Here is a 121,896-nt window from a genome sequence, read left to right on the forward strand (position 1 = left end):
GACATAACAATCTTTTTTAATACAAACAAATGTGGGATCATATAATTTTCTCAACTATTTTTATTTACACATAAAATATATATGTTTACTCAACGTTGTGAGTCCACAAATGACATATTACATAATATATATTATAAGAGTATTACATGTATTTATTTATAGATACAAATTTTAATATTTAATATGGAAATGCAATTTATATAAATTACTAAATGTTAAAATTATATAACTAGACATAATTAATTTTTAACGTCACCTCTATAACTGTAACAAGATTTGTATTGATTTAAATAATAATACGACATTTTATTATTTAAATAAGTACATCCATTATTGAACACATCGTTCACCGATAATAAAAAAAATTGTTTTAACATATCATAAAACAGATGAAAGGCTGTTTCATGCATTTGGTACTAGATTAAAATAGATAAAATCACATAATGTGTGAATTATGTAGTGTTGACCTAACAGTACAACATATTTTAACTTTGTGAATGCCACAACTAAAAAAATTCTTAGCGTTTTAAACTTAACATGGTACATAGGACACCAACTAGTTTTCTCGCTCGAACCAGAAATCAGAACTAGAGAATAACGTCAAAATGTTTATAAAACAAATCAATCTATTGAAATAAAAATTAATATTAATTTTAATTAAAAGTTTAACTTATGCATGGTCATATAAAGTTGTAATTAAGACCATTAACAATAAATAAATAAATAATTAATAAAGGAAGAGTTTATTAAAACAATATTATACACATACTTTAAACCATTTTTTTTAAATATTATTTACCAGTTGGTAAAACTTCAACATAAATTAGTCAACTCTTACTTTTTAAAGATAAATTAAGTTATAAAATAATTTCCAATATTCAAAAATATTAAAATAATATTTTTTCAACTTACAAATTACAATTTCTTATCTTTCATTTCCATTTCACTATAAAAATACAAGTACTAATTAAATAAATAAAACATTACGTATACAACTAATATAAGTATATTGTATAAGTATTAGCTGTATAAATTACGAAAAAAGTATTTAGTAACAGTATTTAGTTATATATATATATATAAATATAAAATAAAAAATATAAGTTATCAAATAATCATTACAAATGTCAAATCCCTTTTTGAACACTAATTGAGTCTATTTTAAAAAGTATAACAAAAACTAATTTGTCAAAAATAGAGGTTTTTTGCCAAAGAATGTCTACAGAGTGAAATTTGAAAAGAATTGACGTTAATGTATTTAAAAATAACGTTCCCGACCATAAAAGTGACATATAGAATGGTCGAAGCAACAAATACTGCCCATAAATCTGTTCACACAAATAAGTAAAAAATATACACATTGGTATAACTCATAATTTATTGTAAAACCAATACTCAATAGTTGCTTAGCTAAGAATCTAAAAAAAAGCTAATATATATATATATTATTAACAATTTACAAAAAATTTGAAACTTACCAATTTAGTTTAAAGCTCAATGCCAAATCTACTTTTATTAATTACAACCGTCTAGAAGGTTTTCATTTTATGCCTAATGATTATATTAAATACAAACGTTTCTCAAAACGTTGTGCAATATTATTCCTTGACTTTGACCCACAACGATCAACAATAGCAAAGTACTAGCGATTTATTTTATTTTGATGACTGTCTTCCTGTAAACAAATAATGTGGTGAATTTGGCCTAACTACTAATTAGATGCATTTATAGATGTCGTAAATTCCGTTAGTTATATACTTATATCATTAACAAATTTGATCGTCGATGAGTAATAAGTTTAATACTTCAGCATCGCCATTTGTCATTTAGTATTTTATCATTATAAAAACATTTAATTGCCTTTTCAAAATAGTATTAATAAAATGCATGCGTATATATGCGATTACCCAGCAGACTATTACCAATAACGGACAAATAATGCAGTTCCATGATTGATTATCTGCAGCTACGAAAATATTTCACTGTTATATAATTGTATGTTTGTATGTATATAATACATTATATAATATAATAAACATTAATTAATATATAAGAAACACGAACGTAGTCATCATGTAGGTAGTATAATCGAAAAAGAAGTTTACTATAAAAGTCATTCCGTCTCCGTTTTCAAAGACGTCCGTACAGGAATATTTTAAGAGAGAAAATAATTTTCCATTAAAGATACATCTGATACAAGTTATAAATACAATTTTTTTTAAATATAATTTTTTTTTAGATAAATGAGAATTTTTATTAATAAACTAATAGAAAACAAATATAATAATATTATGAAAATGCACTTAACAATTATTACATATATGTATACTTATAAGTATACGGTCAACACGCATTATACCCGTCAAAGGAACGCTATCGCAATTCTCATCTGTGTAATCTTACTTAATTTTATATAGTACCTAAGATATTGTCTAAAATATTCGTTTCAAAAGTTATTAATTTGGATACTATTTATGTCACAAATTATAATGTCTTACTATTAATTACCGTGACTATTAATCCAAAATATTTAACAGAGAAAAATTGTACAGAAATATTATAATTTATAGCAGTATTTTAAATATTAAATTATAAAAGATTTCAATAGTACATATTTAAAACCTTGTTTTTGATATAAAAAGATACAACATTATATAAACACCAAGCATAGCTAAATATATGATAAAATATAAATCAGATTATAATACATGTAGCTAAAATATTAACGACAAGTGAAGCTCTAAACATTCAAGGGAAGGGTCTATAATTCACTATTATACTAAAAAAACCGTAACAAGTTTCACTTCCATAAAAAATATTGATCACTTAATAGTATATTACCTAATTAGTAATAATTATCTTTTGTCCTGTTATTATGATTAACCTTGTATTGAATTCCCAGGACATAGAAATTAAAATTGGGTAATTTTATAAAACAAAAGACGGAAAAAACAATAATTTTGAAATGTATACCATGCTTACATAATACTAGAATAAGTAATCAATCAAAAATAAGTGTACCTATACCGTATAAAAGTATGAAAATTTGTCTTTCTCATTATTGTAAAAGGTATACCTAGGTATTTATATATCTTGTTTAATAATATTGAGCATTATAATCATACATAATATCACGTTATTTACTTCTGTGATGCTTAAATAAAATCAACTGGTTATTTGCAGTATTATATTGTTCTAATGTACGTTTGATAACAATAACAATAATAAATATTCCCATCCAAAAAATCTAAAATATCTAAAATATAGATTTTTCCTACCCCGTTTTAAATAAACCGTATAACAACTAACATTTATTCGTTTAAATTTTAAAACAACGTTTTTGTTGTTATAAACTTTTTTAATGTTTATTTAAAATGTTTTAAATAGCTTAAAATATGTAAGTACTATCAATGTTTTGATACACTTCTAAGCATTATGAATGTAAAAATTAAATTTCTTGAAATACCTATAAAAAAATAATTGATATTAAATTTAAATTATTACTAGTTATATAATTAACAATAATAAAAATAAAATATTAATTATATATTGTGATTAAAATTTTTATAATTGTTTTAGACATTTGATTGTGTAAAATAATGTGTTCATTGTACAATATTATTTATTTTTGTATTTATTATACTTAATTATTAATGAAATAATTTTATATTTGATTTTTATGATTTTATATATTTTAAAATAAATCTAAATAAATGTTTTATGTAGGTATGGTTTAAATATCAAATTCGAGGAGTTTAAAAGTTGAATGTTAATAACACTTTCCAATCCCTTCACAGGAAGTTAATTTACCTAATGTCAAGTTATTCATTCAGTGAATTAATAAATGTGATAAAACCTATGAATGAGTTACGTAATACAAGGTCTTAAAACTTGAAATTTCCTATATATATTGCACAATACATAAACCTAAATATATTACAAAATGTAAATTACTTATAATACCTAGGTATAGTACCTAAATTGTATAGTAGAAATGTATTAAAATTAAACAATTTTAATTTAATTCAAATTTTAATTTAGAACTATAGCTCATAGCTCAATAGTGCAATAAAATGTCTAACCTTGCATTATTAAATTGTCAGATAATAACAGTGAAAATTTAAAAAATAAAAAAATAAATAGTATTCTCAGTATTTTTTAAATTTAGTGGAGGATAAAATTATTATAAATACAAACGAAATAAAGAACAAATTGTAAAGGTACGCCATTAATAATGTTTCGGATCACATAATAATATAGGTACTGTTGGTTAGATAAGTTGTACATATTGGTAACTATAATTTGAGAACCTATTTTAAAAGTTTTAAAGTTTAAACTGATTTAATACATTGATTATAGAGTAGACGAGGTTGGGAATAATTTAATTGACGGAAAAACCCGATGATGCATCATATAGGCGTTTAATTCGCGGAATCAAAACGAACTGGAATCGAGACGAACTATCTCATCACCGTCTCGTCTGGTAAGTGTCATACACATCGTCATTTTATCGATTCATCGGTCGGTCCTTTCCCAATTGTTACTATTCGTCACACGTCATTGTATTATTTTATAGAAGGCGTCACGCATAAAACGCGTTCACCCCGCGAAGGACTAAAATCTGTTTTTTAAAACCATATAAGCAAACAGTACTCGTATATACATGTAATACGCGCTTTATGATACATCGCGTATAACCCACACTCGACCATAATATCATATGATTATATTATTACACGCGGCGGTTTCACCTTCGCCCAAACCAAAGGATACAATATGTTATCCAATTGTCGATTCAAGAATCGTAATAATATTATACTCACGCGTCGGACATTACCATATGACGACGACGGCGTTCTAATGTACACCTCGGAAGTAAACCGAAAAAAAATAAATAATAATAACGTAATCATATTATACATACACCTATAATACAATATAATATTATCATGATAACACGCCTTACCTGCCGTCTGTACACGATATAACGTCGCGGCATGGCCGTACCACGACGACAACATGCGGGTGTCCGTGATACAGGTATTATATTATACACCTATTACATGTATAATACGTAATATGCATACGGACGGAAGACACAATGGGAGGCGTACGGGGCGGTGTGGTGTCCCAATGCCAGTTTGCGGTCCCTCGACGCGAACATCCCCTAAGATCGGTCGGACGACGACGCCGAAATATCGCGCGTAATGCGTTCCGCGACACGCGGAGATTCGTGTGCAAACGCGTAAATACCGGTTGTCGGAAGGTCGTCCGATCGGATCTCGCCCGGCATAGTAATGAACGCGCCGCGGCTCCGACTCAGGGTTAACGTACACGCCGATGCAGATGTTATTACAATATAATAATACATTTATATTATATTATATATGATATTATTATTATTATGTGCACACAGGTATTGCAGGTGCATAATGTCAATTTATTATAATGCGCTACCTATGGCTGTGTGTGTGTGTGTGTGTGTGTGTGTGTGTGTTATGATGATAATATTATATAGTAATGTTATTATAGTGCACCTTATGCGTTTCCACGCCGGTGCGGTCAGATCGACGGCGTGTTTATTATAATATTATTATCATGTATATAGGTACTCACCTACGCTGAGATTATAATAATATAATATATTATGTACTCGTCGGGGCCTACTCCGCCGCGTCGTTCCTCAACACGATATTGCTATTACATTACATACATTATATATTATGTACGTGCCGTACCTATATATATATATATATATATGTATATACCTAGAACTGATCCGAACGACTCTATAATATAATAATTATATATTATTTTAATATTATGACATGCGCATTATAGACATGCACAACGTGTGCAGTGTGACTTATTATTAAGTATATAAAGCAAACAAAATCGATGTATGGACAGCGGCGTTTACACAAATTAGGTACATAATATTATACATTATATTATTAATATATAATACGCGTGATAACGTTAAGATAATAACGATTCCGTGAAAAAATTACTCCGCGGAAATTCTGACCGCAAAAATATAAGCTCCTGAAAAAATAAGTTCGTATGCGATTTTGCGAAATTGTGTATTATGTATAGTAATAATATCTGTATTGTTATAATTTATTATAATTAGGTATATTTTGATGCAAATTTTCCATTATACTATATGACTAAAATAAAATACTATTTGTTTGTTTTTAAATTATGCACCGACATTGAAATTCTGTGAATACATTATTATTATGTGTTACACTTACACTTAATCTTAAATATGGAATTATTTTTTCCGCAGTTATTTAATAGGGAAATCAATATGATAACAATTACCTAGAATTACTATAGAACAAATACTAATTTGTTTTTAACATAGACATGTTTTCGGGCTAGGTACAATATTATTTTTTTCTAACCTAGGTATTTTTCTTTACTGTACCAAGGTTGTCCCTAGTAACCGATGCAAAATATATTAATTTCGCGTTACAGTGCCTAGGTTGCCCCAAGCAACCAGTGAAAAATATAATTACGTTGCCATAGTAACCTCTAAAACCACTTTCATTAACCAATTCCCACATGACCATATCTATAATTCATTGGTGTTTTTTTTTTTTTGCACATCTGAGAAAAAATGTACACTTACATTCACATCTTTTTCAGTTAATTTAGCCATAGCCAAATATTTTGGATTTCCGATATTATATATTACAGTATTCCAATAGCAATGTTAGGCAGTAATGTAGGTATTTAGTTAATTTTTCGAATAGCGTAAGGGTAATTTTATTATTGAAGTAATGCTAAAGTAACTACGTTCAATATTTTATAAGTAACTTTTTATAATGAAGAGTTACATCTTTATTAATTCTGTAAAAAAAGTTATAGTCAACTTGTCTAAAATCAACGATAGTATACCTGCGTAATTTGTAGGTACCTAAAGGTAGGACAGACCAACTAGTTTTTAACGATTTCACTTCTAAAAAGAAGTAGCTAAAAATCGTCTTTAGTCTTAAATTTACTTTCATTGAGTAATTGTATAATCAATCACTCAGTTGAATCCATGTCAAGAAGACGAACATGCATACTTTTATTTTCAGGATTTTGCAAACCTGCTTTTTAGAACCCTCAATATTGAAATTGAGCGTTATTATAATTGGAACCTATACTCTTTTTTAGAAGATTTAATAATATTTAATGATTTACCAATGATATTATAATTATATTTTTACTTTTTTTATAATTAATAATAAAGCTCGGTTACTTTTTTAAAAATAACTTACCAACGTTGTCCAACAGTAGCAGCCCCTTTAAAACCGCGTATACAATGTCCAACGTCCCATCTGATATCTGAATATAATTGTGTAAATAATTTTTTTTGTGGAGAGCGCTAAAAATTTTTGTAATATGGATACCTTATATTGTCCATATTCATGTTTTAAGAATGTCGGTTATACAGAAAGTTTACTGTAAATGGGCAATTATTTTAACGCAAGTACCGAATAGTCCCTACGATAGAAACGTGTAAATCATACGTCAATTTTATTTCGAAAAGTTAAAAAGTTATAATTGATTACTACATATATAACAGTTTAACTATATGTTTGAAATTTAATTTTATATGCCAAAATACTTTAAAGAATATTGTACATCAAAATATAAAATTAATATATTGTCATTCAAAAAAAAAAAAAAAAAACTTAAAAATTATAAGAATAATAAATACTTAATAACAGATATATAGGTAATATTTTTAATGTTTTTTTTTCAAAAAGTTAGTTATTATATAGTGTCTTATGTTAAAATTACATATATCATCATGTATAACTAGAGTGAGAGACTATACGAGTGAGTATATATCATGATACTTATTGAAACACGTCACGGAGAAACCATAAGTAATTTTAATGATAATATTTTATCATATAATATAATAATAATATGCTTGGTAATCATCACGATTTTTTATAATCGTGGTAATCGTCATTTTGACTCGAAGAGTAGGCGTTTCATAAAAATACTAAAAAAGGAAAAATCTCTCGGAACCTTGTTCTGCGTTTTATTATGTATAGTAAGTACTAAGTACCAACGTGACGTATTGACTGACAGCCAACTAACATTATTTTGATAACTGAATAAAGACATAAAGTACAGGTACTTAATTCCATAGAGTGAGTGTCTATATACTCGTAAAATAATTAATAATATAACTCCAATTTTAAGATAAAATATACCTAATACCTACATCGATTCAAGTTGAATGCAACAATTTTGTTTTTAATATATCACGATATCCGAATAGTAAAGGGTAAACCGTCCATTTTATTTCCATTACAAGCATAGTGACCTTGTTTTTACTAGTTTAGATTTTGAGGACAATGCAATATTGCGATCTATGATTTGTTAATCTATAACGAACAGCATTTGCCCGGAGGACCATTGGTAAATGGGTCTATTATTATATTATTGTTATGGAAATAACAATATTTATTTAGAACATATTGTGTATAATTAATCCTTTATGCATTGCTATTATACTTTTATAAGTTGCAAGACAAATCAATGTGGTGTTGAATGGGAAAACAATGCTTCAACCAATATCACTTCTTAAATATTTTAACAAGACATCGTATGATTTTTAAATAAAATAAGAAAGTACAACCATAAACGTATTTAAATATTTGATGCGTGTATGATATACATGCCATTAACCTGCATCATGTATACAATATTATTTACATATAATACCGACGTGTAATCTGTACGCTGTAAATTAGTGAATTTTGATTTTATAGTTTTTTAGCAACCCATCATATAAAATATAACAATATTCTCATAAAAGAAAATGAATCATATCTTTATTTTTTAAATCGGGGATATTTTTTTTTTTTTTTTGTAATTAATAGATTGGCCTAAAATATATCATAATTGATACATGATATATAATATAATGACTATAATTACATTGTAAATTTCGTAGGTATAATACTTTGAGAAACGTTTTACACGAAGGATAAGAAATGCAATCTAAGGAATTATAGATTATATGTACTTACCTATAAAATAAAACTGTAAATTTAGTACGTGACACAGTAAAAAAATATTCTGATCAGAAGAAATTACATACAGAGTGATATCTGTATTATACGGACCATACAGTAGGACCAATTGTAAACTACTTTTAATGGCCACCTATATTTTTTTATTCTGTAGCAGGTATTATTTTTTTCTATTTTATAATTAATAAATTAAATATTAAACAAATATTATTATGTTTATTATCTATAAGCATTTAAATTTTAGAGTAGGTAGTCCATTTTATTGGTGTCTAGACTAGGGGTACTAGATACTAAATATAGTCAATTATTGTAGGATCAAATCAAAGCCATTCCTAGAGCAGGCCGTCGCACTGAGCCATGCGTTTTTTGAAATTATATGCAATTATACAAACTAATTTTCAACTGTGCATTTTTTTTAGTTAATTTTGGTGTTTTTTTGAGCTAATTATGATTATTCAACAAAATTACAATCATTGAATTGGTTTGTATTTAAATATTATTTTGGTTATCGCATGGGCAATAATTGTTATTAAGAGGACGTCATACCCATTTTATGACGTTGTGTTGTTTATTCACTATCTTACTAATTTTTCCATACATAACATAATATACTTATTTTACGTTTAGAGAAATTCATTAACGTTTTATTTTCAATATAAGAATGAATTTATTAATTATTAAATTTAAAGGTAAAAATATTTGTTAATAACCGAGAAGGGTTTTTTGATATTTTAATTTTGAAGAAAGTTATACGCATTATACAATTTGTAAAAATATACGATTTTAAAAGGCTCATAACTAGTTTCAAAATTAAAACATTAAAAATCCTACATGTGCTTAACCTATTATTTTTACCTTTAAACTTAATAATTAGTCAGTTTAACAAGTAACGCAACAATACAATGTTATTATTATATTAAAAAATATTACTAATTATCATAGTGATAAATGGTTTAAAAAAAATTTTAAATTTAAATTATCTTTAATAATAATTATACTTTTACAAATAATAACCAAATTTGAATTTTTATTCTTTATAGAATTTTATTTAAAAAATAATAATATTTGTTAATAAAATTAAATAAAAAAAATTATCTATACTATTTTGGTTTTAAACAATTATGTGTTGTATGAGAGGGTATGGTTCTGTGATAGACACATAAATCGCTATAAAGTATAAATATTGTAAGTAAATATTATTATTTGAGTAAACATAACTACCGAAAAATAAAAAATAGAAACAATTCCATTCGTCAAGATTTTTAAATGAAAATAATTATAGAAAAAAAACTATTGGGTAATTTAATATAAGATCGTTGGTATAATATAAGTAATGAGTATATGATATTAAAAAAAAAAAAATTTCCTTTGTAATATTTATTTATTCATATTTTATTTGTATAAGAGTAGGTATACCTTGTATCAGTATAAAATCTTAAATCTATACATAAATATACAGTGCATAATACGTATATATGATAAAATGGGCATAGAATTAGGGTTAGGTGAACAAGAAGTCACTCATAAGTGACACTTAGTTTGGGATTATATCTGCAGTGAAGATATTTAGGAAGAATCAGGATGTGTTGGACTTTTATAAGAGTTTCTGGTGATTTTTTAAATTATAAAATAATTGTTGCTTTGTCCTCAATTGTTTCAATGTTAATGGCTTTATATAGAACTCAATTACATACAAAGAAAGGGGCGTTTGTTATTTTACCACAGAGTATGATATTTTTAAATGCTTGATTTTTTTTAAGTTGGAATTTTCTTTTTCTTAACCCTAAAGTTATAACTTGTATGTAGTACATCCATTTAGATTTTAAATGTATCTTATAAATTAAAAGATTGGTTTTTAAACTTGTACACTTTTTTTTTGACAACATACAATTTTTAGTGTTTGAGATCGAGCATTATTAATCTTTTTGATTTTATGTAATTGTTCTATGTAAGTCTTTTATCGAAAAAAAGACGCTATCTAAGGGGATGGATAGCTGGATAGATATATTGTAAATAGATATATTTGGACAGTGACTATGTTTAAGAATGAAAGTCGTATTTATTTATAGTAGTTTAATACGCGGCTTCATAATATTTATTTATTTATTTGATAATTAAATGCCCCTATAAGCATAGGCGCATTTTCCATATACATTATTATTATGTTATTTGCTGTTTTATATAATAGATGTATTAGTAATATAATTTATTAAAGTTAAGTTAAAACATTATCTTTGCATGTTAGAAGAGACGAATGAGCTGTATTATAGAAACTACGTTACAAAGAATAGTTATAAGCTCATAATTTATAAGAATACATATACTGATAATAGTATATCTAATGTTACGCCACTTTAAGAAATAATTTCGTCAAATTTTAGCTTGTACGACAGTGGCACGATTTTTAAAAGGAGCTACTTTTTTTTAATAAGAACTTGTAACTAATATAGTTACAATATAGTGACATGATATATTAGTACCGCTAGTTTGATTCTTATGTCAGTAATTTTTATTTTTGTATTTATTTTTATAATATTATTAACAATTTATCAGATTCCATCAAAACGATCAAAACAGTAACAATTAAAAGCTATAAATCATAAATTGCGGCAAAAACTAATGTCACATTACTACTTTTAGACTTTTTAGATGTAGGTGTTAATATTAATACATTATGATTATATAATAAGTATAATAAACCACAGTTTTTATATAATTGATATTACACTACCACATTGTACAAAATACTATGTATTACCGGATTGTTAAGAATGTCTTCTACATTAGGTACCGACCAATTTTTTCAGCTACACAAGAAAGAACATTTTCAAAATGTAAAGTCTGAAACTATACTTAAGATACCATTGAACTATGACAGAAAAACGTCTAAACAAATTAGCTTATAACCAACATCAAACAAAAAAAGGATTTATAGAAGTTAAATGTATACACAAACAATCAAACAACTCACCCAAACACATACAATTAATAAAACGGACAAAATAAAAATAAAAATTGTATTTTAATTTTTAATGTCTATTATTTTTATTGTAAAATTGTTTTATTATATCTCGTTATATATATTTGTAACATCAGTATACTATTATAATAGTAAGGGGCACCTAATTTAGTCTTTAATTAACGACTAATCTTATTTAAGTACTTATTTATTTATTTTTTAATTTTTTAAATTCATTGAAAAATTCTGCAGCGTATGCCACTAGTGGTGGTTACTGGTTAATTATTACGAGTAAGAGTATAATTATGATTTTTTAGTACAAGCTGATTGAATATACTATTTATATTTGTGTTTAATTTGTTTAATTTTCACATTACGATTATTATATAACGGATATAATTAAAATGTTTATTATATATGTAATTATAAATTACTAAACTTAAAAAAAAAAAAAAAATTTACTACCTACCTACCTATAATGATAATATATCGACTATCGTGTATAATATTATCTGTTTATATTTAACCTACATATTAAAAATACTGTTCGTGAGGTCAAGTACTGAGTCTTATAAATAGACATATGCGAGATTTTTTTCTTTTAAATTATCATTAAAACGCTGTAGATAAAGGAATAATTTCATTGTTATGTCAATTCGTATTGTGTTTACAATTTTTTTTTATCCTAGCCATGCAGTTATAGTGAAAAAAAGCATTTTATTCAATGGGTTAAAGCAGAGAGGAGGTAAAAAGCAAATATAAAACTACATCCCACAATAGAATGAAACGGAGATGAAAAAAAAATTGTAACCAAAACGTCCAGTCATCGGCCTTATGCGCTGTTGACCAACGACCCCGAGAAAATATAATATTATACATATACATTATTATCCGTTCAATTTGCGCAAACGTTTGACAACACTTAGCCCGCGGTGACCCAGGTCAGTGTGCAGTCGGTCTCCCCTGAAGTGGCGGCGTGCAAATTAAAGATCACGCGGCCTATCATACCGCGGGGGTCTCTGCCGGCGTTTATATCACTATTATTATTATTATTATTATTTATTAGTATTATTATTATTAATATGATTGCGTTGCGTACATACGAGAAAATATTGGGCACGCGAGCAGCGGCGTCGACGGCAATAATCATTATTGTGCAAACTCTCGTGTCGCCGCCGCCGGGCAAGACTTAGGATGGTCGCGTTGCAAGGACTCTCTCTGCACGGGCGGAATGGACGGACTTACTCTGGTCGGTTAAGATTTTTATGGACTTGATTTAAAAATATATATTTTTATTATATTACACGCTGCAATCGAGGTCTCATTCACGACTTGCAGTACTCGTAGCACGATTAATAAAAAGGAAGTCCTCCCCGCAACGGTTGTGACAGAAATAAGTTTTTATATTTACATTTATTTTACCGGCCCGCCCAAGGATGTATTGTAGTGTCATTGTATTGAACCCATATATACAAGCGAAAAGGATTTTTTTTATTCATTTCGTTTAACCGCCGCACACGCGTTACATACAATATAATATGTATATATTTATAACATTAGGTATATATTAAAGGGGCACGGTGCAGTCCCTGAAGGAAAAAGAGGTTATGATAATATTATTTTATTACTATATATTATATACAGGCACTCGGCAGCTGTAGCCGGTGGTTGACACGAATATTCCGATCGAAATATTCTAATTAGATCACACGCGGACTTGGCGTATATATACGAGCCAAGGTCAGTGGCGGTAGTGTACTGTATAATATGAGGACGACGAGGAGTTGAGCAGGACTGCTACAGCACGACGACGGTGCGCGGTGTTATGCAAACAGCTAAGTAATAATACTTTCTCGCAGCGCACATAACACGTGTATATTCTATGTGTGTGTGTGTGTGTGTGTGTATGCGTGTCATTCAGAAGAACACAATATATCCGTCGTATGTATATATTATATGCTTACATTACGGTGTTATTATTATGTACTACCACGGTCGTGGTAAGCGGTCCATTGTGCTCGTACCGCCGTCGTTCGCGGCCGTCATCAATGGGCGATCTGCGCGAATCTGATTATAATAGTGCACTTTCTTTCGTATTCGCGCGGACTTTCTAAGACACGCGCGTCGCATGTGGTCGGCGAACACGCACTCGAAACGATATTGATATTTTTATGTGCGCACATAATATATTTATAAAATAATATCATAATAATATAATACGAACGCACGTATTATTATTATTATATTATCGATGCCAATAATAATTATTATGTATTACATTATTGTTATCATCTGCAGCCGATTACGAATTGCGCGCGTAAAGAACTCTGCTGCATCCACAATAAAATGATCGGTCCGCGATAATAAAATATAATATGCTGTACGATGTGTTTTACGGTACAGCGAAGGTCCGGCTTGTACACGAAAACATCGCCTTTTGTTTTCTCGATATAATTATAGGTATTGGTGAGTATATACTTGAATTTGGCTATTTCGTCACTGACGGTGGTCCAGACTACGCTTTAATTCCTCTAAGAGCGCACGCCCGAATCAACAGTCGTGTAATATTGTGTGTTCTCGTGTACAATGTATACCTAATTGAGATATATAGGTACGATTTATTTGGTTTTGTTAATATCTAATTAATTATACAATATAATATATACATCATATGTAATAAATAGTTTTCGCATCGGACTCGTAGACCCATTATTATTACTACGTATTTAGCCTTTGCGAGATTATTTCTAACGTTAAGACGTAAGAAATACAATATTCCTATAGATATATATATGTATATTGTACACGGTGTGTGCTGTGTATGTTTATTAAATTGCATATAACACAATAAACTATGATTTATTTAAATAATATTTTATAATATGTACTGCATACATGTGCATGGTTTTAGGTCACTTGTCTTAGCATCAAAGGTTACAATATTGATGACAACATGTCGTCTCCTGATCCTGTTTTATTAAATTTTATGCATATTATAATGAGTATAATGATATTATATTATTAATTATTATTATTATCAGTTTGTGTTAGAACGTTTACCTACATATCAGTTATACTAATAAGGTTTACGGTGTACTTACTTTCTTAAAATAAATAATGTTAAATAAAACATTATATTCATACATTTTCAATCAACAATGCATTATTTGTAATTATTTTATAAAGTAAATCACGTTTCAAAGTAAAAAAGTGTAATTTATTATGTTTGATATAAACAATGTAACCGAACAAAATTTTAGTTTGAAAATTTACTAATACAATAATATAAGATTTAAATGATTGATCACTATTAATTTTCGAAATACTATTTCTGTGCGGTGCTGTATAAAAGTGAAAACTGCAGTTGTATCTATATTTTAATCTTTCATTTATCTGTATATTTTAAATGTGTTTAAAGTGTTATTTTTTAATAACTGGTAACGCGTAAACCCGCTAAATACCTAATAAGTTATTTTCAAAAAATTCAATACATTCAATACAATTCAAAAACTAATATATTTATAATTATAAACCTATAACTTGTATATTCTATAAAAATTAATTATTTAACTTTTTGGTTTTTAATTTTTGTAACTTAAAGTGAAAACTAAAATAAACTGATAAATATTAAATAATATATCATAGACATTCAATACGACAATACATCAAGTAAAAATTAAAAAGTATTACAATAAAAGTTATTTTTAGGGGTATATATATAAAGGTAATAAATAATAATATAGGGGAAGAAACACACACAAATCTTATACATATTAAATTTAAACACAAACGTTTATTCTGTAAATTAAATAAAATTTTTAGTTAAACACGCATTAAATGTAATTTACTATTTGATTTAAATTTATTATATATAAACTAAGGTTAGATAAACTTACATTGAGCTAAAAATCGTTAAATTGGCCCTGAATATCGTACATTTTATAAAAGTAAAGTATGAATCATCTTTCATGTGTTTATATCGATTTCATATGGCCGGTATTAATAAATAAGTATACCTTCATTCAGTCCACCTAAATTATATCATTAATGGTTAGAAAATTCATTTTCACGCCAACCTTCAGAAACTAAAAATATTTATTAGTTATATCCATTTTTATAATATAGGTACAATTTGCGTACAATGTAATATTGTTATACAATATAATATATAATATAACAAAACAATACCTAGTCAATAAGTATAAATTAAAATTTTAAATTATTCGAATCAATTAATCTTTTGTTTTAGTTCATATGTACCAGGAAACTACTGGTAGGTAAATAAATACATGCCCTTAGCAATTCAATATTTGAGTATATTTTCAAGACAATGATCAGAAAATCTATTGTGTGCAAGTGATAAAATACTAATAAAAACTAGCGAATTACAGATATATTCGTAGTTTATTTCTCTTCCTAGTTCAATGAGACATTGCAGGGAGATCAGAAAATGATGTATATTTTCAGTAATTTTTTAAGTGTTCTTGAATTTTTACTGACTATGCTAGTAAATTTTAAAAGTGACAAATTCAATTACGCTCTAGGCACTGTCCTTGAGTTTTACGGAAATGGTGCAAAATCCCGTCCCGTTAGTGAAAAAAAAATACGAATATATTATAAGGACTATAAAATGTACACAGTACACATTATATATCCTATTCGTTCGTGCAAACTTTAAGATTATCTAGTTATTAAGATTTATTATGCAAGCGCCAAGCGGTAAATAAAAAAGTACATATAAACTAAACATACATTAAAAAAATAGTTTCTTCGCTAAGCTATAAATAATATAATCTAAATTATTTATTTTATCATGGGAAGTTAAAATAAATATTAGTAGTATCTATATAGATGTATCATGTTATTAAAAAAATTGTCTAACACATACTGTAGACACATGAAATAAAACGATAACATATGAGTACAAGATTCGTTGAAATATTTAATATCAAATCAAAAATAAATAATTTATTTAAAAAAATGGCTATCAATGACCTATATGCATAATAAGTCAGCGAGCCTTTAATTATTATTTTAATATTCAGATTTCTATACATTAATTACGAGTTTATAATAAACATAAAACCAACTAATAACGTAATAATATATATAATTTGATAAAATTGTTTATGCTTAAATCGTTAATATGAAAACGGTTTACACACCTAAAAGACTAAACAACGTGATCGATACACCAAAAAAATAATTAATATAAATCAAAGAAAACTTTAACTAAATAGTTACTATTTTTTTACATTGGTTTCAAAAATTAACATTATTATATTGGTATATATAATAAGTAATAACCATGGCAATTAAGCTTGTAACAATCAGGGACTACGGGTATAGAAATATTCCTATATAATAACTTCATACGCAGAAACCTAAAATGTTAGTTCAACAGCCGCAACAATAGAGTAATATTTAAAAAAATAACAATAAAATAAATTGTTCAAAATTATACATTTCAGCAAATAGTAAGCACTTACATAATTTAGTCAGATAAAATTTTAAAATTGAAATTAAGAATTTTAGCACTTAACAATTTAAAAAACTGTATATAGAAACTAGGCAAACCGAGACTTTTTATCATTTTCAAACAAGACATTATTTATCAGAAATACATTCATATTTCACTTGTGAAAATCGAGACGATAAAAATGACAAGACGAGTGTCCAATACACCATACACGTTAGGTTAACTAATCTAACGTGGTCCCAATATCTAGACAGGGAATCCGGCTTTATATTTTGAACACAGTGGTAAATATATTATTGGTTTTATTGTCACAATAATCGAATCACGATAATTTATAATATTATTAAACATTTCGAAATAAAAAAATATGAAATTGATTAAACATTGTGTAATTATATTAGTCTTATATTTTTAAAGTTTATTGAACGGTTCAAGTATTAATTAATTCGTCAAGGTTATAATAAAATAATATCTTTTAAAATGAATGCTACTTAATATATTTTAGAACTATATACCTATATGTAATGAAAAGCATATACATTACCTACCAAATTTCTTAGCCGATGATTAAAATGTAGCCTATACTTGAGCAGTGAAATCTACTTTTATTAAATAATAAATAGTAACAAAAGTAATTTGATTTTATAATTAATATAACCGAAATTAGCTTATGATAAATAATTATCATATAAAAACGCACGTGTAAAATAAATAAGTGCATTATAAATTATAAATTATGTCGAGTTGGTATGCTGTATGAATATATAAACTATAAACACACATCACTCACATTATAATATTAATATATTATCTCATATTGTATATGGGCATGTAGGTGCCTACTTATAATATGAGGCATATTCAAATTTATATCACGAAGTTCGTATAACATAAATAATATGATATATTTTTTTTTAATGTATAACCGGTTGATGTTTGATTAATGTAAATTGTAAGAATATAATATTATGTGTAAATAAACGATAATTTTACTATTACTGGGATTTTGCGTATAATAAACTTTTCATAAAAGATGCTTTTATTTCTATTAGTAAAATAATAATTGGTATAATATTCTTGTTCAAGTAGACTTATGTATCATGATTTGAAATATGTCATTTTCTAAAACCTAGGCTTTTCAGACGAGGACAGCCTGCGCATAATATACATGTCAATTCGAAACCGCATACCGTACGTCCCTGTCACGAAGGTTGGCCGAGAGAACATTCGCGTAAAACCCGAACAATTCAATTACGTATCGTGTTAAATATAATATATACCTATAGCCTATAGGTACTTATATTGTGGTAAAATTATTATGTTAATTATTATTAATACGAAATTTCTATATGATTAACATAGTGAAAAAAATCTGTGTTTAACAACCGTACGAATGGATATTATTATAAATAATGACAAAGAAAGTCTAATATCCAATATGATTTTTACTGCAGTATATTTATAGATTTATCTACTATATTTTACGACTTGATATCAAATTATTTATTTTAAATAATGATAATCAGTCCGTACTGAAAAATATAATATTAATACAGATATTTTGTAATAAAATAGAAATATTTCAGACCAATAGGTACTTTTAATTATAATTTATTAACCTCTATAGCTATACCTACAGTATAGTGTATATATATATATATATATATATATATATGCATACATGTTATAGTGTATATATATTTATTTATTTAAGAATAATTTAATAATATTAATTACTTGCAGCGTTCTTGTTTTTTACTTCCTCGAGCGAAATCAATTACATGTGACATGTGTTTGAAATCAATCGATAATATTTTCTAAAACTTGCTCCTATATGTTACTTGCATAAATATGTATATACTTTAATTTCTCTTTCTAACCCACACATAAAACATAGAAAAATTTGCATTCAGTAGAAGCAACCTTGTATTGTTTAGCTTTTAATATTAAAGTGAATTGATCTATTATCAAACTTGAAGTTAAAAAAATTATCTGTGTTTGTACGTTGATTTTTTAAGTATATTTCAAATGTTATTCAAGTTATGACTTTATGAGCATGAAAAATTTTACAATTCGAAATGCTCATATCTCGCTTTAAAATTTAAATATCTTAAGCTTTTCAACGTAAGAACACTGATAATTACTTTAACTTTAAGTTGTATAACAAATAAATTCCTAACACTAAAGTTAAGAAAACACGATATTTTTACTACAATTGATTATTATATAGTATATACCATTTATCTATAATTAATGAATTTAAAAGCTAATTCCATTAAGATTTTTGTGTAGCCATGTCTAGAACAATGAGTTGATAATAATAATAATATGTACATGTAACAATAAACCGATTACACTTCCAATTTATTATAATATGGTAGGTACTAGGGTATATACATGTGTATTAGGTAATTATATATGCAATTATTATAGGTATTCAACATTGATTATTGACCTTTGTTTTCTATTTTAAAATTGAAGTCTTGTTTGTATAAGTTGTTAATGGATATTATAGCTAGATGATATTATTATACCTACAGAAGGTTTTATAGGTTTTATATACGCAGTAAAAAGGAATACGATTTTCTACATTATTTTGTGATTATTTGATGTATTTAATAAATTTAACACTTTTTTATAACTTGGCTACCTTTTAATACACACTGATTCATTTTTATTTTCGATTAAATTGTAAAAAAATTGTATTTTAAGAATCTATATTGCACAATATTATTTCACAAAATGGCGAAAATAAAATACAATGTAAAATTTAAAAAAAACTGCAATCAACAGGATACGAATATATGATGGGAATTCGTTTCGTATTGCATCACCACGAATTCGCTGCAAATTGTAATGAAATTAAATTAGATTTAGACAATGTAATATTATTAAATTTAGAAAACAACAATAGGTTTATATAGTTATGGGAGTAAAAAAAAAACAATTTAGGTTTCTCTAAAAACCCACAGAAATAATTTTGAACGTTATAAAGCTTATTCAAACCTAAATAAAATAAATAGGTATTTTAAATCATTAATTTCATAATATACTAAAAATCAACACATAAAAATTTCCCGAGAAAATATAAACTACTAAATGGAACTAAATATTGTTATCTAAAACAATGAAAAAAAAAATGAAAATAATAAATTCTTAATAATTAAGAATAATAATTCAGCTGTTAATTAATTTTTTAATTTATTTGAAATATAAAATACATTAATTATATTATACATCATAACACGTGTTTATCAAAAAAAATGTAATCAATTATTTTTAATTTATATTAAGTACAACTTATAAAACCTTTATAAAAAGTTGCAAAGTCTAAAATAGTATGAAAAGTTCTAAAATATTAAAACATATTCATCATATTCTATAATATGTTAATATAAACATTAAATTATAAAATCAACGTTCCTATGATTGTTAGTTCTAAATTTATAAGTTATAACAAAAGAACAAAATCAAATTTTTCAAAAACTCGTTTCGTTTTATTGAAAAGTGCTGTGCCTTAAATTAATCATTTTCGATTTGAAGTTTTTTATTGCTCTAATAAATGACGAAAGACAAAAAAAAATAAATCACACAATACCATAAAGTTAATGCTTTCGTCGCTCTAATCTGAATCTAAAATCGAATTTCTTACGAGGATTTATAATAAAATACGAGTATTTAAAGATAGTTAATAGCCAATAGTCAATCAATATTTTGGGAATTACCCCTGTGTCTTTCTAATCCGCATATCTAAAATTTAAATAACTATTATTACTATTAACTTATCTTTTAAAACTAAAAATTTTATTCACAAATTTATTCTGCAATGTAAGTTTTTTATTTCGTATTTCAATCGAAATTAAAAATGTATATTATCATTTAAAAGTAAAATATTTAAAAAATATAATGATAAATAAAATTTATAATTTGTTCTTCAATAATGAGCTTAGGTATCTTATTACTTCAAATTATCTAAAATTTTTTTTTAAAACTGTTGGATCTTTTTAAGAAAACGAATGTATTACTTTAAAAGAATCACCTTGTATACTTAATGATTTTACTTATAATCATCTAAGTATATATTATATCAATCATTTCATTTTTGTTTTAAAGATAAAGCACGCAAACTATGAAAACATTTTACATCAATATTTTTTTATATGTATATAAAATATAAGTTATTTTTACATTTGTTTCGAGCAATTGTAAGATTAAACAGCATAAAATTCTGATTCAATTAGTTTTATTTTCAAATATGTTACAACGCTGTTTTATTTCATCATACCTATTACGAATTTTTAAAAGTAATAAAATACTATTAATGTTTTGTACAGTTATACTATGCTTATTAATTATTATTATATGAAATATCTATATGGTAAACTATATTAAAAACGAAACAACGTAATATTTTTCAAGCTTGGTCATAAAAGGGTTACAAAAAAATGTAACTATTAAAAGTTAATTTTAATACGTACGATACAAACTTTTAGAATCAAACAAAAAAAAATGTAGTGCTTATCTTAAACGAAATAAAACTAAAATACCCAGTTAAATTTATTAGTGATTAATTTTATAACTTTGTTGAATTCTTTTATGTAAAAAGTCATCAAATATTTTTTAGCACGTGAAATTTATTGTATAATATTTGATGTTATTCAAAATACAAACCTAAAAAACTAAAATTACAAAATATTATAATTGTATTCCCGAAATAATTAATCTTTTCTATACGTATTTATTTGACTAATTATAATTGTATTAGTTTATACTTAATCTGGAATGTTGTTTATCTAATATATTATGTCAATTCATAGATGCGTTAGAATAACATCTTTTCTATTTGGATTTTCACGTTTTTCCGTGAACGCACGGTTGCTCATTTTACTTTGTTCGATTTGGTTTCTTTTGTTCTCTACTCGCTTAAATATTTTGTATCATTTTTAAACTAATAGTTTTTATGATGTATTCGTACTCACGTCGTTTTAAATTTAATTCTCTTTGATCAGTATTTGTCGCGTCTTTTTCCAGTTTATCTACTTTTTCAATTACCTCAATATTGCTACATACCCTCCTATAGCATATAAGCAATAATGATGTTTTATACTTCTAACTTATTTTTTATTCCAGGCCACTTATTTTCGTCGTTGATTACACTTATCGTAGAGCTTAATGAATCTGAAATAAATACGTAATTACTGAGTTGTTCATAGTCTTCTATGTAATTTATAACTGTGTACTCACATTATATGTACTACAATTATTTTGCAGTTTGTGGTAACTTAATGCAATAATTTCTGTTGCACACTTACCTTTGCAGTTTTTTATGCATTACAATAAATATGTTTATAATTCGTTGTCAATGACTATCGGCATTCGATATATATTTCCGATAAATCGATTATTTATTATACAATGTGACCATTTAATATTTAAATAGTAATATTCTCCATATACTAATTATGATTATTGTAAAAAATATACTTTTACAAATTATATACATATAAAAAAAAAAAAAAATTAAATATTAAAAAGTTTTTATATAATCACAAAATTAATACATAAAAAATATATATTACAACAATATTATAACAAATTGTTATTAATTGAGGTACAATTTGTTAGAATTTCTATAATAAAAATAAATAAATTATCAGCAGAAAACATTGAAATTACTATACATAATTAATTATTATAAAGTATGACTATAATTACCAATTACTTATTATTTATGTATAGTGTGCACATTACTTAATATTATTATTATAAAAAATATTTTTACAAAAACCAAGTTATTAATTTTATTCATACTAAATACTTAAGTTACGATCACTTTTTTATTATATGTTATTATGAATATTATGTTGTATGGCTCGGGTTTTTATATATTATTTTCCAATGATCTAAAGAAACCCTAAATTAATTTTTCTTGTAGAAAACTATTTATTTTATTCTAGTTTTCGTAATTTTGGGAATCAAAAGAGATGTGAAACTGATTAATAAGCAAATTATAAATATATATACCTATGTTTAAAGGAGAATTACACGTATAAAATACAATTTTATTATTATTTACCAAGTTATTTATTGGTAGGTATCCATTTGAAATAAACGTATAATAGGTACTTACACTTATGTTGTTTATTAGTTATTAGTTTATTACATATTATTTTGAATACAAAAGATATTAAATAGGTGACACTAATAGTCATTAGGTATACTTCTTCTACTAAAGATTGCGCCTTGCGATTCAAATTTGGATCTCCATTCCCCACTGTTCATACATACGTGATACGTCAGACGTCTTATAATTTTTTAATGAATGCCTTTATCTTAGACTTCTTCTATACTTTCGTGACACTTTACCACCCTTTAAATATAGAAGTCATAAACAGATTTTACCTCAACAAGCAACGAGCATTTTTCCACTCCTTTCTCTTATGATATTAAGCAAAATCCCTTTCCACTTAATTAAGTTTAATACTACTCAGTTAAAATGTGTACTACGAGTATAATATATTATATTTAGTATCATATTTTTACAAACTAATAAATAAAATAAAATTATGCTAATGTATCAAAAATGATGAATATGCTGAAAATTTTACAAGTACCTAGACACAAAAATTTTTAATCACCAATATGAATAATATGATGTTTAAATAAAAACTAAAAGTTAAATTTTTGAATTTAATAATAGTATGGAATTAATTTAATTATACTACGGTATATAATTTATATGAACATACATAACTACATATTATATACCTTTAGATCTACCTTGAGTATATCCATCTTTGAAGTTAAATATCAATTTAAAATAAAGAGCAGAATGGAAAAAAACTGATGTGGGTGTATTCAAGAGGTTTGCGGTTTCCTTGAAGTTTACCATTATTTAATGTTTCTTGTTAAACATTTATGAAACTAAATGATATATTATTAAATTCATCAAGTATTTACAATATTTTGACATAGTAAAATGACATTAAATACATTTAAAGAAAATTATATATTTTATTGTTTTTTTTTTTAATAAGTTTTTAAGTAAAACCACATTTATCTTTAATATCTTTCAAATATCAAAAGAAAAGTTACAAATATTTAAATTCTTATAGTATTGAGAAAAAATAAAAATTTGTAAGTAGATTATTTTCTGTTACACATATATTTTGTTACATATTTACATGTTTATTTTGAGTTTAAATATTATATATATATAGCAATTGCTATAAATTATATTTGATACATTGCGCGCATTTATACAAGTTAAGGACTAAGTTAAGATACAATGTGAATACTTCTGATCTATTATCATATTTTATAGCTGACTACAAGAATCAATAGTCAATAAGACAATAATGAAAATTAATCATCGTCGAAAATTTAATTAAAGTGGTTATCTTTCACTCTTGTTTCAAAATGTATAATATTATTTTTGATAATCAATGCATTTTATTGCACTAACTAATAAAACTAATTCAATTGAAAAGTTATTAAAAATAAAATACTTGATTTGAATATAATAATTTGAAAATATGTTTGTTTAAGCTTCGTTTAAGCCTTTATAGTTGATATAATATGTATATACAATACACATATATTATATATTTAATATAATTATCAATAGTGGCTGTAATAAAACATTTCTTATACTCTTATACTTATACTATACTTCAATGTATGCGTTTCTGAAGAGATAAATAAAGTAATAAATGCTTGCATCATCGTAATAACGGCCAATTTTTCTGAAAATATTTCAGCAAAATTAAATTTTTTTCTAGTAACATTACTGTATTTAAGTATTTTTATTTTATTTTTTTATACAGAAATTATAAAATCATTATGGCTTTAATGATATGAATTAAAAAAGTTTTAACAAAAAAGATCACATATACCTATAATTTTTAAGCGTCCTAAATGTGTTTTATTATGATGTGTTTCACTTCGATGTTATTAAATAAATGACGCACTTATCTGACGTCTACCGGCGAAATTTGTTGACCGTTAACATATGAAAACAGGTGATTTAAGCCAACTAAATAATAAGTTTTAAAATCTGTTGACGATACATATGTTTTTGTTTTTTATGTTTTGTAAACAACTAAAACAACCTATTTAGATTTAAAAATAAACTTGTTTAAAATTTATAAGAAGAGAGTAAACAAGTAAATAATATTAACATTTCTTATACGTATTAGTCTTCTAGAATAAAAAAAAAAAAATTGTAATAACAATTGAATTTATTTAAGGGCCGATTTATTTTGAAAAAAGTAACATTGAACATTTCTATATTGTTATAACAATGTAATACAATACGATTTTTTTAATTTCGTATTTATAGCTAATTGTTTACATTGAAATATTTGTTATTAAACAAATTGTATCCAAATATATATAATATACCATACCTGCATGTATATAAACCTACTATAATATAAAGGATGAATTACCAAGAAGGTATGCTTTAATTTTGAACTTCAATAATGCAAATATTTGAAATATAATTTTTGGTATTTGAAAATATAATTAAAAATCATATTTTCAAATTCGTGAGATTTCTGTAGTATTCAAAAAGTGTCCTCCGAAAATATAAACTTTTGTTTTTCAAATTAAAATCAACCTTTTCTAGTGTAAACTATTTAGCGGTTATTTTCTTAGGAAATTTTATCAAACTAGTCGTTTTTGAATATAGTTAATATTTTTATTATGTGTAAGACAAACAATTTTGAAAAATTTAAAACATGGCTTTAAAATAATAAAATAAATATAAATAATAATCAAAATTGCAAAAAATTAAAATAAATTAATTATTATTAAAGGAAAAATAGGTTTGATCATGCTCGGTGAATCATTCTGTATAATATTATTTCAATATAAAATATAATATAATTATCTTTATCACAATTATACTATTAAAACTAAATGTTTATATAAATATATAAATTATTTTGAACTAGATGATTTAAATGTAAACCGAATTAAAGCAAAAACATATCATTTCGATCTGATTTTAATCAAAAACATAAATATTGATAACAATATATGACATAAATTACTTATTAAATAAAGTTGACTTGAAAATATATGGTTTAGATTTAGATTTGTTTTTGTATTATTGTATAATAAATATCTAGACCAAATTCTAGATGAAATATATGGATCAGTGACTGAAAATTTAAATTTAAATGGCAATACAATTAATTAACATATTCGCATAGTCACGTTTCCACTTGACTATAAAACGGAGAAAACAAAAATTATTGTTAGTTTCGTCTTCTATATTATGCATTTACTACTTAAGTACATTAAACCGTTAATCGTTGCCTCTTGTCCGAGAGAAAATTATATCACTGAAAAGAAAAGATGAGTGTATATTTCCAAACGCTATTTTTTACAATGTCTCGCGCTATCTTTTCGTGTGGTATTAAGTGTTGTGTCGAAATATAATTACAAATACTACGGTCGTAGTAGCGGTCAGTGACGCTGCTTTAAACATGTGAATTGCAACTTTCGCAGCAAACATCTGGAACGCTCAGCAAGCGTAAAGTAAAAATATATAACTTATAACATTATTCTATTTTTTGGAACCAAATAACTATAGTATTGGTGTCATATCACTAGAATAGAGTACACGTTATGCCTAGTGATATAATATTATCCGATGATGATTCGTTTATCATTTAATTGCATTAAAATTTATTGTAATTAAATAATAAACGCTGATGTAAAATTACCAAATATGCATATTAGTAATTAAGTACTGTTAATTATCAATGTTAAATATTCATATTAAACAAACCGTTAGTGGATTTTATTACGTTTTTGAAAATTCAAATACCTATCAAAAACAATTTTGCACATAGGTATTGGTGATTTAAAAATTAAATATTTAGAAATTATTAAATGTATTACGCTTTAAGACAACTAAAGTAATTATAAGCAAATATAGGAAAAAACTTAATTTACATTCATTACCTATCTAGCGAAAAATTATTATTTTATATATTCCCAATTATATAAGTATGAGGTAGAGAGATACCTTTCTCGAAAAATTCGCATTCTCATCCATAAGTGTCTGGTAAATAGGATAATGGTAAATAATAATCTAAATTTAACAATTGTAAAGTTCATATATTATACAATTTTAGCTATTAATGAGTGTAAATAATATATATGCAAAAAAAAAATATAAAATGATTTACTTTACTTGCTTATATTTTCTTCTTCGATTATGTAGTTGTTCAAAATTTAATTTTTGCAAATTTTAAATAATATATTTACGTATCTATCATATTTTCAAATTCTTGAGAATTTTCATATTACTTAAAGAATGCTTAACTAAAAATACAAACTTCTGTTTTTTATACGACAACACGCCTTTTATACCAAGTAAATTATTTAGCAGATAATTTTTCTGTAAAGTTTGACGTCAATCAAAATAAAATTTTAACAATTAGTTTTTGATTTATTTAATTTTATTTACAATAAGGATAATAGGTTTAAAGCATATATGGGGGTTATGATAATTAAAAAATCGTAAAAATTTATTTTAATCTATTAATATTTACAATAATTTAGAAAAATGGAAAATATGTGTTAAATAGTTTACTGTAGCAAAGCCCCGGGTTCTCATTTGAAATACTTAACTTTATATCTTCAAAAAACTGCTGAAGTAGTTGTAACAATCTCATTAATTTAAAAAATGTGGTCTATATAAATATATGAATAATTCGAAAAATCAGAATTTTAATAAATTCATTTTGAAATGAAAAAGTGAAGATAAGTCAAGCTTGATATTTGGTGAATCACTCTGTATATTAAAGAATAATGGGAATGAGCAAGCTTGGTGAATTACTTTATATTGTACTTATATAAATTATATTAACTATTAAGTATATTATATAAATATTGATGAACTGAATGAATAGTTGAACTCGTGGTAGGACTACAGAACGGTCTGGTCCACTAATGGTTTGTTTGGAGAAATTTAATAGTAACCAATTGAAGAAAAAAACCGTTTAACAACTCATCGTGTGCAGAAAATACGCGCTTTCCGGTATATGATGAATAATATGTTATTTTTATTATTATTATTATTATTGTCATGAACGCGATCTTAAATAGAGTATCAATTACATAGAGTAACAATATGTTTTTATTACCTAGTATTATACACTATACATATTATAATGATAACATCATTATAATATTGTGTAGACGTGTAACTATACAGCGTGCCTTTTTTTTTTTTACTTTAACTTAACCGCACAACGGGAGACGGATAACCACTTTCGTTTATATATTATACTTCCTCATACTATTGTACGCGTGCACACTTAGTATGTGTGTGTAGGTATCTATACACATAATAATAAAATATGGTAATGAATTTTTTCTATATATTTTTATGAATCTCGCTAGTATGATATATGTGATCGTAGAAGTATAAATGATACGTGATCAAGTTAAAACCAAACTCTGATGTTTGATGATTCTATTCGTAAAAAAAACCATCTAAACGTATTTTACATTTATTACTTACCACCCGGTACCTCTCCTCGTCTCAGCATTTTGGAAGTTTGTTCTAAATTCTCAAATTCTAACCTACGACCTTGTTTTGTCTTGTGATTTATAATACGTTTAATTTGGTTCTAAATTTTGTAACAATGTCGAAATAAAATATGCCATTTAGTTGTCTTAGGGTATTACGCAACCTCTGTGTAAATCGTAATGTCATTCACAAAAATGATAATTTTTGTTGGTTTGTGTTTTATTTGGTTAAACTCGAGCAAATAGAAATAGTGTAACACTAAGACGAAGCCTTGGGGTAGGTTGCTTTTACAAGTGAAGGCTTCAACTTTCAAGATGTAATATGTAATGTTATAGTTGTCTAAAAATGTGAAATATAAATAATGACAACGCATTTTTGGTTAAACTATATTATTATAATATTTATAGATGTGTGAAAACAATGATTATCACATAAAATTAGAAAGACACTTTATTTCTTTTTCGCAGATGATATAAAAATTAATTTTAATTTTCTTATAATTATTTATCGATCTAAGATTACAAGTGATTATTATCTTCAGCTAAATATATATTAGTTACAGAATAAAACAGTTTCAAAATTAATGTTTTCACTATTAAAACCGTTTAAATAATGATGTTTAATCTTTTATTCTCAAAACTATCATAATATATATGTATATATATATGTATGTATGTATTAAGTTTAATATTGTTTAATATGTATAATATTGAATATTGACTTAGGTATATCAAAATAATTAATATTAAGTAAATAATGTATGACTATGCGAGTACCGTATATATATATATATATATATATATAACTTTAAGGTTTAACTAATATTAATTTAAGCTAAGCCAGGCATCCAATATAGACTAATGAATTGTCTATTGACTTAAGTCTATACGAATTATAAATGATATATTTTATAGATGTAACGCACATGTATCTAAATTTTTATGTAAAAAATAATTGAACTGAATATTGAAAAAATTATCAAAAATATTATCGCTATCTCTTACTTTAAAAAGTAACCAACATTGGTTGTGTATTAAAATTTATGTATTTGAATTAATTAATATAACGAATAAATTGAATCAATTTATCAACATTATGATTTCTAATAGGTACTATACTATTTAATATCGAAAGCTGTACAATACGGAACATGATAAGATTATGATAGGTACACGTGTGGATCGGAATGTAATCAAGCACGTACTAAAATATTATTAATTGTCCAAGTAAAAATATTGTTTTATAAGTATTTTTATAATTATTTCATACTATTTTGTATTTACTGTCACCATAGTAAATTAACTAAATATTATAGACTTCTATATTCATTAATACCATTTTGATAGCATAAAACTATTAAATATATCAAATAGAACACTATTATATTAAATGCACTAATTTATTATAGAATAATAATAATAATAGTACTTTGATAATTTTGTGATAAAGGAAACAAATTTTTTGTTTTAAAAATATCGTACCTTCTTCGTATTATAATGGTTCATTTTAAAATGTTGTTCAATTAAAAAATACATCACAAACTTCTAAACGTGACTGCGATATACACTTACAAAAAAAAAATTAGACACATTTATCATGTTCCTTTGATGCATTATCTATGTAAAATTTAAAATTTAAAATAGCGTATGTTAAGCGATTACTTTCAATCATATTATATGTTATATACATCTTAATAGTTTTATGTAATTTGTAAATGGCATTCGTCGTAAAATATTTGAGCTCAACAATCATTAAATTATTTTATACCATTATTATTAAAATTGAATGGATCAAATAAATAGAGTATTGATTATTTGGAAAATTGTGTGTATTGTCTAATCATTAATCAACATTACAATAAGGATCTAAGCATCCACAATGTTGCCTGTATAGGGACAATTAATTAATTAATTAATTAATTATATCATGTATGGTAACCGATAGGTATAGCCATTTTTTAATTATTTTAGAACTACACTTTAATTAAAACTATAGTATTTCGACTTAATTTTTAGATTCTACAAATTTGCGGGTATTTTATGAACAAAATTGCAATCACTTGATTAACATTAAAATATATACACTGTGTAATTGCATACATGTCAGCACATAAAAAAAAGTGATTAAAATGTTCCTAATTTGTTATGCATATAAAGACTTATTATAGCGCTATATGTTATAAGTATATATATGTATATGTATAAATAGTATATAGGTACTTAGTATAATTAGATAAGTATATATTTTATTATTCTATGAAATTAAATCGAATTATTAGATATTGGTTGTACAAAATAATAAAGTAATTACTTAATTAGATATTAATTAACATAAGTATATTTATAAAATGATTAACTGCAATAACATGTGTTATATATAGGCATTAGGCATAGTGTATTTTATTATATTTTTAAAATTTTGAACTGTAATATAAAAAAAACTTTTTTTGTGATGTCCATACTCTATGGAGTAGAAATCAAAAACATTCTCAGTTTTAGTATGTTTAGTTTACCAATTAGAAACCTTTTAAAAAATGTGTAAATTGGCTTTCTGATAATGTAATATCATACTCGCCATACGTATAACATTTATGATAAAATGCATCATGTTTTGTTTTTTATTCTTTCTGGAAAACACATTTCTAGTATCTCATATATGAGAGCATGACTAAACTGTTCAAAGTTTTTAATGCAGCATCTTAAGTCTCAATACCCTGGTCTCTGACAGTCAGTAACTTAATACTGATCAATAACTCTGATGGAATCTTAAAAACAGTAAATTTTCAATTAAAAAGAAATGTAAGCAATCGTGGTACTAATATTTAATGAAAAAATGTACAAACTACGCGATCATTTCTAAGATTCTTCTCATCTAATAAGCATATGTCATATAATACATCGTCTGTTAAGTGAAAATATGATTTGCATAACTGTACATGAGTTCTAAAACAACATGTTTACAAATTAAATATTAAAATATAAAACAATAGTAAAATCATAATTTTGTTACGCGTCGCTTTGTTCGCAGAATGTATATTTTTGTTTTCTAACCATTGTACTGAGAATAGAGCCGTTGTGTAAAGCTAACGATTCTAATACATTTGCAATTAGTATATAATGTGAATGATAATAAATCAAAATATACATAGTTTTGGTAAACAGCATAAAAATAATTCGCAAGTTATTGAAACTCGAAAAAGTGTATAATCGTGTAGGTACATGATGGAAGAATCTGTTGGTAAATTTCCCCTTGACCGTTTAAGTTTTAAAGGTGGCCTATTTCCTCCTTAACGTTTAAAAAAAATAATATGATATTATTTTGATTTGTTTTAATGTACAATTAAATAAAGTAAAATACATTTCTAATATTTTGATAAATGTGTATTTTTCAATGTTGATTAATGTATTAATGATTAATAAAAATAGTATAATAATAATAATAAGAAGAAAAAGAATATTAAGTGCAATTTATAACAAAATATAAATATAATTAAAAAAAATAATAATTAATCAATTAAGATTAAAAAAAAAAAGTGGCTAGATAATTAGATCTAAAAATGCTAAAATATTATTATATTATTATACAACAATAATCATTAAAAATTGTTGGGATGATATAATTATTAATCTAATCGACTGGGCAAACTCTAACCCTAGTAGACAATACAGGTTTTAGATTTTAAATTAATATAACTTAGAGGTTTTCACAATTTTGTAATCGAAATCGCTCCCATAAAAAATATATTATTTTTTTAATTTAAAGAAAATTATTATCTATACAGATAATGTACAACAAATAGATATAATGAAAAACAAAAAAAATAAATATTACAAAAAAGCAAATAACTTGAATTAGAAAATTACTTAGAGGTAACATCCAGTAAAAAAATTACACATGCCTACTATGTATCATACCTAGTATAAAAATATAAAATAATAAATCATAAGCTTTGGTATATCGTGGAAATTTATATTTTTAGCTATATTGTAATAAATTGTTTTATTACACTTAGTTATTTTCTTATAAACTTTAAATTAATGATAAATAAATAAAACACTATTTAAAAAAAAAAAATGATAATTTTTATCCTTATAATTATTGTTATTAGGATTTTACTTTTTTGAATGACAATTCGCCTACATTTCTAACTTGATATAACGAAAAATAGAATATTTTTCTGACAATTTAAATGAATACAAATCGAATTTAAAATTAACAGTTAGTTAATTATAAGTAAAGACCTGATTTTCATGCCCTAATAATTATTAAATATTAAAAAAAACACAAAATATGCGGTATAATTTTTAATTATTTATAGTTAATATTTAACTATTATAATTGTACTGATAAAATTAATGTAAATCAAATTTTAATCATTTAGCAAAAAATCAGAAAAATGATAAAAGCAAACATAAACATATAAAAAGTTGTTTCTTAAAAAAAACCTTTTTACTATTTTAACTACAATAGTAAGAATGTAAACTTATATACCTACGACTAATTTTAATATTCATTTTAAAGACTATAAGTTGGGTACCATAGTATGTTCAGTAATGTTTACTCTTCTGAAATTATATCAGCAATTCGTTAAGATATATTTGTATAACGAAAAACTACTCTCTGCGTCATTAATACTTGTTATTAGCGCATACTAAGATTGGTCAATATTTCTTATGAATAATTTTGCATGGAAAAATCAGGAAATATATTTGTATAATTATCAACTCTCTGCTATTTCTAATACTTTTATAATTATTAAATATGATTTATCAAGCTTTTTAGTATTTCTAATATTTATTGAAAAGTTAGTTTTAATATAGACGAGATGGGGGTTAACATTAGATCTATTCAAAATTGTTTTACAGCTTTTAATAATCTAAAATAATGCTGAATAATAAAATGTTCATATACAATCGAAAAATTAAATTAAATAATACTGTATATGCTTGTATAGAGGGCCAATTTTTTAAAATCTAACAGAAAACATGGAAAGCAAAAAAATTAAGGTCAATTAAATGTACAATCGACATATTATATAGTTCAATACTAGATTAGAACTCATATCTTCGTTTTACAATTAACATTATATTGGTTTTATAAATACGTATAATAAAATAAAATACAGAAAAATCCTAACATTTTATATTTTTATAAAGTAATTTGAAATGTAGCACGGGCCATCAGTTTCTCATCCCCGCGCTTATAGGTATGCATTTCATAAATGCATTTTAATCAAAAATATGCACTACCTAATGCTCAAAATTATAAAATTTAAAATTTAGCCGATTTTTCGATCAAGTACCTAATGATTTATGAAAACTCAAAAGCACATGTGTGTGTGTGTGTGTACTGTATTATATTATGACGCAGATAACAGATACACGCGTTTATTATGTATACAGTACATTATTTAATTTATAAGTGTTTCAATTCGAGATGAGTAGAATATTGTACACGACTCGTATTGCGGAGGACAAACATTTTGAAAGGTAAATATATCAATATCATTATATACGTGTCGTGTTTTTGACGTCGACTCGCATATCATTATTGAAGTTTCTCGTGCACTGCTATTATACCTATACCATAGTGTAAATCATAACGTCCACTTTGACGATAACAACGCGGTTTAGCCCGTATTATTATGGCGTATACCATAGTATACCTATAGCAACCGGTATATGTACCCGCGGTCACACATACGCGTTATTACGCGGCTGTCGTACGCATGTTATTACAATAATGCGCGCCGACTTGTGTGTACGACGATGATGATGATGTCATCGTGGACCTGTTACCGTATTGTTCGCGGCACCGGACTAGCGCTAGAGCGGACACACGATCCGCGGCGGGCGGCGTTAATTCGCGCGATGCAAAAATTTCACGCCGCCGTCCGCGTTACGTAAAAATAGTAGGAGTCGCGCGTGTATCGACGGCGGCGGTTCGGGCACGCGACATTCGCCGACTCCGCGGCACAGTCGGCATCTCATCGGCCTGTAGAGACATTACGACAACAACAACAACAACATCACCACCAACACTACATAGACAATCCTATAAAATAAAAATCAACAACAATCGTCGCCGCAGTGTGTTTCTTAAAGTGATCAAAAAAATATATTAAAATATATTTTATGCCGTTTTGATACAAGGACAGAATTTATTTTTATTTTTTTTAACGACTTTATCGTGCACGTGTCGATCGCGTCGGGCGCCGGAAAAGTTCGGAAGAAACGAGAGGAGAATCGCAGTCACCCTCTGTACGCACAATAAACGGACAGAATTCTTTTGATTTTTTCGTTTCCATATTTTTGTACATACCGCAAACAATATATATCGCAATAATATTTTCCGAGTGTTTCCGAAGATACGGTTCGTTTTTCCGCCCGCCTCGTCGCGATACCCGTTTTCCATCAGTGCGTCTATACGTGATAACCGCAACAGCCGCCGCCGCCGATGAGACCTGGTGGTGCCAAGGTATCCTCCATAGGTGGGCACCCCGCGATACTTGAAGGGTCATGAAAAATTCCTTCAAGACGTTATGGAACACCTGGCAATGGGGATGTGGCCGAACTGTGAGTACGACAACGTTTTCGGATAGTCTATACGTCAGTGCCGTGCCCGGGGGTGAATTGGGTAGGCCTTAGCACTCATCGTGTTATTGCTCACGGGATTTTTATGCTTCACAAATCGGTTTACATTTTGTATTTATTACAATGACCAAAAATATTACCGATGCATAAAATATGTATTTTAAAAACATTTTAGAACACGGGGGGTATGTATAATTATTCCGGGTCGCCGCTGGCATTTTAACGCACCTGTAGAAGATGAATATATTTATTTTTTCACTCAAAAAAGCTGCGGCTAAGTCGTCGCATACCCCACTTTCTATGTATGAGCGACCGACTGCACTTGTTTTCTTACACTCTTATAGGTAGATACTCGCTGTGATATTATTCCCGACCTACTGTTTTGGCAACATTTGTTACTTTTATAATATTCAACATACATTTGTATATATTTAGAAAATAATGTATATAATTTTATTTATAGTTGTGTATATTATTTATATTTTTAACATTTTATGCTTAAATTTTACCACGGTACTACAAAAATTGTGTCGACCATGTTTGAACCACTCTTGTCAAATAAATAATTTAACTACACGTAGTCGAATAGTTTCATTTCGAAGAACAATGTTTGATTCTTAACGGTCGAAATAGATTTGGTGCGTATGTACCTAAGTACGTTGGTTGTAGACATCACTATATCGACTTCAAATTTATAAAAATTAAATTACTAAAAATGTCTTCTACAGTTCTACCTGTTCTACTAATGTATATTGTTTTCAATAAGTATATATATTATATATTAATAAAACTTATTATATAGTTATTAATTATTACCTGCTGAAGTGAATTGTATATATATATATACATTATACAATTATAAATGGATTGTATAATATGAAATATTTAAGTATACACAGGATATTCTTAAACAATAAAAACACGTGTAAAATGTTCAAAATAATATTTGACATATTCTATCCATTTCAATGTTTTACGGCGTCTTAATAAAAAAATATATAATTTATAATCCACGTTTTGTTTTTATTATACAACAGTAAAATATCTTTATAACGAATTCTTAAATTAATTTATTAATCTATAGAACGCATTAATACAATAAATATTAAATCTGAGGACCCGATGTAGTCTGAAAATCCCAATCCATCATTATTACACCATTAATTATTATAATCATTGCGTGTTTATACTTTGGGAAGTTAAGTTTTCACGATTGATGAGAAATAAATTTATATTATAAGACCCATTACATTAAGCTATTTTGAGTAATTTTATACCTCGTCGAGGCAGACAATGGAAAACAAACTGTCGATATTGTATTGTATATCATATAGGTAAGTCTTAAATAGGATGAATGTTCTCAGAATTTAAATATATAAAACAAAATTAAGAGAAGAAACATCTTAGTTATTATAATTATTATTATTATATATTTTTTTAAGAAAAGCCCATTATAATTTTAACACTTAACACTTATTGTGTAATTACTAGTATATAATAGATAGTATTTAAAATAATAAAAAACTTAAGGTATTATTATAGACTGTAATATCGTACCATGATTAATTTAACAACTTATTTGTTAGCCATTAGTATATTTTATGTAATAGATATTATTACAATTTTTTCCAACTACTCTTTTAAATTAATATTTTATTATGTTATTAGTTACAGTGTATAATGCAGGCTTATAAAAACATATACACTGAAAACGAATAATAATTTGTCGAAAAATAAATATTCGTTTCTAAATTATTAATTAGCTCTTTAAAAATTTTAACAACAAGCAACCGGTGATTATTATTGTATAGTTATTTATCGAATGCAACTAGTTTTGTTTAAACAATATATAATCTATAATATAAACACTTATTTATGTTGCGTGTTATATCTTGGTAAAGCTAAGAAAAATAATATGAAAATTAATTAAAATTAATAAAACAAACAATAATACTTTTATACTTAATAATTCTTCTTATGTAAAATCTATTGTATGGAGAAATTATTTATAATGATCTATATGTAACTATGACAACTACGTAAGAACAAATTGTGTATGAAAGTAATTTGAAATATATAAAACTAATTTTATTAACGTTTATGCATAATACCTATATCTAAAAATAATAAGTATTTGGTTATTATTTAAAAAATTAACTCTTGTATTTTTTATTAGGTACCCAACCAAAAATCACTTAAAAGTTACGAGACTAAATGATGAAATAACCACATTACCACAATGAACAAACATAGTTTCAAATCATATTGTTAATTTCATAAATGGTTTTAAATTCCTATAAAATAATATCGATTAAATTAAAAAAAAAAATTATTATTATCTACTTTATTAATATAAACAACGATAAGCTGTTTATGATGGAAAAACGAACCGCTATAGAATCCGATTGTATTATGAAGTTTTAATTCCCATCTAGTTTAAGAAAATGAAAAATCTGACATACAGTTTCAATGTACGTATGTATATAAGTATATAACTACCTTAAATTAAAAAATCAAACATTGTTAAATGTAAGCAAATCATCAAAATTAATTTATATATAAAATGATTAATTATGCAATATTTTACGTATATTTTAAATAGGTGCACACTCTTTCTTTACAAATAAACAGATTCTATAACCAGTTGACATCAGTTTTCAATCAAATATGACCTTTTTAATATTATTATTTTCAATTTCCTAAAGCTGTTAATACAACAAAATAATTTAACGATTAATGGTTACTGATCATTTTTAATATTCTACATGAGCACCTTGCTTAAAAATATTTTTTTTCATTTGAATAATATTTTCATATTGTGTAAATAATGTGAAACAATAATCAAATATTTGATTTTTTTATGTATACCATATTATTTAACGGTTTGCTCACCTAACTTTACGCAATAGACAACAAACCGTTCGTTGTATCGCATAGATCACAATAGTGACTGATATGTTTAAGCAAATGAAATAGGTATATGTAGTTATTCTAGTATTTATTATGTTATAAAAAAATAGGTAGGTACTAAATTTACACGATAAATTTCGGTAGGAAGGTATTTAATTTTTTTAGGCAATGACATACAATGATAGGTCAAACAGTTAACAAATACAATAAAAACTATTTAATTGTTCTATTCAAAAAAAAATTCGATAAAGCAATATAATATATCATAGTTAATACTTATAGTATTAACCTATTTGATTACATTACTATAATATGATCTAATGATGACATATTTTCAATGGATCAATCTAAATATCGACGGAGTGATACTAAGTATAATATTATAATATTTGACACTATTTCAGAAATACTTGTTATATAACATAGTTTGAACTGAAGTAGTGCTAATAAGATAAAAAAAAAAAATACAAAAACACTATACAATAACTTCCCAAGCAATATTGTTAAATAAAAAAAATAAAAATACTGTTGCAATAATTTATGATAATATCTTTCGTGTTCTTGTATGTCAATATATATGCAATTTTCTTCTCATTACGGTCGGCAATTACTTGACCATCAGCTAAAATTGTCTAATATATATTTATACAATTTCTAATTTGACATAGTAATTTAATAGTATAGATGTATAGATATGATGGTTTTAAGTTTAAAATTATGACACATCATAATTATTTGACCACTAATACCTTATCTATATATAATATTTATGTGTTAAAATTTTGACGAATCTCCCAACAAACTTTTTAATAGACAAAAGAAAAGTATAAAACTGAAATTACAAAACTCGAAATTTTTTTAGTTAAACGGAAATATAATATATTATAGTAACGACATTGACCTTATCACTCATCAGTGATTATAGACGCGAGTAATTGCAAGGGAACCGGTCAAAAAAATAAAATATAATATAAACATAAAACACAAAATAATATTATACATTAATACATTATTATACAATTTTATCACGTTTAACGTTCTACATAATGTTCATGCGTGTATCATTACACACCTATATAATAATATATGTATATATATATATATCTTTTAGACATCGATCAAATTGTTTTCCTTGACTATCGCGTATGTTATAGACTTTGCACTGAACGTAATATGAGAATATTATTCGTCCGACGCTCTAAAAATACATCGATAAGTACGACAAATATCGAAGAAACGTGATAAAAAAACAAAGGTTATACGCAACTTCACCATACCTTCTGTGTACAACATCACCGTCATGATCACAACTCATATAATATAACGCATAATCAGTTTATTTTCAATTTTCATCGACGTAATTTCGATTTTAAACTACGACGTACCAACCACACAAATAGACGTGTGAATGTGTGATTAAATTATTGTGGGCGTAGCAGGGGGTAAAACTGGTAAAGGGAACCCGACATTTCGAGATGAGTGCTCGTATATAATATGATGGTTAGGATAGGCGAGCGTACTTAATATTATTATGATTTCCTGTCCTTGGACAATGCGTATAAAATTAAAGGATTATTCTTAGAAATATTTTACCGGATATGATGTATGCCGTATGCGGATATCGTGGACGTCGAATTATGTTCCGGATTTCGTAAGTTACTGCCAAGACGTGCGGGAAATCTCTCGGCGGGTCCATAAAACTATAGCAGTAAGTGCGCGGTTATACCGCGAGCGTCGAGCGCCAATAATAAAAACCTTCGCCGTAATTTTTCTGCGCACGAGTTAAAAATGTGTTATATAATCCGAATTTCACGCAGGACTGCTGCATCGCAGTGCAAGACATAGTACACACAATCACGAGAACGATGAGTTTTACGTTGACAAGTCCGTGACCCATTTTTTGTACTCACTTTTCAACCTCCAACTCTCATAAATAATATTACTCGCGACTAAAAACAAAAAGTACACATTTGGCAATTTTTATTTTTCTAGAAATTTGCAGTTATGTTTTTATTGTCGAAACGGACGTTACTATTTTACAAACATATTGCAAAACCACGCTACACGGGACCGTATCATAATGTTCATAAGCTATACGTGCCTATTACAACAGATTCGTTTAGCATTAATGCGTTTATTAGTTTTGCAATATGATGTTATTATACGAACAGTTATACAATTAATTAACAACAATTACAGATCTCACAAGACAATGATTGATATCATCGCGTCAATCTAAAAATATTATTGTAATTTTAAATTATTATCGAAACCGGTATATAAAAAAAAAAAAACGGATGCTAACCGCGTGGTATTCAAACGTAACTTCTGACGTACCATATATTCCACTTTTCCAACGAGTGCAGCGATTTCAGTCAGCACGCGGCCGCCATATGATTTTACAGGGTATAATCACACGATTCGATTGTACCTATGTAACACGCGCGCGCGCCCACGTATTAATGAAAACCCAATAAAACGTATCAGCGGCGCTAAGTGGACTTGTTACTTATACATGTATGTGCATATATAAAATTATAATAAGCTCTGCGCTGCCAAACACCACGAGAGTTGATATGCACACGCGTGGCCTATGACTCAATCAATCACGGTGTTATTGTGGCTTGTGTGCGCGTACCTACCTATGTCAAAAATGTATTGGTAGCGATTGACTCATAAATTGCCAAGGTTCAAGGCGTCCGAAAAGGAAATACTTATAGGTTCTTTTTTTCTTTTTTAATTTAACATTGTGTCAAAGCGTCCTTCAATGAACCCCATGCGGACAGAGTTCATATACGCGCGCGCCGTGTGTTCCATATACACCTATATACGAGTGGCGGGCAATTTAATTGAAATTAAGTCGTCTCATCCATTATAACTAGATTAGTGCAGCAGCAACAAAAAAATTATGCGATTCGTTGCACCTGATATATATATATATATACATTATACATATAGTTATTCATATTAATATAGCCATAAAGGTATAATACGTATTATATTGCGTTGTAATAATATGCGCTTTCGTTTTGCAGATCATGTCCGCCGTGGCAGCCCATATCAATTCGATTTCCGTGGGCATGTGTCAGGGGTTCTCGGCAGTACTCCTTCCGCAACTCCTCGACTCCAACAGTTCCATTTTAGTAAACAACGTGGAAGCGTCGTGGATAGGTGAGGCGAAAACGATAACGACCATCATAATTTAGCTGTGTCTTGCACTTACACAATTACACTGTATAATCGGACGCATCTAACTTATATGATTTATTAATTAATTAATTTAACGGGCAGAACCCATTCGAAATATACTTATATGATTTAAATAAATTAACGCAATATAGTCACAACAACAAACGAAACGTATGACGTACAAGGATATTAAAATTGCATTTACGAAGCACTAAATACACTAAACTTAAACGTATTACACACATGAAAGCCGGTAGGTGTATAACATAATATACAGCGGCTAGGGTGCCTCTGTCCGCATCTTGCAACCGAAACGGACTTAGACGAATACTCGATGGAAATTAATAATACGCAACGCGTCTACGTCGATTCGATCGCGGGCTGTTTGCAAACTTTTACAATCGAAAAACAGGAAAATACTAATAAATATAATAGACATAGACGGTCACGGGTTGATGTAGGTACCTGCTTAAATATCGAAACATCTGCAACGGTTATGATTTATAATGTCTATGTACGATTTACTGGCGGAGGACGAACACGGCAAACCACCTCAATCAATGAATATACATATTATATAGGGTAATATATAAACAGATAGATATCTCGCGTTAACCGACGTAATAATAAACAGCGAACACAATGAGCAGTGTGTCACACTAGGGTACCTACCTACTAATTATCGCGGGTCACGCTGAACGTACTTGGACGAAAAATGGACACAATTACAGGCTTTGCTAATACAGCTGCTGTGTAACTCGACGTGTATAGACGAATAAGACGTCTCGATCGAAGGAAAAATAAACAACCGGTTGCAAAAGTATCCCATAATGATTTATTGAAAGCCATAATATAAATTATACGCCGGTCGATCAGTGTTAATATAGTCAATACAAATTATATAGGGTATGCTATACATAGACAATTATAGAAATCGATCTGTTGTTTTATTTTTTTTTTTTTTTTTTACTTGTACTCGATGAGCGCACATAGGTACAACTATTTCATTTGGTCGTTTTATCATAAAATTACTATATATCGTTAACTGCACCGAATCCGATCGTTTTTCCAAACTTCGCATTCGTGATTTCGTCGATTTCGATGACGGCAGTATAATATATATTTATTATACTACACCGTATACACTTATGATGCCAATAAGGAAACGATTTGCCATACTCTATGCGCTACCTATTATTCTGAAACAGATTATATATGTACCAATCATACATACGCGTTCCACATGTGATTTACTTTCGCTCTAGCCGCAGAACCCGCAGACCATAATTTCAATCATTAAGAGCAATGTCATTATCTATCCCGGGTTCGAGGTGTCTCCAGGTTGCGGTCAAGGTTGTCCGGTATAAACGCTCGATAACAATCGCGCGCAATAAATATAATTTGCAAAACGGCAAAGAAAAAAATATGAAAGTTCCTGTCCGTATTAGCACGCGCAATTATTGGCTTAATAATGACACATGATTGATATGCTCGAGTAGTTGGCCCGTCGCTATATGGTTAATTGAATGCGATCTTTCAACCCGAACGCAAGACTTTATGTAATACGTAATACCTATGTCTTGAATATGCGTCTTAAAACTGTTCGACTATAAAATCACGTTATTATTACAAATTACAATATTGTAATGAATCACGTCACAGATGGTTATTATTATAATGGTTTGACCGTAATTATTTGACCGAGACCGCTGCGCATTTTAAGTTTTTTGAATTTCTGACTTGTTTAACCATTTCCAAAAAACGTATAAAATGACTCAATAATAATTTTCATATAAAAATCGGTAGAAACGGTAGAATCTAGTATGGTTCAATAAAATTTAATTTTTTTTTTATTAGTGTAACAATTTATTACCTATATGTTAGAAAACGTAATAATTTCCGGCAAATGCACAGTCTGAAAAATGTTCAAACTATATACTACTGAAATACATTAAAATACAAATACGAGTCTAGTATTTTTTTTTTTTTATATGTATATTTTATCTTATTGTTTTTACAGCCAGTTTAGGGGTTATATCGAACCCTCTAGGAGCGTTGATGTCCGGTGTTTTCATGCAGACCTTAGGGAGAAAAACAACAGTTCAACTGACATCTATACCGTTCTTAATTGGTTGGACAATAATTGGATTGTCTACAGACATAACGTTTTTATGTTTGGGTCGATTCATATCAGGAGTCGCTATCGGTAAGAGAAATAAATTTGTGCATATTATTTTGTATTAAAGTATGTCATAGTTGTCAGAATATCCGTATAAAATAGTTTTTTAGTATCGCCACTTAAGAGGACATCATATTTACAACACATAGAAACCTTGTATTAAGAGGACGTCACATCCGCATGACGTATTATTGTTCTTTTTTGAAAATGTACACAAACAGCATTTAGAACATTTGCGTTCAGCTGGTAAATTTTGCGTTGTTAGCTTTATATTAGATTGGATCGAAATACTATTTAACTCAAAGGTAAGAACATGTGTTTTTTGACAGTTTCTTACCGTATTTTAATTTTTAAGCAATTTATGAACATTTTTAGCTTAAATATTGTACACACTCATAACTCGCTTAAAATTTAAGTACCGTAAAAATCAACTAAATAAAACACAGTGTTGCTTCTTACTTTTAAGCTTGAGAAACGGTTAATTTCAATCTTTAATTAAAATCAACTTGTGAAAATTAGTCGTACATGTGCGATGTGCCTAACACGTTTGTAAGACGGAAACAACACATACGGATGTAATGTCCTCTCTTAAAAATTTGTTTTTAAATCAACTTAGAGAACATGAAAAATAATTAACCTATCACAATATTATGGTCTATATAAATGTATGTGTGTGTGTGTGTGTGTGTGTATGTTACCGTCAATGATAAAATTTAAATAATGACGTAAATGTCTAGTCAATATCATTGACTCTCGACATTAGTAGTCAGTAGACGATAGTCAATGCCCAGGCATTAACAGACAATATAGGTAATAACATGTTGTAAAAAAAATCAAATACTTTTTAACACATATTTCATAGCTATGACTAGAACATTACCTTAATGTCACAAACTGGTAGAAAATGTCGGTAATTTTGTTTAACAAAATATTAAAATTAGGTTAGACATTTACAATGTCACTGCACAGAAAATATGGTATATACTCGTATGTATACATAATTTTACCTATAGAGGTAAATACTATGTTACGCAATGTTCTAGTACGCGTTCGTGCGTACAAATATTATAACGAATTGTTGTAATTGTCCATTATTTCGATTTTTATTGTAAACCAACGGGGCTATATTTTTCTTAATACTATACGACTATACGAGCGTCGACATATTGCCGAGCCCGAAAGTATGTTATTGTACCGAATAGATAGATTAATCGTTTACAATGCAGATCCGTTTCTGATTCAACAAAAAAAAACCCAATAACATTTTTTATCAATTGTTATGGTCGAAATTAAAAACCGAAATGTTACAAATATTATTTTCGTTACTCAGGAAAATTACTAAACACTTCATTACCCGAAAATAATGGGCTTTGACGCTATTTCCTAGTCATTTATTCTCGGAAATATCGTTATTCAGTGGCGCCGAACCTATAATCCAAGAGGAGCGACCGCCCCCTTTTTTCGGTGGATGGGGTCCGCGGGTAACCCAAAAAAGTATTTATGTAAGTTATAAATGTATAAATACGTGTAGCAGGCCCGTAAGAAATAGGGATAAAAAAATGTTTATGTATTTTATGGCGTAAAAGGTGGTGGGTAACAAGAAATAATTTTTGTCCTATCCCCCCAATTTAATTTTAGTTCGGCATCACTGTCATTATTGACTATATGTAGTAATTAACGTTAATTAGAGTAGACAGTGGCGTATATGGGAGAGTTAGCCCCCCCCCCTGAAATTAATTTCTATATACGCCAATGTTCGTAGATATATTTGTATAGTAATTAGTGAATTAAACGGTTTTTTCATCTTTTTTTTTCTGTACCCGTGTATATACAGGCATGTCGTCGGCTTGTTACGTTTACGTGGCCGAAGTGAGCTTGGCTAAACACCGAGGGGTGCTGTCGTCGTTCGGGCCGATTTTCGTGTCGATCGGAGTGCTGATCGTCTACTCGCTGGGCTCGATCATGCCGTGGCAGGTGGTCAGCATCTTGTGCGCCCTCACGTCGTTCCTGAGCTTCCTGTCGGTGAACCTGACTCCCGAGTCGCCGTCGTGGCTGGCGTCCAAGGGCCGCGTGGCGGACGCCGGCAAGTCGCTGATGTGGCTGCGCCGGAAACCGTCGCTGGCCGACAAGGAGCTGGCCGAGATCCTGAACAACCTGGCCGACGGCAACAACGGGTCGTCGTCCGCGCCCACGCTCCGGGACTTCGCCGCGCCCGCCGTCTGGAAACCGTTCCTGATCCTGGTGTGCTTCTTCGTGCTGCAGGAGGCCAGCGGCATATACATAATACTGTACTACGCCGTAAACTTTTTCCAAGTGGCCGGCTCGACGGTGGACAGCAACGTGGCGTCGATCGCGGTCGCCGTGCTCCGGCTGGTCATGAGCGTCACCGGGTCCGTGTGCATACAGCACGTGAACCGCCGGACGATGGCCATGGCGTCGGCCGTCCTGATGGCCGTGTCGATGGCCGCGTGCGGCGCTTACGAGTCGGCGTACGGGCCGCTGCTGGTGGACGCCAGGCCGTACGGCTGGGTGCCGCTGGCGTGCATCCTGTTCAACGTGAGCGTCAGCATGCTGGGCATGGTGCCGCTGCCGTGGATGATGATCGGCGAGCTGTTCCCGCTCAAGGTCCGCGGCATAATGGGCGGCCTGGTGCCGTCGCTGGGCTACTTCTTCATATTCGTCACGGTGAAAATGTCGCCGGGCCTGATGACCGCGCTGGCCACCGACCAGATCATGTGGCTGTTCGCGGCCGCAGCCGCGGCCGCCGCGTGCTTCGTGGCCGCGTTCCTGCCGGAGACCCGGGGCAAGACGCTGCTCCAGATCGAGAAGCTGTTCAGCAGCGGCGAGAGCGACGCGACCCACAAGGGGGCCGCGGTGTACCCGGAAAAGAAGTTCAAGCCCGGCGATCCGGCCACCGCGGTGTACACCATCAGTTCGTTGGTGGACGCGTGTCACAAACTGCCGCCGGTGCGACCACCGCCGGGCATATAGGCGTGCCACTTTCGCGTGTCGTGAAAACCTACAGCGCCTATATGATGATGATGATGATGATGATGATATATATGAACTCTGATCAAAACGAATTCGCCCGTACGGCCTACACCGCGCGGCGGTCGATCGCGTCGGCTCCGATACGATGTACATATACAGACGTGGGGACTGATGGGTAACTAAATCATATTTTTGTGCGATGCGTTGCGCACACGAATCGGGCGGTGGGTATGTATGGTGCACGGGGACGTGTTCGACCGCCTGCGACACACCGCTGACCGTGTTGCGATGATTTGCTCGGGTTCGCGCGCACGACGTCTTTTTAGTACGATAGCGGCAGTTAAGTAAATCGCGAAAAGAAGAAATCCGTCCACGCGACAATAATATTAGCGTGTTAGCATAACGGCGCTATGTCAATTCGATTTTTTTTTTTTTTTTTTGTATACTCGAGTCGCGGTAACGAAGGTATCCGAATCGCTTTGGGTATAACCAGCAGCTAGGTATATATTATTATTATAGGTACATCATTGCACTGCCCGTAACTTATTATGTAACGGATTCGAATTGAAAACACGTAGTCACTTTAAGGATCACGTCCTGTCAGTCAATTAATCACGCACGCACAAAGCTGTTTACACTTATTTTTTATTATAATTATTATTTTAATTATTTGTTTTTTGTTTGTCGACATCAAATAATACCGTAGGTATGAAGACATAATAATAATTGAGTGTAATTGCTCCTATTGTATATTTTTATATTTTATATATATGGCGTTAATGGACTTAATGAGAGAACTGGTAATATATATTATATCTTACCGTGTTACCTATATGTATACCACCTATTATAATACGACTATTGTACACATCATACCATGCATGACAGCGACATATGTGATCGAAATCAAATAACATAACAACTACCGTTGTTGTTTTATCCCTGTATAATTAAGTATTTATCAAATTATTTATTCTATAATTGTATTGCCTAAATTGTAAATAAAACAAACTTGTGATATTATTTTATTATTAGGCAAATTGTGTAAAATCAATTAGTGTTGTATTATGTACATTTTTTTATAAAATAATTTATTAACTGTATTATATATTGATAAAAATACAGTATAAATAATACATCTAAGAAAATATGTCTTTTTATTTACCCTGTTGTCCTGTTATGGCTATTTGTCATTTCAAACGTCCATACGCTTTAATCTCGTTTGAAATTTGAATACATAACATATAATTTTATTAGAAAAAGAAACAATTTTCAGATTTACATAAACTTCTTCTTTCTACAGCCGCTGTGTTAAAGGATAAAAATTCGAAATATACCGGATTTCTTAAAGAATTCATGTTGTGCGTATAACATTTATATGAATTTATTCACGTTACAATGATGCGAATACAATAAATTGAAGTAGGTAAGTAATACGATTAAATAATGATTCAAATGTGGTGATAATTGCAGACAGCGAGCTGCATCAATGTATTGATTACTGACTATTGCCATCGATTCGCGTCAACATTCCTTTACGGAAAACTATAACTATGTCCTGTGACTGTGTAGGTATAGATTACACAACGCATAGACATCGGTAATATCGCCCGTACATTAGAAATAAAATATTGAATGTCGCAAATTTATATCATTTATCAACTAGAATGTAATATTGTTAAAATAATACATACAAACTTGAATCGTATTTTATATTTATTATAATTTATCAATATGATATAATTATATAAATAGATACTTTTGACAAATAAATATTATCAATTTATCATTTTTGCGTCATATTTACCATATCTACAAATACCCATAGTAAACATAGACGTACCTCAATAATTATAAGTCCTCGAATACTTAGAACTTGAATCCGATATCATATCAAACTTTATACCATCATACCTATTTTGATAATCTCAATTATTTGTGTACAGTATCCTGCCTAAAAAATCGACATTTCCCGCTCCCTCCGTACCTACTCACAATAATTGTTTTTGGTTTCGCTTATTATTTATTAATAAAAAGAAATTACTCATTTCGCAATCGTTTAGTGAATCGGCGTGGTCTTTTTGAAGCTATATTATTGAAATATTAACATTCACCAACTGGCTACCACTTGATTTCTGTAATCGCGTAAAAAAATAAACTAATATTTATTTTGATAAAACAACAACGCACGTTACAATAAGACGCACGCGGGTAACAGTCGAAAACAATTATTACCGATTATTAACAAATAGTTTTGTGTCACGACTCACGGTGTTATAGTACCTAATCATGACGTCATATCAAAGTTATACTTTAAAAAGTTTATAAATATAACAAAATAAACGATGGCCGATAAACAATAATTAATGATTAGAAGGTCACTGTAAGAAAATAAGCAACATATTTTATATGATAATGTGTATATACTTATATTTTATTTTAAACGTCAGAAATATGAAATAAAATATAAATATCTGAGATAAATTTCATCGGTTTTCGTTAAACTGAAAACTATTCAAGAAACAACACTTATTTTATGAAACCGATATCAGTAAGATATATTTCCAATTTATCGTCCCGGCTGGAATGTGATGAAAACCTACGTGGCTTGTTTACTGACGAATGTCTGACAATCCATCTAGAATGATTTGGAAACAAAATGAACGTGAAGTCACTACATTCACAAACGACCCTTTAAACACCAAAAAATATGATACAATTTAATACAATCACAAATTAATATATTATATTATAAACAGTTTTTTATAATATGTATAAGGTTGTATCAAAGCTAGCTAAATCAAAAAAAAAATAATCTTTATACAATAAAAAAAAATCATACTTCACTTTTAATTCTATCAAAAATTACTTTGCAGGACAAAATCACAAAAAAGTAGAAAAACTGGTCAAAAAAGCAAAAATAATCAAAAAAAATGGAAATAAGCATTTTTTTTTAAATATCGTTGAATGTCAATCCATAAAAATAAGCAAATATTTTAAATCCCGAGCCCTGATAATCACTAATAAACAAAAGTCTAAACTTTCAATGAATACTTCACACAATAATAATATACGGTGAATTAAATTATGGTGTAGTAATTTATAAGTGTAGTATAAGTGTAGACCGGTGAATTTCAGCCCGATAATATTTTAGGCAATTTAGCTGTATAGGTTAGTTGTGGCACGACAATATTTTTGTTGTAGGTGAGTTGCGGTCCTAGTAACTATCATTACCTAACCTAATTAACCTATGTACCTGGCAGATGCAGTGGTGGCTATACATAGCGATAAACCATTAACAAAATGTTCAACACGTATGGGCAGTTATATCTTTGTATAATACAATGATTAACATTATTATTATATTATATTCTACAATTAACAAAACAATATTATATTATTCATACAATAAAATGTGAAATATTATGTTACACCAAAATCAAAATAAATTTTATATAATTTTGATAACATAACAAAAATACCTAATAATTAAATATGTAAAATACATTTATAATTTTATATCTATTGCTTATAAAATGCAATATAAATAATTAAATAACTTAAAATATCTTAAAGAGGGCTTGAGATTGTCTAGATGGGACCTACACCTTTCTAAACACCTTATCATCCTTATTTATGCCTATACGCAAGTAGGTGGGTACGTCTTAAATTATTATTCATATTATTTAAATCAAATACGATTTACGATAATATACATCAATAATTATACAACATTTTTCCGTTGGACTTATCATAAAATATTCTTAAATAAATGTTAAGTATTACAATATCTTATTTAATATTATGTAAAGAAGTTACCTACGTATTAGTCATTAGTATTTAATCATATAAAAAATATAAAAGTCAGAACATTTTTATCCTCATATGTTGATATTTGTATACATATACATATTATTAATCGTTATAAAAGTTCTGCATCAGTAAACCAATATCATAGCGTTGAGCAAAATAACTGAACACTACCTATTATTATAAATTATGCAATAATACTTAACAATTAATTATTAGTCAATATATTTAGCACGAGAGGAATTGAACCGTGTTATGAAAATGATCACGATTTATTAGATATAATAGCGAAACAAAATTGAGTAATAACTAACGTTTTTATGCCTTAATTAAATTTTTATACATTCTATTTTTTCCAAAAAAAAATTAAATTACAGTAGGTTCTTACGAAAGTTAATAAAAAATAATTCAGTTCAAACTAAAATTTGAGTACTTGTATAATAATAATAAATATTAATAATGTTTTGTTTATCAAAACGGTAATTAAAAATACACTGCACCTAACACTCAAAATAGACCAGTGATATATTAAATATTGACAAACAGCAACATATTGTAGACTATAGACAGTACTCAATAGCAACAGCATTAAAAGTTCACAATACCCATTTGTGTAACGATTTCCAATATTAAGCGTGTGATAATGACGTAGATCCTAGGCAAATAATATTTGTATCAGTAAATTTTCATCCGATTCGAAAAACAATAATTACACCACATTGGCCTACACCTTGACAAAAACAAAACACAAGTTTTAGTACTGCATGATCTTATAATATAATCTATTAATAAATGCCAATATAATTAATACATTCACTACTTAGGTAAGTAGTAAAAACTAAAAAAAAGAAGTTTGAACAAGAGAAAAGATTACGCAAATAAATATTCGTTAATTTGTAATATAATGTGAATAACGTAAATTTATTTAGCTTGTCTTAAAATAAAAAAAATTATCATTTCGTGTTTTTAATCTAATTTTATTTATGTGTTAAATAATTATTCACATATTTTTTTTTAATTACTCAAAGCTCTAGTACTCGTAGAGTTCGTAATTTGCATGTAATTTTTTATTATATTCAAAAATACATCGTTTGTATCTAAAATGATATCTCGTTCAAAACCTTGCTAAATTATTTTAGAGTATACAAAGGACAAACTAACAAACAAACATACATTAATTTTATTTATATAGGCATATTAATTATATTTTTTATTTAAATAGTAAGTAATAATCACCCTTCGGCCAATATGATGATAAAAATAATACCACGCACTTAGATTCTTACTATTTTAGTCTTACTATTTACTTGGTTTATCTATAAATATAAATAGTTTGTTCTTGGTGTTTCGACTCCTTTACAAAATACTTTTTTTATTTTTAAATTATATTTCGAAACTAGAATAAATATATAAAAAAAAAAAAATGATATTAAAATGTTTAACCCAGTCCCCTTTTATTCTACATTGTCACATTGGTACATTAATACAAGTATATCTGTTGGCTCCTAGTAAATAATCATAATATATGTCTGAATGGTTTTTATTCAGTATTTTATATTTTCTAAGTATATCATAGTGGATCTTTAGAAATATCCTCAGCAACGAGTATTGTTTGAAGATAGTCGCCATTTCATAGGTACCCTAATAAAATTGTAAATAATTTAACGAGTTTATTAAATGCAGATTTTTTTATTTCATTTAAGATTTGATCTATATTATTTATTCTAAAATCGATATTATAAAATCTAAAGATAATGATGTATGAGTATATTATTATATAATAGACGAATATTTTTGTAATCAAACAACTACGAAAATATATTATTCACAATATTTTATAAAACTTACTTGAAGTTTCATTAATAACATATTATATTATAAAATAGTTAAATATTGATTGTATAACAGGTAAATTTAATATTTATTTTTCTTTTTTAGTATTTTTCGGGTATTTTTGATATTGATCAATTAATTTGTTATTTCAATGTCACAATAATAGTTTCTTAGGACAAAATATGCCTTCTGATAGCCAGAAAAGACTCAACAAGTTGGCTACAATACACATTATATACAATAAGACTTGCCAAAACTATTTTCAGTGCTGAGTGCTGACCCCGTATAATCGGGTCTAAACAACTTAAAAAGGTGAACAACAACATTGCAGAGTATAAATCACTTTCCTTTAAGTTTAACAAAAACAAAAATTACTATTTGATATTCCTTATTCAACCCAATATTATTATAATTTATATAAAATGCAGTTAATACTATATTAATTGTTAATTATTTCAGTAAGTACACATTATAATTTCATTATTTCAACATTTAATACTAAAACCCTGTTATTTCTTCAAGCATTAACTTTATAAACATTTGGATTTTGAAAAAAGAAAATACCTACATACAATTCTAACATTTCATATTGCTTTCTTTTCATGCCTACATTTGTTTATTAGTGAAATCATCATACAATTTTAGTTTTTGTAATAACCTATAAAATAGGAAAAATAAAATTTTAAAATTGCATAGTTTTATGTTTTCTACAAAAATAATGTTAAACAATGTTGATATACTTTTGAAAGTTATGTGTGATCAGTACTGTTCTAAAAAAACACCCATCTATAACAAAAAATTGATATATTTAAAACCTATATTTAAATTGGTATAATCTTTATACACGTAGATCGTAATTAATATATCTGGAAGACAGCGATGGTTCGGATGACCACGATGATTATAATATTTTCATGATAGTATTAACAATTACAATATTATTCGATTTTAATACATAATACAGAAAAAATTACTATGCACCAATGCAAAAAATATACAGTTTATAATACATAAATAATAATAAATAACTTTAATTTTAGCAATATAACTACTAAGTCAAGTTTTATAATTATTTATAAAAAGTAATAACTTAGTTACATAAGTTATTTTCTTACATTCTATTTTTTCAACTAGTTAAGTCAAAAGTTTTCTAAAAAATCATTTTTTACATTTTAAGTTTTAACTATAGTTAAAACCAGTTTTGACACTACTTTTTTCAAATGAGAACAAACTTTTTTATTATAAATTGTTAATTAGATAATTTTTTTAGAAAGGATTGATGTATCTAAATCAAAATTCAAACTAATATAGTTTCTGATTTATTATAAAGTAAGTATATAGGTACATGTAGACTACAAATAATATTTCTTAAAAATGGATTTACAAAAATATAAAATATATGTACTCGTAAAATTGGATTTAGTACTCTATAATAGTATTGTACTCATTATACTAAGATAATATTATTAAAAATTATAAAATGTTGATCGATTAATGTTAATATTGCTAATTATTAAAATTATTATATCTTCTAAACCCATTATTATTTATCATAGACCTATTTATTCTTACCGACACATATTAAATGACTCGAAAACTACTAATCGAATACATAGATATAATATAAACATGCAAGTATGAATATTATAAAGTATAGTTACATCTTTAGTACGATTTGCCTTTTAGATATACTTTACAAGTGGATAATGTTTATGCATTTACGCATGTAGTTGACTATTTTCTAATAGCTTCTACTGCTTTGAGTCATATTAGACTTAATTAATTACTACCTACTTAAATAAATGTATAAATCTCGATGCAATTATGGCTTTAATTTATGAATTAACGATAAATTATAATACCACACCTTTAGCATAGTCGTCACAGTAAATACACCCATCTCTTAAAATTGATCGTAATTAAATTTCTTAGAAATAAATGTATAATCTACACGAGCACGAGAGTTTTAAAAAATAAACAAATTATTAACTATTGTTCTATGTTTGAACTGTTTGAAGTGTGTTATGCGTATATATAGTATATACTTTATAGTACTTATACATAATTATTTATTAATATTTACATTAGACGCTATTAATAATATTATTATTACAATATTAACCTCGAATAAACAATAAGTAGTGCTTATAATTATGATTATAATATATAGTATGATATGATTGTTATTCACTTTTTTATTTATTCGATATCTACCCTAGTATCCATAGTTACATATAATTAATACGCCAGATATTTTAGTTTATGTTATTTAGTTACACAATATGGAAACTTTTTTATACTAACGTCATGTTTGATGAAATTGCATAACAGTGTATAGTTTAAGGTGTTTTAATTAAAACAGATTTCTAAAATGAAGTCTAATAGAAGATCAAAATATTTGAAAAATGATTGCAATACGGATATTACACTAAATAAAGAAAAAAAACACAAGAGAAAGATGAACGCAACAAAAAATACTAGAAAATATAAGTAAGAGCTTTATTTGTTTTTATTTTAATTCGTTCATCATTGAAATTTATTGTATCTTAATTTTAAGATATTCTTTAGTTTATTAAGATGTTTAGAAAGCTGTGGAGAAAGTTTAAAAAAAAAAATGAAATTGTTGATTCAAAATACTAATGAAATTTTTGGAGCTCATTTAAAACCCAAAAAAAGAGAAAAAGTATCAAAAATAGACGTCTAATACTTACTATACAATCACCGAGAATATCATATTACATATTACCACATTGATATACCTATACATATATATATATTAATTCATTATTTTCTATTAGTTATATAATATATTTACCTATTATCATTTATTAGGCATTACAGTATTAATTAGGTAAATAGTTCAATACGTACTTAAGCATTTCAAACACTTAAGAAATAAAAAAAATATGATTTAAATTTTGTAAATTACTTAAATAAAAAGCTGATATAAAAACAAACTAATATCTGATAATTTTTAAAATGCAAGTTTTTATTTATCTTTTTTAATTATATTAAATAGGTACCTACTTAGATTCTGATAGAAACAATGGTTCAATGATAGAACCATTGAATATCTGTGTATAACGACATTTGAATGAACAAGTCATCATATTAAGTAGAATATAAAAACAATATGTTACATTTAATTTTACGAGTTAATTATACTTAAGTGTATGTATATAAAAGTAACTATACACGAGTAACTTATATATGAGTTATAAATAATTATTATGGTTGTCGTAATAAATAATAGGTAAAATCTAATAGATACCTAACTGTAATAACTATATGTATACTTGATTAGAAAAAATTTAGTTAAAATTAATACCTACCTGTGTACTATTTTTTAAACTCAAATAATAAAATACATGTAATATTAAACGACAAATCAATGCTATATATGGATTAATAATCTATGGTTAGATAAATGTATGGAACTATTACCAACTAATTTAAGTTTAAAAGAAAAATTAAAAATTTTCAATAAATAATACTAAAAAAGCCTAATAAATCGGAAATAAATAATGAATGATCTATAACTTACTTATGTTTTCAACTATATCTGATATCATAAAATAAAAACACAATTAATAAACATTCTTAAGCTTAGTTTTTTGCAATTATTAATGGTCAAATAAAATTTATAATATAGATTCGACACAGTAGAAGTGGAAGAAAAAGAACTTGATAAGATGGATGTACCTGTATCTGTATTAAAACAAATTGAAAACAGTGAATCAGACCTTATTAACTATACAGAAGAAGGGTCTCAATTAGTGACTAACGTACATTTAGCGAATGACAATCGTGAAAATAATCGTAGAGAAACTGACAAAAGTGAAAGAGATATTCGATTAAAAGCAGTTGAATTGGAATCTGAAATAGCTAATGCTAAATTTATGGAAATTAGCAGTCAATGGCCTATAATATTAAAAAAAAACGATGCCTTAGAAATTCACGAATATTTAGAACTACAAAAAAGTCAGTAAAAAAAACAATTGATCATTATTAACTTAAAAGTATACCAACATAATTTAAATTTTTATGCTAATTTTAGAAAGGGGGTTGGATCTCATTGAACAAAAAAATCAAATGATTGAAATACTGAAACGTGATTTAGCTGAATCGGACAATAGATTTTTACAAGAACAGGCAGCCCAAAGTGAAGATGTTCGAATTTTACAAGAAAGGATTGAAAACCAAGTGAAATTTATGAGAAAACAATACAAAAATCACATACAATACATAAAAGTAAGCACTTAAAATATAATATATAGAATTTCAATTTCAATTTAATTTTCCAATAGTCAACTATGGACCAAGAACGAGAATATAGAATTGATAGAGCTAAAAAGGGCTGGGAAAACCTTTATAATAAAATAATATTAACTGAAACCGATTCATTAAATAATCGTTTAACAATGATCGAAAAGAAGGAAAATAATATAATGAAACAATATGAAATGAACGAAGAAATAATCAGAAATTTAAAATCCAACATGAATACAGAATTAAACGTACGTTTAACTTTTAATGTTTTTAATTTCACTTTAAATTTTAATTAATTTTGTTATATTTTATAGTACTTACAAAGGGAATTTGAGTTAATTAAACTTAAATGTGTAGATAATGTGGAGAAACTAAATTATAATTATCAAGTTCTCAAAAGACGAGAAGAGGAAAATGCTTGTGCAAAAGCTATCCAAAGGAGAAAGATCAATAAGTGCATACTTTATGACTGACAACAGAATTTAAAAAAAAAACAATATTGACGCAATATTTATAATTAGATTACAGGATATTTTATCGACAAAGAAAAAGATTTTAAGAGAAAATAAAACTGATTTCAAAGCCAAAGTTCCTTTGCTACACGATGAAATTGAAAAATTGAAACAAGATATTGAACGACACGAAAAAAAAGCTGAACGATTTGCGGAAATCCAAGAAAAGACGTTTAAAGAACTGTGGAATTTTTCTCAAGAACAAATCAATATTCATTTAGAAAGAGTACTAAATATATCATTTTTTTTAAATAACTTATACATTTTTATTATTAATAAATAATTCGTTTTATTAAGATTTTCAAAGTCGATAAATTCATACACGAAACACAATTAAGTATTGATTGGCAGCCACCGCCAAAACTCAAATATCTTGATGTTAGCGATCTTCCGTCTTACAGAAAAAAACCAAACACACCAAATAAACAAGGTATATACATAAATATACAATAAACATCTTATGTATATATATGATACATAAATTCACTATATATAATATACACATATAGAGATTATCGTTTCTTTGTTTTCCTATTTAATCATACTCATACCATTATGTTAAAAATTAATATTATGATTTGTGAAAAATTGATATTCGTAACGAGGGTGTAGTAAAATACAATTATTATCGCCTGCAGTAGAATGACTAGAATGTGAAAATTCAGCATACGTCTCTAATGATTAATGATTATATGAATCAATATGGTATTGAATTGTCTTTGTTTTTAGATAACCTTACAGTTGACTTGCGACTCCGGAATGATAAAAAATCAGTTGATTCGTACACAGAGACCAGAGAACGGGCGCTGTTGCAGTTGGTTTTTGACATGACTATAAAAAATAGTTCTTTTATATTGGACAGCGAACTAATCGAAATCATTAAATCTCACCCGAAAAATAATCTTATTCTATTGTACAACGCGATGGCGGCGTACGGTTTAAACAACATCGACTCGTGGCGGTGTTTATTATCGTACGCCCAGACGATGGTGACCTGTGCGATCTGCTGCGGACCCATCGTGTGGCATAAAACTGATAATATAAATCACTCAGCAAATATAGATAGGTTTGGATATTGGATTCGTCAGGCCTGTTAAAAAAAAAAAAACGCAGTTACGTTGCGTTCACTAATTTTTTTTATCCGTTGACGTTTTACAGTGAATGGAAACCCGATTCCAAAAACAAATTAATTGATAATATACTAATGTTTACGGAAAACCATACAAAATACACGGAAAAAACTTTATCTGTGGCCACTAACGTGTCGGAAAAGTAAAACATTTTTACGTCAAAAATAAAATATTACAAAAAAATAATAAATGTTTGTATAATATTTTAGAAAGCGTTCAAATAATGATATACATTTTTTCAAAGAAAATTCAACTAGTCAACTTGATAATGAAATCAACACGATTGTAAACACAAAATATAACGATTATCGTTCGATAGAACGTGCTAATACAGACTCTGACAATTCGACGATCACATGTACGATGAGCTCAATTATGTATATGATGAATATCCACAATATTGTTGTAATAAAAACTCCTCGATTCCCAAATTCTATTATGCATATCTACGACTTTTAAAAAAATACAATAATGATTGATAAAATTTGTTTATTTAAAGTGATATTACGATTTGCCAATAATTATATCATCGAAAGTATCTAATATTGTTATATTATTATTTTTTAAATGGTATTTTATTTAGTTTCCTTATCATTGACGGACTTCGAACAATTATGCAGTGAAAACGACTCAAACCCGGCTATAAAATATCAGCACTCGCGTGAGTATCATATCCTTCATATTTTTTGATTAAGACAAAAAAATAATAGTCCGAGTAGTTTCTCAGGTAGAATTTGAACATTTTCAAGTGGAGATCGAAGAACAAAATGATTTTTTAGAAAATACACAATTGAAATACAGTGGAAATATCAAAGAAGAAAGTAAAAACAAAAAATATAAATTTTTTTAAAAATATATATAATTATATATGTTAAACACAAATTCTTTGTAAAACATAACCTATTAGACGACTCTCCGTATTACTTAAAACAGCTACCTATATAAGTTATAATAATAATAATAATAACATATAAATGACATGCGAATCAAATTGAAACAGTATTATACAACGTAGGATTATTAAAGTGTTTATATATTTTTATTTTTTAGAAGATCCAACTATTCAAAAAAAACTATGCGATAACCCTAATCATTCACTAACGATTAGTGATACAGATTACCTTCGCATCATCAAAAAAACTATCGATGTTTCAAAATCAAAAGTTTTAGATCAACGCAGCCAAAATTGTTCTGATTTTTATTTAACAAACACTTTAAGTATAAAGGATATAAATGATTATTGGAAACAGTTTATGTACGCTTTTCCTGAAGATCGTTTGGTCCTATGGGATGTATTCGATAAAGCCATTAAGAAATATTACCAAACGCTACACCGTAGGCATAAATATTTAAATACAGTTGATATATTTGTTTCTGTTTGATAGAATTTTTTGTAATTCATATTTTATCATGTTTAGTCCGCTGCAAGAAAATGAAAGAAGTCGAACAGCTAGAAACCGAAAATATGGAATTGAAAAAAATTTTAAAACAATTTATGGACGCTGAACAGGTATCTTGAATTATAATTTTATAAATTAAGGTTTATTTAGATGACTCGAATAAATATAACTTATATAACTCATAACTATAGGTGCTATTGGTACTAACAAGATATTTCGTACGAACGAAAAATTATAATTAAAATGTTTTTAACTTTAGGATGATGTGCGATTACAAAAAATGTGTACTCCAAAAATAAGAAAACAACAGATAACGTCTACAAAAATAAATACAAAACCAACCTTATTCACTGACAATTCTAACAACATTTGTGGAACATCAATGCATATATTTACAGTGAATAGACCTGATAAAAAAAAAATAAGTAGACCGTTTACTGCTCCAACGAAATCATAGACCTACCTAACTACCTATATTTAGTGTATATTAGTATATTACATCAATAGGTACATCATTACATTCTGTGGATATTGTTATTATTTGATTTAAATATTTATAGTTGTAATAACACGTAATATTAAGAAAATATTAAAAATAGTGTTTTACTAATTAAGTATTAGACGGATAAAACGATGATGAGTAAGTAAATTTAAAATTATTAATTTAACTATTACAGAAAGAGAAAGGTACATTTTTTACATTTATTAAACAGAATTTGATATTAATTATTTTGTACTTTTTAATAGTTATTATCAACTAAAATGTGTGTTGTTTATTAAAAAAAAATAATAATAAAACCACAGTACATATAATATACTAATATAATTAATAGATTGTATGCTGTATAGTGCAGTGTGGGTCATGCTGGCTATGGTATACAGAGTGTCCCGCGAGGATTTACCCATTGCAATACCTCCTGAAATAATGGAGATATCATAATTCTGGTATTTTAATAAGATTCACAGAGACAAGAACTACAAATAATTCATGTTTTAATTTATTTTTATGTTTTGATAAAAAAGTTAAAAAATGTATTATTTTTTTTATTTAATTATTTAAAAAAAATTGAAGATAGCCATTTTGTAGAGTTTTTTTCTGAAAATATTGACGTTTTAACGTTTTAATTTCATCAATTTCCTGATTTTTAATATTTTTTCTAGTTTCGAAAAAACTGCGAATTATTTAATATGATAGTGCCATAGTGGTATCATTGTATCAAACATGTGGCCCGCGTGCTCGTACGGCTGGCGAACGGGTTTCAATGTGGCTCGCAATAAACGTCATATTTTATTTCTTCAACGTTGTTAAATTTTTAAATAATAAAGTTAATAACTATTGTACAAAATATCAATATGTACATTTTTGTTTTACCTAGTATTAAATACGGTTATATTATAATAATTATAATAAATAGATAAAACAAATGTATTTTGTTTACTTTGAATTTAGTATAAAAGGTGTTGTGTCCGCCAACCAGTGGTGTAGTCGTAAATATTTTTTTGGGTATACACATAAATTGAGAAATATGTAATACATGGGGGCTCTGCCCCCCACACCACCCGTATACTAATTAACTTAAATTTATCTATTATTATAAATATATTTAAATACATAATAATATATAATTCCATAATAGCAAATGTATTTATTTATAATTTAAAAAATTTTCATTTTCATTTAAGAATTTTAGCGTTTTGAGTATACGCCGTATACCCTCCACTACACCATTGCCGCCAACGTATAAATACGTAATAGTTAATATTTTATGGCTTGTTGATAATTTGAGTATGGCATACTCCAGAATTTAAATACTAGTCCACAATTTAAATACTTAATTTAATGTTTTGATATTATTATCTTGTCCCATTTTTTGGCAAGACATAAACATAATAATAATTTCGCAGTTTTTTCGAAACTAGAAAAAATATTAAAAATCAGGAAATTGATGAAATTAAAATGTTAAAACGTCAATATTTTCAGAAAAAAAACTCTATAAAATGGCTATCTTCAATTTTTTTTAAATAATTAAATAAAAAAATACATTTTTTAACTTTTTTACCAAAACATAAAAATAAATTAAAACATGAATTATTTGTAGTTCTTGTCTCTGTGAATCTTATTAAAAAACCAAAATTATGATATCTCCCATTATTTCAGGAGATATCGCAATGGGTAACTCCTCGCGGGACACTCTGTATAGATTATATTATGTATATAATACAGTATTATAATGTAAAGACAATGATAATAAATGGCAAATGAAACCGTAAACAAATTAATTGGTATTTATAATAATTTTGTACCGTTTTAGCCATCAATCAAAAATAGGTAAAATACTAAATTGTGATAAAAAAACCCACATTTGTAGGAAAAAAAATTGTTTTGATTTTTTATGAATATTACCTATAACACGTTAAAGCAAAATTTGTATATTGTAATCTATACTGGGTAAGTATAATTTTACTTAATTAAAATCTCAGAAAAATGAACATCAAAATTATAGGCGTTTGATCACAAATATCTTATTCTATGTCTCTAACCACACCCTTCATAGAGTTCTAAAAATAAATACAATAGAAGAAACTGCCAAAATCCTATTTAGGTAAACGATTATGGTCTCGATTGACAAATACTCAAATCCACTAACCACTAATATTTGTCATTGGCCCCGACACTTAACCTATTAATTCTCCTCACAGGCTGAACATAAAATGGTTTAAACACTTGAATTATCCTTAAATCTCAATTACCCTAATAAATTATACAACCCCAGTAAAATCTGCTTACAATAAGTATCACCACTATTTTCGTGTGTATTAAAGTCATAATAAATAACCACATACACTATACTTGTTGTAATATTTTATTACAGATTGTTATTTGTCATATAATTAAAAACTAAGAAAAAATTATAATAAAAAAATGTAGAAAAAAAATTGGTGTGAAATAATAATTGCGTAGGTAACTACCTATCTTTTTGCTTCTACTGAATTTACAGTACTTTTTTAAATCTCTATTTTTATTAGCTTAAAATAATACGTCAAGTTTTTACTTGAGTTACAAATTAGTACAATATGTTATAAAATTATCATATATATGATCTTAAAGTTGTAAAATGTGCTCTAAAACAATTCGTATTTTTAATCACACTTTCATGAAACATTTTAAATTCTAACTACAATAGCATACTGCAACTGCAATATGAGTTATACGACTGACCAATAAAAATATTCACATGTATGCAAATCCATCAGCCCTACTTGCATAAATAATTTTAATATTATACTATATTACCAAGTATAAATTACTATGAGTTAAGCTGAGGACTTTAGATAGGTACCTATTTAAAAAGCTATATAATTGTAAGTATACTCTAAAAATGTGTATTCAATATTCATTAGTTGGTAACAAAAATATTTAAAATCATAACAAATGATAATATAAATATGAAATTAAATATTAAAAAAAAATTATATTGTGATAAATTTAATTAAATAAAAACCCGAAAAATTAATTTCCTTAATCGTCTATAGTGTCTACATAATATCGTAATACTTGTAGCGATAATACATCCTACACGGGTGCGTACGATAATCTCTTGAAAAAATTATGATGACAGACAACTGAGACAACTAACGTTAATTTCTTATACAGGCGTTGCTAATATAAATGCATTATGTAAACTTTAACTAAAACGTTTTTAAAAGCTGTTCATTATTTTATACACACCACTTACTACTCTACAATTACACTATATTTATACCTAAATTAATATGTGTTTAAGTGTTTTAATATGGTCGTCGTCGCGTGTATTATTGTACAGAATGTGTTGCATGTTTTTTGTATTTTGTTAATCGAATTTATTTTAACATTTTGAAAATTTTAAGCACCACATCATTGTTTTACGTAACACATCTGAATGGTCTAGAATAGTATTTTTTTTTTTTTTTTGAATTTTTAAAAACTTTAATATTTGCATATTTTTAATAAGCCAAATGCAAATGAATCTAAATATTTTACATTTTACAATTTTCTAATGCATATAAATCATATCGGTTAATCTTACTTATTAATGGATTTTTATGTACCTTTACTGCATGTTACGTACTAATCATCTAATTGATTTGAGATCAATACATAATACGCAATAACAATACGTCAATACACATGTTAGTATGTTACATACGACATAACTTAATTCAATAAGCAGATTGTCCGGTCTGTTAACAAAGTTTGTTTAACGAACAAAATTATGTAGACAACGATTTTGCTTGTGGACAGAGTTTAGGTACAACACTCAACAACAGGACTCGTATCAATATAGTTATGCTTTTAATTTGATTTGTAGTTGAGTGAGAATTTTTTTTTTTTTTTGGAAAGCGACGAGTAAATGCGAATACTTGAAATTGCTATTTGCTAGAGTAGGTAATAAAAATTGTCAAGAGTACCTACTCAAATCAAGTATTTGAAATTGCCCGGTTGCTCGAAATTGCTAAAACATTTGAAAATTTACCTACACGGAAATTTCAAAGTTCTATTATTGATATGATAATAACTAGTAAGCATAAAAATAAATTAAATCATTCTAAAAAAATTTAGCTTTATTTATTACTATCGATCTATTTTTGTAAATTCAAAACCATGAACCTTTCTTAGATAATCGAATAGCCAAGTAGCCAGTAGATGCTCGATTAAGTCGAGTACTCGTATTTAGAGTATAAACAAATGTATAATAGAATCAAGCCGCAAGTACTCGAACTCAACTAAAGGAGTTTTTTAAACTCAAGTACTCACCAATTAATATTAATTTATGCACACCTAATCTTATTTTAGAACGATATTATTTATATATTATATTTTATAATAAAATATATACCAAATGAAAAAACTTAATTTTTAAAAATGTATTCCTTAAATATTTTTTTCGCTTAATATAGGATATTATACAGTTTTAATCTGCTTGTGAATTTTTGATAAGGACTTAAAATTTAACTTGACAAAAATATAAAAGATACTCCACTCTTTAAAATATTAATTTATAAAATTGTTTACCACCTAACCTTGTGTTCATGTGATGCATTTTTAAGAAGAGTGCTGTTAACGAACTATCACGATCTACGTCATATGTATGACGTACCTATATTATGAGTAGGGCTGGGATTTGTATGTAAATACATATTTTTACTAAAGCCTGATAAATTAAGTATTGGAAATTATAAATTCATTTCACGTGATTTGCAATAAAATAAAACATATTTTATTTTACATATTTTTACATATTTCGTCATAAATACATATTTTAACATTATTTGTGAAATTTCTGTTTTTTGATTACATATTTCGTAAATTTTGACAATTTCAGTGGTTTAGTAGTATTATATTACATATTTATACTTCGATAATAATACTCGTAAACATTGGAAGTGTATAATACACATTGGAAATAAGTATATGAAACTATGAAAGTATTAGTTAAATATTAATAACTTGATTATAGTTTATCTTATTTGTTTCTGTTCGATAACTATAAATTAATGATCTTATATTCATCAATTATTAGACAAAATATATTTACGAATTTTCAACAGTGTCAGTACTTGCATTCACGTGGTTGTGAAAATATCTTTATATTTTATATTTTTTAAATTGAATTGATTAGAAATTAAAAACAATTAATTGTATATTCTTCAAAAATGACTTAGAATTTTATTTTAATTTTACACGTTAACATAATTTTAAATTTTTCTTGTTACATATTTTTTTATTTTATACTACTACATATTTTTGGTTTTTTATTACATATTAATCCAAGCCCTAATTATGAGTAATAGTTATTAAATTATTTTAAATATAGAATAATCATTACCTAGTACTTTGAAGTATATAACTCTGTTCAGCCTTCGAATACGTAAACGTTAAAGTGACTCGTGAATAGTGATGGCTCTATACTAGAAATGTCACGTATGAAAGGTACTTAGATACACGAAACTCATAACCACGCTATATTTAAAGTATCAAATCTATTGAATCAGCATTGATTAGCTCCACAGACAAAATCAAAAGTACCTAATTGAGTTGATGAATATGAAAGCTAAAAAAAGCTTGTTTAGCAAATAGTTGAACTAGCAAAGTAATAGTTACGTCCAGTGTCGTATTTTGGACTTTTAGGGAGGGTCCTGACTCCTGAACAATATTTTACAATATTGCAGTAATGAATAAAATTAAAAGTTAACCCCAAAGACAACCTCCCAAAATACGCCATTACAAAAAATTTAAATACTTTATCATAATGTTCCACGTAGAGTCATATGCATAAATAAATATAAGTGTAAGTTATTAATAACTTGCAGTAAACAAAAATACTTGAAATTAATAATTAATGATATATATATATATTTAATAAATCACATATTTATTTTAAAGCTAAAATTAAATTAGCCAAAATGCTAAGCAAACAAAACAAAACAGTGAATACAAAAAATGTAATAACTATACTCGATTCAGATAATAGTACACATAAATTCATTTTTTAATGAAATTTACTCATGTTAAGCTAAAACAATAAAATAAAGAATGTTAATAAATTAGATCATCACAGTGTAAAATAAATACATTTAAATTGAATTTTTAATATAAAATAAAGTAAAACAAAGAAATTTGGGAACCACCTTTTTAGTTAAATTATTTTTCTAACCATGATGCAGCTACTGAAGGAGCAGTAGGTGATTTAGGTTTCACATTAAATTGTTTTAAGGTGGTTTCAAGTGCTTGATGATTATTTGAAAAATATGCTAATGTTGCATTATGAAACATCAAAAGTTGTTTATGCATCACTTTCACCTAAAACAATAGATTAATGTTAAACAAATATACATATATAGTGAAAACTTCATAACGAATTTTAAGGGACCAAGAGATTTTTTATTATTTAGAGGGTTTAAAAAAAACAAAATTTTTGTTAGAAATTACGTTGATAATAAAATGAACATATTCAATATCGGTATTATTACAATATTAAAAAAAAAAAAATAAAAGAATGTAATCGTTCTTGGAAATTGCGAATTACTTTTGTAATTTATAGTACAATAACACATAAATAGTAAATTGTAATATGAAACATAAAATATTGTTTCGTTATGGAAAGTGACTAATATGCTATAGAGCAAGGGTGGCAAACCTACAGCACGCATGGATTGATCAAATTTCAATGGCACATGAAAAAATTTAAATTATTAAAAATTATGCTATTTATAAAGTTTTGATTATAACTGTTATAAGAAATTCAAAGAAAAAAATAATATACATTTTAAAATTATAATTACAAAAAAAAGGTGTGATTACTTAATAAAATAATATATAATAAATCAGTAACTTTATTTTTATCCTTAGAAAATTTAATTTCCTTTGGGCACGTGAAAAATTTTCAAAACCTAGATTGGGAAAATTTGGCATTTGACTTTAAAAAGGTTTACCACCCCGCTATAGAGAATGAATTGACTAATGGGTTATAAAGCAAACCAACTATTATAATGTATTGTTTACGTTATATAGAGTTTTTCATTGTAAAGAGTTTTCACTGTATACATAAATATTTCAAACAAAAAATTTGCCTTCATAATTATGATTTATTTGAACCATCATTAATACTAATAAGTAACTAATAACATTTTAACTAATATCCTTACTCTATTTTCATCGAGAAATTTCAACTTAACAATAACATCTGAACGTAATTTTTCAAATTCTTCCTTGTGCTGTTGGTAATTTTGCTGAGCATCACCAACACGAACTGTATTAGAATCTGTTCTTGGAATTTGTGCTAACATTTCAAGATCTGAACGATACGCATCGTATTCAATTCTAAATAAAATTTAAAATTTATATTTTTAAATGTTGATAATGTATAAAAAATATAATATATATTTTTTTATATTGTTGGTTTTTCATTTCCTATTATATGAAAATGTATTATCCTATATGTTGCATGTATCATCCATCACATATATTACCAAAAATAATCTTGGGAAAAATACTATAAAAATGATAAAACCATTAACCAACAAATCAAACTCCTAATTTTTATTATTAACTTTAATTTATTTTGTAATATAATACACTTTTATTATATTATATTATACACATACTTACATGTTTTTCCCAAGAATCATAGAATAATTAAATTAGTTTTTTCATAATTATTATACATGATATAATATGATACATCAACTATATAAGAGGTGACAATATCATACCAAAGTGGTAGGTGATAACATTTTCATCAGGGTAGAACAATTACAATCTAGTACAATTTGTATTTACCTTGCACATTCATACTGTTTTATGGTAATTAATGTATCTTCAATAGTTTTATTACACAAAGTATTGACTGATGAAACAAAAAAATTGAGAGCATTCAATAAACTTTCTCCATTCTTAGATAAACATTTCTGAGTTTCTGAATTCTGCACAAACTCTTGTTGTAGTTCTGGCGACTTTTGCCCCAATTCAGCAAATGCTTCTCCAAGTGATTGCTTTATAAAAATAAAAATTAATTGAATATCAAAATATTGACTTAGTAAAATAATTTAGGAAATTTTCAACTAATACTTACTTGGGTTAAAATAAAACATTGAAATTGTGTTGCCATGCTTTTAGCTAATTTCAAAATATTTCCATATTTTTTTTGTGTTTCTCTCAATTGCTCAATTTCAGTCTCCAATTCTAAAATTATATAATTACAATATTTTAACTTTGTTAAAAGTACTAATATTTTATTAGTATTTTTTAATACCAATATCAACTGTTTTAGATGATTTTCCAAGTTTTTCATTGATTAATTGTTTGGTACATTTATATGTTGATACGCTCCAATTTTTAATAACATCAATTTTAGATGAAGGAAATTTTTGATGTGGAATTTCACCATTTTGAGTAGGACTTGGTGTATAACCTCTAGGAGCTAAAATAAAAATATTAATTAACAAATACATTTTTAATTGTAAAAGAATATGGAACTTACCAGCAGTATTGGTAAGAGGCAATGAATTAGGAACATATGTTCTAGGTCTCAAAGGTCTTGCTTCAATTTCTGATCTTAATATTGCAGGATGCATATTATCTGTTTCTGCATTCCTGTTTATATATTCATGTACTGTAGGATCCCCAGCCATAGTGATTCGTGACATTTTTTTTTATTGAATTGTTTTATTGTTAAATAACCACAAATTCACGATTAGGTACCTAAAAACAACAATAATAATAACCATTTAATATAGAAAAAATGCCATGATTTTATTTAATACAAATTAATATTGAGATTATTATTTCATAGGCTATAACCAAAAATTATTAATCTAAAATGTTATAAATTAACATGATACACACATTCAAGTAGGTATATCACAGTTTACACTTATGACTCAATGATTTAGTATGTACTTAGATAATAATATGATTTGGTAACACTAAGTATAAGATAGGTACTACCTATAGACATGGAATATGCATTGTAAATTTATGGGATGTGGTTAGTTACCTTATAATATAGGTACAATTGTAGTTAAACTAAATCACAGTTTAAAACATAAAATGGATTATACATATTATACATCTGGTTCAAATAGTGCACTGTTTAAATACTTAAATCTATTTTAAAATAATTTAAATATATGTATAAAAAAAGTAAATATATAGGTAGTATGTACATGCCTTCTAAACCAAATCCATGAATAAAATACATAAATTAAAACTAAAATATACATCTGAAAACTGATATTATAACAAAATTAATTGGGTAAAAAAAAATACCAACCAGTAATTACTACAAAATAAATATTTAACATTTATTAGAAATAGATATTTAATTAAATAAATTAAAACAAATAAATTAATTGATTTTGAATAAAATTTGTTTTCACAATTTACATAATTCTCATAACTTAAAACTGAAAAACTTACAATTTAACTATTTCTTTTAATATAACTTATTTATTATTATTATTGTTTTTTCTTTATATATATACTCAATTCACTAAAAATGTTCAATTTTTTTAAATTATATTATCCATTTTTACATCATCAGAGTTTAAATATTAATAGTAATAATTGATAACACTAAAGACTTAGGAAAATGAGTCACAAAAAACTGTGTTAACATCACGAATATAGATAGAAACACGTAAACTTTATTATAGAAAAATAAACAAACAAAATTACCTTTTAAATTAAATGAATCATACAGGTAGGACTATCGCCAAGCCATGCATTTTTATTTAATGACTGTTTTGACTATTTATGGTCCATTTCCAGAATTAGATTTGGTACAATTATTAAGAACTAAATTTATTTCTTAGTACTTACCTATTTATGGATATGGGAAACTAGAAATGTAAAAATAATCAATTTTCCATCCAGATTTTCCAAATTGACAGTTATGATGTTAGGAACAAGCTGTTATCGATTTAATTGAAAGCGTTGATAACAAATAACTAAAGTTACTAACGAAACGGAGAAATTATCAAAGAAATGAAAATTGATAATTCAAATTTTCAATTCTGCGACCTGACTGTCCAGACCCATACTGTGTGTCTGGTTCTTCAGGTTCTTGTAGAAATAGAATATTATGTTCTAGACATAAAATAGCAAAAACGAAACAAAAAATTAGTTGTGTAAAATAAACTATATATCTATGATGGACGAAGAAATTCAGTTAAAAAATGTTTGTAATTATTTTTTTTTGCATAGTACCTTTATATATTTTGAATAATACTTATTTATGTTTGCAGATTAAAGAATTCTTACAAAACTATAACAAAATAACAGACGATTGTTTTTCACAATGTGTGTATACATTGTCACAAAGCAGATTGACAGGTGAAGAGGTTAGTATATAATTAATAATTTGTACGATTAAAATGTATAATATAATATTATTTATAATATTTGTAGGCATCATGTGCAAGTAGATGTGTACAGAAATCTAAGTTGGTCGATCAAAAATGTATGCAAGCATTTATTGAGCATCAACAACAATCAATGCAAAAGTTTGTTGAAGAATCTTCTCAAAAACAGGCCGAACAAGAAGCTACTGTTGTTGACTCAAACAATTCCGATACAGAAAACAAAGAAATAGTTAAACCAGAATTGACAGATTAAAAAATGGGATTGAAAATGTAATATGTAGGTTTAAAATAAATAATTTAGATACTGTAAATATAATATTATTGTGATAATTGATTGAATTTAAAAATAAATAAAATACAATAATAATACTGTTTTTTTACCTGCTTTCACTAACCAAGTAACCAATAATTGTACATACAGTCTTACTTAACTTAATTTTAAAAATGTATATGCTTGTAACATATAAAATGTCTTTCAGTTGGTTTAAGTCAATTTTATAAATTTATATATATATAAATAATAACATGTTATACATTAATAAAATAAATATAATTCTAAACTTCTTGATAAATGATACAAAAATCTCCTTTTTATAGAGCTTTTCTTTTGATTGATATGCCATTAGTTTAGTATACTTTAATTTGTAGATATCATGATCATTATTATTGATAAGAAATTTCCAGGTACAAAAAAGTGATTAAAAAGTCTAAATTAAATATATATATATATATCAATATTCAATAAGTACAATAGTGTATTTAAAATGTATATACATAATTAATGTAAAAGAATATGAACACAACCAATAAAATAAATCTCAAAGATTAAAAACTTATAATTTATAGCATTAAAAACTATAATCTAAAAAATAAATATTACAATTATTACCTATATTCAAAATTAAAATTATATCTATCTACATTAAAGAAGATATGATTGAAGTTCTTGAATCTAAAACAAATTAGTAAAAAAATGTATGATGTATTAGAAAGTTCATAAGTATTAACTTCAAATTAAATTGTATAATACTATTAATATTCAGAGAAAAGAATAAATATAGTTTACCTGTTGTTCTTTTTCTAGTTGCTCAGTAAGTAAATTATTAGATAAATTTATAAAACGTTCTCTTAAGTTTATATTTTCAATATTTGCAATTTCCAAATCTTGTTGTTTTTTACGTTCTTTAAGTTCTTCAATTTCTTGTTGTAACTGATCAATTTTATGTTTAATGTCGTCTGAAACAAATTCAAAGTTTGATAATTACAAGTATATATATATATATATTACATGGATCAATTTTTAATAACTTACCAGCAGACACATTTCCTGCTTCTAATGGAACCAATGTCGATAAAACAGGTGTATCCCCGAGTTTACTATCATCACTAAGTTCTAATTCAGACTTAAGATCCTCACCTATATCATCTCTATAACCCATACTTTCATCAAATGTGGAATCTATTCCATCTTCCTTTTTTATTCCATGGTGGGAATTATCATCAGAAATAAACATTTCTTTGGTAAACTCTGTAACAAGCTTTTGAGTTCCGGAAATTGAAGGCTTTTCCTCCTAAAATAGGAATTAATATTTTTAATATATTTTAGACTCTGAAAAACAATAATTTATAATATATTGGTTTATAATGATTTGTTTTAAGATAAACTAATTTATTACTAAACTTAAGTCCATGATATCTAGTTTTATATAATAATTTTACATCAGTAATCATTGACAAGTAACACGTGACCTATTGGAAATTTTAGAATGGTATCATATATTCCAAGATACCATTCTAATATTTCTAAGATTGAGTCCTACAAAAGAAAATTACCTTCAAACAGAATACTAAATTTAAGACAATAATTTAGTTGTATAGTAACAATAAATTTAAATTTAATATACGTTCATGATTGATTACTGATGTAAAACTATACATAAACAACTTTAATCTAATAACAAATCAGTTTAACTTATCTATTTCTGTGTACGACCACAGCATTCTTTAAATTTTTAGAACCCACTTTGACACCCAGTATAAATAAATCATACAATATTCAAAGAAGTAAAGGTTAACTAATAACATACAAACTATATTCAAAATTGTTTTTCTTTTGTATACAATGATTTATCATTAAATTCAAATTTAATATATCCATTACAAAGATTTACTTAATGACAAAGTATACCAAAACCTACTACACTATAATAAAGAACTTTTTATATTGTTAATAATATGTAAATTGAAAAATTTACCATTAATGAATTAGTATCAGAGAAACGACTATCATCATTAGTTAAATGACTCATATCTTCATCCATATCCATTATATTTATATTACCAGCCTCTTCATCAGAATCACTTAGAGCTTCACCAAATATGTCTCTTTCCGCTAATAAAAAAAATATATATAAATAAACAGTAATATTAAGTTTATAAATAAAGTAAAAAATTGACTAGTGACTCCTGAGAAAATTGTGTACCAACTTCCAAGAGCAAATAAATAAATAAAATATTATAAAAATTATTAACAATACCAATGTTTTGCTTTAGATCATTATGCATTTCACCCTGCATAAAAGGTTCTTCCTTAATTTTTCTATTGTTTTGTACTTCAGTTTCAGATACTACTTCCCATTTTACACTAAGAGCTTCACTATCACTTTTTAAAAGATATTTAACCTAAATAATATAACAATATATTAAACAATATTAAAATCAGCTTTTAAATATCAATTAATTTAGTAAAACCTCTTTTTCAATTTCTGGAGCTTCAACATATTTTTTTCTAAGGGTCTTACGAAATCTTCGTTTTCTTACATTTTTCAATGGTGGTGTAATACCATGTGGCCACAAATACTTTTTATCAACTTTATTAGGTTCCTTTTTTTTAAAAACTTTTGTTTTATCATCTTCGTCGGAAAGTAAAAATTCTTCATTTTCTTTGCATATAATCATCTAAAAAATAAAATATTAGTTTAACAAAGATAATATATCATAAAATAATGAGTAGGTTATAATCAAATTGATTTTAACAGAATATAATACATTTTAAATTACAATAATCCATATTTATTGATTACAAATATACTGGGCAATTCTTTTATCAAACAACTTATTATATCACAATCAATTAATATTAAAAAAAAAAATATTTTTTTATAATTTCCAATGGATTTTTTTTTCAAAAAATTATATTTTTATTTTTTTAACAACATACATTTTTAATTACATATTCTAAAACAAAATTTTTTTGAGTATTTAGATACATAAAAATTAAAGTCAGATAAGTAGTTTAAGAGTTATAAGTATTTAGAGTTTAAGTGATCGAAGTTATAATACAAACATTTTGTGGAGTATCCATACCTTCACTCAAATCAATTAAACTATAAGTACTTGTAAGACTCATAAATTATTAGTCCAAATTTCAATTTACCTATATACTCCAAAAAAATATTCTGCTTCAGAATATAAAACTAAAAATGTATATTCTTTAAAAAATTGTTAATATAAAAATTTACATTCTGTACACCCTAAATTTAACTAAAATGTATCCATTAACATTAAACAGATAGATATTGAAAGACAGAAACTAATTGCTATATATCATGAGTGGCAACAATGAGGCTTGCTTGTCAGTCTGGTGTAACACTTGACATCAAGCTCAGAATAAAATTATTAACTATTTTATAAACGTCTCTTAACAATGTGGCTTGCTTCGAAGAAGCTTCATAAATTTGTGACTTCAAAAATTAAGGTAAGTGGCCTTATCCCTGCTATATATAAAATTAAATAAAAAATAATCGCCTTTTATCACAATCACAAAGTTTAGTAAAATAAAAATTAACATAAACATAATAATTAATAGTACAGCATAATTTATCAATATCAGTATTGTTATGTTGAAAGTATGCTGTAAACTGACTATTGCACTAATGAAGAATCATAAATTCATAAACATAATAATACATATGTTAATAAAAAACATTTCAATTATTTTGAATAAAACATTCCAGTAAGTAAATATTTAACTTAAGTTTTGGGATATATATTAAAAAAAAAACTGTGTGTGTAACAAGTACGCGCAGATGAAGTGAAACTTCTTTCAGTCATGCAACTGATATTAAATGTGTATTGGAATAAAAAAAAAAATAATACACATAACAATTTTATTTTTAATAGAACTATATTTTTTTTTTTTTTTTTTATAATTTATTATAATAAGTAATTTTTTATTATTTATTTGTAACTAATATAATAATAATAATAACCGTGAAGGCCCGACCGTCGTCTTTTTTTTTTTGTACTCTCTGTATAGAAGTTTTACTTCAATTAAGTGAGAGGATGAGACACATACTTTATCTACCAACCACTTTATAAAGTAATATAGTTATGCATTTATAGTATTTTTATAGGTATAATATTATTATTTTTACCTGACATATATCTGCAGTTTTATACACAGTTTTGTTGTCAATAGTTTTTTGTCCTTCAATGATAGTTGGTAAGTCAACAACCTATACATGGACAAATAAAATATTTTTCTAATGTGTAAATATGTAATAATAATATAAAAATGGATTAAACTACTTGACTCTACCACGAAACATACATAATAATATAATAAGTGTAGTAATAATATATTAGTTATTATATTGAGTAAATAAACAAACTTTTGCATATAAATGATGGTTTCCGATTTTAACTTCACCTCTACGAATGTCATTTTCTAATTTTATACTCAGTTGTTCTTTGGCGTCTTTTTTTATTAACTCTCTTAAAGTAGCAGCAGCTTCCTAAAACACAAAATATGAATAATAATCATATTTAAAATAAAATTTTATATTATTTTCTGGTGTAGATAAAATTAAAATAATATTTAATATATATTTCTACATAAAAGGATATTTTCTACAAAAATATATAAAACCTACAAAATACATGTTTTTTCAAGCAATAACCGACTGATGTTTAATAACATGAACAAATGAATGATAAATATGCATATTTGGGAATGTATTACCGATGGAACTCTTAGAATAACTTCAGTTTCTAACTCAATAGTTTGATCTGACTTTTGCTCCATCTTTGAAATTTTCTCTTACGTACGAATGCACGATGTAAATAACAAATTATTAAAGTTAGCTGCTAAAATGAAAATACTTATTATTTTAATAACTTATAGATTATTATCAATTTAACTGAAAAAATACGAGTAAAATAAAAAAAGATTTATTTTTATGATAATATAAGATTATCTGTGGTATTATCATCATAATATTTATATTTATATTATGTTTATCATACTATAACGATTTAAATAATTAAATATCCTTGACATATGATGTAGTATCTTTGATTACGTTTTTATCAGTTGACCGCCATAAAATCTTATTATATAAAAGTGAAAAGTGGAAGATTTAAGCTCAACGTGTCTTGCAGTGGCCACTTCGGCCACTGTCCACCTGGCACTCCGGCAGTTTGGCGCTTAGCAGTTGACAGTTTGGCACTTCAACAGTTGCGTTGTATGTAAGTTGTTAGATACCATACACTAGTACATTTTTGTAGTTATTAATTATTGTTCTGTAAATGTTATAGATATATTTATATTATTGTTTTTACTTACCTATTGTTGATAATGTCTGACTTTGATTCTGTAATTACATTGCTTAAAAAATATGATCAAGAACATATTTTTAAGTTTTGGAACAAACTCGATGAAAAAGAAAAAGCCTTTCTGTTGGAAGATATCTGTGAACTGAACATTCCTGAAGTTGTTGAAATGTTTAAAAATACTGTAGAAAATATGAATGTCAATCAACAAAAATTGGATAATAGAATGAGCCCTATACCCGCTGAACTTTATGGTGCTATGAACCGCTGTCCTAAAGAACTTTTGATTAAGTATGAGCAGATGGGACTTGAGCAGATATCCCAAGGTAAAGTCGGAGTTTTGTTAATGGCTGGAGGGCAAGGTACAAGGCTTGGAGTTAACTACCCTAAAGGTATGTATGACGTCGGTTTGCCATCTCATAAATCATTATTCCGTATTCAAGGAGAACGTATTCGCTGTCTGATTAGGCTAGCAAATAAAAATTTTGGAAGCAGTAAAGGTTTACCTTGGTTTATAATGACTAGTGAACACACTATGGAACCTACTCGGAAATATTTTAAGGAAAATAATTATTTTGGCCTAGATGAAAAAAAAGTTATATTTTTTGAACAATATATGTTGCCAGCATTTACATTTGATGGGAAAATCATTATGGAAGGTATAAATAAAATTTCTAAATCTCCAGATGGTAATGGTGGTATATATAAAGCTTTACGTGATCGTAATATACTGGATGAAATTAAAAGGCTAGGTGTTGAATACCTCCATGCTCATAGTGTAGATAATATATTAGTTAAAGTAGCAGATCCAATATTTATTGGGTATTGCATAACAAAGAATGCTGAATGTGGGGCAAAAGTTGTTGAAAAAACATATCCCTCTGAGCCACTAGGTGTTGTATGTGAGGTTGACGGAAAATTTCAAGTTGTTGAGTATAGTGAAATCACTGAAAATACAGCTAAAAAAAGAAATCCTGATGGCCGCTTAACTTTTAGTGCTGGTAATATTTGTAACCATTTTTTTACTACAGATTTTTTAAATGATGTTGCTTACAAATATAATAGTAAATTAAAATTGCATGTTGCTAAAAAAAAAATTCCTTATATAAATGATGTTGGCACTGTATGTAAACCTGAAGAACCAAATGGTATCAAAATGGAGAAATTTATTTTCGATGTTTTTGAATTTTGTAATCGTCTTGCTGTTTGGGAAGTAGAAAGAGATGAAGAATTTAGTGCTTTAAAGAATGCAGATGTGCCTAATGGCAAAGATAACCCTAAAACTGCTCGCTTGGATGTCTTTTCACTTCATAGAAAATTTGTTGAAAAATCTGGTGGAAAATTTAAAACAGAAAACATTGAATGTGAGATTTCACCTCTTTTATCTTATGCTGGTGAAAATCTTAAGGTTTTAGTTGATGGTAAAATTTTTGATTCTGTACTAGAATTAAAATCTGTTGAAGAAGTATCCAATAATAAAAATTAAATTTTTGTTTTATTTGTACCGTATGACAACTACCTACCTACATAGTGGGTATTCCTAATTAAATGTACTTTGTTATGAATTTCAAAGATTAGGTATCAATTTTTTAAATTTATGATTGAAAATTATTTTTTAAATATCTAACAGTGTTTTATACAAAAATTGCCTACATTTTATAATTTCTTTTAAGTTATATAAGTTTTCATATTAATAATTATCATTATATTGTGATAAAAATGTTAAATACTTTTTATTATATTAATATATTCATTAATGCTTATATTTTAAACTGTTTTTGTATTGTTAAATTACTAAAATTATATATGATTTTTTGAATTGTATAATATATTTTTTAACATTTTAATATTAAAAACAATTGTACGTTAATTATGAGTTAGTACTAATAATATTGTACTTAAAAATTTTTAATACTTTCAATACTTTTTTACTTTATAAATATTTTATCTATAACCTAGATTATTGTTACTTTATAATATTATTAGTGTAGATTTCTTTATATTTACAAATAATATTGTTATGTAATCCTGACGGAAAGTGCAATTGATTAAATTTTAAAATAAATATTACTTGTTATTTTAACAGAACTACTTTTATAACCAATGACTAACCAATACAAATATTGTACATAATACAAAATGTTGGTTAAAAATTAAGTGTATAATACACTTATTGTAGAGTGATCAGAAATTGAAATTAGCTCACATAGTCACATTAAATTACTTTTAATTTAGTTAAATTTTAAAATAATTGTTTCAACCTCCTCATACCCCTAAAAAAAAATAAAAGTAAAAAAACTTTTATATATTGAAGAAATATATAATTTCTTTAAATTGTATTAAGTAATTCGTGTAGAATTATATAAAATATTTTACATAATAACTATCATATCAAACCTAGAAAGTTTGGTATAAAACTTGTTTTACTCTAAATTACTTTCTATATTATCACAGTAAATATTTTAACATTTAATCTAAAGAACGAATAATTTATACATACTATAATTTTTGTAATTATTACACACAATTTTTTTATTCAAATGATGAACTGCCTAAATCAGTATCCAAGCCTAATAATCTAATATAACTTATGAGTTATGATTATTTCCTTCCTTGTTATTACAATATTTATGTTGTCCATTTAATTACTCAACTGAATAGAGTTATTAATAAATATTAAATAAGATAATGTATTAGAATTAACTAATAGACTCTTGATTATTCAATTAACTTATTAATGTACAAACTAAAAGGTTGGCAAAAAAAAAAATAATAAATAATAATCATCCATATTATTTTATTCATTTTTCTTAAATGACCAATGTTAGTCTATAATTTATAACAAATGTAATATGTCTCAATGCCCTAAAACCAATAATATAATATTTACCTTTCACTACACAATTTAAGTGAATGTATACCTATAAATTTAAAGGTAACTTTTACTTTTAATATCATTTATAACATAAACAAAAGTAGGTAACTGTTTTATAGTATTAGTTGAATATACTTTGTCGTTAAATAAATCACTATAATATATATCAGGGGTGGCAAACCTTTAGAACACATGGTCCCGAAAATTATTGTAATTTCATTGTATAATTAATGTATTAATATAAAAAAAGGTTAGTTAAGTACATAATATTATGATAATATTACTTGTTTAATTATTTATTTTCTTTCTTGATGTGATTTTTGTTGTATACTCAAAATATTTTTTCCTATTATATATAGTAAAAATATTTTAATTTTTCGCATGCCATGGATTTGCCATCCCTTATATATATGTTTTTTTTTTGAATTTAATAAATAAGTACACTAATTGCAACTATCAGAATCAAAAATATTAAACCAAAAAAGGAAAAATAAATTATCATTAATTTTATATTTTTATATGACAAATTTAATACTTTTATTGAATAAAAATGTAAGTATTTTAAATAAAATTAATTATACAATAATTAATAATCTAAAGTAGTAACTTTAATTAATTCTAAAATAAATTCCATATTTCAACATAAATCACTTAATGTACTTGTTTCCAATTAATACTGTATAATAAAGACTATAATTTATTTCTTTATCTTTTTCTTTAAATGCTTTAAGGCACATTTGGCTGCAGTGCATTTAGCAATTCTATAATTCCGACCAATACCTTTAAATTCTCCTTTGCCAAATATTTCAACTATTACTCTGACTCGTCGACCATCTGCCAATTTTTCAGGTTTGCTAAAAATGATAGAAAAAAATAATTTAACTTTTATGATAACCAATATCTTAGAAACTGGACACAACAGAAAAAAACTATATAGGCATAACCTATATATTATACACAGCAAACTTATCACCTGTTTCTACCAAAAGACAATTTTTTCATAATATTTTTTAAGTTACTTACCTAAATTTAGCAGTTTCTGGTTCTAATTCTAGAAGCTCTCTGATAGGAGATTTTGGTACGTTTTTACTAAATTGCTCTATAACATAAAAATGTTCTGAGTATTTATTGATAGTACTTACCTATTAAAAATATATAATAATACATTTTTATGTATTAGTATATATCTGTGGATAATATATACTGTAATAAGTATTTATTGCATTTTGACATTCATATGCTATGAGATCACAAATTTAATTTTTTTAGAGTTTTGGTATAACTTAATATGTCTATCTTAAGGAATCAATTTTATAATATTTAAGTATTGATTTGTATTATTGTATAAATTTGTTAGAATACTTTGCAGTAATAGATGTTTTACAGCTAAGATAACTTTGTGTATAAAAAATTATTTAAAAAGTACTAAAACATTCAAATTGTTTTAAACAAATATATGATTTTAAAGTAAATACTTTAAAATAATAATATTATTAAGGTACATATAATATTATATTATCTTACCCATTTCATTTTCCATTATTTTATGATAAACTTTCCACACTGTATCTAATGACATATTACTATCCAAATAAATTGCTCCGGCAACCGATTCAAAAACGTCGCCAAGGGCTTTTGGAACCTCAACATCTTCAGCTTCTTCACAATCATCTTCTCCCAAGAAATAAAACTAAAAAATATTTTAAAGGTTTAGAAATTATATGATAATAATGTAATGAAATGTTGGAAACTCCACACAAAGCACTCAAAATTAAGTAAATTTAGCATTAATTTTTTAAGAGTAATAATTTTGAGTGCTTATTTTTTAGTATTTATAAAAATGTTATAGTCTTAATAATTAAACTGCAAATACTATTTAAAAATGTACGGGTAGTTTAAACTTTAAATAATTTCTTCAATATACTATATTACCATACTCCACCAATTATGTTTCTATAGATATACCCTTTTAAGTTTTAAAAGCACAACTTTTACCCATAAATATAAAAAGAAAGTATGTTTAATTAATAAATATGTTTGAATAATGATTATACACCTCTTCATCAATAGTATGACCATTCTCTTCTTGTATGGTTACAAATCTACAAATAACTTCAGACAAACCCGGAGATAAATGTTTAAAATACTTGTGAAAACCATTTCTAACAGCTAAGGATGCAAAAATTGTATTATTGACTAGTGCTGAACGAAGATCTGTCAAAGCTCCAGGTGAATGTTGTCTTTTATCTTCATATAAATGTCGCGTAATTAAATAATCTAAAATTTTAGTTTTAATTTAGATTTATTACAATTATTATATTTTTATTTACTTACCTAAAACTGCATCACCCAGAAACTCTAATCGTTGGTAACAATCAGTTAAACGATTGGGATGATAAGAAGCATGAGTCATTGCTTGTAATAGATAACTACGATCTTGAAAACGGTATCCTAAATGCTGTTCAAAAGATTCAAATCCATTCATTAACTTTGCTAATTCACCTTCAGGATCATGAACATTACGTAATAATGGAGAAGATGGTGGTTTGAGGTAACCTAATTTTGAATCGTCTAGCGAAGGTAATACTCTTATTCCTAGCCAAGACATAAATAATAATGCTCCACGAGCTCCACAAGATATCAAATAAGCACCTGTAAAAAAAATATTTTAGAAAAAAGTCGTTAATTAGTAATTAAATTTACAGTACCAATTAAAGCTTCTACGCAGTCAGCAATACTTTTATCGGGAATACTATGTTGAGTAACAAGGTTGTAAGGCACGAACAAAGGAGTATTTTCTAAGTCCTCATTTGAGAAGCCCACTTTGAACTGTTGGATAACTTCTTCAATTTCTTTATCTGTAGGATCCTTAAATGTGGGAAGTGTTATCATATTCCACAATGAAGTTGGTATACTAGCATTAATAAGAGCTTTTTCTAATTTATGAGGCACAAAGTAACAGGGTGGTAGCCAATTATCATGAGGTTCAAATTTTGTAGATATCATACGTTCGCCAAACATTTTTAATTTACCTAGACGATACAAATTCAAATTACTGACTTGTTTCGATCTAAGATGGCTCAGTTTTCCTTCATGAACATTATCATGAGTACAGTATAAGTAAGCTGTGATAGCATATTTTAAAAATGAATCTCCTATTGTTTCCAAACGTTCTAAATTAATTCCATCATTTGCATTTGACATAGTTAATGCTTGTAGTAAAACACTAGGACTTGGTCCTGGATGATTGTTTAAGTCTGGCTGAAAGTCAAAACTAAATGTTTCATTTTGTGTATCATGAACTCTATTGATATTGTCAATTGCTTTATTGTTTAAGTGTACTCCATTTTTAATACATTTTTTATCTTTAGGCACAAATGAAGTGTTATTTGATAAAATATTAATGTCTGGAAGTCCATAACCAGTGTCTGAATTTAATTCCCATGGTAATTTTAATAAAGATGAGCTATCAATATTAGTACAACTTTTTACTTCTCGATTAATAATTATTTCATCATCTTTTTTATACAATAAATTTGTAATTTGTTTATCTATTTCATTAGAATTATAGTTAGGTACAAAGTGACAATTCTCATTCCAAATCCATGAATTTTCATTTGTTTCATTGTTTTTGAAAAAAAATAATTTATTTGTTTTGGAATCATTTTCATCGACAGCTTCAGCTAAATAAGTATTTTTAAATTCTATGCGCAAACCATTCGAATGTAATCCATCAACTTGAATTTCATCATCTGAATCAGTATCACTAAATGTGCTTGATTCATTATCACTTTGAACCATCCAACTAGTTGGAGACGAATACCTTACATTTGTTGTATTATCAATATTATTCATTGCAAAATCAGCCATGTCATTAGACCATGTTCCTATATCCATCCAATTAGGGTCATTTGATTTATCTACTTTTTCTTCATTTATTTCTTCAACTACAAAATGTTTAACAATTTCAACCGGTTCCACAATTTTTACTACACTATTTTCTTTTTGTTCTTTTCTTTTTATTAATACATCTTTCATGGTCCAGCCAAAATCTAAAGGCTCCCAGATGTGATCTATGACATTTAAAAAAATAATTAGTACAGAGAAAATATCTACTATTTTTAAAATCTTATACCAAAACTTAAGTTAAGCGATCCTAAAGATATATCCTTGGCAACAATAGTACGAATCTCATCAGCTAACAATAGAGCATTAATACGGTACAATATACATGGTAAAGAAACAGCTTTACGCCACATTGATGCTGGAAATAAATGTACATTACAAAGTTCAGGAACAAGAATTTGTTTTTGACTTAAATTATCTCGTTTAGCTCTTTTAGTCGCATCACTACTTGTAGGTAAAATTACACCTTTACGATTCATGTACCTGAAAACATAAAAAATATAAAAAAAAAAATGTTCAATATTTTACTTATACTAGCAAACCTTGGTGTTAGAAAATTTAATCTTGCTGAAGTATGGTCCACATCTAAAAGAGGTTGTTCAAGATTTTGGATTTTTAAATTATATTTAAGATTGTAGTAATCTTCAAATGTTTTATAGTTTTCTATAGAACCAGGGAATGGTGATTTTGGATTTAGATGTGTACAAATCTCTGCTACATAGAAATACTAAACAGAAGTATAACATAAATTAATGTTAAATTATTCAAAATTTTTTTATAATACCTGAGGTTGTTCTTGGTTTCTGTACCAAGGTGTAACAACAGCATCTTTTAATACTTCAATATCAGGTTGAAAATTTATTCTATCTTCATTAGTTATAATACTTAGTTTAGTATCTTTACATTTATGCATATTATCTAAGAAATTCCAATCAATATCTATTGATCCACTTGTATCTAAAATATATCAATCACATTTTATGTATTTTTTCACCATAAATAGTTTGATTTTTACAACCTCTTAAAGTTGGCACAATATAATAACAATTGTGAGTAGTAGTTGGATCAAATGCCACATGACATTTCTGCAAACGTAGTACATTGGTGAATGTATAATTTAAAAATGTGGCTATATCATTCAATTGATGTTGCGTTAGCAACATATTTGTTTTAATTGGCTTTAGACTGACATATACTTCACCACATCGAGTATATATAGGAAATGGTGGAATCTAAATAATAATTCAATTTCAAAGATAAAACTTATAATACAATCTAATATAGGTGTAGACTGTATATTAAAGTTTTATTTAAAAAAATTTACTTACACTTGGAATATGTTTTGTTGTAAGTATACCAAAACCATGAACAGATTCTTCAGGTGGATGAATTCTTCGACCTCTAGTATTTTGTTCTTCTGGCACAGGACAATTCATATTTAATAATATAGCATACAAATGACAAGGCTTGCCTTCAACTGGTCTACAATCATTCAGTGCCTCAGCAATCTAACAACAATTTTATAATTATTTAGAAATTATTTTAAAGCAAAATTAAATATTTAAAATATTAATTATACTCTTTTATAGTAGTATTGGCGACGTTTATTTGTTCCCGGTCTAGGCTCTTCAGTGTCCCAAGGTATTAAGGAATCTTCAGCATCAGGCAGTACTTCATCAGCATTGAACAAAGCATGAAATGATTCTTTTGTAATAGGTTGAAGGGTATCATCTAGTTCACCGTGAGAATGTAATTGTCTACACACTTCTAATGCAGCTATTCTTTTTGCTAAAATTTCACATGGCATTGGATGACCCTTTCAAAAAAAGTAAAAAATAAATATTAAATAAAATTATACTATAATCATTTTATTACATTAAGCAGGAATGAAAATATTAACAATCTTAAAACCTTAACTTAAAAGCTATAAGGAGACAATATTATCTAAGTTGAGGCAGGTGCTTCACTTAAAGTCCATTATCCCTGATTTCAACAAACTTTTAAGACTTTCTCAAATACTCAATAAGCCAAGCTAATTCTTTGTAATACATAAATAACACATTATTACTTACATGTATATCATGTTTAATTGGTGAATTGATTGGAAGTCGAATACTACAGACAAACATTGGTTGATTCTCATATATTACTGATTGTATCTTCCAAATTGGAGATAATTTGGTAAAAGTATCACTAGGTAGTTTTGCACAGTACCTAAGGTAATAAATATATTATAAACACAAATATTACATTTAACTATTTCAAGAGCATTAGAATATATAATATAAATGATAATTAATATTCATTAAAGTAGCAACATTCTGCTTGAAATTAATTTATTCTTAGAATACCTAAAAGTATTTTAGATATATTTAAAATTAAAATAATATTTTTTTCTTTAATTAACAGTAGATTCTTGTATAAAAGAAATTTTTTGATGGAACTAGTAATAGTAAGTGATTTTTTAAATAAAATCTACCAAATATTAAAAACAGCCCCTACAGCCAAGTTAAATCTGTTATGAACGGATTATTATTTTATATAAGTCATAACATATTAATATATTTACAATAGATATTTTAATCAATAAAATATATTCCAGATCTACAGTTATCAAATTACATTTGAGTTGATCTGTAAGGTACATATATTAGTAAAACATACTTAGAACTTATAAGTAATATTACAAGTTATACACATAAATATAATATTATGAATTATAACCTGTTTACAAGACCAATGGCTGATGCCATATCCACAAATGCTGAATCTTCCTTTTTTCCTGGTTTGAATGGTGTAACACACCAATTATATCTATCAGCATAGATTTCATTTTCCATGTTAATATCTTTTAAAGCACAATGACTTAATAACATCTAGCAAAAAATAATTCAAAATTGTATAAGTTATATGATGATAAGATAATATATAATATATAGAAATATTATTTAAAATCAATTTTTACCTTGTTAATGTCTTTATAAAGTTTTAAACAAGATAAAATACTTGAAGTAGCATTTTCATCAAACATTAAAATATAATGAGCATCTAATGTTTTTGCCCTACTTTTAGATCTTAAATAGGATTTATATGAAAGTGGTATATTATAATTAATTACTAAATTACATCGAGGTAAATCAATTCCTGCTTCTAATACTTTAGTTCCAATAAGTACATTACATTCTCTTTGTCGAAACCTGAAACAATCATTATGATATTGAGTTCTCAATCAGATACAATATATTGAATAATAATATTTTATTTAAAATTTATATAACGGTACCTTCTTAAAGTTTCTTCTTGCTTTTTATGTTCAATTTCAAATTCTTTAGGTTCAGTAATTGGGTCTGCTTCTTTATCTACTGTGTATTGAGGTTGGATCCAACCAAAATCTTCTTTATTACTATTTTTCAAATCCTAAATAAGATAAAAGCTTATTATGAATTTGATAAATTAATTTTATTTTTTTTTAATTTTTTTTTTTTTACTGTAAATACTTACTAAAAACAAATAGTACAAAATAGAAGCTGTCATTTTGTTGTTTACAAGAACTATAGCACAAACAGTCTCTTCGTATTGATCTCTTGATCGTCCTTGTTTTCTATGAGTTCCATATCTTCTAGCTAATTTCCAATTACGTCTTACTGATTTAGATTTTAAGGTCCTATCTTTTTTTTCTTTTTGATCATTACACACTTCAACATTGTTATTATCTGCTCTAAAAGATTTTGGTTTATATTGTTTGAGAATATTAATAATTCGTAGCACACGAGGGGAACTAAATTTAAGAATTTTATCAATATTACTATAATTATAGAAAATATCATCAAACGTTGCTCTTATTTGAATCAATAATGTAGAAACAATACACAGCAAAATATAATGTCTTTCATATTTTGTTTTAACTTTTAATTTTTCTACCATGTATAGAAGTGTCAAAGCAGCTTTATCTGCACAATATGGACCCATTGTTTTTAAAACATCCAAAAAATCAGCTATCATTTGTAAGGGTTCATTTTTAGGGTGAGTTATTTGTTTTAATTCTTCACCATATTCTTCATCATCTTCATATATGATAGCAGGCTCAAAGTTATGGTCATTTAAAAATTCAGTTAAGCTTTGTACCATAGATTTTATTGTAGTATTGATAACATCTTCCGTTTGAACAGCACATTCAATGAGAACTTCTTTAGGTTTACAACAGTGGCGTAAAATAGAAACAATATCGCTGGCAGTCTCGATAGATGAAAACAATTTATTCGATATAAATTTCATTTGATCTTCAATGAAGAATGGATCAGAATCAAATTCAAATAATGGATGAACAATCCCTAAAATTCTACATTTGCTATTAGCCTTGATAAAGTTACAAATCTAAAAAATAAAATTATATATAAATATTATTTTTATGTTATTTTAAAGTAAAACCATATGTTAATCATTTACTACTAATGTCTGTTGTATAAAAATTTTAATGGTTTAAAATAATTTATAAAAATTAAAAAATACCTTAAAATAAGTACTATTTTTCACAGTTATTTTCTGGCAGTTATTGAATATAACTAAGTTCAGCTGATCAAAATCTATATAATTTTTTTCAAGCATTTCTAAGCATTGGTTTTCAGTAATAACAATTACCTGAAAGAAAAACCCAAATCAAAATATTAAAAAAAAAACATTTGAAGGAAAAAAAAGAATTAAAATTTATACAAACTTCATAGTTATTAAAATTCAAATGATTGAATGATTTAATCAATAATGGTTTTAAATTGGTCAAATGCCGGATAGAAAACATGTATTGATCAATTTCTGTTTCTTCTAAAATTAGTAAAGTCCATTTTTTTTTTTCAAATTTCCTATAGAAAATTAACACATTTATCATTACATTTTTGTTATTACATTGTAAACTTTGTTGACTAACCTGTGAATTTTAAAGGCAAGTTCTCGAATAAGATTCAAAATAACAAATACTTTATTTGTTATACCTCCTAATGAAATAATTACATTTTTGTTTTTAGCTGAACTTAGAACTTCAACTAGGTATTCTTGAGGAGTGAAAGTTTTAGTATGTATATTATCACCAAATGTTAACGCCATTAAATTTAACTGAAAATTAATCTTGATAGAAATAACTTCCTAAATGAATAACAAAATTAATTTCTAAGTATTCTTGAATAACAAATATGTATAATATCTAGTTAAATTATCATTGTTCATCTGCACAATCAATCTTGAAGAAGCTCTTTGTAACCTCCAGCTTACCAATTTAACTTTCGCCCTTTAGATTTAATATTCATACTTTTCTTCTTTCCTTGCATGGCCATAAGGTGTATCTCTTTTGAAGAAAAATCATCAACTAAGCTCTTTATCCCTTCATTTATTTTTCTTTTTAATTGTATACATTACAAAGCCAGACAGTCTCTAATAAATACTTCCATTATTTTTTGTTTTTTCTACTATACTAAATAAAATTATTATAAAATATACCAATAATAAATACCAGCACAACATTATTGTTGTCATATTAACATAGTAAAAAAATCTTATTTAATTCTCCATTTTCCATTTTATATTATAAAATATTTATTTCAATAAGTTATGAATATAGCTTGTATACCTATATAGTTGGTTATACTCTGCTTTTAAGTAACGGCAATTTAAAATTAGCTAATTTATCAGTTAGCATTGTATTATTGTTTAATCACTTTGCAGAGAGAGTTTGGTTACAACATTCGATATTTATGGGTCAATAAAAAAAATGTTGGTACATTTTTCGAACACTTTTATTTTTAGCCAAGCATGTATTTAGATAAAATTTAATTTTTTTATTGACAACAATAATATTACTTAATAAAAAGAAGACCGGAAATTTTTGATTTCACAATCATTTTTAAAATGTAAATAATTTTAAATTTTCTTGAAAAATTCTGATTTCATAGTAAAATTATTTTATAACAATTAATAATAGCACATCTATAAGACTATATAAACACATCAACCTACTTCTATATATTACTTATAACTTAAAAGTTATAGAAACTAAAAATATATATATTTACATATTTATATAATAACAAACAACAATTATATTTTATCAAAATAATAATTTATTAATTCATTTTTACTTAAATAACAAATTAATATACCTACAAATTACCAGTGACGAATAAAATCTCTCCTGAATACAAATAAATTCAAAATCTAAAATATTATTATTAACTTCAATATTTAAACTAAATTAAGATTGTTTTACATATTATTAATTATAGTTATTTATTTGTTATTTAAAGATCATTAAATTCTAGAAACTAACTACATTGCAACTTTAAGTGGTGTCGTACTTTCGTGACGACCGTAGTCGTAGTGTAGACACTAGACAGTAGAATAGTAGACTTCGAAGGAGTTGAGATTGCGACTTATAGTTATATAAGATGCCCGTTCTGTAGTTCTGCACTTGGTTTATTTATTTCAGTGAGATAAAATCATACGATAACAGAATATAGTTTTAATCAAGTACCAATCACAAAGAACAATAATAATCAATACATTTTGGCGGGAATTATCATAATATATCCATGTAATTCTTATCTTTAAAGTTTGAACGTTTAAGGAATAACAATGTCATACCATTATTATTAATTATAATACTATAATATTATATACTATAGTGTTCATTAAAGTTGACCGTTTATTTTATAAATTTATTTTTAAATAATAATCTTTATGAATTTATGGTTTATGAACCATATAAATATATTATACAAGTGAGCATAAATGCATAATATTATATTATTTACTTTTCTATGCAAGTAAACACTAGATACTATTAAGTATTTTTTCTAATGTGTCAGTTGTAAAACATAACTATTAAATTATAACCATTAACCATTCATTATAAATAGGTAATTTTAATTAAACAATTAATGGTAATAATCAAAGTAGAGAAGATCTTACCCATTATTAAATATATATTATATAATTTTATAATTTACATTTAACTATGCATAAAACTTATTATCATTTTGCTTGACTAGTAGGTAAATACTTTTATATATTCAGTTATTTTATTTTATTATAGCTTTAGAACACCTATTTTATTAATAATAAAATTATATATATATTAATTATATTTATAAAATATTAAGTTTATATTTGACTTGGCATAATGGAAGCAAGGATTAGTCATCATATTCAAGGTATATTTATGCTAAACAGAAAAACTATTCCTCCTACATTGAATAAACATCTAACAAATGTAAGTTTATGTTTATTTAAAATTTTTAAACAATTAACTGGTGTACCTATTTATTTATTAATGTTAAATGTACATGATATTTTAGAAAATATTTAATAAGCCAAACAAAGAAGCTATGGAACAGGTGTTATATTATCTACTTCAATTAACAGATCCAAATTGCTTAAAAACAGTATCTTGGCCAATAACTACTTTTAAAGAAGCTGCTGAATTCCGTAATATAGCTACACTACTAATTAATGTAAGCCCATGTTCACTTTTTACAGCTATGATAATGATTAAATATATATATAATATATATAGGTACATACTAATTCATGAAAGTGGAAAATAATGGTTTACCTTGTTTTAACACATATTATCCTTTTTTTAGGGTTTAGATGGGTTTGTTTATGAAAAATCTTCAAATGTTATTGGAAAAGTTAATTCATCATTATTAGCAAATCCTGGCGGACCTGTCTTTATTTTTTTTATGTATCAATTTTGTTTATACATTAAGTGTTGTGAATTGAAGAAAAAAGGTATAGTATACTAATTATTCTATTGTAAATTATGTTAAAAATTAATGTACTCAATTATCTTTAGTAATATTTTCTAACAATAGTATTTAAATTAAAGTGAAAAAATTTGTTTTTTAAACCGCTATTAATATATATATATATTATGTGATGCTCACTTTGTTATTATTATTAGGATTAAAACCATAGATTTAATTTTTTTAATTCTAGGGTTTTCTATTAATATTTTTAATTGACATCTTACTAAGTATAATTATGTATATAAACTTTTTTTATAAATATTCCTAATGACTTATAAACCTGAAATTTTTAGTATCTATAAGGTATGCATTGCTTCTTACCAGTGGCATTTTTATATGAAGAAATTAGGGAGATATATCTTCCTTTGGTCCCCCTTTTTTTTGTTTATATTTATATGGTTTTTGTTATTTTTTTCTATTTATCACATTATTAGTAGGTGGCTAATAAAATTCCGCGATGTTGAATATCAACAATTTTAGTCATCTCCCTCCCCCCCCCAAAAAAAAAAAAAAAATCCTAAATACGCCATTGCTTCATACACATTATGCATATTGTGTGACTATGTGCAAAATATGTCAAATCAGTCAAGCCAAGTTGAATGATATTTTATAATAATATAGAAGTTTATGTAAACCAGTATAAAAATAATATTTAATGTGTATTTTGAGCAGAAAAATTTTTTCACGAGATGGATTTTAGTGTTTTTACCATTTTTAATAGCTTCTTTATAAACACTTTGACTACTGACGTCGACACATCGTTGACAAATTGTATTTATTCTATGCAGTGGGCATCGACAACCTGCATTACTTTCTGACCTCTCCCAATAATACCAGCATACAACAAGCTATTTGTGCTTACACCTCCGCACAGATATAAGATTGAAATTGTTTAATTTGCGGTGGTTTGAGATTCCGGGTATTTTTATATTATTATTATACTTACTATTATTATTACAAAAATGTTTCGCACAAGGGAATTGCTCAGGTCAACCCATGCCGCAGTCAAAGTGTTAATAAAATTATATTATGTTTTGTAAGACTAAAAACTCACTCAATACCAATATTGTAATATAACTAAGCAACATTAATGATTAGTTAATAAAGTTAATAATTGGTTACAATGACTTAAATCAAGTGATCTTAACAATATTATCTTTAATGTTATGTATTTATAATTTTAATGAATTTTAGTGAGGTTTACATTCACAAATAATGATACTTGATCAACAGCATCCCTTGCTCTAAAATATATTTTCTCATATCAGTATAAATTTGCCATAATTACTCTACATTAAATGAATGTGAATTTTGAAAGAAAAAGTTACAATTCTCTAATAAAATTGTAGGTATTAGATCTATTACTTATAAAATATTAATAACAATCAAAGAATACATTTAAGTAGTTATCAAGAAAATAGGTTATTCAGTTTGTACATTACTTTATTAATTTATTATTAACAGATTATAACATTGAGTTTGGGTTGGGGGGGGGCAATAAATTTGCCCCAAAAATTTTTTTGTTATTTGCCTTTTAAATTATATAGCATCTCGTGCCCTTTTTTACCAGTCCGCGCCTGTATAAATTAATATTTTATCTTTTAAATTTATTTTTAGGTATTATTTATTTAAATGCACCACTGTATATTGAAGACAAGTTTATTGACAAAAAAATATCAATGTTTGATGGAATATCAAATAGTAATTTTAATGAAGTAAATGAAATAATTTCTCGAGTTGGATGTACTCTTAAAAATACTACAGATATAGCTGTGTAAGTAACTAATTTAAATAATTATTATTTTGTTTCATATTATGTGTGATCATTTTAGAAAATATAAAGAAATCATTCAAGATAGTAAACAGCGTATTAAAGATTTTAAATCTGAATTACTTAATATTGAACATTGTGAAGCAACTGGTATGAAAATAACTAAATATGCATGAGAAATTTATAATTTTATTTTAGTTATTTATGATTCTGTGGTATATATACATATATTATTTACATAGGTACCTATTATTATTTATATTGTTATATTTTTTTATTATTATTTTTATTTTTTTAGAAAGCGAAGTTTCTGAATTAAGACAAAAATTTATGAATTTATATACTAATTTTCAACAAAATAAGTTAATTTCTATGAAGTGTGCTAAATTAACTGATATTATATTAAAATCTCAAGAAACTTTGGATGCCAATATAATTAATTTAACTTCTGATGTAAGTTCTAAATATATGTTATAATTTTGTATCATTCTATTTATTAATTTGTTAATATAGATAAAGAGAGAAGAATTAATGGACAATTGTGGAAAAGTAGATCTTATAAAATTCCTTAAAACCATAAAAAATACTTTAAATGGTTATATAAATTGGTGTGAACAGTTAAATGACGAAGGTAAAATTAATATTATGGTACAAGAATCACAACAATCAGTTATTGACATGACAGAACAAATTCTATCTTATGAGAAACATATAAATGTCTTAAATAATATAATTGATAATTTAAAAATTGAAAACCAAGTATTATATAAAGAAGTGTTTACTGGTAAGTTAATTTCTTATTTTGTTTATTTATAAAATTAATTATTGCTTTAAACATATAAAATGTAAACGAATATCAATTGTGATAATAGTTTAAAATAAATAGAATTTTGATTTAAAGTTTTTAAAAATTATTCCATTAAAAAGTTTTAATTTGAAGTAAATTAAGTAAGTATATAAATGGTAAATTACATTTTTGGTTAGTACTTATTAGCTGTAACATATTATAAAATTTAAAAAATATTTTTTTTATCCTTTAATTTTTATATCTAAACGTATGATTATTGATATAGAGTAAGTGTCATGAGTAAAATATTTTATTGTTTTAGATAAAAGTCTTGAAAATCTTGATCCAAGAGTACAATCAGTATACAAAATTATTCCTCCAATAATTTTAAAAACAGATTTTAGTGATAAACCAAAATTAATGACTTCAGAAGGAAGTAATAAATCAAGGCGATCAATCTTACTACACTCTAGTAGTCAACCATATAAATATCAAACTATAGATTTTGATACCATTAAACAAGTATACAATGAAACATTACCAAATCATTTTAAAAATGATAACATACAAGATGTAATTATTATATTATCAATTTACTATATTAGTATGTAATATATTTCTAGAATATCATAAGATATAATATGTATTAAACATATTATATGCAGCGCCGGGTTGGCAAAATATCAGCCTATCGAGTTAGGTTTTCTAATGTTTGATTACAGCTACAACTACTGTACCAATTAAATAATTAGAATCAATTATATTTTCTACCAATGTTTGTACTAATTAATCACTATAATAAAAAAAGAAATACTACCTAACTCAAAGCTGGCCCATATTTTGAGCAGCCCACCGAGTATTACTCGATGTCTTACCAGACCAATTCGGCCTTAATTATGCGTCATAATTAGAGCGCAGATTTCTATGCAATTGCATATTTTTTTCCTATTAATATTTTTGGATTTTTGTCAGTTATCTCCAAGAATCATCATAATTTGAAGCTAATGGTGAATGTTTTTTTGCATATTTCTGCATATTTAAAGGTTATTGAATATTTTTACATATTTTGGCAAAATTCAAAATTTATTGCATATTGAAGTAAAAATTTTAAAAAAATGTATAAAATATTTTGTCAACTAGAAAAATTAAAACTGACTTTCATAATCACTAAATAATAATTTATATATATATATATAATTATTTATAAGATAAATAATCTAATAAATTTGCGACGTTAACTTCAAATATGTCCCAATAACTTTGGTTGACGTCAAACGTTTGTTCTTAGTCTTTAAAAATATGTTAATCAATAAACGACACAGCTTCACAGAAGAAAAACTTGAAATGCTTATGATTATTCATTTTAATAATAAAAATAAATTAAGTTCAGAAAATTCCCTAAATTTTTTTTTATTAAATATTTAAGTAATTAATTATTATAATAAGTTTTATTAAAAATTTTAAATAAATAAACATGTTAAAACAAACATGGCGAGTAATTATTCAATTTCTGTTAAGCACAATAACTAAATAGTTTCATAAACGGCATTCATTTCTAGTGTTATAGTATAAAATAAAATTATAATTAAATCTCACTAATTGTTTTATTTCATATTATAAATTCTTATGTTAAATTATATTAAAAATCTCTAGGAAATGGTGAAAAAAAACAATGAATTGGATAAGTCTGTAGTTAAAATATTACAAAGTTCTCACAATGAAAATTTGCTGGTAATTATAATAATTAAATAGTAATACTACTTAAATATAAATATAATTTTATTATATTCTAATATAGTTATGAATGAGTAGTTTTAATGAATTGGAAATTGTCATACACAGTACACTATACCCTTATTTTAGGATGATACATGTGCTGCTTTTGAAAATCAACCGGTTTTGACCACTCATCCAACAATAATGGATGAAACTGATGTTATAAAAAATGGTCGCCAATCTCAAATTAAAGAAGATGAAATTAAAAGTGTATCTATTTCACGAAAATCAATTGAGAACATAAAGCAAAAGTTCATTAGAATTAAAAAACAAGCAATGAGTACAATTCCACATTCACCTCAATCACCATTTTAAATGCATTTTAATTATCAATGTATAATTTAATACAAAAAATTAGATAAATGTTCAGTTGTTAAAACCATTATAGCAATTAATATACTATGTGCATAATATTTACTAACTACTTATATACTTCCTCTATGTCAAAAATTAAAATAAATATATTAATGTTAACCTACCCAAGTATTTATGATAATTAACCTACACATAATATAAAATTCTGATCCTCGACCAAGTTGCAAACTAAAGTTTTGAGCAAATTGATTTTATTTGTTATAAAAAATGACAGCATACTAGAAACTATTTATTTATATTTTTTTGTTAATCTTAAATATTTAGAAATTTAATGACCTTACCTAACCACAACAAATATTTTAAGAAAAATATTTAATGTTAGTACCCTGATAGCCATTATTATGTTTTAATATGTTGCAATAATAAATACAATCAGTTCTTTTTTGTTGTACAATTTACAAATACCATCTATGTATAAAAATGAGAAAAATATTTTATTTCTATTATTTAATTTTGATAGTATATTCCTTAATGGGAATTAAATTATAAGATTGAGCATATTACATATTTACTTATACATTATTGGGAATTTGAAATTGTTTACTAACATATTAAGAGACAACAGATGTCTATTAATAGAGTTTATGCTTATTTATTTTTATATAATTTAATATTTATGCTACCTAAAAAAGACAAATAATATATACAATAATTTCATATTATAATTTATAAAGACATATCATTAATATACCCGATGCGGCGATGCTCATACTTATACTTATACTTAAAAATAACTGTTAACTATACTCTTTACAGAAAAATTAATCAGGTTAGCATTTTTGTGCAGCCATATTATTTCCACATATACAAATGTGGTATGCTTTCTCATTGAACATGCAGGATATGGAAACTGTATTATTTTTATATACAGTTAAATTCGCATAAATGTTTGTCTAATTTAATATTAATATACAAGTTTACTTGTGTATACTTACTATTCGGTGTATAAGACGTAATAGAAATCTACTATAAATTTTATTGACTTATAAGTGGATCGCAAATTTTTATACAATACCAAAATATGCAACAAATATATTATAATATAATTACAAGTACAAAGTTCATCACTGCTTCAATAGTCGATAAAGAGTTTATTACATAATATACTGGTCTTCAGAAGCAAAAACCGCCCAACACTAAACAGCTATATCTCGCCAAAAAATTAATGAAAAATTTATAAAAAATAATACCCCTATTAATTTATTACAGCATTTTAAATGTAGGTTGCTATTTGAAAATCAAAAGTTGATAGCTGTTTCACTACTAAATAAAAGGGTGAAAAAAATTTAAATTTCATAGTTTGAGTAAAACATAATATAAAGTATTTTGAAAAAAAAATAAAACAAAGTCAATACTTGACGAAAATACGAAATAATGAGTATATTATGATAAAAGAATTATACTGTATAATATATATTTTACGCAACGTGTTGCTCAACGTATATCGGGTATATTATAGGCAAAATAGACACATTATTGGCTATTGCAGTGTTCAATATAATAATGTGATTGCAGTGATAGCACAAATAAAACGCATCGTGCTCCACCTCAAAGCAGACGAGCTGCAAGAATGTCTATCGAAAATTCTTCACGCAACTGGTGTCCAAATAACGTACGAGTTCACTTTCCATCCGATGTCGATCAGTGCTTTTTGTTTGCTTCCCAACACTGCAGTTTCTATATGCATGTTCTGCGTTATGATAGGGAAATGGGAAGGCAGTGTAGGTTTTACTTCCCTTCCAGCTTCTCCTTCAATGATGGCGACTGGCCAGTCGGTGAATGTATTTTAACTAACCAACGACTAACGAGTATTAGGATTTTAGATATTTTTTCAAAGATGAAAGATCATAAAATCAAACAAATTGCACGTTCAATAGCGTTATATTGATATAATGATATACACAATATACGAAACTATCCTGATGTATCTTATCCAGCTAAGTCGGCAAGACAGTGATTATAATTTGGAAAGTAAACATTTTACACGATAATTTCACATACTTTTGCTGTAATATATTCTTACATTTTATTATGACAACGGTCACTCATAATCCCTCAGTTTCTTGAACAGAAAATGGGATCCCACATATTTGTCGCCGATCTTTACACAAGGTCACTTGCACTCGATGGTATTATACCGTGTATAGTACTATAGTATGTAATGTATAAGGCAAAAGCAAAATAGGTCAGTACGTTAGTGCAATGTTCAATATTTAACGGAGTGATGAATGTATTGATTGTACAATGATGTATCATGTATGTGTATGTTGTTGCTGGTTTTTTTTTTGCGTGTCGGCCGTCCTCGTCACGTTTTGGAGTAGTAATAGTGCTTTGATTTTTAACTTCAGCCCCTCTTTGAAAAGGAAAATGAATCAAAAGTATAAAAAATTCCAGTATTTTTCTAAAGCGTCAGGAAAAACCCTATATAAAAATACGGAGAAATGGGAATTTTTGACAAATCCGATTTTTTATTTTGCTATAACTCAAAAACGAATCATTGTAATATTTATAAATACCTACTTGAAATTTTTATATTCGAGTTATCTATTTAAATTTTCGATTATTCTAAGTTTTTTTTTGAAATGCCTATAAAAAGACTTGGCACTCCAAAAAATCTTTTACATTTAATATAAGGTTTATTATAAGTTGTACTTATCGTAGAAAAAAATATCAAAAATCGTTAGTCACAATTTTTGTTGATAAGCATGTTCAAATGTCTACAAAATCTCGAATATTTGCAAGGAAAATTCGTTGAAGTTGAAAATTCATAACATTTTTGTAATTTTTACCTAAGGATAAAAAACCCTATACAAGGTTCTCCATAACTTTGTCTTCAAATAACTGTAAAAAAAAATTCTAGCGTCAATATAGAAAAAATTTTATGAGCATATGAAATTTAATTTTTTACGAAACCGCGTAAAATAACGATATATTACAATTTAAATATACATCTTTTGACCCTCCCCCCCAAAAAAAAGAACCAACTAGATTCATTTTCCTTTTGAAAGAGGGGTTGAAGTCAAAATTCAAAGCATAATTACTACTCCAAGTCTCCAAAACGTGTTGACTAATGACAGACACAAAAATAAAAAAAAACATATCATTCTAACATAAATGCATTTATCACTCCGTTCGGAATCTAAAATATAAAATATAATTACTATTAGTAGGTAGATATATTATATTTGAACCTAGAATGAGTTCGTTGCGGCTAACGGGTCAGGTTGGGTACAAATATTTTTGTATTGTGTAATTTAAAATTAGTATAAAAAAAACCAATTCGACAACCAGTGGCGTACTTAGACATGAATTTTTTTTTTTTTTTTTGGGGGGGGGGTTAAGGGGTTACAGGTACTAGGAATTTTAGTTTTTTCATAATAAATTAAAATCCAAAAATTTCGGGAGGTTTTATCCCACCCCGTTAGTACGCCACTGTCGACAACAACAAAAATGTTTATTTTTTAAGTTACAATTGAAAATAAATATTATTTATCATTATCAACAAAAAAAGCCAACAGCACGTAGTGTTCCAAAGCGGTCATTCATCCAAGTACTACTAACTACGCCCGACGTTGCTTAACTTCAGTGATCGGACGAGAACTGGTGTGTTCAACGTGGTATGGTTGTTGGCAACGAAGATGTCGAAAATAATAGTAATTAAATATAGTAACCAAGAGAATATCATTCAAATGTATGATCGCATGTAGTTGCCAAATGTAGACATATAGTAGCATTTAGTTGCATAACATTTTAATAATTTTTAAAACTTTCAGTTCAGTAAATAAATGAAACTTTAGAAAATTTTAACAACATGTTTGTAGTACAATGAAACTTTTATATAATGGACAGCCACAGGGAATTAAAAAATGTCCACTATTGATAAAACCTCTACATAGTAGACATTTGCAAAAAATTAATAAATGTCTTCTATAGAGAGACACTATAGAGAATTGGTTATACATATATACACATTGAAATTTATATATATTGAAATATTAATTAATTTATTATATATATAATATATATATTGTATGTATTAAAAAGTGGATATAGACGTATAGTATAAAAATATTTTATAATTATGTACAATTAAAAAAATCTATAATTTTTTCTGTTCTTCGCAATGAATTTGCAAATTCGTGTCCATTGATAATGTGATCTCATCTTCTTACGATCTTACCAAACATATAACTGAATCACTTGTCATTTTTCGAATAGGAAAACCATTAAGATAAGATGAAATATAAACAAAATGTATATAAGATAAAAATAGTATTTTTATTACTTAAATATTTTCGATATGTACATGTATTGTGTCTATTTATGAGAAGTAATTTTTAATTTTGGTTCCAGTTTTTAGTGTTTACGTCCACTATTAGGAGTGTCCATTTCTAACGGCTTTGGTTTATGAGAAAAATCGTAGCCCCCCCTCAACTTTTTCAATGGATTTCCGCCTATGACCTTCAACGATCTAACATTTAGTATTTACAATACAAATAACATTACTTAAGTATTAATTGTTTTATTTTTTATGAAATCTATAATTTATACAAAATAAAATATATTTTAAATAAGTGAAATTCAGATTAAGAATATATTAGTATACATATAATATATTATAATACTAAAAATATTAACTAGTTAATAAGGTGTCGTAACGACGTAACAACATGATATGCTGTCTAACTCTTACTAACAACATAATATATCATTTCAAATTTGCGTTTAGCAAAATAAATCCATTTTATGTTGTTTACTTTAATATTATCTACGATATAGCATAGGCTATTATTGATATTTATATTATTTTTTTTTTTATGAACGGGCTAGGAACCCAATAGTACTAACAATACAATTTATAAAATACACACAAGGTAAAAATAGGAATAACAGATTGTAGTACTATTAAAAAACGTTTTAAGGAAGCCTAGGTGCTTGTTACAAATGCGCATCATACAATGGATAGGATTATTTCTACCATAGTTGGTGCTGTGGAATGGAATAACAAAGGAAGAATTAGACCTAGTTAAGAGAGAAGGAACTTTAAAATTAATTAGAGAAAGGAGAAAGAGAGCATCCACACGTCCGTTAATCAGCTTATGCAAAAATACCAAATTAGCTTTAATTTTTCGATTTGTTAGAGACAAGAGTCCAAGTTTATTCATCATTGACCTATAATCATGCAATGGATGTTGAATTTGCAAAATAAATGATGCCGAAGAACAAAAACACCTATGGACCCCCTCAACACAAAGAGTCAGTTACTGTAAAAGGGCCCCAAAGAATGGAAGAATATTCTAAGAGGCCATACAAGAGAGCAATATAAAGCTTTGAGAGAACTACAGAGCTTAAATTCTTTTGACGTGCGTATGACAAAGCCAAGCATCTTTAACAAACGACAGCGAACTGCCTCTATACGGTAATGAAAATCGAGATTTGGACAAAAAAGAATACTCAAGTCTTTCTTACTAGTAACAATATTAATACTTGACCCGTTTATCAAATACGCCTAGTCTCATAGAATTGAACCACAAAACAAGAACATAAAGCTCTTTCTGGAGGATTAAACAATAAGTTACTGACTCAATTTTTCTAAAGATTTTTAAACCGTTAATAAACATAAGGAACATAGAATCTGGGATAACCAATTTTAGACCATCAACCAATAAAGAAAATAACAACGGGGATAAGTGCCCCTCTTGAAGAACACCTGAAGGTACACAAACTGTTTCAGATTTATATCGTAAGACTTTAACATAATGGACCCTACCAGAAGATAAATAAGATTTGAATCAAGATAGAATAGGCTCCCAAATCCAGTTTTATATAGAACTTCAATTAGTATTTTATGGTCTATTCGATCAAACGCTTTGGAGAAATCTGTAAAAATAACATTCACCCAAGTTCGCTTTTCAATGGCCTCCAATTTAAAATTATAAAAAACTATCAGATTAAATACAAATTGTGTAGTAGCAGAACGGATAGGCCTAAAACCATATTGTTCATCAACTAAGATAGCATTAACCGATGGCTGAATACATCTAAGAACAAACAGCTCAGAGTTTGGCATTATGATTTTAGATCGAGATAAGATAGGCCTATAATTCTTTACATCAGTTTAATCGCCAGTCTTATATATAGGCGTGACTGAACTAATCTTTAACATAGATGGGAAAGTTCCCATGTCAAGGGAGCGACGAAATATCAACCACAGCGGAAAGCAGATGCGGAATTTATGTTATAAAGGAACGCCCCTGGCAGACCATCAGGACCAGCAGATTTTGAAGTTTTTAACATAGATAAGACTAGTTCAACATCATTAGTGGTAAAGGAACATTTACTCGGTTAAGTTGTAATGTTTTTTTAAAGCTATAACTATTAATATGAAATATCAATAAACACTAAATGATGCTCTAGAATCTAAATAATATTCTTACCTTTAAGTTTTATGAATTATGATAGGTAAATTAACTCAAATATTAAAGCTAAAAGTATAAAATGGGCACAACACAAATGGATACAACGTCCTCTTAAGTTAGAAATTACTTTTTAAAAAAAGTAACTCATTTTATAACTTAGTTAAAAGTATTTAACTTGTATACCTTTAAGTAAATATTAATTTACCTAAATACAAATTAAAATGTTTGATAGCTAATAAAAGTCAATAATAAGATTTTTTTTAATACCTTTTAGTCATTTGCTCAAAACATTTTAGTAAAATATGTTATCATTAAATTTATTATAATTAGAATACAAGAATAAGAATGAATACATAATAATAATTGTCTATTTAAAAAACAACCAATAAAAATGCACAAAAAAAAAAAATCATAATTTGTATAATACAATAATATTCACAAACTGCAAACACTTACACTGTTGGATAAATCCACTTTTCCTTTTAATGTCTTTTTTTGAAGTCTCTGCAATTTTTTTTTATTTATTTTCAATTCAAATTTTATTTAAATCAAAATTAAACCAACATTTACCTTGTTAAATATGTTTGCCATCATTTTATTTGTTTTATATTCCTCTTTCCGTTTTTTTTCGATCTTTTTATTTTTGACTTCAGGACACTTGCGATATTTATTTTCAGTCAACTTCCTCATTTCACTTTGACTCATTACACGCTTAACAGCTTAAATAAAATAATAATTATATTTCTTGTTGAAAAAAAAGCTAATATAAATTACCTAATGGATTTGGTGGAACCTTATTTTCATTATTATTTGTTATCAGCATATTTTTTTTTAATTCTTTGCGTTTGTCTCTTAAACTAGCTAAGTTAGTTAAGATATTTTGCCTTTCTTCTGCTCGACAAATGTAATCTGGACGATTTATTATTAAATATTCCTATAAATTTAAAAGGTATTCTTAGACTAAACAACAATAGTATAAGAAATGTTAATTCAAATAAATATTGACTAAAGTTATTTGTATTTGATTGATTCCAATTAAATATAAATTAGTTCATCTGAATATTTTCAAAACTTATTAGGTACTTATGATAGGATTTCTATAAATAGCTTAAAACTATTAAATACATAAATATTAATACTTTATCCAGCTAGAGAGTGTTGCTGTTTAACAAAAATAAATTCTTATGAGCATCCTTATGAGACACCCAGGCACCAAAACCAATAATTCCACTATGGATGAAGCTTGAGGATGCTTAAAATTAGTACATTTTCTAGCTGGTCAAAGTATATCTATCTATTTAAAATAACTATTAATAAATACTATTGTCAAATAATTAAAATTTTTCAAGTACCTGTAAGCTAGATTTAGGTTTAAATGGGATTTTATTTGTTTGACATGCTACTGATATAGAATGTTTCTGCTTTTTTTTTTGATCATTAACCTAAGAAATGAAATAATTTATCTATTAATTTATTTTAACATGTTTTATCATTGATAAGTCCATACAGCATCTATTTCTTTTAAACATCTTGAAGTAGACTTAAATATTATATCATAACTTATAGAACTTTTACTGCTGCTTGGTTTTAATTGACATTCTGTATAATTAACACCAGACTGAGAGTTTTGCGTTCTATCAGTTTTCAATTTTGTCTCGTGAATTGATTCAGTTTGAGACCATGCAGTTTTAAATTTATTAGTCTTCTTGTTTTGTTTATCTTTAATGCCATCAAGCATTTTCTCGCAACACTTTTTCAAAGAGTTAGGTTCGTCTACAAGGATTCCTTTTTTATAATGTACATGGTCACAAATTGTAGCTGAAGATTCAAGATCAGTTTCATTTGATCTTGATGTGACTGATACTGGTTTGGAAGAAATAGTTGAATCTGTGTAAGTTGAAGTAGTAACATCAGAACTTGAATTTGATATTGGAAGTCTTCTTCTACAAAATTAAAAAAAATTATTCATATATAATCTAAAACAAACTAACATAACCTACAATTGGTGACTCCTATAATAGTAAATAATAAATATTCATCATCTCAAAAATTAAATTAAATAATCTGGTCATTGAAAAAAAAATATTTTTATCATTATAAATTTTTGATTCTAAATAATATATTGAATTTACAATGCGTTTTTTTATGTGTTTATGTAGTATACACAATTTACTATAAAAAAAAAAAAAATTGAAAATGAATAACCATAAGTACTTGTGTAATTTTTATTAAATGTTTATATTACAATTTACTCTAAATGGTATTATTTTTAAAGTTTTTTGAATTTTTTTAAATTATTTAAAGACATATGAAATTTTAATTTTAATTTCTATTTTTGTTATTTTCTCTAAATGTTTATAAAAAATGCTATCGGGTTTAAAAAACTTAATAATTTAATATAAGGTTTTATCACAAGATTCTATTGATATTATTAAAAAATAAAGTTAAGCGCAATTCCAATTTATTTTATGACAACTAAAATTTAAATTTTTACAAAACTAGTGGCAAAAATTTTTTAAGTTGATATTTACTCTTAATAATGAAAATAAGTAATATTTCTACATAAAAAAAATGTTAATTTATAATATGATATGTAAAATTTCTAACCTTAACTTAGATTTACTATTTGTTTGTTTCTGCTTATATGTATTCCAATCTTTTTTCAGTTCTTCATGGGTGTTCAATAGCCTAATAAAAACATAATTTTAATTATTTTAAAGATAATGCCATAATTACATGTTCTCTCCATCTTACATATATACACACAAAATATCAAATTGTTGTTCAGTAGAATACATTTTATGTTGTTAGGTTTATTATTAGAATAAATTTACCTATAATGAAACCTGAATATTATCTAGGCTATTACATAGGTTTTATTAGTATTATAATATTAAAATGAGTTATGAGCATTTTAAAGTTGTAATATTTTACATAACTATAATTTATTTTAAAAATATATCAATAAAAGCCTATGTGATGGCCTATATAATATTCTTACCTTTAAGTTTGATAATAAGGAAATTTACTTTGGTATTTAAGTTAACAATATAAAATTGATTATGCTGATTACAAATTTGCTATGTTGTTTGTAAGTAAGAAGGTGACTTAACATGCGCATATGGCATCCTCTTAAGTAGCAATTACAAAACACAATACAAGAAAATAAAATAGTTATAAAATTTAACTGATATATATATAATACATTTTATTTTTTCGTGAATTTATAAGCCAATTATTTAATTAATATCATATAGGTAATGGTTATTTAATATTTCCTGTTTTCAATTATTTGGAAAAATGCATTTACATAAGCACACCGTAAACATATTTAAATAAGTATAGTTTTAAATATAGTTTATGTTTTATGATAGGGCAATTAAAAATTAAATGTACGAGTACATATAAATGATTATTGTATTAAACTATATTTCAAATAAATATTTATTCAATAATTTTGTTTATGAATATCAAAACATACTTCATAGAGTAAAATTTACATTCAGGTGGTATTGTAATACTAACTTTCTAACATTTACCAATAATAATAATCAAATGTACTTATTAAACCCATTACTATAAGATTTTAAATCGTTTTAATAAATAAAATTTAAAAAAAGAATTAAATTTCATTTCCAACAATTTATAAATAACGTTTTTAATTATTCATAAAATAAAATCATATTGTAAATTTAAATAGTAAACCTAAATACCTACAGTTATATTGATTATTAAAAATTTGTAATATTATTTAATACTAGTAGGAAAATAGTAAATTAAAAACAAACTTTTTCAAATTATTCAAGTGAGATATCTGACTGTTGATCCAGAGCATTTGATTTTCTCTTTCAGTTTTCATGTAATTTTTATGAAACCAAATCATTTGTTTATTAAAATCCTTATTAACATCATTGTACTTTGTTTTACCTAATATAAAATACTTAATTAATTATTTTCATTTACAGTAAGAAAATCATAGTTTCTTAGTTATAAAACTTACTATGAGTGTTATTTTTTGGATTTGATTTTAAGTCAGCATTTTTTTTTGTAGATGCTGAAGGTTTCAAATTTTCATTTTCATTTATGTTTATTAAATTATCTTGGATTGTACATTGCACACTTTGATCCTTTTGTTTCTGTAACTTCATGATAAAAGTAAAATTTAAAATGAACCAAAGTATTCATAACGTTTTATTATCTAAATATTGAAAAAAACTTTATATAATAACTGTAAAATTAGTTTATTTTGAATCCAAAATAAAACTTTTTCCCGAAAAATAGTTATTTATATAATTATAGATAGTATACTATCTAGAAAAATTTGATAACAATTTATTTTTATTTATAGATTTTTATCTTTAATATTTCTAATCTTCATTTTAAATAAAAATGTTAATTTGTTAATTTTATTATTTTAAGGGACTAAATCTCAAAGTATTTGAAAATATTGTCTCTTCTTTTACACAAGTAAACATTAAAATTGTAAAATTGATTTTTTTTAAATTTAAGTAAATCAAAAAATTATTTTAACATATCAATTTTTTTAATTATGTTTTATATAATTCTAAATATGACCAAAAAAAAAAATATAGATTTTATACATTACTTATTTTTTTAAGTTTTACAAAAACAAAATTAAAAACAGTTTTTTGTATAAATTGGTATCTTAAACAAAAACTAGTTTTTTTATATAGTAACTGGTAAATATTTATATGCAAAGTATGATGGAATTATCAAATGTTAAAATGTTAACCATCATATTAATTTTTAGTTACTTAAGTACTTACATAAAGTAAAAAACATAAATTATAATAATATAACTTAAACATTTATATTTAAAAAATTTGTTATTCACTTACATTTATCGAGGTACATGATTTTTTTATTTTACACTTTTGTAAATTTATGTGCCGCCCAGAGTTCAAAGAAGATTCATCATATTTAGAATCGACATCATCACCATACCGCGAAGAAGTTATTGGTGATGTAAATGTAATTGTGCTGGAATGATTATCTAAAAACTTTCATTTATAAAACAAATGTTAAATAATCAATTAAAAATTATTTTACTTGTTGGATTGTTGACTATGGTATTAGCAGTATTAGATGTTTGAGAAGTAAAATCTTGTCTAATTGGAGTATGAGGAGTATGATCAGTATCTGATGAACTTTTTAATGATGAACTGTTATTTTTGTCTTTCTGAACGTAGTTTTTTAAAAAACTCTCAATAATTTCTTTAAAAATTTCTTTTCTTTGAAGTTCATTTGTTAAACCATTTTGTTTCATTGCATCAACCAGTATTTTAGTACTTTGTTTAATTTCTTTATCTGAGTAGTCTTCTTGTTCATCATTTCTAGTATTATAATATGAATTGCCTGGTAAATATTCAAAGCTATTTACTCGATCAGTAGTATTATTTGTTGAGTCATGGAATTCTTTTGCCACCCAAGATCCAGCGGTATCAGCACTTCCCAAGGTACTATTAGACTCTTTACTACTCTCTGTCGATTTTTGTTCTTTGTTGGAGTTAATGCTCAATTTTTCAAACCTTTTTTCTTGTTGATTGAAAATCAAACTAACATCATTTTCATTTAATTTATTAATACATTTTGTTTTCAAAGACTCTAATTTGTGAACTACTGTTGACACTGAAAGTGAAGAAGCCATTGGTGATCGGCATTTTGGTAGTGTGTCACTCTTCTCAGTTGTAAATTTCAATACATCTAACGAAGTAGATTTTTTTTCTCTGGATAATTCTATTTCATTCAGATTAACCAATGAATTACTTTTGGTTTTGGGACGGATTATTTGGTTTTGATTAACAATCGGGGTTGAATTTGTATTATAAACGAGGCTACTCACTGCAATTCTTTCAATTGTACTCATATCTTGACTCTGTTGTTGAGATGTAATATCATATCCCACATCGGCTCCACTATCCCATTCAAGTGGTCTTGTTGAGCAAACACTGGAAGGAGAAGAGGCATTCAATTGCTTTGGGACTTCCAATAAACTATGATCGCTATCCGTAAGAGATATGTCATGTTGAGATGAATCATAAGTGGTCGTACCATCAACATTCGTTGTGTTTATTACTACATTGTTGGTTAACGATATTGTTGATTCTAAATTATCATCATTCACAGTTCCAGGTTTGTCGACATTACTGTCAAAACTGCACGGAGAGACAATTATGTCTGAAATAATACTTTCAAAATCTGATGGGTCCGACATTTATAAATAAATTTAAAAAAATCCAAGTAAAGATTTTATTAAATGGAGAACATTTAAAATTTTGACGCACAACAGCAAATTATCAAGTCACTACTTAGTACATAAAAATTCAAAAGTATCAAATGTTGAGTATTTTACTTGTATCGTAGTTGAAATACTTACAAGTTGTAACTGTAACTTCCAAAAACTCTTAATTCATGATTGTCGTTATTTGTGAATTTGTGCATTATTTTTCAAAAGATGATAAAAATGATAAGATTTGTTTACACCAATATACCATGAACAAAGAAAATATGGAGAGATAAGCACTTGTCCTAAAATGATAAGTAAAGTAGGTTATACCAGTGTTCTATGGTTATACATGGTGGTTATCCAGTGACCAACTTCTAAGACCGTAAATTAAATCTGACTGTTATCACGGGCCTAACTGACTCGTTTTTTTTTCAGCAAATATCAATAAAAAATTATTCTTTATGTAAAAATTCTTGAAAGTGTTTTTTAAGATATTACCAAAAGCTGTTCTAATAGCTTTCTACACAAATACTAAATAACAACAATTTTTTTAATACGCATTTGAAGTCAATTAAATCGTATAAAAAATTAAATATTTTGAAGTTAGAAATTCATTAAAACTTTTCTATTTATAACTAAGGTATAAAAATTAAATAAAAAAATCTTTAATACACTGACACCGTAATAGTAACCCACTAGATGTGTAATATAATAATATACTAATAAACAGCAAAACAGTACTTACTTGTCTACCTTTTTATATTTTAGATTTAAATCATTTATTTTGTAGTTTAGAAATCATAAAATGCCTCAATTCTAAATTCTTTTAAGTATGAATTAACCAAATAAATTTTAAATTTGTTAAGTTATAACCATTATTAACTTGATGCGATACGGCCTACCTGTATTAAGACAGTTATATTTCACAAACTAAAACCTTCTTAATTCCGAAGTACCGGAAAGACTTATAGGCAAATTATGTCAGAGATACACCTATATTCTGTGGTCGTTACTTAATACATTTCCAAATTATTTTTAAAGTGTCGATTTACCTACATTTAGAAAATGTTAAAATCGAATGGTCGAAGTGCATTTAAGTACAAAAAACATAGGCGTAGTTTCAATATAAAATCTGAGAGTGCTTAAGCTCTACATTTTCCAGGCATAGCGTTGAATAGCTACTGATTGTAATATTATAAAAAAGTATTTGAGGGTGCTAACACCCCCTAAGCGCCCCCCCCCCTATTTGCGCCTATGACAACAAATAATGAAAAAATATTTTTTTATTACTGAACAGCTTACAATTGATCAATTGATTATTATCAATTTGGATTTAGAAAAACATATCATTGATTTCTTTAGTAAAATCACGGACTAAGGTATAATGGACTGGCATCGAGTGCAAAATCTATGAGCCGAAAATGTTACGCGAGCGAGGAGTGCAAAGGGTTAAATAAACCGAATGATATTAGCGCTCTCTATATAATTTATATACTAAAATAATATTTTTTTTTTTTATTCTTTACTATTATATACACAATCTGTACCTCATGGGTACAATAAGAGTATTAGCTGAGATAATATAATACACGAAAAGGCTTGATAAAAGCCAGTGATGACACTTAAATATTGAGGTTATATATTAATTTTTATATATATATACGACTATTTATGTATCTGTTTTTTTTTTTATATATATTAAGTTAGCATAACTCTAAACCAGTTGCGTTTTAAACGCCTTGGAGGATTACCCGGAATAATATGTATGTCAAATAATAGACAACATGCCTATCGATTACAAAAAAACCACTTAAATTAAATATTTTGAAATGTTATCATCATCAAATGAGAAGGATACTGTATTTCTGTGTTTATAAAAGCAAATTAAATGTATTTAATATAAATTTCTTGTAAAACATAATACTATAGTTGCACGTATCAAAAAAGGATATTAATGTAGACACAATAAAAAAAATTCAACTTTACCATTGATTTACGCATAAAAAAATAATTTTATTTGTAAAAATAATAAAAATTTGATATGTTCTTAATGCTCTCATGTAATTGTAATACATTAGTTAAAATAAATAATCAATATTTGAATATTGTTTGTTTTTTAAATATTTTTATTTCTGAACATTTATTTATACAATATTATATACCAGTAATTTATATTTTGGACGATAATAAGGATTTATAGTAAAAACATCAAGTTAAAAGTCCAAGAAAGTAAAACAGTAATGAATCATAAAAAGGGGTATTTTCTTTTATCAATTTTTGGCATAAACCAAATAAGTTTGACATCAAACACCATTAACTATTAAAAAAATATTGATATTACATTATATGAAGGTGAAAATTCAATAACCATTCCACTTGGTGAGGCATAATAAAATATATCAGCCAAATTAAATATATTGTATTAAATTATCATAAAAAAATTAGCTGTACAATAAAATTTTCTTATTTAGTTCAAAATATATAAATACATATTATCATTAGATACATCACAATTTCGGTTGAGAATCAGGCGGTTTAGGTTCATTGTTGTCAGTTCTATCTCTTTTATGTCGTTTTTCTTTTTTATATTGTGCTTTCTTAATAAATTTCTCCCAATTTCTGTGATTAAGTTTGGAAAAATCATCAACTTTGGCAATTTCATATAAATACACAGACAAATGTAATAACTCTTTGTCCATTTCCCAATTCAGATGGGCTTCTCTGAATGGACGAATCTTCAGACCATTTTTTGGATTCATCAAAAAATTTCGACGGATATCATCAAACATAATTGTATTATGTTTATTATAGTTTTCTGGAAACTTACCCCATATTACACCTAATGGTTTTACCTTTGATAATATAAAAAATATACAAGTTAAAAAATATTAATTTTAATAATATAAATTATAATTAAACTTACAGAAACCACTCCATACTTAGGAGTATGTACAGTAATCATTGCAGCATTATCTAAGTAAAACATTATTTTATATGCAGCATTATTGGCTACATTTAAAACAGCCATTTTACGTTCTATCCAACGCATATCAGTTGCTGACCAAATTACGATATCATAATGCTATATAAATCAAAATACTATTAATTTCAAAATAAGGAATTAAAAAATAGTAAAAACAAAAAAAATTTACTTCATAGGCAGATTCTAAAAAATCATGTAAATATGGTCTCATAAGTTCTATTCCACTTTCTGCTGCTGATCTGTGATCAAACAGAGTATAATCAATATCAAGAACCAAAAGTTTTTTACCAGGTCTAGGATCATTGAGCATTTTAATCTATTAAAATAATACACAAATATTTGTTAAACATTTATAAAATATTTACTAAAAACAATTTAAATTACTTCATAATTATCAACCCTATTTTGAACTTTAGCTAAATGTATTTCCATTTTATCAACACGTTCTTCATCAAACTCTTCTGAATCATAGCTTTTACATTTTCTGCCTTTTTCTCTTTTAGGTGGAACCACACTAGCTTCTGCAATATCTTCTTCCTTTGAACCAACCATCATAATTTTAGTACCTGATTTAATATTTATTGTATTCAACAAACATTCATCTGGAGCCATTTTACCTAAAATAAAATTAGAATTTTATAAATTAGCATAAAACTAATAAAACAAGGCAAATTGATATTGGAAATCACTCAAGGTAAAGAATAATAATTAGTTAGTATATCAACTTTTATATATAACTTAAGTGATTTCTAGGTTCAAAGAAAGTTGAAATATGATGCTTATAAATAAGAAAAAACCTAAAAATATTATATTTGTATTCTTTTACAAATTAGAAAATTAGTATTTTATACAAAAATAATCAATAAATATTAAAATATGATTTAACATGCAAATTTTTATTATTATTTTTATTTTTTTACAAAAAGTAAACTTGTGTTTTAATTTTTTTTTTTATTTCTTAACCCCATAAATATTATAAAATAAATAATACAAATATCCATTTACAAAATAACTTATTCCTATTAACCCTGTGTTAAAAAAGTTGCTCACATTTTCTACTCTTATAAAACTGCATTTAAAACCTATAAATCCAGACCCCAATTAAAACATCAAATATACATGATACAATAAAATTACATAACAAACCTATAAAGTAGTGATAAATAGTGAATAATAATTAAGGACTGAAACTAAGTAGTTTCATGTCTCTTAATTAAATGATTGTTCATTGAGAGATTAGTAAAATAATGTTAAGAGATTGGGTGTTGCCACTTTTGACTATATAGTATAGATAATTTTAAAGGACCATTCTCAGATTATCTATTATACCTTTGATAAACTGTATTGAAAAATCTTTTTGTAATAATTTGTTTTTGATTTTAGGTATGATAATGTTAAGATACTAGCAACAGGTGTTATTCATGGTTTGGGTGAAATATTATTTTTAGGATAAAACCTACTAAATGTAACAATAATTTTTCTTATCTCAAAGCTGATTAAAATATTTGTAAGGTCAGTATATTTTTTTAAAAATTCAAACTGTTTTAAGATTATCATAATATCAACAATAATACTGTTTGGATAGGTTTAAGCAATTAGTTTAATATGGATTAATTTTAACTTCGAGGCCAGATTTCATAACCAGTGATATGCAAAAAATTTATAGATGATATTATATAAAGCAAATTTCACTTTTTACATTTTTATAATTATTATTTACATTGACTATTACTTAGTTTATTTAATATTAGTCAGTATTATAAATATTGACTGTCATTTGAAAAATAAAACAAAAAATAACAATTGCATACATTTTTTTTTGTACTTTGAAGTATTAGTTGCTTTTTATTTTCATAAATATATAATTTTTTATAGAAAACTCCATAAATAAATAAAATAAAAAGATTATTTGGTCAAGTGGTTTGTGACAATATTGAAATGTATATTCTGATATAAAAAGGTAACAACTGCTTTAAAGTAAGGGTTGAAAATGTTTCATTTTAAAATGGTTTTGATTTTGAGAATGTCCTTTGAAATAATTAGGATTTGTTCTAGGTTTTAAGATCAATTTTTGAAAAATGTCAATTTGGCTTGTTTTGAGAATTTTTTTTTTTATATCATTCTAATTGTATAAAAATACTTATTTTAACTAAAATAATATTTCAATTTTAGTTAAAAAATTTGGAAGAAATCAATATTAGTTTTAACATTTTGATTAATGAATGGTTTTATAAATTCTTTGGTTTCAGTTACAATAATTTTTGTATTGAAAATAAAAGGATACAAGTTATAACTAGTTAGTGATTTTCAAAAACATTTATATTTTGAGCCTGGCTTTATATTATATATTATAAATTTACTTTTACATTGTATGTATTTTGAAATTATGATAAAATAATAATCAGAGGTTATTACTAATTAATATAAGTACCTACCTATAAAATAATTATAATAGTATTACACTGTTTGTAACTGCATATAATATATATTAATACATATATATTATATGTGCATAAGATATTATAATAACTCTATAATTTAAATTAAAAACTTTAATGTTTATACCAATTTATAATGTGTCTGTTCTACCTAAGCAATCTTGAAATACATTTCCAAAAATATAATGAAATAATGAAAACCAACCTAAAAAAAAAAAATAATAATTTATACTTTATAAATTTAGAGTACTTAGTTAAAAAATTATTGATAGAATAATTAACAAGAAATTATCCATACATTACATTAATTTCATTTTTCTTACAATTTCATGTATAAAAGAATAATAATATATTGAAGAAAAATGAATACCTAAGTGTTGATACACCTAACAAATTTATTAAAAAATAAAAATATTCACATATATTCACCTGAAATTCTTAAGTTGATAAGTTTTTGTCTTTCTGGTCTCACGCCAGTACATTTAAATATTTCTTCTTTCAACGTTTTCACATCACTGTTTGTATTTAAATTTTTTACATCGTAATCGTTACCATTCCATTTAATTACAATGTCCAACAAACTGATTGAAGACTGCTCTTCACATTCCATATTTTTGGATAAAGTGTCCAAAGACGGAGCGAGCATTTGAAAATTATAGTCTGCGTAATTTCTTTCTGAGAACGTATTTTGTTATTTCAAATCATTTTAATTCAATAAACCTGCTGTCAAAAGAGGTACGACGACTACAAAACCACAACAAAATGTTATGAGCACAACACAAATACACAATAAATCTGAATTTTGTTATTGTGATTTGTGATAACTTTATTACAATATTCATAAAGATTCCTGCAGGTATGTGATGTACACAAGATAGTGTACAGTGCAGGCATTAAGCGATATTAAATGATATTTTTAAACTTAAGTAAAAAAAGAAATTCAAATCGACAAGTTCGTCAAGAATCAAACAAATTTAATGAAATAAATAATAATAATTATTATTTTTATGTTTAAAATCAATGCAAACGTTGATTCAAAAATAATTATATGACACAATATTTCCACATAAATGTATAATATCTTAGGTTTCTAAGGTGGTGTTCACTGTACGGTCGTTTTGATAAAGGCCTTGTACACTTATTACTCCGATTAAACAGCTGACTATATTATGGGCGAAAATCTCATGTTGCAGCATTCGACATCAACGATCTAGAAGCGAACCTGTTTCTTGATAGTTTTGCCGTACTTTTTCTAAGTTTTAAAGTTTTGGATTGAAACTGATGACATTTGGTACGATGAACGCCCAACAAGCACATAAGGAACATGTGTTGGCTGTGTCGAGGGATTTTATTTCACAGCCAAGGCTTAGTAAGTATATTCTACGTTTAATAATAACATACCAATCAAATTAGGGCGTGTCTGTGCCCAAAAATCTATATTAAAATATTATAATGCATTTGTCACTTACTTAAATCTTAATTAAACGTTTAAATCAACCCTTGGGTAATCAATTTTGTTATACCTTAAATAACAACTGTAAATATTAAATTTTTTGGTGATCGGCATTGTGTATTCTAAATGAATACTTACAATACGTCAATTAATGTTTGTTAATTAATTAGTTTTTCTACTTCTATATGATTCCGAATTTAAAAATATTTTTATACTATACATCATTTACCTGTGAAAATATTATTTCTAGTCAAATTTATTAATAGTTTTGTATGTTTATGTTTAACTTATTATAAAGTTAGGTTATTTGTATATAGTGTTGTTTTAAAGTTAATTTAGTATTCTTGTGGTTTTTATTTAAATTGTTTTTATTGCTGTTTTATGAACATCTTATTTTAACATTGTTTTAGAAAAATACTCAACAGATCGATGTAAAAGCTATTGTGGGCGTGGTTATTTACATTGATAATTGTTTTGAACTGACATCATTTCATTTTTTTTTAGCATATAAAACTGTTTCTGGTGTAAATGGACCTTTGGTGATCTTGGATGAGGTTAAATTTCCTAAGTATGCTGAAATTGTGCAATTGAGATTACATGATGGTACACTACGATCTGGCCAAGTGCTTGAGGTATCTGGTTCTAAAGCTGTGGTTCAGGTATGTATAATGCTTACATTCAATTATTCAGTCTAGGGCAAATTTATAGCTAAAAGTGTCATTTAAGGTGTTTGAAGGTACATCAGGTATTGATGCCAAGCATACCCTATGTGAATTTACTGGAGATATTTTACGTACACCTGTATCTGAAGACATGTTGGGACGCGTTTTCAATGGCAGTGGAAAACCAATAGATAAAGGACCCCCTATTTTGGCTGAAGATTATTTAGATATTCAAGGTCAACCTATTAACCCATACTCTAGAACCTATCCTCAAGAAATGATTCAAACTGGTATTTCAGCTATTGATATTATGAACTCTATTGCTCGTGGACAAAAAATTCCAATATTTTCGGCTGCAGGTTTACCTCATAATGAGGTATAATATATATTTTATTGAGTGATGAATATTTGAATAAAATATTACTATTTATAATTTTGATATACCATTTAGATTGCTGCTCAAATTTGTAGACAAGCTGGTCTAGTTAAACAACCTGGTAAATCTGTTCTTGATGATCACGAAGACAATTTTGCCATAGTATTTGCTGCTATGGGTGTTAATATGGAAACTGCTAGATTCTTTAAACAAGATTTTGAGGTAAAATTGTTGAATGTTAAAATATATTTCAATTAAATTTTAAAAATGATGTCTATAAATTGTGTTTTAAGTGTAATGTAAATTATTTTATCTTTTAAAAATTTGTACAATTTTTAATAATTTATACTGTGTATTTTTATAATTTTAATTATATTTAATTGCTTATGACGTTATGTTTATTTATGTATTTTTTTTTTTAGGAAAATGGCTCAATGGAGAATGTTTGTTTGTTCTTGAATTTGGCTAATGATCCTACTATTGAACGTATCATTACACCACGACTTGCTTTAACTGCTGCTGAATTTTTAGCTTATCAGTGTGAAAAGCATGTCTTAGTTATATTAACTGACATGAGTTCATATGCTGAAGCTTTAAGAGAAGTTTCTGCTGCTCGTGAAGAAGTACCCGGGCGTCGTGGTTTCCCTGGTTACATGTACACGGATTTAGCTACAATTTATGAACGGGCTGGGCGTGTAGAAGGAAGAAATGGTTCTATCACACAAATACCTATTTTAACTATGCCTAACGATGGTAACATAAGGATTTATATAATTGTTTTAAATTATAACTTATAATTTATGTCTAAATCTAGATATTACTCATCCAATTCCTGATTTAACGGGTTACATTACTGAAGGTCAAATTTATGTTGATCGTCAATTGCACAATCGTCAAATATATCCACCAATAAATGTATTGCCATCCCTTAGTAGATTGATGAAATCTGCTATTGGTGAAGGAATGACTCGCAAAGATCATTCTGATGTATCAAATCAGTTGGTAAGTTCAACATTTTCATACTTCAAGTGTAAATTAATTAAATTATATATATTTCTATAAATTCATATATTTTTTAGTATGCTTGCTATGCAATTGGTAAGGATGTACAAGCAATGAAAGCTGTTGTGGGAGAAGAGGCATTAACTCCAGATGATCTTCTGTACCTTGAGTTTTTAACTAAGTTTGAAAAAAATTTTATTACTCAAGGTAAAAAGTTTAACTTTAAATAAATCTTAATGATAATTATTGTAATAATATGCCATTATTTTTTTTTATTAGGTAACTATGAAAATCGTACAGTATTTGAATCTTTGGACATTGGATGGCAGTTACTACGTATTTTCCCTAAGGAAATGTTAAAGAGAGTTCCAGCAGCAACGTTAGCTGAGTTTTACCCAAGAGATTCCCGTCCAAAATAAATACTTTTGTGTAAGTAAAAAATGTCTACATTATTTTTTTAAACATTTCTTTTAACCACTATTTAATAATTTGTATATAGTTGGCCTAATTTGTAAAGAATTTAACTCTAAATTATCAACATTTTTAAGAGAATCAATAATGTATTATATTCTATTAAAAGTTTATGTCTTACAATGATTATGTGATTAAACAAAACCGTACTTCTATTACTTCAAACAAAATGTAGTAATATAATTATTATTTTAAAGCTTCGACGCCAACGATATATACAATAACCTGTGATATAGTGATTTAATTAATATTAAAAAAAAAAATTACAATATGTTGCAGATGAATATTTTAACCGTAGATTATCCAAAATCTTCTATGTTCATTCTTCATTGGTTCACCTTGTACATTCCATTATGAATAAAAATATAACTACTGTATTTTTTTTAATATGGTAAAAATATGTAGAAAATAGTTGTTCAATTCCCATTAAATTAAAGTCATGTTAACATTTTAATATGTAGTAATAGTATTTATTATTTTATTATAAACATTATTGATAGATAAAATATTATTGTCGTATTTCAAAATGGGAATCCAAGTATATTAGATTATCAGCATAATAATTTGTAAGAGAATGATGTTAATTTCTTTGAGGTATTTTACCTTTTTATTTTCGTTGTTGTGAAATTATTATATTCTATTGAATAAAATTGGTTTAAAAAATTATATTTATTGTTATTGGTGATTAGTACTCAATGTATTTCAGTGATTACTGGTATAATAGATATGATGAATCTCTTCTAAAATGAGTTTTAATATATACTTTATAACCACTGTTTTCATCTAATTCTAATTTTTAAATTTTACACGAGTTGTAGTTAAAATTAAAAATTATATTATATAAGACCGTTCTAATTTTCTATAGAATATTTATTTTTTCTGATTTTTAAATTTTAACTAATATAAACAATGTATTAATTAATTAAATATGTAAAATACTAAATAATGTATAAATAATATATATGATTAATCACACTGATTATTAAATTTTAAAAATATTGTCAAGAATTTACTTAGAATTATATATTTTTTTCTTTTACATTACAATTTATGATAGAATAGTTGACCATCAACCTACTAAGTATATTAAAAGCTAGCAGAGAAATTAAATCAACAGAGCAGCTATTATTACACTATTATTGCATTAAAAAAATATTAGAATTATTGATTATTTTAAAAATATTTCTTTTTACATACTAATTAAAATCTTATATAAGTCAATAAATGTTAATTCAATTATACTTCAAAAGTTCAAGACTTATATTATAATTAATAATATAGTATTTCTTTATATTTTTTTAAATAAATCAAATAAATATATGTAAGTAACAACTAAAATTGTTCAAAATGGACATTATTTTACACTATATTGTTGTTAAATAATTTTTAAAGAAAAAGTCAATTTAACTAGTCTGACAACAAACATACATATCATAAAAAGTTGTTTACTTAATATTTACATTTTCATTATTTTATTGAGTGTATAAAATAATTATTAAGTATAAATACATTTTTTTGAAAAAATTGCTTTTTTCGTCCACTTCATAGATTTTGCAAAGTACATATAATGTAAACAATGTTCAATAAATGTAAAGAGTATAATACAATGTAATAATCTATACTCAATTATTAAGTAAAATACTCATTATTTAATGATAATAATTTGAGTATATTATCTTACAAGCCAGTATACGACATTAATGAATAATGATCAGATTGTACAAGTTTAAATCTTAAAACAGTGTTTACTTATACTTACTACTTAAAGAATAATATAAATATTTTTAAATTAATTATTACATTTAATATGAATATGTTAGGTACCTGTAGGCTATAGGTAGCTAGGTAATACTTTTGAAAAATAATTTTTGGATAGTAGGTAAGTAATTTTACTTTTAAAGGTATGTGTAGAACTTAAATTGGTTAAAGATTGAACACAAATTGTTATTATTTGGACTTGCCACTCTAGGCCACAACTAAGAGAGGGTCCAGGAGTCCGGACCCCCCTCCACCGAAATTTTTAAAAATAGAAACATTTTATTACTTTATTAGTGAATATTGTTTATTGACTATACCATTTTCAGTATTTATACTAAAAAAAAAGTTGGACCCCCGAAATTTGTTTTCAATTACGGCCTTATTGCCACTTAGCAGGCGCGTACACAAAAAAATTTTCTGGGGGTTTACAAAATTTAGCAATACAAATTGTTCACGAATTAATAAAACAATTTTTTCCTCATTACTCGAAATTATTTCGGGGGTTAGGATATGTTGTAATGTTGTATATATAACAAAACATTATTTCATATACGGAGCGGTAGTCAACAAATGCCGATTCAACAAAAATTAATAATTAAATTGTCGACGGCGACGACAAGAACGGAGCGATCGGGCAGTCGTGATGTGTTACGGCTGACAACTGTTTTATTTTAATATCTTTAATTATTTCGTTGTGCTATTATATATTTATTTTATTTCGATTAATATAACTATTTGTTTTTATTCTCATATCGAGATACGCACCAACTCGTTTGTGGCGAGGAAACACTTTAATAGAAAATAGCAAGACACTATAGTACTTTATTTCTCTTCCAGTACTCGTTATCGTGGTCAGCTGTTTGAGAGTAAAGCAACCTTAGAGTTATAACGTATAAACCCTGCGAGGTCTTATTAAATTGTCCTTTGCGTAGTACTCGTTATCGTGGTCACCAAAGGATTGTTGTGTAAGCACTTACTACAGGTTATCGATACTACTTGTTTGACAGTTTGGGAATTGGATACCGAGATACCTATTCTATACGTTAAATCATCGCGTGACGCATACGACAGTTAGGTTAACCGGGGGGGGGGGTAAACCCCCAAAAACCCCTTGTATACACGTCTGTCACTTAGTGGCAGTGTCACTAGTATCAGACAGGTTATGTTCACTAAGCCACAAAAGCAACCTCAGCCATCAGCCTAATTTGTGTCAGTGAGATCTCGGGTCCTAATTTTTATTAAATTTTTGTATTAAATATTTCGTATAATTATGTAAATTATATTAATTAAAAAAAAAACTTTAGTGTACTTATAAATACCTATTTAGTCATAGATCAAATATAGGTACATAACAATGAATATTGTTTAGTTCATTAGTTGACTATTTTCTGACTGAAATAAAATAATAATGTATGGTATAATAATAAAATTTTTTGTTATTTATGTGATCCAGTAAATTCAAATTCATACACAAAATAATGAAAATTAAAATGTGAATAATTATTATTTATAATAACTATTATCGCTGCTATATATGTGACAAATATCCGCCGCGCCGTCGTAATGTCAAAAAAAATATGAAATATGCATAATATGCGTATAAAATCAATGAAATATGCACTTTTTTAGCTAAAATTGGCAAAATATGTATTTTTAATTTTCCATTTTTTAACTTGCCATTGTATACTTCATATTTCTAGCTATGTCTGCTATAAATTGAGAGCATACAGATCAATATGCAATTCCTACTTCTCTACTTCCTCCTACTAACTTCCGAGCCCTACATATAACATATGTATAAAATATATGTCCACGTAGTTTAGTTGCTCCGATTGTATGTGTTTAGCTCAAATATTGGATTGAAATAACATATTATAAAACTTTAAGTTAAGAACATTATCTCGTCGGATTTTTACTATATTTTAATTTTTAAAAGAATTACATATGAATATTTTTAAATATTAATATTTTACATACTTAAACCATTTTTCAAAAACACTATATTAATAAAATTGTAGTTTTTATCATAAAAAAACTCGATAAAATTGTTCGTCTATCTACTATTTTAATTTTATTTTTTAACAAGACCTTTGTATTTTTTGAATATTATTCTCCGTAAAAAAAAATGGTCTTCACGAAACGAGACATGCATAGGTTGACACTGTTTGTCTCTAGTTACTAGTTATCAAGTTTAGATATGGACATATAGAAGATAGTAAAAAGTGGTAAAATACGAAATACCTAAGTTGAAATTTTTTTTCAGATTTTAAAATCATAATTTAATTTTTTAATTTTTATAAAGGGAATTTCGAGTTATAATATAATACAGCGGTTCCCCACATATGGACCGCGGCCCACTTGTAGGCCATGGCCCATGAGCAGCGTGGTACTGAGTGGACCGTGAACCGTATAATATTAAATATTATATATATTTAAA

At 26.3% G+C, this 121,896-nt stretch overlaps 12 protein-coding genes and 1 pseudogene across 25 annotated transcripts; 6 read left to right on the forward strand and 7 right to left on the reverse strand.

Moving 5' to 3' along the window:
• Positions 1-34,878: 34,878 nt before the first annotated feature.
• LOC113548245 (facilitated trehalose transporter Tret1-like) lies at positions 34,879-47,039 on the forward strand. Of its 2 annotated transcripts, XM_026949425.1 has the most exons (4): positions 34,879-35,611; positions 41,575-41,710; positions 43,749-43,934; positions 45,742-47,039. In XM_026949425.1, the coding sequence occupies exons 1-4, from the start codon at positions 35,555-35,557 to the stop codon at positions 46,896-46,898; spliced, it is 1,536 nt and encodes a 511-aa protein (XP_026805226.1). In that variant the 5' UTR covers positions 34,879-35,554; the 3' UTR covers positions 46,899-47,039. The 2 variants fall into 2 exon arrangements, with proteins under 2 accessions (XP_026805226.1, XP_026806017.1); XM_026950216.1 differs by lacking the exons at positions 34,879-35,611; positions 41,575-41,710 and adding an exon at positions 41,723-42,310.
• A 7,845-nt stretch (positions 47,040-54,884) lies between these two features.
• On the forward strand, positions 54,885-60,373 carry LOC113549262 (dynein regulatory complex protein 1). The gene is made up of 15 exons (XM_026950473.1): positions 54,885-55,031; positions 56,194-56,522; positions 56,599-56,792; positions 56,849-57,058; positions 57,125-57,264; positions 57,332-57,548; positions 57,620-57,752; positions 58,052-58,388; positions 58,481-58,594; positions 58,662-58,810; positions 59,036-59,113; positions 59,172-59,273; positions 59,503-59,787; positions 59,871-59,962; positions 60,112-60,373. Exons 1-15 carry the CDS (start codon positions 54,913-54,915, stop codon positions 60,307-60,309), a joined length of 2,697 nt encoding a protein of 898 aa, XP_026806274.1. The 5' UTR covers positions 54,885-54,912; the 3' UTR covers positions 60,310-60,373.
• A 5,929-nt stretch (positions 60,374-66,302) lies between these two features.
• LOC113561105 (arfaptin-2) lies at positions 66,303-70,274 on the reverse strand. 2 transcript variants are annotated; one of them, XM_026967327.1, is made up of 7 exons: positions 70,213-70,274; positions 68,873-69,093; positions 68,645-68,812; positions 68,465-68,574; positions 68,173-68,384; positions 67,539-67,713; positions 66,303-66,693 (listed from the first exon to the last, which is right to left on the reverse strand). In XM_026967327.1, the coding sequence occupies exons 2-7, from the start codon at positions 69,036-69,038 to the stop codon at positions 66,535-66,537; spliced, it is 990 nt and encodes a 329-aa protein (XP_026823128.1). In that variant the 5' UTR covers positions 69,039-69,093; positions 70,213-70,274; the 3' UTR covers positions 66,303-66,534. The 2 variants fall into 2 exon arrangements, with proteins under 2 accessions (XP_026823128.1, XP_026823127.1); XM_026967326.1 differs by having other exon boundaries at positions 70,069-70,252.
• A 111-nt stretch (positions 70,275-70,385) lies between these two features.
• On the forward strand, positions 70,386-71,121 carry LOC113561106 (mitochondrial import inner membrane translocase subunit Tim9). Its single transcript, XM_026967328.1, has 3 exons — positions 70,386-70,570; positions 70,638-70,733; positions 70,801-71,121. The coding sequence occupies exons 1-3, from the start codon at positions 70,541-70,543 to the stop codon at positions 71,005-71,007; spliced, it is 333 nt and encodes a 110-aa protein (XP_026823129.1). The 5' UTR covers positions 70,386-70,540; the 3' UTR covers positions 71,008-71,121.
• Positions 71,122-71,640: 519 nt separating this feature from the next.
• On the reverse strand, positions 71,641-75,962 carry LOC113548902 (transcription initiation factor TFIID subunit 7). Its single transcript, XM_026950001.1, has 9 exons — positions 75,778-75,962; positions 75,428-75,550; positions 75,191-75,271; positions 73,506-73,712; positions 73,292-73,436; positions 73,010-73,146; positions 72,067-72,325; positions 71,821-71,990; positions 71,641-71,706 (listed from the first exon to the last, which is right to left on the reverse strand). Exons 1-9 carry the CDS (start codon positions 75,838-75,840, stop codon positions 71,677-71,679), a joined length of 1,215 nt encoding a protein of 404 aa, XP_026805802.1. The 5' UTR covers positions 75,841-75,962; the 3' UTR covers positions 71,641-71,676.
• A 147-nt stretch (positions 75,963-76,109) lies between these two features.
• On the forward strand, positions 76,110-78,021 carry LOC113560338 (UDP-N-acetylhexosamine pyrophosphorylase). Its single transcript, XM_026966144.1, has one exon. The coding sequence runs from the start codon at positions 76,393-76,395 to the stop codon at positions 77,851-77,853; it is 1,461 nt and encodes a 486-aa protein (XP_026821945.1). The 5' UTR covers positions 76,110-76,392; the 3' UTR covers positions 77,854-78,021.
• A 1,807-nt stretch (positions 78,022-79,828) lies between these two features.
• On the reverse strand, positions 79,829-89,580 carry LOC113550654 (endoribonuclease Dcr-1). Of its 8 annotated transcripts, XM_026952619.1 has the most exons (22): positions 89,295-89,580; positions 88,411-88,609; positions 88,070-88,284; positions 87,863-88,004; positions 87,658-87,786; positions 86,650-87,522; positions 86,432-86,565; positions 86,114-86,345; positions 85,873-86,024; positions 85,221-85,362; positions 84,728-84,964; positions 84,477-84,656; positions 84,167-84,380; positions 83,933-84,105; positions 83,691-83,875; positions 83,378-83,631; positions 81,951-83,315; positions 81,577-81,894; positions 81,299-81,519; positions 80,767-80,932; positions 80,266-80,341; positions 79,829-80,096 (listed from the first exon to the last, which is right to left on the reverse strand). In XM_026952619.1, the coding sequence occupies exons 3-22, from the start codon at positions 88,243-88,245 to the stop codon at positions 79,940-79,942; spliced, it is 5,526 nt and encodes a 1,841-aa protein (XP_026808420.1). In that variant the 5' UTR covers positions 88,246-88,284; positions 88,411-88,609; positions 89,295-89,580; the 3' UTR covers positions 79,829-79,939. The 8 variants fall into 8 exon arrangements, 7 of the variants coding, with proteins under 7 accessions (XP_026808420.1, XP_026808422.1, XP_026808418.1 ...); XM_026952621.1 differs by lacking the exon at positions 88,411-88,609 and having other exon boundaries at positions 88,070-88,254; positions 89,299-89,580; XM_026952617.1 differs by lacking the exon at positions 88,411-88,609 and having other exon boundaries at positions 89,299-89,580.
• A 266-nt stretch (positions 89,581-89,846) lies between these two features.
• Positions 89,847-95,750, forward strand: LOC113548583. 3 transcript variants are annotated; one of them, XM_026949538.1, is made up of 11 exons: positions 89,847-89,912; positions 90,294-90,403; positions 90,489-90,644; positions 90,777-90,924; positions 92,559-92,715; positions 92,774-92,862; positions 93,011-93,165; positions 93,226-93,496; positions 93,822-94,072; positions 95,153-95,230; positions 95,363-95,750. In XM_026949538.1, exons 2-11 carry the CDS (start codon positions 90,314-90,316, stop codon positions 95,588-95,590), a joined length of 1,623 nt encoding a protein of 540 aa, XP_026805339.1. In that variant the 5' UTR covers positions 89,847-89,912; positions 90,294-90,313; the 3' UTR covers positions 95,591-95,750. The 3 variants fall into 3 exon arrangements, with proteins under 3 accessions (XP_026805339.1, XP_026805337.1, XP_026805336.1); XM_026949536.1 differs by lacking the exon at positions 89,847-89,912 and adding an exon at positions 90,032-90,050 and having other exon boundaries at positions 95,363-95,590; XM_026949535.1 differs by lacking the exon at positions 89,847-89,912 and adding an exon at positions 90,076-90,185 and having other exon boundaries at positions 95,363-95,590.
• A 3,409-nt stretch (positions 95,751-99,159) lies between these two features.
• Positions 99,160-99,281, reverse strand: LOC113550742 (annotated as a pseudogene).
• A 2,019-nt stretch (positions 99,282-101,300) lies between these two features.
• On the reverse strand, positions 101,301-101,720 carry LOC113548209. The gene has a single exon (XM_026948968.1). The coding sequence runs from the start codon at positions 101,718-101,720 to the stop codon at positions 101,301-101,303; it is 420 nt and encodes a 139-aa protein (XP_026804769.1).
• Positions 101,721-102,373: 653 nt separating this feature from the next.
• LOC113561041 (rho GTPase-activating protein gacU-like) lies at positions 102,374-108,524 on the reverse strand. Of its 3 annotated transcripts, none has more exons than XM_026967224.1 (10): positions 107,140-108,524; positions 106,929-107,083; positions 106,070-106,211; positions 105,858-105,996; positions 104,677-104,757; positions 103,577-104,012; positions 103,422-103,511; positions 102,844-103,003; positions 102,640-102,788; positions 102,374-102,573 (listed from the first exon to the last, which is right to left on the reverse strand). In XM_026967224.1, exons 1-10 carry the CDS (start codon positions 108,302-108,304, stop codon positions 102,505-102,507), a joined length of 2,586 nt encoding a protein of 861 aa, XP_026823025.1. In that variant the 5' UTR covers positions 108,305-108,524; the 3' UTR covers positions 102,374-102,504. The 3 variants fall into 3 exon arrangements, with proteins under 3 accessions (XP_026823025.1, XP_026823026.1, XP_026823027.1); XM_026967225.1 differs by having other exon boundaries at positions 106,070-106,205; positions 107,140-108,304; XM_026967226.1 differs by lacking the exons at positions 102,374-102,573; positions 102,640-102,788; positions 102,844-103,003 and adding an exon at positions 103,136-103,363.
• A 1,962-nt stretch (positions 108,525-110,486) lies between these two features.
• On the reverse strand, positions 110,487-114,383 carry LOC113548026 (ubiquitin-like domain-containing CTD phosphatase 1). The gene is made up of 5 exons (XM_026948670.1): positions 114,167-114,383; positions 111,684-111,916; positions 111,469-111,615; positions 111,240-111,398; positions 110,487-111,168 (listed from the first exon to the last, which is right to left on the reverse strand). The coding sequence occupies exons 1-5, from the start codon at positions 114,381-114,383 to the stop codon at positions 110,824-110,826; spliced, it is 1,101 nt and encodes a 366-aa protein (XP_026804471.1). The 3' UTR covers positions 110,487-110,823.
• Positions 114,384-114,909: 526 nt separating this feature from the next.
• LOC113550429 (V-type proton ATPase subunit B) lies at positions 114,910-118,155 on the forward strand. The gene is made up of 9 exons (XM_026952249.1): positions 114,910-115,106; positions 115,695-115,849; positions 115,917-116,228; positions 116,304-116,450; positions 116,651-116,981; positions 117,043-117,230; positions 117,308-117,437; positions 117,510-117,659; positions 117,981-118,155. Exons 1-8 carry the CDS (start codon positions 115,019-115,021, stop codon positions 117,647-117,649), a joined length of 1,491 nt encoding a protein of 496 aa, XP_026808050.1. The 5' UTR covers positions 114,910-115,018; the 3' UTR covers positions 117,650-117,659; positions 117,981-118,155.
• The last annotated feature ends 3,741 nt before the right edge of the window (positions 118,156-121,896 follow it).

This window comes from Rhopalosiphum maidis, chromosome 4 (genome assembly GCF_003676215.2).
Source record: "Rhopalosiphum maidis isolate BTI-1 chromosome 4, ASM367621v3, whole genome shotgun sequence".
NCBI lineage: Eukaryota > Metazoa > Arthropoda > Insecta > Hemiptera > Aphididae > Rhopalosiphum > Rhopalosiphum maidis.

Excerpts from the sequence above, each read along its gene's own strand:
- LOC113548245 (XM_026949425.1), top strand. The coding sequence starts at position 35,555 with ATGAAAAATTCCTTCAAGACGTTATGGAACACCTGGCAATGGGGATGT. Across the intron at positions 41,711-43,748 it reads CGTGGAAGCGTCGTGGATAG|CCAGTTTAGGGGTTATATCG; the intron begins GTGAGGCGAAAA and ends TTGTTTTTACAG. Across the intron at positions 43,935-45,741 it reads CATATCAGGAGTCGCTATCG|GCATGTCGTCGGCTTGTTAC; the intron begins GTAAGAGAAATA and ends GTGTATATACAG.
- LOC113549262 (XM_026950473.1), top strand. The coding sequence starts at position 54,913 with ATGAAGTCTAATAGAAGATCAAAATATTTGAAAAATGATTGCAATACG. Across the intron at positions 55,032-56,193 it reads AAAAATACTAGAAAATATAA|ATTCGACACAGTAGAAGTGG; the intron begins GTAAGAGCTTTA and ends TTTATAATATAG. Across the intron at positions 58,389-58,480 it reads CACTCAGCAAATATAGATAG|TGAATGGAAACCCGATTCCA; the intron begins GTTTGGATATTG and ends GACGTTTTACAG.
- LOC113561105 (XM_026967327.1), bottom strand. The coding sequence starts at position 69,038 with ATGTCACGAATCACTATGGCTGGGGATCCTACAGTACATGAATATATA. Across the intron at positions 68,575-68,644 it reads ATCTAAAACAGTTGATATTG|AATTGGAGACTGAAATTGAG; the intron begins GTATTAAAAAAT and ends ATATAATTTTAG. Across the intron at positions 67,714-68,172 it reads AAACAGTATGAATGTGCAAG|AATTGAATACGATGCGTATC; the intron begins GTAAATACAAAT and ends AATTTTATTTAG.
- LOC113561106 (XM_026967328.1), top strand. The coding sequence starts at position 70,541 with ATGATGGACGAAGAAATTCAGTTAAAAAAT. Across the intron at positions 70,571-70,637 it reads AAGAAATTCAGTTAAAAAAT|ATTAAAGAATTCTTACAAAA; the intron begins GTTTGTAATTAT and ends TTATGTTTGCAG. Across the intron at positions 70,734-70,800 it reads GCAGATTGACAGGTGAAGAG|GCATCATGTGCAAGTAGATG; the intron begins GTTAGTATATAA and ends TAATATTTGTAG.
- LOC113548902 (XM_026950001.1), bottom strand. The coding sequence starts at position 75,840 with ATGGAGCAAAAGTCAGATCAAACTATTGAGTTAGAAACTGAAGTTATT. Across the intron at positions 73,437-73,505 it reads CTCCAGAAATTGAAAAAGAG|GTTAAATATCTTTTAAAAAG; the intron begins GTTTTACTAAAT and ends TATATTATTTAG. Across the intron at positions 72,326-73,009 it reads CTGATACTAATTCATTAATG|GAGGAAAAGCCTTCAATTTC; the intron begins GTAAATTTTTCA and ends TTCCTATTTTAG.
- LOC113560338 (XM_026966144.1), top strand. The coding sequence starts at position 76,393 with ATGTCTGACTTTGATTCTGTAATTACATTGCTTAAAAAATATGATCAA.
- LOC113550654 (XM_026952621.1), bottom strand. The coding sequence starts at position 88,245 with ATGGCGTTAACATTTGGTGATAATATACATACTAAAACTTTCACTCCT. Across the intron at positions 86,346-86,431 it reads CAAGAAGAAACTTTAAGAAG|GTTTCGACAAAGAGAATGTA; the intron begins GTACCGTTATAT and ends TGATTGTTTCAG. Across the intron at positions 84,965-85,220 it reads CAATTAAACATGATATACAT|GGTCATCCAATGCCATGTGA; the intron begins GTAAGTAATAAT and ends TTTTTTTGAAAG.
- LOC113548583 (XM_026949538.1), top strand. The coding sequence starts at position 90,314 with ATGGAAGCAAGGATTAGTCATCATATTCAAGGTATATTTATGCTAAAC. Across the intron at positions 90,404-90,488 it reads TGAATAAACATCTAACAAAT|AAAATATTTAATAAGCCAAA; the intron begins GTAAGTTTATGT and ends ATGATATTTTAG. Across the intron at positions 93,497-93,821 it reads ATATAAAGAAGTGTTTACTG|ATAAAAGTCTTGAAAATCTT; the intron begins GTAAGTTAATTT and ends TTATTGTTTTAG.
- LOC113548209 (XM_026948968.1), bottom strand. The coding sequence starts at position 101,720 with ATGCCAAACTCTGAGCTGTTTGTTCTTAGATGTATTCAGCCATCGGTT.
- LOC113561041 (XM_026967224.1), bottom strand. The coding sequence starts at position 108,304 with ATGTCGGACCCATCAGATTTTGAAAGTATTATTTCAGACATAATTGTC. Across the intron at positions 104,758-105,857 it reads CACTTGAATAATTTGAAAAA|GCTATTGAACACCCATGAAG; the intron begins GTTTGTTTTTAA and ends TGTTTTTATTAG. Across the intron at positions 103,004-103,421 it reads AACCTAAATCTAGCTTACAG|GAATATTTAATAATAAATCG; the intron begins GTACTTGAAAAA and ends TTAAATTTATAG.
- LOC113548026 (XM_026948670.1), bottom strand. The coding sequence starts at position 114,383 with ATGCTCGCTCCGTCTTTGGACACTTTATCCAAAAATATGGAATGTGAA. Across the intron at positions 111,399-111,468 it reads TTTTAGAATCTGCCTATGAA|CATTATGATATCGTAATTTG; the intron begins GTAAATTTTTTT and ends TGATTTATATAG. Across the intron at positions 111,169-111,239 it reads CTAAGTATGGAGTGGTTTCT|GTAAAACCATTAGGTGTAAT; the intron begins GTAAGTTTAATT and ends ATATTATCAAAG.
- LOC113550429 (XM_026952249.1), top strand. The coding sequence starts at position 115,019 with ATGACATTTGGTACGATGAACGCCCAACAAGCACATAAGGAACATGTG. Across the intron at positions 116,982-117,042 it reads TTTAACTATGCCTAACGATG|ATATTACTCATCCAATTCCT; the intron begins GTAACATAAGGA and ends GTCTAAATCTAG. Across the intron at positions 117,438-117,509 it reads AAAAAATTTTATTACTCAAG|GTAACTATGAAAATCGTACA; the intron begins GTAAAAAGTTTA and ends TTTTTTTATTAG.